At 41.8% G+C, this 144,179-nt stretch overlaps 7 protein-coding genes and 1 long non-coding RNA gene across 8 annotated transcripts; 7 read left to right on the forward strand and 1 right to left on the reverse strand.

The window, feature by feature from the left end:
* The first annotated feature begins 825 nt into the window (after positions 1-825).
* Positions 826-16,201, forward strand: axin2 (axin 2 (conductin, axil)). Its single transcript, XM_063903494.1, has 12 exons — positions 826-857; positions 1,010-1,326; positions 2,645-3,562; positions 5,150-5,281; positions 7,390-7,492; positions 9,302-9,442; positions 9,525-10,018; positions 10,114-10,290; positions 10,393-10,608; positions 10,752-10,886; positions 11,563-11,712; positions 14,619-16,201. Exons 3-12 carry the CDS (start codon positions 2,760-2,762, stop codon positions 14,743-14,745), a joined length of 2,478 nt encoding a protein of 825 aa, XP_063759564.1. The 5' UTR covers positions 826-857; positions 1,010-1,326; positions 2,645-2,759; the 3' UTR covers positions 14,746-16,201.
* A 29,467-nt stretch (positions 16,202-45,668) lies between these two features.
* Positions 45,669-73,075, forward strand: tex2 (testis expressed 2). The gene is given in 15 exon segments (XM_063904392.1): positions 45,669-45,972; positions 46,862-46,926; positions 57,234-58,938; positions 62,926-63,126; positions 64,040-64,400; positions 65,076-65,110; positions 65,113-65,364; positions 66,099-66,251; positions 66,401-66,500; positions 68,842-68,962; positions 69,412-69,534; positions 69,816-70,025; positions 70,395-70,446; positions 70,448-70,516; positions 71,305-73,075. Coding segments are annotated over 13 exon segments (3,507 nt in total). The 5' UTR covers positions 45,669-45,972; positions 46,862-46,926; positions 57,234-57,258; the 3' UTR covers positions 71,455-73,075.
* A 631-nt stretch (positions 73,076-73,706) lies between these two features.
* LOC134878382 (uncharacterized) lies at positions 73,707-74,701 on the reverse strand. Its single transcript, XR_010167666.1, has 4 exons — positions 74,466-74,701; positions 74,285-74,382; positions 74,060-74,102; positions 73,707-73,885 (listed from the first exon to the last, which is right to left on the reverse strand). It is a non-coding gene; the product is annotated as an uncharacterized LOC134878382 (long non-coding RNA).
* Positions 74,702-74,828: 127 nt separating this feature from the next.
* On the forward strand, positions 74,829-94,864 carry LOC134878361 (serine/threonine-protein kinase/endoribonuclease IRE1-like). Its single transcript, XM_063904357.1, has 22 exons — positions 74,829-75,073; positions 80,298-80,418; positions 83,635-83,668; positions 83,833-83,905; positions 84,104-84,176; positions 85,315-85,437; positions 86,716-86,817; positions 86,901-87,162; positions 87,690-87,768; positions 88,326-88,485; positions 88,801-88,916; positions 89,032-89,226; positions 89,802-90,066; positions 90,157-90,247; positions 90,353-90,542; positions 90,854-90,953; positions 91,058-91,257; positions 91,879-92,026; positions 92,161-92,288; positions 92,639-92,762; positions 93,385-93,452; positions 93,534-94,864. Exons 1-22 carry the CDS (start codon positions 74,996-74,998, stop codon positions 94,089-94,091), a joined length of 3,288 nt encoding a protein of 1,095 aa, XP_063760427.1. The 5' UTR covers positions 74,829-74,995; the 3' UTR covers positions 94,092-94,864.
* Positions 94,865-95,972: 1,108 nt separating this feature from the next.
* On the forward strand, positions 95,973-101,929 carry LOC134878017 (sterile alpha motif domain-containing protein 9-like). Its single transcript, XM_063903765.1, has 3 exons — positions 95,973-96,109; positions 98,520-98,586; positions 99,626-101,929. The coding sequence occupies exons 2-3, from the start codon at positions 98,583-98,585 to the stop codon at positions 100,276-100,278; spliced, it is 657 nt and encodes a 218-aa protein (XP_063759835.1). The 5' UTR covers positions 95,973-96,109; positions 98,520-98,582; the 3' UTR covers positions 100,279-101,929.
* Positions 100,278-107,750, forward strand: samd9l (sterile alpha motif domain containing 9 like). The gene is made up of 2 exons (XM_063903772.1): positions 100,278-100,289; positions 101,798-107,750. The coding sequence occupies exons 1-2, from the start codon at positions 100,278-100,280 to the stop codon at positions 105,836-105,838; spliced, it is 4,053 nt and encodes a 1,350-aa protein (XP_063759842.1). The 3' UTR covers positions 105,839-107,750.
* Positions 107,751-107,905: 155 nt separating this feature from the next.
* Positions 107,906-117,828, forward strand: gaa (alpha glucosidase). Its single transcript, XM_063903035.1, is given in 20 exon segments — positions 107,906-109,275; positions 109,278-109,345; positions 110,029-110,180; positions 110,737-110,902; positions 111,214-111,310; positions 111,419-111,538; positions 111,676-111,794; positions 111,992-112,123; positions 112,319-112,429; positions 112,514-112,627; positions 113,284-113,368; positions 113,552-113,669; positions 114,597-114,730; positions 114,911-115,062; positions 115,350-115,498; positions 115,607-115,748; positions 116,356-116,454; positions 116,858-117,022; positions 117,149-117,301; positions 117,406-117,828. Coding segments are annotated over 20 exon segments (2,781 nt in total). The 5' UTR covers positions 107,906-108,836; the 3' UTR covers positions 117,472-117,828.
* Positions 117,829-118,602: 774 nt separating this feature from the next.
* On the forward strand, positions 118,603-142,482 carry tbc1d16 (TBC1 domain family, member 16). Its single transcript, XM_063903132.1, has 13 exons — positions 118,603-118,772; positions 122,697-122,909; positions 123,488-123,650; positions 124,368-124,655; positions 129,941-130,135; positions 130,386-130,533; positions 130,663-130,827; positions 133,002-133,150; positions 135,444-135,578; positions 136,545-136,731; positions 137,221-137,400; positions 138,219-138,365; positions 139,595-142,482. The coding sequence occupies exons 2-13, from the start codon at positions 122,729-122,731 to the stop codon at positions 139,892-139,894; spliced, it is 2,238 nt and encodes a 745-aa protein (XP_063759202.1). The 5' UTR covers positions 118,603-118,772; positions 122,697-122,728; the 3' UTR covers positions 139,895-142,482.
* Positions 142,483-144,179: the final 1,697 nt, after the last annotated feature.

Below are 144,179 nucleotides of genomic sequence, written 5' to 3' on the forward strand. Positions count from 1 at the left end.
TTTCGCTAGTTCAGTAAAAAGAAAATGCAGAGTCCAAAAGGTCGACTACTGTCTGCATCCAAACAACTCCTCTCAGTCAGACCAGTTAATGGATGTATATTGGATGTCTGGCCTGTCTATAAGCTTTAGTGTGTGCACAAAGCAGAGAGCTGTACAGTCAGAACAGCAAAGAGGGGTATTTCTTCTTTTGCTTAAATAATTTGATAACATCCTTCAGGGAATTTATCATGCTGAACAGATGTTTTAATCTGCTGTGCATTTATGTATCATGTGCCGTTGTTGCCACTGGTAGGAGCTGTCGAGTGATGAACAGCACAATGATTTGATTTTCTATTGCAACATGCTGTATGGTAATGACTTCTGTGGATAGTTAAAGTGACTTTTATTTAACATTCCTGGGAATCAGCCTAATGTACGCCTTGGTCCTTCTGAAGTTGTCATGAGTAAGTCTTTGAGTCTTAATGAGGGACATGTCTTTGTCTCTTTGCTTTCCAAATAGAGTCTTAAGAGGATTAAAAATCATAGTTTCATTATTCTCCTAGGCTTTTGTATTCTATAATGTGACCAAAGATTTATATGAGGACATGAACGTGTCATTAAGTGCAGGCCAGTGCATGCTTTGTGCATCCCCAGGTCTCCAATGGGTTAATCTCAAAAACTATGCGGATCTTGAAAAGAAAGGATCCCTGCGTCTTTAAAGTGTATGTAGCAACAGAAGGATTGTAGCGATAATGCTATTGGGGCGGCAGATCAGTTACTTCTGACGCTCCAAAGCCTCGGGGAGTTGGCTCAAGATTGCTTGTCTTTGATAAGGTCCTTACCATGTAGCTGCAACTTCAGGATCTGGGAAAACATTGGTAAAACGTTGCAAAAATTACGTGGTTTAGGAAATAAACCGAGTAACCTTTAAAATGTGTCTCATCCGGAGTGATTGCAACATATCTGGGCAGCTCCAACATTTGTTTTCATTTTTTTCTGAGGCACTAAGCTGCAATTGTTTTTTATGCAGCTGTCGGGACCCGGCAGTCGGTTCCTCACTTTGAAGTGCGCTGCTCCAGCCTGTCGGCTCAGTTGGTGTTGGAGTCGCCTACAGGAGAGACCTACCATGCGGCATTGCAGCCTGAAACCATAGGGAGGAGAAAAGGAGGAGGGAGAAAAGCGGTATTTTTTCCTCTCGAGTGCATTTTTCTCTCCGTAAACCGACTCAATCCTGAACGGACTGTATGTGGACGCGTCGCGGAGACGAGTACTGTGGATTATATGCGTTTTTTGTGGATAAAAAAAACAACTGGAGTTTAATTTGAGGAGAGAACTCGTGGATCGATGGTAAGTTACAAGAGTGTGTGACTCCTCAAACTGGCCCCCATTGGAGTTTCCTTTGATGTGTTGTTGACTCGCCTTTGAAGTAATGTTCAGGGGGAAATTAACCGCTTTTCTTACATTTAGAGAACCCAAAACGCGTCGAATGTTTGATGTATCATTCACTTCATTTCCCTTTGGATGTTGTTTGATTTCATATTAAGAGTAATAACCTTACAAACAAGTAGTCGTTTCATTTTGTGGAATTCCTCCCCCACAAGATCTGAGACTTTGGTGTACTTGGGATTGGACGTTCAAGAGGAGTTGTTTTTTCGACTTATATGTAACATTTAAGAAACTTTAGAAGACTACGTGACAGTATGAATGTAAGTTAAGTTGTAGTAATTTAAAACACATGTGAAGAATTGCTTATTTTGTCAAGAAGTAACCTAGACGATTCGCTATAGGAAGATTTACAGTTGTGCTGTGTCCGGAGCTGTTTCTCTCACAAGTTTGAGCAATGTAACCGTCTGTCAGTGATAAATGCAATGTTACACAGGATCCCCTTATACACTGTAACGTTGTAGCTTTACGGTGTTGAAGAGATCACATGTTACAAAGCAACTGATAGTATAATAGAACAAGAGATAGCTGGGTGATTTAAACGGATTTGAGCGTGTTACAGCTCCAGGAGTTGTACACCAGCTGCAGCCAGTTAACTCCATTAACTATGTTGGTCACGTTTTTCGATCTCTGCGAGTTTGTCCTACATCAATGTCCTACAGGTACTCACAGGGAGGTTCAATTTGATGTGATTTAGTCGCCTGGGATGAGATGTTGAGACGCAGAAATGAGAAAGTGGCAGGGATGGTGGGAAGACATGTGCTTGCTTTCTGCAGCCAGGCTCTGACTCTGACATCAGGCGTGATGGATCCGGAAGCGTTAATAAAGCCGTGTCCGCTTGGAGGATTAATGACTTATTAATGGAGTTCAGTTCATAGCCCGTTTGACATTCGTGTGATTACTACTTGTCTTGTTGTCACCAGAATAGAAGATGATGTAGCTTCAGTTCAGGCATCGCTCAGGTTGCTTTCTGCTCAAATGTGCACTGTTTAATTCGTGTTAATTTAACCAAAAGCGCCTCAGTAGAAATCACATTCCAGGTTGATTTATGAGTAATTGCTGTTTATGTAATGCTGCTGCAGCGTTTTCTCCCATTTTTTCTGTGAACTAAGCTGTCTTTTCTGTAGAAGTCAGTGAGGGTCTGAAAAGACTCTTACTGCGTCTCTCCCCTTTGAAGTTGGGGCGGATCTGGTTTTGATTAGATCAATACTTTGTGTTTCAGAGAGAAGACGGGCAGCCAGAGAGAAGCTCCCCCGCTGACATAAGAGAGTGAGGAGATTACAGTAGAAGCTCAGAGGCGAACAACACACAGGCTCTCTCCTGCTGCCTTCACAGCCATGAGCCGGGCGCTCATGGCCCATATCGCCAGTAGTTTCCGAGAAGATGCTCCTCGACCCCCGGTGCCGGGGGAGGAGGGCAAGGCGCCCTGCTACCCCGGCAAACTCGCGATGATAAAACCCGTGGAACTCCCCAAATCGGTTTTTCTCGGCTCTCCGGGATCCTCTGCACGGAGGAACGAGGATGGTCTAGGGGAGCCGGAGGGAAGTGCCTCCCCGGATTCACCGCTTTCTCGGTGGACAAAGTCTTTGCACTCTCTCCTCGGGGACCAGGACGGTGCTCTTCTTTTTAGGACATTCCTGGAGCGGGAGAAATGTGTCGATACTTTAGACTTCTGGTTCGCCTGCAATGGATTCAGGCAAATGGACCTCAAGGATACCAAAACGCAGAGAGTCGCCAAAGCTATTTACAAGCGCTACATCGAAAACAACAGCATTGTCGCACAACAGCTCAAGCCCGCGACTAAGACCTTCATACGGGATAATATCAAGAAGCTACACATAGACTCTGCGATGTTCGACCAGGCGCAGACAGAGATCCAAACCAACATGGAGGAGAATGCGTACCAGATGTTTTTGACCTCTGACATTTACCTCGAGTACGTGAGGACTGGGGGAGAAAACCCGAATCACGTCAGCTCCAACGGGCTGGGCGACCTGAAAGTTGTTTGTGGATACCTGCCCACACTGAATGAAGAGGAGGAGTGGAGTTGTGATTTCAAAGCCAAAGTGCTGGTTGGATTGTCAGCGAAGAGGTCGACTGTGTCCATGAGGGCGGTGGAGGTGATGGAGAGGGGATACAGGTAAGGCTGCAACACCTTTTTTAAACTGTATTTGTCTTAAAATATAAACTCAACATGTGTAATAATCCACATTACAGGCCACTGCAACATTTCCCCTCATGTGTAAATAAGTGCAACACATGTTTTAAAAAATAAAAACAATATCAGAGTTTCTTATAAGTGTGTAGGAAACTCTATGGCTCTCTGGCCCCTCGCACCATCTCCAGCAGCAGCAGCCCTCTGCTGGCGCTCGCCTGGATTTCCGGGACTTTGAAATAGTTCAGCAGAATGAGGGATCATCTTCCACGCGAAAAGTTCACAGAGCACGGCTGGCTCCGGCCCCAGCCAGCAAATAATAGATGATGACATTGCTATGCTATGCCACCTCCTGTACCACACTATCCTCCAGCGTTTGTCAGGGATGTAAATCCATAGCAGATCTAAAGACAGCACTTTGAAATTGGGAGCAGTAGTTTAATTTTAAAGCTTCATTAAGGACTTTTTTGAATTGCACCCCAAACTCATTTTTGAGGGGTTTATATTCCTATTAAATGTTTGTGTCGTTCAAAATAGTACCAACATTGTGGTTCTGATGTCAACTTTTGTATGACAGGCTAAGTAAACCGACAGCTACCTGCTTTGAGCCACATGAACTGACAGCGTGTGTGTGTGTGTGTGTTGTTAGGAAGTGTGGTAACTTTCTTGGAGTGTGACCCTAAAGTGAGAGTGTAGTCCCTGTCGCCTTCAAGATTCAAAACATGCAGGACCCTTTTCTCCCCTCTCCGCACCTTCCCTCATCCGACTTTTTAAAAACAAACCCTGAACGGCAGCAGCTAAAGTACACAATCAACACCCACCTCCCCACCCTAACCCTGTACCTCTCTTCTTTCTCTTCTTGTTTGCATCAATTCCCCCAACCCACCCCCGCCTTCACCACTTTTATCTTCTTTCCTAGAGAGAGAGAGAGAGAGAGAGAGAGAGAGAGACTCATGAAAGAAAGGGAGGGAGGGAGGGAGGAGAACGGATAAATGAGGGGGTGAGAGAGAGGCAGGGAGGGAAGAATGCAAGGCCAGCTGTGTTAAATACCTGACTCTTTGCAAGCCCCTCTGAAGGTCAGCCTGGAGCTGGGGGCCTTCAGCTTCAGTCCTGCTGGGTCTCTCCCTCATGAGGACCCCCCCTTTTTTCATCTCTACTTTCTTTCCTTCTCTGACACACTCTCATGCTTCCGCTCTATACTTTTCCCCCCTTTTCTCCTCCTCCTGTACTGTTGCAAGAATGCATGCACAGCGGGAGATGAATGCTGAGGAAAGAGTGAGTGTGAACGAGAGAAATGCTGGACTGTTAAAGAAGGCATACATGGAGCCTAAAAAGAACCACAGCTTTGCTAGTGAACATGAACTTGTGTCACATTCAATCATTATTTATTGTTGGTATTAGCTGCAGACAGGTCATATTCACACTATCTCCTCCACGTCATGAAACCCTCAGAAGATATAACCTGTCTTGATCCTCCCCATGAGTGAAATACAGAAGTCACCCACCTGTTGGATAGTGTTTCACAGTGTTTAATTGGTATTAATCTGATTTGTGTTGTTGTAACCTCCCCAGATCCTACAAGAGAGGAGACTCGATCAACCCCTGCCACGCCGGCTCTTTCGCCCCCGTCAGCAGCACCAACGACAGCGAGGTGTCCAGTGACGCTTTGACGGACGACGCTATGTCCGTGACTGACAGCAGTGTGTAAGTGAATATTAATTGTGTGTGTGTGTGGCCAATGACAACTTCAGAGGGTGTTTCATGAAAGGGAAGAAAGAACTTTCCTTCAGCTGGCTGTTAAGAGCCACTGGAAACATGGTTTGCTGAATTGGGATTGTTGGTGAATTGTGGCCCCTTGAAAATAATGGAATAGCTCTCTAAATAAGTTTTGAGATCATAGCCGGGAATGAGTATAAAGACTTTACATTCAGTGTAGCAGTTTAAACTGTTGGTAAAATAGTTTCATAAAAGTGGCACAGGGCTGTTACTAATGGTTCATTTTAATATCTTGTTGTTTGTGATTCGTTGGTCTATAAGATTTCACAGGTTCTGTTGCAAAGATACATAATTAACAATGAAACAGCGTAAATTCACATTTTAAAACCTGAAATGATAAATGACGTTAACATCGGGGCATTATCAGAACTGTTGTTGATTAACTGCCTGTGGATTGGCTAATCATTTCTCCACAAAAAAAATAGAGCCTGCATAGCCTCTGTCCACATGTAGTTGGTGCTTATCTGTGTACGTGCCTACGGCCTTGTTCTTCAAAAGGGATTACTTGGCGTTATCACGTGTCCCTCCACTGACGGAGTACTATGAAGTCAGTGAGTGGTGCACAACTCGAGGCCAAGTGCGCTCAGGTCAGCTGTTTTTTTTGGACAGTAAGCAGCAGAAAAACCTCGGTACAAGTTCTTCTTTATCTCCTCTCACATGGGAGGTGTCAAGGCCTTCAGGGATGATGTCACTGAAGGTTAACCATTACCGAGCTAAAGACACTTAAAGACGGGGATGTTCAGTGCAACCTGTGGGCCGGGCTCCTCATAAAGACGGCAGCTATAAAGAGTCTTTATTTTACAACAGGATCCTCCGCTCTGGCATATCTTTAGACAGGCCTGCTTCAAAGAGGCAAAGGCCCATATAGTCCTATTCTGATGTACTTTGCCCAGTGCAGTGACAAAGCCGCGGCCACAGTGACACAACCCGCCCCCCACACCCTTCAATTCCTGCCCGCTCTGGCCTTGATCAGAATATCTGCCTCTCTTTAGCTCAGTTTAATGGATCCATAAACATTTGAATCTCATTTACAGATAGAGAAAAGAATAGAAAAAAGGGGGAAATCAACGGGGGAGGAGGCAGTTGGGTGTGAAGAGAAAGAGTGGTGGTGGGAGGGGGGATTTTTTGCTTATATCTTATTTATGGATTTGCTTGGACGCTGGGGAATGCAGCTGCGCAGACTTCAAACATTACCTTATCTTACAAACCAGCCTTTTGATGTGCAGAGATCAGAGGCTGGCTGCGGCAGCGCTTGCCAAATGAAGTTTGGGAGGAGGGGTGGAGGGGGGGGGGGTTGCTTATGCGCATGACTGTGGCATTTCAAAGCAAAAGTAGAAAAGTGCTCCTCAGTTAGGCTAGGTCACCAGGAAACTGCTGTTTAGCATCGCGAAAAGAGACTGTTTTAAAGCTGTCAAGTGCTTCAGTTTGATGCTGGAGCTTTGCTGTTTGTTGCTTGGTTTGATTTTTCAGCTAGTCAGCCATAAAGATTTAACCAGGTTAGCTACACCCTTGGGTGTGGTCCTGCAGTAGCTCTTTGAATAAGTATAATGAGTTGCTAATGCTAACGGTGTCCTCAGCTCGACATGAAAGTCAGCGGGGGAATGCTAATGCTGACACTACTTTTGGCCAGCAGATTAGAGCGCACTGTGACTGCAGAGTGTGTGTAAAGTGTGTGTAGTTTTTGAAAGGAAGGATGCCCAGTTCTGTGCTGGAGCCAGAGAAGAAAATGAGTGTCATTTCTAGGGCAAACCAAACGTCTTACCACCTCACTCAGAACCATGTAACCTAGTCCGCTGCGACACACACAAACAACACCACACACCCTGGCGTGGTTTGACCTCTGAGTGTCTTTTTTTGTTTGTCTAGAAAGATGAAAAACCAAAAGGAATGGTGAATTAATTGATTAGATTTATTCCCGCTTGAACTGTGTTTGATGTACCCAGTTAGCTAATAAGCGTCTTCCTGGATGTCTGTTTGGTCTTAAATGGTGTATCTGATCGGGTAATTGACCTTTTGTGATCTGTCTGCTCCCCCAGAGATGGCATCCCTCCGTATAAACTGGGCTCAAAGAAGCAGCTACAGAGGGAGATGCAGCGCAACATGAGGATGAACAGCCAAGTCTCTCTGCCTGCTTTCCCTGTAAGTACACACACACACACACACATACACACACACACACACACACACACACACACACTGCGCACGATCCAAAGTCTTTTTGAACCAAGGTCCCACAGTGTAATTTCCATACCACCCTCTGTTCTGGGTCTCTCTCGGTGCTATGAATAGTACGGCACAAACTGTATTCCACAACACCAGGAAAGATCTGAAGAGGAACGCCAGAGACTCAGCCTCCCACTCGCATAAGTGCACACACACACGTACAAACACGAGCCCCGTCGCTACCTTTGGTGTCACCTACACCCCATTAGGTTTCCTTGAAGTCTGTGGGAGACGCGGGGGGTCTCTAAGCTGTTTATCGCCGCAGCGCTCGGAACACACCAGGGCTTTTTCCTCCCCACGGTTGCTGTAAATATGGAGAATAGGGAGAAATGAGGAAGATCTCTGCCGCGTTATCCCGAGGGCTCTGAAATCAGCCCGGTTTCCCAACCAAAACACAAAGATACTCAGACACATTCACACACACACACACACACAGCGCTTTGATCCAAGGATGAATGAGGCAAACGCACAGGGAAGTGACAACTTCCAACAGAGCTGGCCCCCTTTTTTTTTCACAGCAAACCTCCCACCCCCCTACATATACACACACACACACACTCAGCCAGCCCCCTCCCCTAAAAGTCAGGGATTTTAGGGAAGAGTTTGAGCGTGTCATGTGAGCTCTCAGTGGGTCAGAGGGGAGTCAGTAGCTTAAGGCTTCAGAGAGGCTAACTTCAGGTTGAGAGGCGAACAGGTAAGGAGGTCCGAAACCGAGGCAGGGGACGTCCTGCAGGGGTTTTAGAATCAGAAGCCGCTCGCTACAATAAACCTGATGTAACCCCTTTCTCTGTCATCATCATGAGGCATACAGTGTGACTTCTATAAGGATCACATCAACCGATCGATTCTCTCACTGTCCTCCTTTTGCTGTATTTTCTCGCTTTTGTTCTTGTTTTGGTTTTTTCGCGTCTGATTTTTGGCGATGGCTTCCATTCCCATGGTGCACCAGCCCCGGGCTCCATCAGACAAGAGCCTCTTTTTCTCACTCTTCTCCCCTTCATCCCGACTACAAAGGGAAAGGAGAAACAAAAAAAGAGGAAGACAAATGAAGAAAGCCCCCCGTGCAAAAATGCAAATAATTTAAGAAGTGTACACACACACACACACACACACATTCTCATACTGTCACGGTACTGTACCTCAAAGGTGCCCAGTGTGTAACAAAGAGTTGGGGGGGATAATATTTCCTCAACCTTTCTGATCTCCTATCCTTTTTTCTCACCTTTATCTCCTTCCTTCCATTTTCTTTTCTCTCCCCCCCCACCCTCCCAACCCCTTTGAGCACACATCTCTGCATCTCAACTTTTCCCTTTTTTCTTTTTTTTAATCCCTCATCCTCTCCTCCCTGGAGTTCTCTTCCACCCCCTGTTGATATGTGGCTTTTATTCCTAGATGTAAAGCCACTGCTTCCCATCTATCTGTCCCTCCGTCCCTCCCTCCTCCACCCTATTCTCCCCCCACTGAGTGTTTGATATTTGACGAGGAAGCCTTTGAAGTGAGCTGACTTTAAAGAGGCCTGCTGATGATGACAGAGGGAACCAGCCGAGGCCTAGCCCAGCATGACCATAGACGGGGCCCGCCACCCCTCAAGACAACCCCGTAGCCCTGGGTACCTGCGAGAGGGGCCTGATCAGTACCCCCCAGGGGTACAATGTGTTAATGTAGACCGATGAGGGGACAGAGGTGTGATGAAACCATGGCTAATGTATCTTCTTCTCCACAAAGCGGACGCGCCGTCCTCCCAAGGAGATGGTGCCGATGGAGCCGTCGGCGTTCGCAGCCCAGCTCATCTCCCGCCTGGAGAGCCTGAAGAGGAAGCAGGACACGCTCAGCTCTCTGGAGGAGAAGCTGCAGCAGATTCAGGAGGTTTGTGTTTTTTTTTACTGGGAAGAGTGACTGTTGGTCGTTTTTCATCCTCCTCTGATAATGAAGTGTGATTTGTTATCAGGAGGAGGAAAAAGACGACACGGAGATCACGGGAAGTGCTCCCCAGCTCTCCCCCCACCCCCTCACCCTCCTCCCTGGCTCCTCTGATGAGGACCCCCAGGCGATTCTGGACGAACACCTGTCTCGCGTGCTGAAGACCCCCGGCTGCCAGTCTCCCGCCGTCATCCGACACTCGCCTCGCTCCAGCTCCCCGGAGCACGGGCCCCTCACACGGGCTGGTTTTGGGATCAAGTCGCCCTCCAGTCCCGACCAAGGGGCCATCACTCTGTCCCTGGGCCCCGGCAGGACCCTCATAAGCAGGCAGAGCACCAAACACATCCACCACCACTACATCCACCACCACGGCAGCCCCAAGAGCACCGAGCAGATCGAGAGGGAGGCGGCCCTCAGGGTGCACGGCCTGTGCTCCAGCGGTGGGGAGGGCCAGCCTTACCAGCGCAGCCGCAGCCTGGGCAGAGAGATGTGCGGAGCCGCCTCAGCAGACAGCAGCGTGGGGTCAGTTCAAAGCCCCTCTTCATCATCAGCTCATGCATTTCTTGCTTGTGTGAAATTCAAGAAAAACACTAATTCTCTCCCTCCCATCATCACAGGCGTTCCAGCTCTCTCTCCAGGCGTGTGTGTCGCTCAGGGGTCGAGGATGGAGGAGCAGAGAGGTGTCTGGAGGACTGTGGGCCCTCGCAGCTGCCCAGCGACACGGCAGATCCCGCCCAGAACGTGCTACAGTGGATCCTGGAGAGTAAACGGCAAGGCAGGCACAAGTCTCACAGGTGAGCGGTTTTTAGAGTGCTTAGTTTTTTTTTGCCTGCACATTATTTGAATTCTAAAAAAGTCCCACCGTTGCACATTGTTGATGAGGTCTTATTTCGCAGCAACCAGAGCACCAAGAAACCCTTTAGCGGCTCCTCTGCACAGACGCACACGTGGGGCGGTGGCGGAAGCTGTGGTCACCTACGGAGCCACCAGCCAGCACAGCCATTCATCCAGGACCCTGCAATGCCCCCTCTGCCCCCTCCCAACACTCTGGCCCAGCTGGAAGAGGCCTGCCGCAGACTGGAGGAGGTCTCCACCAAGACCACCAAGCAAAGGTACACACGATCCAGTGGGAAGCTGTTGGACATTCCTCTCTGCTTTTATCCCTGGTTGTGATCTGTAGACTGATGTCATGGGTTTTCAATAAGCCATGCGTTCTTAATCCTCATAATAACGCTCATGTCACACCTCTTTCCAGGCATCCAACGTCCAGTCTCCAGCAAGAGAAGAGCCACCTAGTGCCTGTCCAGGGAGAGGTCTCCGTCCCGCTGTCCCAAGCCAATCCCAGCCCTGCGAGCCAACTCACAGCCAGCCCCGGCCTCCAATCAGAAGAGTACGATGCCTCTAGCGTCCTGCCCTCCCTCTCCTCTCCTCCTCTCTGCTCCTCTTCCTCCTCCTCTCAGCCATAACCTCCACCTTGCAGTGTACTTCTACCCTTTTAACTCTTCCTGCACCTGCGCTGCTCACCGCACATGTTGTCTAACATTACACATCACACACGTGCACTCACCCACATACAGTCACTGTAAAGAGAAGGTGACCCCCTTTTTTAAAAGAAGCTTATTTTAAGCGTTGTACACAGGTGTGTGTGTGTGTGTGTGGGGAGTGTGTAGTCACTGCACCACCTTACTGAGACATCCCTTTCATATATATGTATCATTTTTATTGGCTGTCCTTCAGTGAGCTGGCAGTCGGCTGGGGTGTGCAGAGCTTTGCAAAGAGAGCTCGTCTGAAGTGGGCCTACAAAGCCTTGGACATAGCTGAAGGGGAATTGATAAATCTGTGCCCCTTCTGCATGCACATACACACGCACACACACATAACCACAACACATACGCACACACTAACCGACGGTCACTCCCTCACTAGTGTGTTCCTTCAGTCAGGCTGCTGTAACTGTATCTCCTGCTAAGATCCTGCCAAGCTTTGCTGTGTTTCTGATTTCTTAGTATCAGGAGTGTTTCCACTTATCCTAACACACCTTTCCCCTTTTTTCTTTCTACTTTTAGGACAAAGGAGTGTAAAAAGAGTTTAGGAGGCGAGACAGTGGTGACGTATTTCTTCTGCGGCGAGGAGATCCCCTACCGGAGGAACATGAAGAGCCACTCTCTCACCCTGGGCCACTTCAAGGAGCAACTCCGCAAGAAGGGCAACTACAGGTGTGTGTGCAGGAAACTCAAACACACAGATAAGGTTTTATTAGAGCGGTGTGATATAACCCGCCGGCGCTTCTGTGATATTGTGATTGCTGGCAATAAAACTCTATCAGTTCACTGACCTTGATGCAGAACAATGATTAACAACAAACCGTTCACTTTTTGGAGCATAAACGAAACACTAACGTTCTTCCAAATGGAGTACAGGTCTGAAATTGGAGTTATATCCAGCATATTCAGTGGTATGGGATATTTATTTATGGCTGAATTTGCAATCTGTTATCATAAGGCAAGGCAAGTTTATTTATATACCCCCTTGCAACACAATGCAATTCAAAGTGCTTTAAAAAATGAAAGACATTAAGAAATAGTGCATCAAACACATTATAAAATGGCATATAAAAACAGTCATTAAAAAGCAAAGATATATAAAATAAACATAACAGGTATAATATTATAAGACCATAAGCTGGTGACATTAAAGACCATGTCAAACTAACAGAGAAGGGCCAAAGGAAAACAGAAGCGAGAACTCCTAATGTTAGCTCGCTAGCTAAGGCTACGTGCTACACCGTGTAGTGGGAAATGTATACCAATCCGTTTGTGTGTGTGTGTGTGTGTGTGCGCAGTCCGATTCAGCTCTCTGTGGTATTTGTATGTGTGTATGTTGAAGGGGGGAGCAATGAAAAGGAAAAGGACAACAGGGAGGGTGGGTGGTGCGGGAGTGGAAGAGTTTGAACTGCAGCGATTTGGGTCCCATCTGGTATTGATTTCCATGCTAAGGCACACTTAATACACACGGCTTTGAAGCCCCGGCCCCTTTCATTTCAACCAACAAAGACTCACACAAATGGCCAGCGTGCAAATTCTTCACTGATGCTATCGGGGGCTCTTTCTTTTTTTTCTTCCTCCTCCTGCCCCGGTGTGTGTGCATGTGTGCTCGCCTTGAACGTGCACACTGTTTACACATGTTGTAATCATTTTATGGATATTTCTGAAAGGCAGATTGTTAAATGCCAGATTCGCTTGTTTGCTGTACTTCAGGGCCCTGACTGAGGCAGCTTCCCCGTGTGTTTGCAGAGAGAGATCTTAGCATTGATTGCTCCTTTCCAGTTGGCATTGACGGGGAAAGATCAAACCTCTTTTGTTTAGGCTGCCCCGGCCTCCAGGATAAGGCTTCAGAGTTAATAATTACAGGTAACCAGTTCTTGAGAAAGAAAGCTGATAGAAAGTTCTTCCTGGTTCAGATGTGTGCAGAGCTTTTGAATCAACAAATGTGACAAGCACTTAGCTCCAAGTTTCCCACATCTGCCCCCCCGCCACCCCCCACCCCAACCCAAACTCTCTTCTCTCTGGCTCACTATCTCCGTTCCTGTGTCATACCATCCGCATTTTTTGGAGCGAGCTGCACAGCGCTTTAATAGCAGCCAGAGAATGTGTGGAGTTGGGTCATTTCAACATGGCAGCGGTTCAACAAAGAACAGTACGGCTGGGCCCTGCCAGACGATATTGGTGCCAGATGTCAGTGCAAACGGAGAGAGAGGAGAGGAGGGGGGGGGGGGGGGGAACAGATCTAGCCACATAAAACATGTTCCACTGGAAATTCAGACTCTCTCTGTCTCTGTCTGTCCCTCTCAGCAGAAAGGATCACGGCTCTTTGAAGATTTCCTTTTTTTTTTTAACTCCACTTCTAGTTTTTTTCCTCTCTCAGATCAGAATGGAGGATACAATTATCAGACGTGTCAGCCTCTTTAACATCCTCTCAGTTATCTGCTTTGTCTTATTTACTCACTTGACTTCCCTTAGAGAGACTTCATGTTTTCCATTTAGTTGAAGCCTTCCTGTATTCCAAGTGAAGCTGCTTTTTATTAGCGACCACCCTCACGCTGAACGGCGCATGTGCACCCGGGCACCTTTCAGCAAGACTACAGCTCTCGTTTTATAAGTATTGCATGTTGGACTCTGTCAGCCCCCCTCTCATTAAAAACAAAATGCTCACAAACATTCCTGTCGCCCCACACATGGAGCAAAACGAGGCATTTTTCCATTACATAGTTAATGAGTGAATTCTGAGACACCCCCACTCACCAACTCACCCCTGCTGGTTTCTCTTCCTCTAAAATGAGGATGGGGGGTTGCATCATTAATGGCCCAGTGAAGTCATGGTTGACGAGAAGCCCCTCCTTTTTTAGATTTTGGATTCGACACACACACACAGAAAGTTGTCAGTCAGCTGCCGTTCCTATAGCGCTCAGCAAGAGCTCATGCTATGAACAGGGGTATGGAAGGACACTGTGTCCCGTCCGCTCTCTCTCTCCTCCTCCTCCTCCCCCTCTACTTTGTCTCTTGTTCTTTTCTTTGTCCCTGTAATAATGAAACAGGGATGAGGAGCGAGCGAGAGCCCGTGCGTGTGTGTCCTCTAACGTGTGCGCAAGCGGTTGTGTAGGAGTCAGGGGGGTAATGACAGGCAGACTTGCAGGCACCCAAAATTTCAGCCTTTGTCAAAGGACCCCTTCATTTGCACGCTGGCCTAATTGGCCCCTGTTCGCCAGGACAACTGACAACAACAGGATGGAGAAAAAGGAAAGGGAGAAGTAAAGGAGAGGAGGGAGGGATGAAGAAAGCCTCTTATTTTAGACTTTTTAGCAGCAGGTTCCACCCCACCCTGAGAAGTCAGTGGAGCTCAGCAGGCTGCGTCGGCTGTGTACCGAGTGGCTTTTCATGGACGGCGGAAATGAGGCTTGATGTTTAAAGAAGGTCAAAGAGGTTGGCAACAAGCTGCTTTGACTTTTGGGGTTTCTCTTTTGACTTTTAGCTCCGAAGCTTTAGTGAATTTCAAGTCATGCTCGTTGTGTGTTTAAAAACAGGCAGTGTTTGGGAGTTAACTCTGCCTCGTCTCTCTGTTGCAGGTACTACTTTAAGAAGGCGAGCGACGAGTTTGAGTGCGGAGCCGTGTTTGAGGAGGTTTCAGACGACAGCTCCCTGCTGCCCACGTACCAGGGCAAGATCCTTGGCAAGGTGGAGGGGATGGACTGAGACCTTGTGGATTATCTGGACACTTTACACCTCAATGGATGTACTCCCTTCATATTCTCACAAACTTAGAATAGGTGTCCTTTAAGCTAAGACTGGAGACGTTGAAGGAATGTCTCGGGCAGATGGACAGTAAAGGAAGGACATGTTGTCGCTATCACAGGACTATCATGTGAACAGCCCGCTCTGAAGTGAAGAAAATAAAAGATTGGACTGAAATGTCTCTGTGTCTCCAGAAGAGGAGACTCAAGAGACTCTAGGTGAATGACCACTCCTCAAAGAAGCGGGGCGGTGGGTTAAAAATTGAGACTGACGTCCTACCTGCCCGTGCTAGCATCTGCTCACTAGCACAGCGCTAATATGTATATGCAGATACATGTACATGGCATTGTATTGTGATGCTTGTATTGCTGTGTTAAGATTTCTATTGCTATTTATTGGAAATATCCCCGCCCCCACACTTTTGTTCCTCCATGGACAAGCTGCTTCGAGTTGGAGAAACTTCTCCGATTGTCCACACCCGTGTTTTTTTCCCCCTTCCGAGCATCAGTTGTCAAAGCAAAGGAAATGGGGTTTTATTCATTTTCTGCCCCTCATATTGAACTGTAAACTTTAAAAAAAAATACCTCTTCAAAATATCCACTCCTGTTCCTGGAGATTTAGCGGGTCATCATCTGTGATCTCTTGGCTGGAGAGCTTACTGCTGAAGCTTTGAGAAATGGCTCTCGCTTAAAGTCCGATAATATATTTACTACTGCAGTGCTATTTGTGGCCGTGTCCCCATCTGCTCTGACTGTACTATGAAACAAAAAAAAAAGGAAGAAAAATGTTTAATTCCCAACTCTGGGATTGTTCCCAGTTAGCCTTGATCTGTCGCGTCTTAGTGCCTTTGTTTCAGTGGCGCAGGCATCGCACAAATAGCCTACGTATTTACTAAGAGGAAGCTGCCCTGAACAGGTCCTAAAGTCCCCAAAATGTGTTTACACCAATATTAATATTTACCAACAAATAGCTCTATAATGTGCCCCCCCAACGTGCATACCTATGTGATTGTGTGACTGAGTAGAGTAGTGTTACTCTGTGTGTATCTGAAAGCTGCACTATGAGCTGCAGAGGATCATTCTGGTGGTGATATACACTATGCCCATAGTGTTTTAAATGAGTACAGTAGCTGTGCCTACATGGATTCTTGCCGTGTTTTACCCAGTTTTCAGGGTCTTATTACTCCCTTGGTTTTTACAAGGGGCCTTATGTTGAAAAGATATTTTTATGCCTTTTAGTATCCGTTTCCTCATGTTTATGTTTTATAATATTTTCCATGGCTTCCTTGGCTCCACTTGTAAACTGTAAATTATGCGTTCTATAGAGCTCAGTTCAAAAGATGCCTCGGTACTTTAATTATTGTAATTATGAAGAGATGTAGCCTTTATTAAAATGTTCTATTTTTCAAATTATCAAATGGCTTCCTGTGTGTGTGTGTGTGTGTCTTAGGATGGGATGTATGTGTATGTGTGCAGAACAAAATACACCACACACACACCCCGCTGCGGAGAGAGCAATTCGCTGGATCCAGTGAGAAATCTCCGCCAGATTTGCATCCATTATCAGCTCTTAATTTACTCCCTGGACTCCCTGTTGGAAATTAAAACATACAGCATTAATTTGGCCACCAGAGCCTTAGTGTGTGTGAGTGTGAGACGCAGAGTATTAAGTGTGTGTAAATGAGACGTTTGGCAAATGCGTGCCATAAGAACATTTCATCAGGCCGTTTACATGGTTAACCGCTCAGCCTCCTGTGGCACTTCATGAACTGTGAGTGTAATGTGGGCTCACACTTAATTAGCATGAATACATGATAACTAACAGGCTGGAAACAGACTGCTGCATGAATACAAGTTTCAGGTACAGGTCTGAGGAAAATGTTGAAGATTAAATGCTGCTCTCAGGTTGGAATTTAGTCAAGTGTGTCTTAAAACAATAATCAGGTTTGAATCCCATATGGACATTTTAAACAGGTCTTCCTTGAAGTTATCATTCTACTTTATTCTGGCCAATAAAAAAAAAACCTTTTAGTTCATCTGTAATGTAAGAGATAGAACGCGTCCAGCCATTTTGGACAAAAAAGTAACTTTGAAGTTAAACATATCAAGTGAGTTTCCTGGAAATGTTGCAGATATTTTTGATCACCTCTGCGACACTATCAGTCCGTTGCATCTAAACAGGGAAACTCAAAGAGAACATTTTATACTTAAAATATAATTATTTTGGATTAAACCCACTTGATATGTCTAACTTCTGCCAAAGCCCCAGTTTTAGAAAAAAGGGGGTCTTTGAATGGCTAGTATTAACAGGAGGAATGATTTAAAAGATGTGCTACTGACTGATGTTTCAAGTTGGATTTGGAAAATGATGAATGACCCTTTGCTTTAATTGTGGAACACACACTTAGTGCCGTGTAAGCTGGGACCCAGAGTTGTGTGACGTAAAGAAAGCTAGGATCGCATTGGATACACAGGTTTATGATTCCTTATTAAATGTATAAATGTAATGGCTTATATCTTTACACACATGCACATTGATGTCTTCACACGCATTTTGCACCCCTCGCTCCTCTGCCACCCTCTCTGCTTTTAGGTTTTGTTGGCTAAGAGTGTTGTTTATGCTGCCTTTCATATTGAAAGGGCATCATGATATTGTTAAAATACCATTTTCAGGCCTTTCATCAGCAAAGGTCAGTGCATACACTTGAAGGCCATCCTTTGGACTCTTTAGAACTAAGAGGCGCTCACTCAGCGGCGCTCCGCTGTCAGGAGGCCTTGTGAACTCATCTTTGTATAGAGGGCTATTTTAGATGGGGTCATCTTTTTGAAACTGGGCTAGACTCTAGGCTGCTATTCGAACATGTGTGCTTTTTGGGTGGGTATTAGGACTTAAAGGCATTGGAGGGTTGCTAAAAAAAAAAGGGGTTTGACAAAGAGGAGTTATTTGTGTACATTTGTATGACTTCAATCTTAAGTCTTAAGGTTACTGAACATTTATAGCCTCCAGATTTACAGCCCACATATCTTTGGCAATGAAATCAGAAAAAAAAAACACCATATTAGTCTAACCTTAACTCAAGACATACCTTCTTTTTAAGAGCTTTTAATAATATCAACGGAGTGGAGTTTGCTTGGTTTTCACGGCTATGAAAAAACTGAAAATCAAGTACTCCTATACTGGAATAATAGATATAGAGATAGATTCAACTTTATTGTCATTGCACAGAGTACAAGTACTAGGACAACGAAATGCGGTCTCTGCATTTGACCCATCCTAGTGTTAGGAGCAGTGGGCTGTCATTATGTACGGCGCCCGGGGAGCAGTGTAGGTAACCAGTGTCTTGCTCAGGGACACCACGGTGGCACTTGGTCTTTCGGGGACTTGAACTGGTGACCTTCCAGTTCCCAGGCCAAGCCCCTATGGACTTCGCCACCACCGCCCACATGCTCATGGTTTTCTGTATGTCAGTAATCGTGTGTTATTTTCTAAAACACAACATTCATTAGGAAAATGTAACATATACAGCACAATATTTAGCTAAACTAATAAAAGTTTTAGATCTAGATGTTGACATGGGGCCGCTCTAAGAGACGGGGAACAGTATGTTTAAATTATGCAGGCCCTAGTTGATCTCAGTTGTGCTAGTTCCGTAACAAATCTGCAAGTAATCAAATGACAGACTGACACACAGTAGACCTCTGGCTATGGAGGCCACTGGAGGTCCGGAGCCTCGGGCAGTTTTCACACATGGCTCATTGTTAATCTAGGCTTGATGTAATGAGAATTTAGTCAATTTCAAGTGAGCACACTCATTTCCCTGACAACAAAAACATGAGATGCCGTTCAAAACTCAGGAAAAATCTGCATCCTTCTAGCTTTACGAACATCCGTACTAGTTGCCCTCAGGAGGTACTTTATTAATACAACAAGTACTGACAGCCACTGACTGTTCACCACTTTAAGGATTCAGCTGTGGGCTTTAATGAATTGGCAAGACTCTGTGCCAACGTGCCCCCTCCCCTCCATGTCCACAACTCTGCCTGCTATTGTTTCCCCCGATGATATCCAACGTCTGCTGCTACCTGTCCCGCCCACATGAGGCGAGATCAAAGGCTCCAACTGTGAACAACGGAGCACAGGAACCTAAACAGGAAGTGGAACCAGGATCACACAGATGCGCTTTTGATTGGTTGAATGGAGGCTTTGACGTCCTTATGCGGTCATGACTTAAAAAGGATTTTTTACAAATACGTGCAAAGAAGATCCATTTCAAAGAAAGGAAGATGCTTTCCTATTTTCTGAAAAATGAAAGATTTTATCAGCATTTCTTTTTTTATGTTAACAAAATGTAGGTTAATGCATAACGTATGCAGCACGCCATGGGAAAAGACTTTGCTCACTGTCTGACACCGCCAACCTCAACCTCATTTAAAAGCACTCCAATCATTCCACCATAGACGGATACGAGAGAGTGAGACCCCCAATTTTGCGTTCTGAACCCCTTCATTTGGAACCTGGATCAGCCATGCGAGTTGTTCCACACAGGCACCGGCCCAGACAGCCATGGGACTGTGGTCAACCGGGGGGCCTCGTCTGGAAGCTGGCCAGGCGCCACTGTGGTAGCTGATCCCCCTACCATGTGACCAATCATGTGACTTAATACTGCCTGATGCTCCGTTTTAACCAATCACAGATCAGCACCATCAGTTTCTAGATGCCAAATTTGCTGACATTTCTAAATGACAGCTGCTTGGCCAAAAAGAACACGAACCTATCCATCAAAAATAAATTAACAGGGAAATTACTGATGCTTACAGACTGTTCAAATGTAGTATTAGAAGAGAAGTAGAGGAGAATGAGGTAATGCAGGATACCATAAGAGAAGATATCATATGTCTATAACTCTGGAGAAACACAGAGTATTGCTCCTGTTTTTAGAAGACAAGCGCCTGGTCATTTAATGGCCAACATATGTGAATAAAACATTTGAAGGCTGAAACAAATCTAGACCTTTTTTCCAGGTCTGAAAAGAAAAAAACCTGATCACATGGCAAGAATCTGAATCTCACTCTCACAAATGCTTTGGGAAATGAAGAAGACTGCCACCAGTGTAGCACCACCGTATCGTACGCTGTGCTGCTAACAGGGCGCTGAGGACTTGGTGTATGATAGCTGGTCCGACAGATTCTGTGTGCATCCTCCCTGCAGCTGAAGGAAAGGCATCTTTTGTAAAGAGAGTGAGCACCATTGTCCTCCTTCGGTGTTTACGTTTGTCTTAAATTTCACCTAGTGCACAGCGCAGCCGCACCAAGCCACAGGATAGGCATTGTTCTGGGCCCGTGCTGGAATGGTAGCCTGCAGTCACCTTCTTTCTCACTGTCGCCATTGTCCCACCACCAACCCCCAAACTTCTTTGTTTTTGCTCCCCACCACAGACAGCTCAGATTGTTGCCTGATGTCGCTTCCTCCCGTCCCATTGTGTGCACATCTCCTCTTATATACGACTTTTCTCCTCTGTGTAGGCCGATGTGCGCTGGGTGGTTGGAGGGGATGGGAACGTGGGGTTGGAGGGGGGTTAGGGTACACAGAGTGCATGTGAAGTTTTATGGCTAACCACATGTGTTTTTGAATCTTTGAGCTTCCACTTTTTTTCCCAGGGTGAGGGGTTGTGGAGAGTCTGCTAGCATGAGGATGGGGCGGAGAGAGGGAAGTAGTGTATGAGAGAGAGGGAGAGAATTAAAGAACCAGGACCGGGACATGTGGTTCTTGTTTGGGGCGCTGCATGCATAGATGGTGGGTCTGGGTTCTCTTTGCTCCAACCTGCATCTACAATCCAAACATCCCACTGATTATTAAACAATATGGATGCTCTCATGCCCCCTCGATGTAAACCAGAAACGGATAAACACAGCAGGATCACAACTAATCAGCCTCACACTCCTCCAGCTGTTTCCTTTTCAGAAGTACCTTTACAATTCAAAGACATATTCTCATATTACAAACACATCATATTTCCATTGTCTACTGTAGATCGCCAGTGTCCTAGATCAGGTTTCTTGTTGGTTGTAACTTTGTGGGATATTAGCATGAGGCCTCAGGGCACCATGAATTCACTCCAGTATGTAGTAAAGTTAGACTGTGAACCACGTGAACACCAAACCACAACCCCCCCCCCCCACCCCCCCACCCCACCCTGTTAGATACAAGTAACACCCACATAACTCCCAAGCCCTCTGGGTAATGAGCTGTTTTACATGTGCACACAGCCCCGAAAACACTTCAAGGCCACTATGCAAGGGCAATGATTTAATGTGATATAAGGTTACCCATAACAATTATTTAATAAGGGTACTAATCTGTGTTATACTTTTTTTTATAGGTTCATAATCTCTTAATACTTTGGAAGTTACTCGGAAGGGACCATGTCATTTGGTACTAATTATGGGGTAAATTTGGACAGTAACTTTCTACACTTTGAATTCATTACTTCTAATGAATAGCTTGTGTTACCTGGATCTTAATCAAATGAATGACTGCAAGCAAGAATGCAATTCAGTGTATATAAAGAATACAACTGCTGCAATAAATGTAGATATATTTGCTTACTAATTATAATCCAGGAAACTTGTTGGAAAATTATCAGAAAATTACATGCCTGTTAAATAAAGCAGTACTAGTTATCTCTATTGGTAACCATGATATCCAGTGACGATATTCATCTCAGCTGCAGCTTTTATTTTATATACTATATCTCCTTAAATCGTTGCCCTATCCCTAAAATCTACTTTAAATAATATACCCAAAATGGACAAAGATTAGCTGCATGGGAACCTGTCTTGATCCTTTATCCAAGGTTTAAACTACATATCAAATAGATCTTAGCTTTTTAAGAAGGAGGACAGGGTAGGCTGTAGTCAAAATCATTACCTGATCATCACATGGCCTTACACCTTCATCACTGCTGGTTCTTACAGTTGTACGTCTTCCTGGACTTCCCATGAATGGTGTCTCCATCTTCAGTTTTTCTTTAGTTGGAGAGAAATAAGAAACGGAGGAAAGAGAATGAAAGGTCGGTGAGGGAGGGAGGTGATATTGGGGTGTGTGTTCCTCCTCACTCCTGCTGGTTTGTCTGGGAAAGGAACGGACCTGGCTTCACATCACACACAGCCTCCATCAGCATATGTTTGAGAATGCATGTGAGAGCATTTGCTTGCAAGAGAGCATACACCGGTGCGTGACTGGGAGAGCGCACAAAGATAGGAGAATTGTTTCAAAGGAGAGAATTAGAAAGGATAACAGGGAATGTGTGAGAAGGAGGGGGAAAATCAAGGAAGGGCTGTGAGTCAAAAAAAGAATACACTTCATAAATGTGATGAAAGAAGTCATTTGGAGTATGGCTGTGGATGAAGGCTCCACAGGTGCAGGAGAGAAAAAGAGAAACGGGGTAATCGATTGAAGAAACTTAAGTAAGACATATAAAAGTCTTGGCCATTCTGCTGAATAAAACTTTTCAGGGGCAGAGAGGGCAGGGGGAGTAATCTGAAGTTGGAATGAAGGAGGGGGAGAGAGGAGAAGGCTGTGATCCAGATGAAAAGAAAAAAATGCCAAATGTGGAAAAAGAGCTGCAGTGCTTGCACGTCCCTAGCTGGGCGTGGGTCAGAGCCGGAGTAAACAAACCCACAGCTTAGCAGTGCGTTTGATCTGTTCAACTTCGAAACACTGAGTGGAGTAAACAGAAAAATTAGACTTGGTCAGCTACAGAGGAGGGCTGTGAAGGGGTATGTGTGTGTGTGTGTGTGTGTGTGTGTGTGTGTGTGTGTGTGTGTGTGTGTGTGTGTGTGTGTGTGTGTGTGTGTGTGTGTGTGTGTGTGTGTGTGTGTGTGTGTGTGTGTGTGTGTGTGTGTGTGTGTGTGTGTGTGTGTGTGTGTGTGTGGCGGGGGAGTACAGTGAGTACACACCAAAACAAGTTAGCTGTTCCAACCCAAAAGCAAATGGTAGAGGATTCTACAATGAATCAAGGATGGGGGGAATACAGTAAACAGATACTCTACCTGTAATCACAATGTGTCTTCTTCAGTCTGCTTATTGGGACAGTCCATAATGGACGGGCCTGCAAACTCTGGAACATGACAGTCTGTTAACCCCACCAAAATTCAGTGGGCTTTACTGTCAGATGTTTGAACAGTGTCTGATACCATTCCCCAAGACTTCCTTCGGAATTAGAAAGGATGTGTGAAAGTTTGGAGTATAGAAACTACTACTGGTAATTTTGTGTATCCAAACTACTGCAATACCATGAAAGCATTCAAAGAGACTGAAAATGTGTGCCATTATTTCTATTTGTATAGGTCATGATGTCTCAAACCTCTCTATCACAGATTATTTTTCATCCCTAAAAGCACTTTTGCCTACAAACCAAAGACAGGCTTTAGATTTTTTCAAATTCCTCCAGGCAATTCAATTGTATTGACTGCTCCCCTATGAAAGACTTCAATCCCCGCCACATTTCTTTATTATTTTGAGATATACAAAGGAAGATGGCCAAACTGTCCTACAAATTTAGAATTTTCCAGAAAAAATAAGTGAGATGTCTGCCATGTTTTGTTTTTTGGCACGCCGGGAACGTTGACTATCTCGTGACATGGGAATTGGTCATTAAAAATGATGGGTAAAAAAGAATGTCACAACTTAAGAGGATCTGAACATACTACGTTTTGCCCCGTGGACCAACGTAGCTTTTATACGTTTTTTTTTGTGAGAAGGTTCATTTCTTCTATGCGCAGATTTGTACCACTGATCATAGGAACTTGGTTGGAATTAATTGATTTTGTTTTGAAGTGTTGCTGGTGTTGAGCCTTAAAGTGCCTCAAATTTAAACTGCAGTTCGTCCTACCATTGGGAATACCATATCAACCAATCATTCAAACTGGTCCATATGTCACTGACACATGAACAGCCTCTGTCCTTTTGGTTTGAGGACTTTTGAGTGAATGTTTAGAACATTTAATGCTATGATTATCATAACGTCCTATCAAAATAAAGAAGCAAACAGTAAAGAGACAGAATACCTTATACAATCATTCACAGATTCACATTTGTATTGTTGTAGTGTGAGGAAAAATTCTCTACTGATGCTTTGGTATAATGATCGTTTTCACTACAATTCACACATGATACCCTCAAGATAAAAGCTGACGTGCAAAACTTGTCAAACTGCTATGCTCCATTTATCAGCTTGCTGACTCTGAACAACAGAAGCATGGCGTGACTTTGGTGGACCCTGGCTACCTTTGAACTCTTGTTACTTGGCAGAGAAAAAAGAAGCACGTCAGGCGGAAGAGTCTTAACGACACGCCATTGCCTGTTTCTTCCAGCCTTGAATAAGTTAAAATTAGTCTTTTAAAAGGCAGAATTCAAAGCTTGGAGCATGAAAAGCGGGGCAGAATGAAATGTCGGCACTGCAGTGTTAAAAGGGAGATGGGAGATGAGAGATCCTAGTGTCTGACTTTGGTGTGACTTCAAAAGGCTGTGTTTAAAGCGGCAGGCCTTAATGCTGGCCTGATAGCAGAACTGTCATGTCTGTGTGACCTCCCACAGCTGGCCAGCAAGGGACACAGGACTCATGTGGTGTATGTGCCTGTGTGTGTGTGTGTGTGTGTGCGCGCGTGCGTGCGTGCGTGCGTGCGTGTGTGCATGTTTCTTTGGTGATGTCTTGATGTATGTGCACAAGCTTGTTTGCTTTTTGTGCATTTGTGTCAGCACTCTTGTGGCTCTTGCTGTGTGTCTTGATGTGATTGTCGTGCACCCTTTAATGTTTATGTTTTGATGTTAGTGTATGTGTTTGCCTAAGCTGTGTGTGTGTGTGTGTGTGTGTGTGTGTGTGTGTGTGTGTGTGTGTGTGTGTGTGTGTGTGTGTGTGTCTGTGTGTCTGTGTGTCTGTGTGTCTGTGTGTGTGCACACAAAGGTTGAAGATCTAAGCCAGGCTCTGCCCTCTCTCCCTATGCACAGGGGCCTTTTTTTTCCTTCTTGTTAAGATTCAAACGCTGATAGGCTTTGAACTACAGCTGTAGACTCTGCAGTCCTTTCACCAGTTTAGCTCGACTGGCTAAAGTTGCCCTTGCTCTGCCTGCCGCCCCATCACTGCTGCCATTAAACACCATCACACCAGCCACATTAACTGCATTTATTAAAGCAGGGGTCTGCCTTTGATGTGGCAGAACATACTGCTGGTCTAAACACGACTTTTGCTCATCTCAACTTTTTCCCTTTTTAGAAAAACATTTAGTCTGATCGACTAAATACTTTAAAAAACAAATTGAAGAAGGCATTTTTGTTTAAGCCCTATTAAGTTTTGGCAATGTGGGTAGCAGGGCTCTTGGATTATATTGTCCGTAGGTGGGACGCTCCGTCCCTTTGGTAAGGACAGAACTTGAGCCATGAAATGTTAACTAGACAATTTTTTCCCAGAGGATGATTTAAACGGAATTTGCTATACCTTATCTAACAGCCGCATAAAGAGGCCAACTTTTGTTTTTAAATGTCACAATAGCTGATAAATCTATTGCTATACAATTTGGTACAGACATTCATGTTACCAAGAGGATACATGTTTTGTTAGAGCCAGAAGTGTCCATAGATAGAGGAGACAATGGAGCTGGAGAAGAGCAAGGTACTGTTAGAAGCTAAAGCTTGCTTGGTTAGCAAGGTGCATCTATAGTTCACACTCTGACATAATTGTTTTTTATTTTGGATGCAAATTTTATCAAAAACACTTGCTTTAAATAAAACTACTCATCAGAAAAAATGAACAGCCAATGCCGAAGAGTTATTACTATTACTACAACAGAACCCTCTGCTTGCCACTTGACAAGTAGCCACGTCCTAAGAAGCCCTGCTTCTCACAAGCATGTCGACTCTTAATCTTGTAAAAACGTTCAGGAATATCTCCAAGCAGCCTATTTGATTTCTTACATTGAACACAAACATTCCTGGTAATTACCATCAGAGATTTTTTTGCCAGATTAATGTGTCTTTTTTTAGTACACCTGTTATCATCTTGCACAGACGTGTCAGTTTATTTTTTCCTCTCTTTCTGTCCCCAATGTTCCTTTTTGTGCGTCTTTTCTTATCTGTTGGAGCTAGCAGGCAAGAAAGGTTGAGCAGTCTCTTTCCTGCTCTTTAAAGTCCAAAAGGCAGGATACTGCTGAGGGCTGCCTCTCTTCTCCTACACTTTGTTTGTTCTCATTTCATCTCTCTCTCTATCTTCTCTCAGGGGATAATTCAGACTGGTGCAGATGTTGTGAAAAGACCACTACATACACACAGCTTTGACACACCTTCATGTCCTTTGCACCTTCATGTTCCACCCGCCGAGCGGGGCCCATCAGGGAACCTTTCTCTGCATATGCATCCCGCCAAGTTGTATCCTTGATTTCTGTTTTGAACTGAGCTGAACAGAGCGGCTGTATGTGCCTATCAGTTGATCAAATAAAAAGTTTCCAGTGGTCACCTCCCGGCTCCTGACTGTGTGTCCGCTCTGCTGACAGCGGGATGGCAAGGGAAACATCAGGAGACGCTCCTGTCACACCCCATTCCTGGCTTTGATGAGTGACATCAAACAATGTCCATATCTTAACGTCATCCTCAAAGGAAAAACCGGGAGAGGTATGTATGTGTGTGGAAGATGTGCCAAAATAAAAACAGCTCATAAAAACATATAAACAGCCTTCTCTGTTTTACTGTGTCGGGCTGTTGATAAGGTTTACTTATTTAAAAGTGCCAGATCCAAGGATTGCAGCTTGCTTTAAAGTGTGTTTGGGATTGTGTATTTTGTCAAGATGCAAGTTGCCAGGCCGAGATAATAGACTTCTAAAAGGATATTAAGTCTTGGAAGTCTCTCGCCGGGCTATTCACGGGCAGAGATTTAGCCGGTATCTTCACTATTGTGCCAAATTTGCATCTCAGGCAATGGAGCAACTGTTTCTGCAGTTTAGGGTTTATTCCAAGCTGTCATGTGCTCGCAAGGAGTCTGTGATGATAGCACACCACTGAGAGCGAAAATGAAACATCAAAGACTGATAGACTGATGGTGTTACCTAACTGGATTTGAATTTGATCTGCTAGTCCTGTAATCATATTCTTCTTCCTGTTGCTTTGCAGCTGCTCTCGTTATTATCAGTTTTGGGCTTTTGTTGATGATTCTCTCTTTACTTCTTGTTTTCCTCCATTGTTTTGTCCTCTGGCTCTTCTAGGGATCGTGTTCAAACTACAGCTGCCAATAAAGAAGCTTTTTCTTGTGATGAAGATTTAATGTGCTTATCACACGGCACAAATGGCATATGTTTGCCCCTGTTGCTTCTTTGTCAATATTCAGCCAGAGAAAAGGCAGGAGGTACAGTATGTATTTATTCATCATTTCCTAGAGGTGCATGTGTTGGTGTCAGAAGCAAATGAACCAAATATCGTTAGGCATCAAGTTGAAAATGTTTCAGGGTTAATTTTCTGTCTGCTGCTCAGTTTTTCAACAAATCGAGTAAAGGCAATATAGAATTCCGTCCTTCTTTGCATTCTTACTTCTAAAAAAAACCTGTTTTTTGATTACTATGCCCAACAAACGGACCAGCATGTGTTTGTTTTAAATGGCTCCTGTCCTTCAAAAAGAGAATTGGTTAAAGAATTAAGTAACCACATATCAGCCAATCTCACATTCGTCTTTATATTGCAACTAAAGGGCACTCAGAGGTCTCTGTTTAATTGAACGAGAGCACTTTCTTAAAACAAAATCGGCCCCATCCTGCTTTTACGTCTGCAAGAAGAGACTTTAATAGCATTGTTCCAAGGGAACGAGGAGGGGGGGAGGACTGAGTCATACAGAGATGTGAAGCTTAATGTCTTTGTTAATCTCTTTCAGAAAGGGAAAAGGGAGTACGACTTTGCGTTGAAGATGAGGAAGAAAGCTACCTCTAATTGTGCACGGTAAGAAGGGAGTACTTTGAGTTGTGACATGTAGTTTAAGTATGTTTTTATGTGTCTGCCTGCATGTATGTCGTTTCTATCCTCCTGTCTCCGCTGTGTGACGTTCTGATGAAAGTGATCGTGCATCCTTTGCCAGCACGGGGCCCGGCCTACTCATTAAAAATGCTAATGTCTCCCGCCGGGTCTTTGATGCGGGACCCAGGCACACAAAGCCAGGCAAGGTTACCAAGGGCCTGTGTAATCCTTTACTCGGGGCCCGATGCCGGGAGACACCCAGCTGAGAGCCCTGACAGTCACAATCAATCATGTCAGGGACGCGTCACACAGGTCCACTGACCCCCTGCAACACGCTCTGCTTTAATTAGCTGACAGAGGAGATGCACACAAGAGCATTCCGCACACACACACACACACACACACACACACACACACACACACGAACAAACATAGAAGTGCACATATAACACCCTTCCCTTTCCCCCAGTGGCATCAGATAGGCATCATGCTGTGGATTTCTTTTGTAAAGTTGTCATATTTGTGTGACTTATCACCGAACATACATTGATATAGTGTGTATATGCAAGTCTGTGTGTGTGTGTGTGTGTGTGTGTGTGTGTGTGTGTGTGTGTGTGTGTGTGTGTGTGTGTGTGTGTGTGTGTGTGTGTGTGTGTGTGTGTGTGTGTGTGTGTGTGTGTGTGTGTGTGTGTGTGTGTGTAAGAGAGGGGGGGGAGGAGGAGAGCAAAGGATTGAGATGGGGGTTGTTTTGAAGTTTGACATCATGTTAACAAAGCTTGCCTAAACCCTTGATGGAAGGCTGGGCAATAGCTGTGATGATGGTGTGTGTGTGTGTGTGTGGGGGGGGGGCATGTTAAAGTCTCGTCTTGCTCTGATCAACAACATAAAGATGTGGCTCTCCGCCAAGGCTCACCCCCACAAACATCTAGCATTCAAAGCAGCACCACACTGTAATTCCCGACTGAAGAGAATAATGCAAAACAGAACAATTATTTTGATTTAAATTGAAGTTTTATTGCATATTATTGCTTCATATGTGCATGAATAACAAACATCATGGAGGACACTAATGTCACGTTGATTGTGTTGATTTTTGGTTTTCAAATTGTGATTTTTAAGACTGTCTCTTATATTCATCAAGTCAGTTCTTTAGATTTCACTTTTTAAAGCAAAACAAAAAAGGTGAATTCAAAAGAACATTTTCTCTACCAGAATCAGTTTCTTCAATTTGATGAATTCCTCAAAACAGCAAGACCATCGAACTCACTGTTGGATGAGGGCAAACATTTCTGCTTCCACAAATTGTGTTTGTGATCCATTTTTAATACCATTTAAATCAACTAAACAAACGTTTATACTGTGGTTAAAAAAGTCTGGTGTCCAGTCAGACAATTCTCAGGGGAATTTATGTAAGGACAGCAGCCAGATCTGAAACATTTCTTCTACTTTCCCTGTCACAGCCTCTCACTAAACTCCTGAGCTGCAGTAACCCCTATGCCTCATTTTTGGACATTTCCCCAAACGTTCTCACCTGCTCAGTATTCTCTGATTAGTCCGGCAGTAAATATACAGGGCTGTATTCCTTCGTTCTACCTCCTGATTCCCTGCTTTGCCCCTTGCTGTATAAGTGTGGCTGATCTGACTGTCTACCAGGTTTTGATCATTGCGTGCCTTTTGACCCAAGAAAATTAGATTTTTTTATCCTAACCTGTCTTGAAAGTTGTGATTTTGGTTATACGTTGCGTGATTCTGAGCCTTTTTGAGCCAATTTTGACTGGTGACCTCACTATTTTAAAAAATCCTGATTATGGCCCTGGATAAATACTGAGATGTTATCAACAATTCTGATATTATTTCACATATCTGCTCACATATATCTGCACGGTTTTACACAGCACACAGTTTGAATACTGTTTGCAGTGTTGTGTAGTGTATTTACATAGTTTAAGTGGCTGATATTAGAATTCAGTGCAGGCAGGATGATGTAGAGATTCCCTCAGGAGCAGAGTTTCTTTGCTCTTTGTAACAAACTTCTGAATCCTCTGCACACACAGTAGGCTCGACTCCAAACAATACCTGAGCATACCTTCTTTTCCCGCTGTCACGCTCTGCTTTTATTTCGTATATATTTTTGGCTTCCCCAGCCCTGAGCGCTTGGCATAAAGCTTCTGTGTGGCCTCATCATCATCCACTGTACTCAAAAATAGAGTGTTGCTCTCACTTCAGAGCAGGACAGAGTCTTGTTTGCTGAGTCCTGACAGCGGAGCATTGTGGTTGGAAGGTTGCTCAAAGGAGACGGTGCAGACCAAGTGTGTGTGCATGTGTGTTTTTCAGTCTTGATGAGGGCGAGTGCTTGCTGGAAATGAATGTGATTGGTGTCTTGGAGAGGGGCGATCAGTTTGGCATAAAACAACCTGTTACATCTCTTCCTCCCACCACCTCCTCCTCTTCCTACTTCACCTTTTCTGGTGCCACACGTCAAGGGGAGGCAGGAATGCAGGAGAGGGGAAACAACAACAGAGAATGTCCTTCTCCCTCGAGCTATCTGGCAGGGTTGGATTACAAACTCAACACACACAAATGCACGCACATACACACACAACTCTTTGTAGTCAGTCTAACTCTTGTCTCACCTTTGCCCATTCCTGGTGGCTGAAATCTGAGAATACACTCCGCTCGAGGGGCTTGGCTCAGGTAGTGGCTTGGCACAACCTCCACCATTAAAAAATCTACACATTTGTAAGCCTTTAAGGAAGCATATGTTCTGCTCTCAGCTTTCTTAATTCTCGTAAGAGGTGAGACAGTAGCTTAGAGAAGGAATGGCAGAACACTGGGTGCAGAAAAACCGGCAGCCAGCTTGTCAGTCAGAGGGCTGATCAATCAGGCATCCAGACAAACATTTAGTCCGGCTGTCAGTCAAACCAAACGCTGCGCCTGGAAAACACAGATTTATAGAGAAAAGCATGACAAGAGAGAGTGTCCAATGGCAGCTCTAACTTTGAGATGCCAAAGGAAGCGACACTCTGTCACCCAACACTTTAATTACCCGTGGGTGTGTGTGCCTTCACTTTATGTCTTTGTGTTTTAGTGTCTGTGTGTGTGATGTTATGTCTTTAGCAAAGCCAGACCTGTTTGGCCAGATAGGATAACTGTCACCTCTCATCTTCTCAAATTAGTCTTCTTCTACATAACCACCACCAACACCTCCTCCTCTATACAGGCCAAGCCAATACCAAGTTTCAGGCAGCGCACTTTTCAACCAATTTTAGGTGTGACTTACACAGAGTTATTTGAACCGAATGTTCTCGATGGTGTTGTGATATATATCCTCTTTATCTTTTTTTATGTAAATCTTATCTTTTCTTGCCACCTGTTGAGGTACATTACAATCACATCCAAGGAGAAACATATCACGCTCACATTGTAGAGAGGATCACAAAACAGTCACATTTTAATTGGGAATCAACACATTACATCACATTCTAGAAGAGAATATATCACCATCAAAATTCTAGAAAATGAACAAACCACACTCACAATCAAAAGGGAAAATCATCAACCTCACCTTTTAGAAATAACTCATAACAAATATGTTTATCAAAGGAAAATATCATCATCACATTTTGGAAGGGAACACATCACCATCACATGCTACACAAGCTTTGTTAGTTTTAACTTTGTTATTGGTCCTTTTTGATATATTTGTGTCTAGTAATCTAATCAGCCACCAGAAAAATGTGCTTTGCTTCCCATATGAACGCAGCCTAACACTCTGCTAATGCTCCTATGTTGTCTTATAATCGCTTGTTACATGTTTACTCCTCAGTACATCAGCAATATGCTTCCATCTTTTTATATCCATTTCTTCCATCGTTGCCCTCCTGACCCCTCACCTGTTCATGCTGACTCAATGTATTCTTTAACCCGCCTCGCTTTGCTCCCTTTCCCTTTGCCAAGTGCCAGTGATATGCGCAAACGCACACCTGCAGCCAACAAAGAGGCTTTATTCAGGGTGGGCGCACTGCTGATCCAGCCGACCCTCTATCAGATCTGGACATGGGCAGCTGCCATGTAAAGACCACAGTGCCTTTGACAGTTTACCTTAACGGACTCCAGTCAGTGCAGCACATGTTTGCCTTTACCTGCGGCTGCAACAATGATCAGCCAAAATAAGGACATTATCCAAAGAGTGGCATAGCTTAGTCATGTTAACTGCAGAGAAGGTTCTCTCTAGCACTCTGGGAAAGTAAGAGGAAAGGACTGGCCAAGAAAATCTGAACTGAGCAGTCTATGATATAACTGTCTGCTCTCATTATATACTTGGATGGTAAGGCCAGGTTTAACCACTCTTAATCCTGTGTTTTATCCCTTCTGGTGCTGCTCGGCCTCAGACATAACACAACATCCACATTGCCATGACATCACTGTCTAAATAACATGCTTGTTAGGAATCTCCCTTGATGTCTGTTGCTGCACAGAGGGATGAAAGCGAGCGAATGAAAGAGAGGGCAAAAGCCATCAGATGCGTCTTCACGAGCCGCCTTTGGCTTCAAAGGCAAACCTCAGCCGCTGTGACAGAGAACAACAGCTGGTGACGTCACGGAGGGCACAGGACATTTAACCAAACCTCCTTACTGCCCCAAAGCAATTCAGAGCACAAAAGGAGAGGAAAAACAAAGATGCAGAAAAGGGGTGAGGTTTAATGAGGAAGAGAGAGAAAAACATAGAGATCCAGAGAGCACGAGGGTTCACGGGGGTCGGTGTGAGCACACATCAGGGTGGCAGGCAAGATCAGAGCCACGGGGAGCGTTGCCGTGTTTGGGATAGGAGGGAAACATAAATAAGCCAGGATGACTGCACAAAGAGAGGCGCGGAGGAAATGGGAATGTTGAGATTCCAAAAGGAAAATCTGTGTCTCTCTCTCTCACACACAAACACACTAGCATACACACATGGGTTCATATGGAGCGAGGTGGTAAACAGTGCGTGTGTGTGTGTATGTGTGTGTGTGTGTGTGTGTGTGTGTGTGTGTGTGTGTGTGTGTGTGTGTGTGTGTGTGTGTGTGTGTGTGTGTGTGTGTGTGTGTGTGTGTGTGTGTGTGTGCGTTGTAACCATGGAACATAAGTTTTAGAAGTTTGTTATGGATTTGTTTTCAAAATGACAGGCTTTCACAACAACTCCCTTCCACCGCTGCGTGCCAGCAGAAAGCATATGTTTTACATCATGATTCTTAGTTTGCTGCCTAAGAGTAAAAAATATGCTAAAAGATCTGACCATACTTTATATCTCTTTGTTACCTTTATTTCATATGAACAATTAGTTTTCTGATGTTATGCCGTCCATTGCATTCCAGGTGATGGTCTGTACTTTACTTTTTATTGTCATTATGTCCTCGTATTTCCAACAAATCACAGTCTGTCGGAGAAAAGTGTCTGATTTATGACTTTTTCATAATTGATAAATGAGAATTCTTGGGTTTTCTAAAAAGACTTGTGTCTGGGAAAAGCCTTCTTCATCTACTTGCAGCTGTCCAGACAATAGAAATCAAGCTTAACTTCAAAATATGTTTCATGATTTACAAAAAAACTATTTCAAGGGTCAAGATGAAAGTAATCTGAACCATGCATTTATTTTTATGTGCAGTAAGGGTCAATAAGGAACCCTCTTGTTCACTATGCATATGTTTATGATCTGATATCTAAGCTCCGAACACAAACACACAGTATCATACTGATCAGAGTGATATCTGTCATCGGCTTTGGCACAAAATCAATTGAAAGTCCTCTGAACAATGCATTTGTTTTTATGTATGGAGAAGTGTATACTCGCACCTGCAAAAAAACAATGTTTCTTAAGCTGGGGGCCAGGGAATAAGGAGAGGATATTGGCACCACACAATGGACGTAAAAATCCAAAGTATCCCAAACAAACTTCATCACTCCCCTGCCGGCCTGTCCTCCCCTCTGATCTCTCCTCTTTCATCCTCCTCTGGTATGGCCCCCCTCTTCCTCTCGCGTTGTCCCCATTCTCACTCGCTTTTCGTCTCTAGGCAACAAGGCAATGAAGGTCTTAGCAGAGAGAGATGCAGACCGGCAGACAGAGAGATAGTGAGCTGCTCTTGAAACTTTGGAGACAGCTATGCCAGGAATGCAGGTGCCTGCTGTGAGGACAACAAAGTGAGGAGGACCTCCGTAGGAGCGCAGCGTGGGCAAGCAGCACGTCGGTGTGAGGGAACCCAGCCCACATTGCAACTCTGCTCGCTTGTTTTCTCATGCAAAGCAGTTGTTCAAAATTGAGTTTCAAAGGTATTTTTAGCTCCATGTGAGGCTCCTAGATACAGCATCACAATAGGCCTGAAACTCCTGAGAAATAATTTAATTTGTCCTGATGATCACACAGTAAGAGAAGCATTAAAACATACTACTTAGAACTGAAACTTACTGTAACCGGCCTTCATCACACATAGTTCAAACATGTTTTTGTAACAAAAAACAGCAGGGTGGGCTGTGCCGAGGCAAAGAAGAGGTATAAACAGATTTTACCGCATACAAAAATAATAAATCTTGACTTTTTTTTCTTCTGTCTATTTTTTTCACTGACTGCCTCTCTTTCTGTCTACACTTCTCTTCGTCTCTCTCTCTCTCTCCTCCTCTGTTTCTCCTAGTCTGTGTTTTATTCAGCAGAAACAGAGAAGCCACATCACACAGAGTGAAGAGAAAAGAAGAGAAGAAGAGTTTAAAACAAAGTGTAGGAGAGAGCTGGAGAGTGTGTGATGTGGCTAGGTAAAAGGACACAGATGACAGAGAATACTTTAGACACAGATATAAAAGCACATTACTAAGTGGTGTGTGTGTGTGTGTGTGTGTGTGTGTGTGTGTGTGTGTGTGTGTGTGTGTGTGTGTGTGTGTGTGTGTGTGTGTGTGTGTGTGTGTGTGTGTGTGTGTGTGTGTGTGTGTGTGTGTGTGTGTGTGTGTGTGTGTGTGTGTGTGTGTGTGTGTGTGCAGCTGCCCATCTGCCTGGTGGAGTCCCAGAGTCCCGGGGCCCTGTGGCCCTCACAGCCATCGACTGATGTGATTTAGTGGTGCGGGCCAAAGGTCAAGAGCCCTATAGTCTCCATCTGCGCTTCAAGAAAAGGCCATCAGGAAGGAATTATGTTGGAGTCAATGGTCCTGGTGACATGTCTGCCATCAGTTCACTTCACACAGCTAGACACACAAAAACACATACGCACACACACACACACGCAAAAACACACAATTTACAATTTGTTAGCATTGTCTAAGTATTAATATTTATATTGGCATTATTTAAGGTATTATTTGGAGTAGGCCTACTCGTGTTGTATACGTTTATGTTTGTGCACATTACAATTTGTGTCATCACTGTAAGTATAAAAGAGGCAACATATCAAGTTCAATGTCTTACTTGTTCTTTGTTTGTTTTGTTGGTCTTTTTTAAAGAAAAGAGAAAGTCATGGATATCTTTATCACAGTGAGTGAGGTCAGCTGACAGCACATGCTAGCGAGTTAGTCAGGTAGCGCTAATGCTAGCTCTTCAACAGTCACTTGACCATCGCCTCAGTCTCTGATAAACAGTGTGGAATGTTTACTATGGACAGATAAGGTTCATCAAACACATTTTACTAGCTTGATGTTTTGTTTCAGTAATCCTCGAACTGCTAACATTTGTTGTCCTGGAATCGGAGCAGTAGCATTAGTGGTTTTGTATTAGTGTTAGCCCGATGTGTGCTACATTTACCATTTCTCTTTAGTTTTGAGTCCCGAGAATTCAATAATTTATTCTTTTAACTTCATTTACTAGCAATAATTCAGTATACTGCAGTGGAAACCTAAGGAAAGTGCTATTTATGAGGAGCTATTTGAATGACAGACAGGGCTGCAACGGCTGAAGACAACTGTGTTTGATGAAACATGGCAGGAGCCAAATCCCAGTCAGCCCTCTTATTGAACATACTGAAGGAGGACTTTGTTGTGGAAAAGTTCCCCAAAGTGGGCTCAGAAGAAGCGCAACCCGTTTTTTTCCGCAGGTGAAGGAAAAACTGGCGAGCCGAGGGAATAATGTTTATGTATTAGATTTCAAACACTTCCTTCCTGTGAGGAAATCCAGATGTAAAGGTATGTTCTTCTGCCTCAAGGATCTGAGGGATTTCTTCTTCTTTCTCAGCCTTTTTTCAGTATTCAGTTTCTTCTTCTTGGTGTCTTGAGTGACGGAGCTTTGACTCTCCATCATCCTCAACACACAGAGGATGATAAATATGCATGCAGGTTGCTATCGAATGTGCAGCCTGGCATTCTTTTAAAATCTATAATGTGGGCAATGTGGGTTTCTCACAGCCTCAGACACCTTTAAGTTTGTACGGCTGTGGTTAAAAAAAGACTTACCATTAAAGGCAATATCAGTTAAAGGCAGTCCCTATAGACAAACCAATTTCTAGGCCTTTCAAGAAAAAGGACGGTTCTATGATGACGACAGAACTTTAATCTTCAAACAAACCTTATCCAGCTCTAGTGGGTTTTTCTCACCGCTCTTATCTACTTGTGAGCGTTGTCGGCAGAGTGAATTTCTATATATTCTTACTTTCTTTGTCAGCATATATAAACAAACCCACTGGCTTCACAAATACGCTCCTCCCTGCTTCCAAAAGTTTGATAAAGTCCCTTTCTTTCTCTCTGCTCAGCTTCTCAAAGTGGAGAAAACGGGGTGTTAGCTCTTTGAGCAGGCTATCAGAAAATCCGGGGGAAATTACGCTGAGCGCAGCAGCCGTACAGCAAAGGGTGATTACAAATTCAAATGGATGCTTTTACATCAATGGAAGGCTTTGAAGACCTCTTAATGAGCAGATAGCCAGAGTTAAACATTTGTGGAAGTGCCATCTTCGAAAGAGAAAAGGGAAGAGAGGGGAAGAAAGAAGGGGAGACGGAAAGGGTTTTTGATCTCAGTAGATATCTGCAGGGCAGTGCTGAGCAACTGTCTATCTCAGACCAGTGTTAGTCTTTGGAGAGCCGGCTGTTCAAGGCTCTGTTTGGATCTAGGGTTTCTGAACAAACTTGCACCAGGACGGCATCACTACTACTGCTTTTGGATCAATGTCTGTCAACTTTGAAAGACTGGCATATGGGATGAAAAATGGATTTCGATAAAAAGTGGGAGAGCGAAGAGCAAAAGGGCTGCAGAGAACGAAATGTACAGTAGAATCTAATATTGGAATAAAGTAAGGGCAGGAGACAGGGCAAGAAGAGGAACAGAAGTGGAAGGGAAGGCTAAAGAAACTGAGGGGTCTTCTCAAAGAAATGGGGGGATAAAAAAAAGGAGGTAAGAAATGAAAGAGAGATGGAAGACCGGGTGGAAATACAGCAAAGCAAAGGATAAACAAACACAGGCAGGGAGATGGAGCCCAAAGTGTTGTTCCTCCATCTCAGCAAAGCAGCAGGAGTCTAGTGGAGCTTTGAACTTGGCCTCCCATTAGAGGCCTGATGACGGTTTGAAGTGAACGGTTGAAACGAACCGGAGCATTTTAGATGTTAATTTGTTTTTCTTGTGTGTACGTGTGAGTGAGTGTGTGTGTGGGTGTATTTTCCCATCCTTTTTCAGGGCCTCCAAACCGTTCAAAGTCACACCCAATTTAACACAGCAGGATAACATGCTTCCTTTAGCTTTGTTGTTTGCTGCTCTTTTCCTTTCCTCTTACCTATTTTTTTGTTTCAGGAAAGGAAGAAAATGATTCATTGTTGTTACAGCACACCTTTGAGTTAATTTTGAGTATTGTGTATTTTTTGGGAGATGCTATCTTCATGCTGTTGAGATTAGTATTTATCACTTATGAGTGAACTGATGAAGAGATCAATAAATTGTGCAAAAATCATCATTGTGCTCTCATTTTCCTGTTGTCCGTCCATTAGCAGTCATTGGCATTGTGAAGCTCTTAGGAGTTTGTAATTTGAAGATGATAATCATATAAAAGTATCTTGTGAAACATTCATTCCCACGAAATCTCACGCTGGCACTGGACTATTGATGGCGTGACTTCTGTCCGATAGAACTCAGTAACCATGTGGGGTTCAAAGACTAAACATTCAAATCACTGTAATTATACAACATTAAATCAAGTGTGTGTTTGGCCGAGGGCAGCTGTGTTGGTGCCAAACTAGAGGAGGTCAGCAGATTTTTTTATGGCGTCTTTGACCTCCGACCTATGGCCGTATCTCCCATCAGGTCTGCGGCAGTCGGTCAGATCAGAGAGCTAGTCTGGCACCACCACCTCCAGGTTTACTCACAGCCTTTGTCCCCGAGCATCCCCTGCCAGGGTGACAGGTTCTGGGGGACACGGCTGGGCAGGGGGCGGGGGGTCTGGTTGTGTGTCTGGATGGGTCTGGTGTGTAAACACTGAGCGTCTGTGATCTGATGACACATGAAAGGGGTCTGCCTGTGGGGTTGCCGGCCCATCGTCTATATGTCGACATCCCCCACCACACACACACTAATGCAAACACTGACACCAGATTTATGTATTTATGCATTGCGGCGGCACAGCTCAAAGGGATATGGCTGGAGGGGGTTGGGGTGAGAGTAGAAGCGGAGCGAGTGTGCAGACAGAGACTGATGGGGTACTGTGGGGTGGGGGTGTTAGGAGGGTGTTCTATAGGTGACAGGAGAGATTGAAGGGCAGGAGGAGGGGACGGGGTAGGAGACATCTGGGGAGCAATGATGCTGATTCATAAGTTGCTACTTTAATTTAAGGTCTAGTAGTGAGAGGTTGGCACACACACACACACACACACACACACACACACACACACACACACACACACACACACACACACACACACACACACACACACACACACAAGGATATTAAGCCTGAACTACAAAGTTTCTTATAAAAGTAATCAGTCAGTTTAAGTGAAATGTCCTCATCTCAATTTCATACGGACACTGTTTTGCTCTCTCTCTTGAGCTTTGAAATGAATAATCTGTTTGTTTAATATGTAGAAGCCACTGGATCATAAGCAAAACCAGAGTGTGTATATCGGTAGCTCCTCTATGTTTTAATCTTTCAATTTCTGATAAGCAAACTACAGCCTGTGGCCCTAAAGTAAATGTATTCTATTGTTCTGTACTTTTAATTAACACATTACATCTTAAAAGGTTTTAAATGGAAAGTTCTTCTTGTATGTGTGACAACTGAGCCACATTTTTAAGAAACACTTGACTGTAGTTCAGCAACAATGTGCAGTATCAAAAGCTCAACACTAGAGGGGACAGTGATGTACCTCCACAGAAGACATTCAGACCCCCTACCTCTTCAAATAATGGTAAATGAATAAACATCTTTTAACCTTGCATATCTAGCCTCTTTATAGTTGTATTGTCATATGATTATGTTGGAAAGTACATTGAATAGTACTATGAAAGGTGCTGTTGGTTGATCGGTTGATCATTTGTGGATCATTGACCACAAATGATAAGTTAAAAATAAACAAATAAACAAACCAAATATCTATGAGACTACAATTTAAGAATATTTTGAGGAATGTATGCTATCCTAATGATTTTACGGATACAGTTTAATGTTGAGCTGATGTGCCACGCATGATGACATTTGTATGTATTTATTAAGAAAGACAACTAAGAGAGTTGCAACGCTGATTCAAAACACACCCTCATTGCATGTAAGTTAGTTTATGGCTTCTGTTTATGTTGAGGTTGTCATTTTGACATTCATTTAATTATTTATTGAAATACTTTCAAAACTACACGACCAAATCAGAAAATTATTACAGACATATGCATGCATTTAAAGTTGGAGGTGTCATGTAACCCAGGAAGAGAGATGACACCCCTAGCCAGTTCTCTATTTTATTTATTTCTAAACACAGACTTAATAAATCACGTTTTTCTATTTCTATTTAAGTTATCATGTTCGGCCCCTTTTTTAGGCTCCTGCTATTGAAACTTATAAAAGGAGCTCTCCAGCATCTGATCACACATGAGAGAAATAACATTATGATGTTGCTTCAAAGGCCTCACCAGAGTCCCTCAGGACCTCCTCGTCCTCTTCTCCACTCTTCATACGACCGTCTGTTGTTCTTGTATTTCTGGCTGATTATTTTGACTAAAATGTTGTGATCCAATATTGCCTTTATTCGAAGTACCTAATTAATAATAAGAAAAACACAACACGCCCCATTGTAAGAGAAATATCTAGTTATGTGGAAAGATAATTGCAGATAATACATCCATGCCAATTTCAACAGAGCTATTTCAATGTGATCTGCTTGTGTTCTATGAGTCATGGCTCTGTTTTCAGACACTGCAGGTTGAAATTTAACTAAAGCGGCTAACAGTCATATCATATTATCTCTGCTCAAAATCACAGATGGTATTTTCATCACAAAAATGAACACAAGATTCATTTCAGCCCCAGAACAGTCTTTTACTCCTTTCTTGACTGGCAAACAGTTAAGCCTTCAAGAGTAGAGAGAGAAGGAGAGAAAAGGAAAGAAATAAAGGGGGATGTCTGAGTAACTTCAATAGCCTCTCTGTGTCCATCTAATATGGAGGGCTAGCATGCTGGGAGTTGGCCCTTTCCATTCAGACAGACCCCAAACTCATAAAGACCTCTTCTATGGCCCCCAACCTGAAACCCACCCACCAAAGCCCTCGCTGGTATAGGCCCCTTCCATGGGAACTTGCAATCTGCAACGTAATCCCACTTTGGCCCCTGGAGAAGCCTTTCCAAACAAACCATGTGAGTCCTAATACCCAGGGCTTCACAAGTGGCTCCTAGCTAGGCCTGAGCTCCACCACCACCAACAACTTGGCCCTCCTTCTCCTTTTTTTCTCATTCTCTCGCTTTTCTTCTTTCCACGGATAGACGACAAAAGAAAGGGATCTCCTTCTAATTGCTTCGAAGATTGAAAAGCTGAGAGGGGTGGTGGGCGACTACTGGGGGAAATGAGACGAAGGCTCTGGAGGCAGCGGGGGACTGTCAGTCTGGCTTTGCCCGCCCTGGGTGTGCAGTAGCTGGGATAAAGGAGCTGGCAGGACAGCCTCTGCTGCAGAGCTGGGCTGAGTGGATCAGAGCGGAGGCGGGTGACTCCCAGGGCCCAGCTTTACAACTCTGGCCAATCGGAGGACTAAGAGAATGTGGACGAGATGAAGCAGCTCTGCTGGAGGCCCTCTTCACTCATGGGAAAGGACGTCTGGTCTTCACAACTGGGATTCAGAAACCATAGGCCGCTGAGAACAGTGTGTTCAAGCCAAGAAGGAGTATATAACGGAGAGAAAGCAGAAACATCGTGTATTGGTTGCCGTCCAAACCCTTTGCCCCGGATGAAGGGTCCAGCCACTATTGATCAGTGGTGTGTTAGATGATGAAGTGTGTGAACACACAGTTGGGGTGGTCCGTGACCTTTAGATCTGTTGCTATGACATGCAGAGTTGCTAATAACACTCATGCACACACACGCACTGACACACACCTTGACCTCTGCTGCAAACATTGCCACAAATCCACGCCTCTTTCTCTAGCTCTGCCATCACAGAGCAGCAGCTCCTCCCAATATTGACAGAGATCTTTACTCAGTTGTGAGACAAAAAGGAAGGAAGTTGCTTTGGTGATGATACAAATGCCAATTGATTGCCATGCAATAATAATCTAATAGTCCTAAACAGACAACATGAAAATGTAATATGAGGAGAATATAATATATTTTTTATGGGTACCTAGTACGTCATGTCTAAGTTCAAAGACTCATCTGTATATTTAGTGACATGAGATCCAAAGGATTTTGGCCTTTCTGGCTCCTGAGAGTTCCCTCGGTCTCCCCTCTATGACCTCCTTTCATCCCTCCATCCCTCCACCTTTCTTCTTTTTAATACAAATCAGCCACTCAATGCCATGCACATGTTTTAGTAGTATTTGAACTCTGGCAGAGAACTTCAAACAGCTTTCAAAGTGAACTGAGTTTTTTCCTTTCTTGCTCTATCTTTTTTCTCTTTTTGAAAGAACACAGCCGTGCTTCCAAGTACACCTGATCAGAAGGTCGAGAGATGGGGATTATGATATGCAAATGAGGCTTTGTTATCTGCGTTGACATTCGTTAGAAAGCGGAACAGAGGAGAGGTAACATGAAAAGGTGGCAACTCACCCCCCTCCACTCTTTTTAGCATAACCTCCCCTCTCAAACACATTGGCCTACCTAAGCCCCCTTTTTTCCATTTAGATCAAAAGGTTACACACTACAAAGAAATGCCTGTGTGGAAAAGAAATACACACGTACACTTCTGTTTACTTTAACACAGTCAAGACTATTGATTGGTCAACTGCCCCAAAGGTGTGTGCACATCTGTACAGTTTGTGTTAATGTCTGGATTCGACCGTGTACTGATGAGGTTGTCGCCTCTTTTGGTGTTTAGGCAGGAACGGAGGTCTTGCAATTACCAAGCACTGTAGAAAGGCTTTCATGTCTCTCCCCCGCTGAGACAGGATAAGGACGAGGACACACAAATGCACACACACATGCACACAAACACAGAGAGATTGACTCTTCCTCCTTTCAAATGCACACAGAAACACGCATATGGTTGCCCCCCTGTTCAATCTGTATATGGTTCAGTTCAAAGGAATCCAAGCGAGGTGGCAGTCTGTGATATTTTTCCAGCTATTAGCCTGGCCCACCATCTGCAGTGATCTACTGAGGAGTGGGTTTTATGAACTTCATAAAGGAATGGTTATTAGAGCTTCAGAGTGGAAATGGGCCGTCTGGCCTTTGAGTTTAGCAGCAGGGGTCCCGAGTGCTTTGATGTGAATCATACTGTTAAATAACTTTTGAGAGGTAGAGGGAGCTACTGAAACCGTAGGAAAGGTTAACCCCCTGTTATGTAAGTGATAATTGACCTAATTTGTTTTTTTTCCTGTTCCCTTTATTTTGTATTCCTTTGGCCAATACAGATCAGTGACAAAGACATTGAGACTGTTTCATGAATGAAAATGTACCCATTACTGTACACATAACGGTATTTCTCTTAATCTCAATTTAGTATTAAAAACAAAATATCACATGGTCTCTCAAAGGTAACAATGTGCAACCGGAAAGAAGGTCTGTTTAGCAGTTGTTATAGATCTTTCAACTGTATCACATAATCTTCATCAGCTGTTAGGCTACAGCAGTTGTCATGGAATTGGAGGCAAAGACTCAAACAGTCAAGGTATTTTTGAGTAACGTGACCCTACTGGTAATGGATTAAAGAAGTATGGAGGAATTGAGTAGATTTATGTCGGACCAGAGACTTTTGTCGCATCTCTCTCTCCTTCATACACCAAGTTAGAAAATGAATGTTAATTACAGCTTTTTATTTCAAATTAATTTATATATTCTTTAAAAACACATTAATTTGTCTTTCTATCTATATTTGTATTTCATAAGTCATTGAACTTTCTTACTTTCTGTTTTTCCTGTCAAGCGTTTTGTAAAGTTGCTAGGTAGGAGCAAATCAACACTCTTGAGACATAGGAACCAATGTGCGTCTATCCAGATGTGCCACCGGAGGATAAATAAACAGCACACGACACCCCCTTGCAGTTGTAGTGTAGATAATATCGGTTTGTGAATGTCAGTGTGTGTGTGTGTGTGTGTGTGTGTGTGTGTGTGTGTGTGTGTGTGTGTGTGTGTGTGTGTGTGTGTGTGTGTGTGTGTGTGTGTGTGTGTGTGTGTGTGTGTGTGTGTGTGTGTGTATGATTGAAAAGCTGTTGGGAGTTTAATGGACAAGAATTAAACTAGAAACAAAACGGACTGAGAGTTGAACTGGACACTTTTATATGGGACCTTGATTCATCAGACAATCATCAGATGGTAACAAATGCGTCAATTACGGCAACAGCACAGCAGCGTCTCGGTGGCCTAAAGCAATTGGTCTCTGCGTGCAATACAAGAAGTGTATTACTTACTAATATGATTATAGTGCCAATCGTTTTCTATGCCCATCAATTAGAGTGCACTTTCCCCACTTTTTTTTTAATGACCATTGACACCATTTTTATAATGTGTCATGTCTATCATCTGGCTCCACTCCACCACACCTCCACTAAGGAATATTTTCACTATCACTTATTGATGTATGTTCTCACAGTACCCAGAAGGTGACGCTGCAAATCCACAATCCCACTTACCTCTCTAATGTCAGCAGATCATGCAAGTGTTCTGGTGCTGTGCAAAGCAGCATGCTTCATGTGAATATATGGACTCAAATGGTTTGAATGCCGACTCGTCATTATAGGAGAGGAACATTTTAAGCAAATCAAGCTATATTTGAAAATTAAATCGAAAATAAAGACGAAATTCAAGCTAATTCACAAACTTAGATGTGGATACATTTACTCATGAACCTTTCTTACAACTTGGAGGTACTTGTAGGATTCTTTACTTAAGTATTTTCATGTTGCTTCACTTTATGCTTCTATTCCAACACAATTCAGAGGCGAATATATATACATAATATATGTGACACTTTACAGTGTACATTTATATTTTATTTAAGATTCCATTGACTGCACTATTATGTTTATAATATCCTGCTTTATATTTTGTTAACTTCAATAATGTTTACTTGTCTGACCGTTTATAGATAATTTATCTTCATAGTCAAGTATATAGATAGATAGATAGATAGATAGATAGATAGATAGATAGATAGATAGATAGATAGATAGATAGATAGATAGATAGATAGATAGATAGATAGATAGATAGATAGATAGATAGATAGATAGATAGATAGATAGATGGATAGATGGATAGATAGATGGATAGATATAATGCCGGTTTGTTTTTATTTATTTCTTCTTTGAGATTTTCATACTTAAGAATTGTTTATTTTCTTATTTTTTATTTCTCTTTTATTATGTGCTATGACTTGTAATGTTTATGCTGCTGCAACACATAAAAAATCCCAGTCTGGGATCAATAAAGTCATTCTTATCTTTATCTTATCTTATTTATAAACAACAAATAATTGATCAAGTATTATTATATGTTAAATTACACTTTATTGATACCTCGGTGGAATTCACAAGCTACCAGGTCCTCACTTATCAGCTGCCCCATTAAGGCAATTGACACATTCATGCATTATTATTTGAAAGAAAAACAACGTAGAAATATATTCTGAAATGGGCCATTGTGCGGATTGAGTGCTTTTACCATAGGTATTTTACAAGTATTTGTTGTTGCTAAGGAACTTTTACAAAAGTAACATTTTGAAGGTGTGTTTTATATATATATGAAAAGTATTTCTACATTCTGGTTGGCCATTACAACGTTCATTTAAGTATAAGATATTTTTCGTACATCTGGAAGGGACTGCAGCATCACTGTCCACTAGATGGACCCCTTCCCCCCTCTGATAGTTCTGCTCTCCTGTTGCAGATGAGAATCACAGGAGCATCAATCAACTATTGTATGTCGAGAATCTGTAATAAATAATATTTTGCAGATGATGTCAGATGGGATGGAATGTAGAAGAGCATAAAGACTTAAAGGTTGAGAGTTTCATGTGGAGAGTTTCCTATGAGGTATTGAACTCAGCCCAGTAGGTGGCAGCATGTATTAGCTACATAAAATCAAATTAAACCATCCTGAATTCAGACTGTACACCTGGTGGGTCTGATTTATAGGGAGGCAGTGTCTTGCCTCATATATATTTCTTTAAAACGTCTTGTCATATTACATTTACTTTTTAGCTGATTGTTTTCACCTAATTTGCTTAGTGGCCGAAAGGGATTCAGTGTTTGCTGTTTGTGGAGGGGAACCCGCGTCTTAAAGGCATGCTGCAACGCCGTGACGCAATTCACACTCTCCTGCTGCAACACAATAAAATATGAACCACCAGGGTTCCGACGTTGGGATGCTTCTTTTGGGTGTCATTGTCATTTTAAACTGTGAGTAGAGAGGGGGTGTCGCTGTCTGAAAATCCCCCATTCACCAGAACAACACAAGGGATCAGCGTCGTTTTGACAGATCTCGCTGACTGTCTGCACCGGACTCTCGCTGGGTGCACCCTCCGCAGGCTTCGGACACAGAAAGCTCTCCACGCAGGGATCCTCATCGCATTACGCACAATTTGAAACCAGGATGCAGAGCAAAACAGTGGCCTGTACATGAAGATGCGATAACTACGGTAAGATTTAAGGTTTTATTTGTCATTTTCATTTGGATATCAGCTGCTCGGTCCATGGGTGTCACACGGTTACAGACAAAAAGAGGTTGAAGTTAGGGGGACAAAGGGGTGGATGGAGCCAAAGGAGCTTTAAAATATTATATCTTAGCTCGACCAGCACCCTTATGAAAATAGCTGTACGGATGTTACTGTATGGCCCTGTGTACTGGGGTGTGCTTCCTTAAGAAAGCACATGTCTGTAGCTGTCTTGCATTTAAAAAAATCCCCAGTGTTTTGATCCTGGTGTCTATCACAGCTGTGTGGACCTTTGGAAGACATCTGTGGAGCAACTGTGGCTCATTGTCCATGTATCGGGCTGGGAACTGTACAGGTGTAGGCTACATAAAATGCTCGATCCTCTCCTCTTGCTCCCCCTTCAAGTAGCAGGCCACACCATCACAGCCACTCAAAACATCCACCACCTAGACTTTCATTGAAGTTTCAAACCAATTCCCCTCTTTATTCCAGGGTTAGTGCACCATATGTCTGTACACCAGGGCTTATATATCATGTAGAGTGAGTTTATGCCAAGTGTCCGTGTGTGAACAGGTCTAAGAAGTGAAAGGTGGATTCTTTTATATGTACAAGTACATTTTCTTTTGATATTATGAAGGTTATTGTAAGACTTTGCTTGACACATCCACGTTCTTTTCTTTTATCACCTTCCACTCGTTCACCCTAGTGTCCCCCTCAAAGTTCATGCAAGACACAAGTTCGCAACATAATGTAATGCTATATATAACATCTTGTTAAGTCACAGTAAAACTAATGATGCTGTGGAAGTAGATGACAACAGTTGCACATTAGCCATTAAATACATTTGTCCATCTCCCTGTCTCTGTTTTTCTAGGAATGTTAGCACCATGAGTGCAGGTTGTGTTGAAAGAGGAGATTGAATGCCTCTTAAATCTCAAGGTAAGACTTCTCTCCTGCTTTGACCTTGTGTGTGTGTGTGTGTGTGTGTGTGTGTGTGTGTGTGTGTGTGTGTGTGTGTGTGTGTGTGTGTGTGTGTGTGTGTGTGTGTGTGTGTGCATGTGTGTGTGTGTGTGTCTGTGTGTCTGTCTGTCTGTCTGTCTGTCTGTCTGTGTTCGTTCTAGGTGGTAGCGCTGGTATTGATCCATAGCATTGAACGGCTGCCCCTCGCCTCATTTATTCTTCCTAATTATGTCCACTTCATCTCACTTCTCTTACTCAAACCCAAACCTCATTCACATATTCAACATTGTTAATCATACATGTGGCTAGCTGAAAGCAAAGCACATGTTTGTATACATTTTCCCATGCTGCATTAATTACTTTCTTTTTTAAATACCAACAGCTGAGGTGGGTTTGTAGATGGAGGGGGGAGGGAGGGGGGATTGTGTCAGCAAGTCTAAAGGGAATACTCTTTGTTCTTAGGCTCAATTAGACAAATTGCCGTGAGGGTAAAAGCAAACAGTGGCAGCTGATCCATCTGAATGAGCTATTGTTTGTGGATAAAAAAGGGGATTTGATGGCACACTCTGTTCCATGGCATTCATTCTGAAACACATCAGAGATTCACATAAAAATAAAACACAAACAAGAAATATTGAGGGCTAAGAAGCTTGGAAAATGATGTAATTAGACCCATCTGTGTTAACAAGTGTGTGCTGTACACTGTGAATGTTCAAGTTGAAAAGTCAGGAGTCCACAGTTCGTTCCAACTTCAAATAATTTAGCCTGAGGGTGCCTTGCAAGCCAACTCTTGAGTCAGCGTCCGACCTTGAACTTGTCTGTAAGAGGGATGTGTTAACCAGAGCCAGGATCCAGTTTAAAGTTTAAGGTAAGGACAATTTTGAGAATAAGGTGCTAGAGGTATCCCTGTTTCTCGCGTTGCAGAATAATCTTGAAGATGTATTAGGCCAGAGAGTAATTAATTCAGTATGTGTTGTTCCTGTTTGAGTTTGGAGAAGTATAGTTCAGAGAATCCTATTTGTTACTCGTTAGACCTCAACTTCTTCTTGTAGATATGAAAATGAATCTATAAATACTGTAACACTTGTGCTGTCTGAAAAGTGCAATTGAATCTAGCGTTTCCATTATTCTGAGGCTGAAAGCAGATCCGTGACGATGAGACAAAGGGCAGCACCTCCCTAGCAAAGTTTGTGTACAAAAGCAGCACCCCCCAGGCGTTGATTTGGCTTTTTTCATAAATGTTTTGGGCTGGAGGTATACTATGATCAAAAGTATATCGTATGTCATTTTTGAAATACCTTTGGTCTGAATCTGTTTTTTAGATCTGCTCCCTATTTCCAAATAAAAGAAAATGTAATGGTAGTACAAATAGTGATATTTCAGACAACTGCTTTGGCAACAGTTTTGGGAATGCCCTTTCCTGATTTGACATGACAAGGCCTCCATGCACAAAGCAAAATGTATTAAAAAAGTGGTGGTTTGGTGTTAAAAATTTGGCTGACCTGCACAGAGCCCTGTCGTGCCAAACTGCAAGCCAGGCCATATCGCCCAACATCAGAGCACAACTTCATTGATGCTCTTGTAGCTGAAAGGGAGTCAATTCTGCCATACATTTTTATAAATCTTGTATAAAGCATTCCCAGAAAAAGGGCTGACGTGTCAAATGCTTATAAACATACCCAAGTCTGAAGATCATCTTTCCAAATGGGAAAATTCCAACATCTGAGGAGCATGTGAATGCACCCCAATTGTTGTGATTGATGCTGACAATAAGTGCTGCAGGAAACATGAATTTGCTAATGGATTTGATTGCAAGATAAATTGACATGCAACACTATTTGGATGTGAACTAAAACACATGGCACAAGTGCATTGATACATGCAAAAGACAGGCTCCTCATCCACACACTTGTTGTTGAAATGAAAAAGCAGACAGAGCAGCTGCTGGCGCTAGTCACTGTGACGACTAGCCTCAAGTGTCACAGCTAATGGCTTCTGACGCTGCCCTGTGTGTGTGTTTGTGTGCTTGTGTGTGTCTGCGTTATCTAGCTTTTGACCAGACAAGAATTTGATAAAAGCACACTGACAAAGACCATGTTTGACTTGACATACCCTATAAGCATTGATTTACTGCAGCTGGAAAGATACATGTTTGTGCCTACCCTAAAGACAGGGAGAGTAATGGGTAGTGCTTTCCTTTTATAATGGGTATCTGGCCAAACAGGAAGTTGATGTTTGAGACAAAGGAGGAAGTACTGGCTGACTAGATTACATACAGAGATTTTACCGACGCACTAAACACACACTTTGTATGCACAAGCTGTACTCAGCATGCAAGCCAGTTGTATGTATGAGGTGCACTTCACCCTTGCAAGAACCAACAATTAATTATACTAACAAGCAGTGTTTGGGAAGCTACTTTTATACCTTTGCAAACTATTAATTAACTCACACTGGACGAATCAAGGCAACTATCAGGAGACATCTAGTTACGTTGACTGAAGCTTAATAGAGAAAGTAGCGCAAACCACTTTATAAAAAACAACATTATCATTTATTTGAATGTAGTTCACTTCTCCTAAACACTGCTAACAGGTGGTTTTCTGATATGGGGAACAGCTCTATTGTTGTTTTACACATTTAAGTCATAATGTTGCACTGGGAAATCAGGTTCCTTAATTACCATGAACAAGGGCAATGTAGTTTGTTTAAATCACACATTCGCTGTCCTGTTCAATCCCGAAAACACCAAATGTGTAATAATTCAAAGCTTAAATTGCCCCTTATAAATGCACTATTCTGTCTTGTTGTGTGTACAGCCTGTTATTATCACAGGAGATTCAGATAAAAATATAATCCAGTGTATTCTGGTGTAACACTGTGAGTGTAAGTGGCGACTTTCATCTATTACAGGGGGATTTCTGAGAGGTTCTGCACCTGCAGCCTTAAGATTAAAGATTATACTACCTGATGAACTGCTCCATCAATGTTCTTCTTCAGATGGAAATAATTAGCTCAGAGAAGTGTAATCTGACTCTCCCTTTCCAGACACAGAAGGTTTGATACAGCAAAGATTACAGGTTTCCTCGCGCAGAGCCACTGTGAGAATTACACCCTTTGTCATGTCATGTAACTTATATACTAATTGTCTTTGTCTTGCCCCTATTGTGTAGCACGTTCCTGTCAAAAAAAGGGGGGGAATTAATGCTCTTGATGTTTTGAGCTGCTTTCTGTGGATTTTTCTAACGATGTCTGTCTGATGGCAGGGCTGCTTGTTGAATTTAAAGAGCTTCTGTTGCTCAACACCAAGAGAGCTTGCAACAACTTGACACAGTGATCCTTGAATACTAATTTCAATATTATATTTAAGATTCCCCTACTTGCGTCTCCTATTAGCCACAGGCTATTATCTCTCCATTCTCATTTTCACAGTCTGTCTTCCTTTTATGATTACTAATCAGACACACTGTATTACCTGCACTTTCATAATTCTGCAAAACAGCACCACTTAAAGAAACACTGCACATTTATTTCTAGTGTTCATACAACATTGCAAATATGAATCTGTAAATACACTCGAAGTCGATGTTTTTCTGTCAATGCATCCCACGTCTGCCTTCCTCCATCACTCCATTCATCATGTAATAGGGTGGATTATGACTAAAACCAAATCCTCCAGCTGTTTGAGGGCTGTCAAGCAGCTTTTACAAAGATTATAAATTGCTTAATATATTTTGATGCCTTAGGGTTAGCGTTGATCCACCTTTTGATCTCTAAACTGTCAAATCTGTTTAGGTGGCACCAGACATCGATTTTCATGGCAAATCCATTAGTTTTCAAAGTGAAGCGTTAAACACATTTGGCACCAGTTGAGAAAATCAGCAGCTTGTAATGAAAAAAAAACAAGCACATTAATGTCTCGAAACTGACAGAGAAGATCTGAGTCAACAACGTAAGATGTCAGGAGAAAATGTATTGATGTTGACCACCATAATTGGAGGTTATTAATTGATAGGATGCTCTGTATTCTTTGATAAAGTCTTACCAACAACAGCTAAATGATAAACAAAGACACTTTCTATTTGTTCACCCTTCACAAAGAGGTAGATCTAAGGTTTCATTTCATTTTTCCATTACTTTTGGTGCTTTGGTTTACCCTACACACACACACACACACACACACACACACACACACACACACACACACACACACACACACACACACACACACACACACACACACTGATAACCCCACACTGGAGATGTTAACAAACACTCCACATACTCTGAGGAGACCAGGGTTATACACTGAGGAGGAGCTGCCTTGAGACACAAAAGGACGCAGGGATAAGTGTGGAACAAGATGAAAGCTTTACTGTTGGCATGGCTACCACCAGATGATCTGCATGGCAAGGTTTGATGTTTGACATGTTGATGGTGGATTCTGGGTTAGAGAGAAAGAGAGGTGAGGAAAACCGGTTTGATCCAGCTTAGCTGCGTGAGTGCTCTTTATCTCCCTGGCTGTTTTATTGTTTTTATTCTCCTTCGTCATTACGTCTTCACTGTTTCCTCTGAAGCTTCTGAAGCTCATTATGCTGCCAGTCCAAGGGCAGACCCTCGAGCAGTGTGTGTGTGAGCATATGTGCGCTTGGAGGTCTGGGTGTGTGTCTTTTGCTGTTGGCAAATATATTGGTCCATCACGCGTATTGACACATCACACATATAGTGTCAGTGTTGTTCCCTACTGCCCCTACAGGAGCAGCTCCAATAGTACAGAAATGATATATATATATATATACAGTATATATTGTTTTTTCCATTACTTTGCCTGTTATCTTATTTATATTTAATCAGGCATTCAAACCAAGCTGAATCAAATATTGCACACAACTTTTTAATAAACGGAGGAGCCTTTTGATACGAGTAGTCAGGTGACATTAACAGGGTTGACCTTGGGATCCTGGAAATATTGGTAATATTTAAAAATATATATTTTTACATTTATAAACTCATTGATTAATTGAAATACAATTGCATATTGTCTTCATTTGAAAAAAATGTTGCTACAGTTTTGATCCCACCTGAAAATGGAGTGGCGGATGCTGTCACCTCCTTCAGGGTCTGTCGTCTCCTTCCCTCTTTCCCTCCCTTCCCATCCTTTTATTCCTTCGCCTCTCTGTCCTTCATTAAGAGCTTAAAGTGGCAAAGCAAATGTTGTCACCTCGAGCACGCCCCTGGAGGTGTATCAAGAGGGAATGTTAGTGTTTTTGCACTTTTCTCCCTCCGTCTACCGGCTTTAGGTTCCCTCTTCTCATTACATGACTCCCTCTGTCTACGCTCCCTTTGTGTTGCTTTTGTTTGCATTCGTACACATCCAGGCAACTGCACGCGTCATGTGTCAAAGGAGCTCATTTCTGTGTGCGCTTGTTAGTTGTGCATATGTGTGTGTCTCTGGGCTGTTAGTGACAATTGACTTCTCCATCAGCCGCTGTCTCACTTTCTCTCTCTGTCTCTGCATCCTGTGTTCATCTTTAATCTCTCTGTCTCACCCGATCTATCTTCCAGCTGTCACCCACCCCTTTTATTGCCTCGCCGACTTGCTCTCCATTTTCCTCCTGCCCCATTTTTCACACAGTCATCGTCAGGACTCCAGCATTCATTTAGTTTTCCTGGTTTCACTTTTCTTCTTGATCTTCCTTCCGTGGAAACGTGGCGTGCCAACTTAGCATCCTTCAACAGAGGTCATGTTAGTCTGTCTTCGACACCTGCTGACTCATCCAATCACATCCCAATCTGTTACCTAAAGAGAGGATTCAGTAGAGTGGTTAAAGCAAAGACTCCTCTATTGAACAAATCAACAGAAACACAGACAACATATATCATGAGGCATATCATCTTTTGACAATGGTGTGCTTAGCAAGTCGTATGTCATTGCAAAGCTGTGAATGTGTAATTCCGAATCAGAGGCTTCAAATGTGTTGTTTTTAAAGCCAAAAGATCCCTCAGCACCCGTTGAGTCATCAATATTGATCCTTGACATAAAAAGACACACTAAAGATAGATTTCTGCCAAAGGACTGAAAATTAAACGGGGACTTCAAAGATTGTACACAACCATATACTTTTACAGGTGTTGGGGTGTGCTTCTGTAAAACGTTTTATAAAGCCTTTATGGCTCAATTGTGAGCAGAGTGAAGTAAATTGCCTCAACAGGTGTCTCTTTAGTCACTGTTGGTTAAGGCTAAAATGTGGCTTGTGGAGGTAGAAATAAGGGATTTCAACAGAATACCTACTACTGCTATACTGCCATAACAAACACAACATTTTATACTAACCTGCTGGTGGTCAAAGTATATTTTGGGTAATGAAGACACAGGGATTCAATGCTTAATTGCTCGAAGGCTCTTACCTTTAATTTCATTTCAAGCCTTTTACTTTGATACTGTTCATTCATTTCACCAATTTTATTTTATTCTCGTACACCTTTTCACCTTCCTCTTTCATTGTGTCGGGGCTGTTCTACCCTCCGCTGGCAGCATATTGGTAGGTTTAATCTAATTTAAAGACAAGCTTCCATCTATATCGATTCAGTGAGGTCAACCTGTGTTTTTGATTTATAACGAAGGCAGCAACATCTTGCATACCGATGTTACAATTTATTCATAATCAATAGGCACAAAGTCTTGCGCAGGTTTAAGCATGACCTATTTGTGATTTGATTTCTTGTGGTGTAGTGCAACTAAAGTACTCTTATAAACATAATGTATGTTGTTTTGTTTTCATCAGTATTCAAATAATAGTTGGCGTTTCCCTAATTCATAAGGGGGTTAAATGCCAGACCTTTCATTAGCCTAGACAAGTAATTTCCTTCTGGTTGCCTGGGAAATGTTCCTAGCCTAGAAATAGTCCTTTTTTTTTCAACCTTTTTTAAAAAGAGGATGCTCAACATGCCTCCTCAGGCCCTGAAATCTGTCAGGGTGTGTGAGAGTCCAGAAATATCTACCTATTCATCAAATACAGAGAGAGGCGAGCGGGAGCAGCTGAGGCTCTGCAGCTAAAGGAAACAAAAAGGACTGAAAAGTAGAGGCATATTGAATCTGCTGCAGCATCTGCTAAAGCCAATAAATCAGCTGTGGGTTTAGATTGAATTACACAACTAGAAACTAAACAACACTGTAGTCAAGGCTCTATTGAGGCACACAGTAAGTGTTAAATCAATTAAGGATTCTTCTATCCTGATTCAGTGGTTCATTCAGCTGGGAGGAGAGGATCAATATGCTGAAGGCTTGTTCATACTGTTCATAAATAAATCTCAATCTCTCTTTAAGCACCCGCTCTGTACCTCTCTTCTCTTCCCCACTCATTCTCATGTCTGTTTTCCTTGTCTGTGAAGCAGATTTTTGGGTGGTAAGGGATTACAAATGGTGAATTAGGGAATGGTCACTGGAGCTTCTGTGTGTGCCTTTCTCTGAACTAACCTCAGTTATCTTCCATTTCTATTTCCACTGTCTACCTTTCACCCCCTTGTATTATTCTTATACCCTGCTGCTTTTAGCTCCCTCCCCTCCCCTCTCGTCTCCCGGGGTGCTTGCTTTAGCTGATTAGAGTAGCCCTGCTTGCTTTGATTAATTGGATGAGTCTTGGTGCCAGACTCCTCTTGTCTCCTCATCCTCATCCAGGGGCGGATAAAACAAACACAGGGCTTTTAATGGCAGTGGTGCATTGATGAGAGGGACTAACTAAAACCGTTGGCGTGTCAGCAAACATTGTGCAGGTTGCAGTTTATTCAACCTGAAAAGTAATAGACATGTTTCGAATGTGTTTTGGCACTCATATAGCTAGCTTTCTTTTGGCTGTGTGAGAACCCAAACACAAGAAGTATATACGTTATTTTACATCCTTTACAAGTACAAATAAAAATGCATCTTTTTTGAAAGGGAATAACATAAAGGTATATCTACAAAATTAAATATATTTTGATGGATACAAGCCCCATATTAGCATTGATAATCACTGTGGGACTTCAACAAACAGTTATTTTCATCATCAATGTCAATTAATGTGCCAATAACTTTATTAATAAACCTATAGTTTAGTATACTATACACTGTAACATTATGAAAACGTCCTGCCCATACTTGTTTGACTGTGACTATGTATTTTTATATACATTGCACATGGAAAATACACATTTATCATGAACGTTTTTGGAATATGAGATTTATCCACCGGTTATAAGGTTTTGCATGGTGACCATCCTTCCATGCTCACCCTGTCAACCTCGAAAACATTTTAACCCGACCTTCAGGTGTTTGTGATGAAAACAACCACTTCCATCTCCGTGACTCTGTCTCCCCTCTTCTTATCCGTCTCCTTTCTCCTCTCTGTCACTCTCTTGTCTGTGCCATCCTCTGCATTTTCTCCCTCCATCTCTGACGGTTTTAAGAGAATCCCACTTCAAAAGCTTGTCTCTGAAAGGTCGTTTGCAGCCCCCTTCCCTCCAGTGGCTCTTCATCTTTCTTCTTTTTGTTGCTCTCTTTTATGTCTTTCTCTTTCCTTGTTCTTATTCATTTCTGCTCTGTCCCTTGCATGGCGATGGCAGAAGCAACACACAAAACCCCACTGTAGCACAGCCAAGTCAGAGGCTGGCTGGGAAAGTCAAATGCTCTGTTATTCCATCCCAGCAAATACAATCTCTGGAGATGCAGTGCCAACCAGAGAGCCCCAAGGGATGCCGGGGCTTTCTCAGAAATACAGACAATCATACAAGCTAACCACTCTGTTGTTTTCCTCTGTCCTCCTCCTTCCATTGAAGAGCATTTCTATCAACAGCAGATCAACTCTATAAATGTGTGTGTGTGCACTTTTTTTGCCCTGCCTGTTTGATTTGGCTAACCAGGGATGATGGACGGTATGCGATGTGGAAGAATAAACAGACACAATAACTCAATAACAACTTGAGGCCTCATTCAGTGAAATCACTGCATGATGAATGACTCTGGTTCCGCTGCGTTGAGAGGGTACAATAGAGGACTTGTTCCTGTAATCACTGGAGCCTAACAGCTGCTTTGTTGTGTGATTATGTCCTGCATATTGTTGTGCGTGGAGGGTTGTTATCTTTATGTATATGTTTTTTACGATACCGTAAAGCAAAGATAATGCGAAACATGGCAGTTATAGCCTATTAAACAATCAATTTCAGTCTAATTGACGAAGGCAGTACTGAAATGAGCAGTATCAGACAAAATGTGATAAAACTAAAAGGAATACTTGCATCTAAGGATTTTCTGTGCATTTTGAGGTTTATTACTTTAAATAAAATGTCTTAATTTTTTTTGTGTGTGATGTGAATAATGTTCCCCACGTCAAATAATCATCTGCTGTTCACCTCAGCTACATTATTATCTTTCAGCTCACTGTGTTGGTTTTATAGCTCACAATTAAACTGATTTGGTTCAGTCACAGCCCTCTCGTTATCTCCATTTCCTGCAGCAGCACTCAATGAGAAAGCTCTGTTAAACCAAATGCACACTTACCGGTTTATACACGGCACCTAATGGCAGAGAAAGTGGTGCAGACCCAAACAGAGGTGAAAGGGAAGTCAACAATGTACTTGAATTCACCGGGTGGCCAGAAACACAACTCGATATTAAAGCTAACATTGCTCTGTATCTACTTGGTGTCAGAAAAATAAAGTGCACAAATAGACAACCTAATTTCAATGATCAGAATGTTTTCAGATTATAATTTCCATCCAATAATGAGGATTTTCCCTCCACTAGTCTGGGTAGCATCCTTTCTTTTGTTTCCTCCTGTTAGATCCTTACCACCTCATGGCATTCAGTCAGCTGCAGCCCTGTGGGGGGTGGAGTTAAATACAGCTGAAATGCTGATGGCCCCCTCCTCAGGGCTCATGTGTTCGGAAGTAACCCATTAATCATGTTGCCATAGCAGGGGTGAGTGAGGGAGTATGATGCTGGTAAGACAGAGAGAGGCCTGAGAGCGACTCAGTCTGTCAGTTAAAGCCTTGCATAATGAGGGCTAATGGATCGGGGAGCGTAGACATGCCTGTCCAGTCTACTCACATTAGGATGAATAGAGAGGGCTGGGCTATTCTTCTCTGTTCTGTGTACTTTATGTGTGTGTGGATGGAGAGTGTGTATGTAAGAGAGCATATGTTCATCTAATTGTTGATTCTTCACCTCCTTATTGCACTGATGTTATCAACTAATGTTTTAGTGTTTCTGTGGTTATTAACCATGCGCTGCTTCTATGTGTCTCTCTCAGGCTGTGAGCCCTGTGCAGGCTGGAGATGAGCAGTCAGGGCAGCAGCAGCTGGGGAAGTGGCCAGCATGCTGACACTCCTCCACCTCGTCACACCCCTGGACCCAAGCTGCAGGTGCAGCGCTCCCTCTCTCGTGACACCATTACCATCCACTTCTCTGCTCTGGGGAAGGAGGAAGACGACGAGGAAGAGGAGCTCTACGGCATACCTCTTGAAATTAAATCTGAGCTTGATGTTGCCGGGGCTGAGGATCAGTCTGTCGCCACGGCCTTGGAGGCAAGAGAGGAGCTGCTGTTTGAATCTGCTGGTACAGAGACCTCCTCTAGAGCTGCAGTACTTCCTGTTGCCTCGACTACCCTGTCTGTAGAGCCTGCCGACCTTCCCCCACACACACCATCCCCAGCTATGACTATTACCCCAACCTCCACGCACCCACACCTAAGCTCCACTCCTCCTGCCAGCTCCTCCTGGCCCTCTGAACGACCCTCCGCCATCCTCCCATCCTTGGGCTCCAGCTCCTCCTCCCCTTGCAAGTCTGCAGCGATGTCCTCCTCCAAGCCTTTCCTCAGCCTGGTCAGGTCCTTGTCTAACGATGTTGAGTCTCGAGAGACTACTCCTGCACCTACAAGTGCGCCATCGCACGCAAGGCACCGTCACTTAATGAAATCTTTTGTTAAGTCTCTTTCCACGGATACTTCAAAGGCTGAACATCAGGAAGGGCCTCTTCAACAGCAGCCATCTCAGCGGCCTCCACCTCGCAATATGCAGCTCTTCAAACAGTTCTCCCAGCCTCGCTTATGCTCCAGCCCCGTTGTTATCACTCAAGCAGGTGGAGACTCCAAAACAGCCCCTTCTTCACCCATCATGTCTCCAGATGGACGATCTTTCTTCAAGGTCCAAGAGGTGGAGGCCAGGATCGAGGATACCAAGCGACGGCTTTCAGAGGTGATGTCAGACCCCCTGCAGCTTTTCAGTAAGATCATGGGGGATGAGTCTGGCGGAGGAGCAGTGGGAAGTGCCACTCATCGTGCCAAAGCGCTGTCCTCCAGTGCGTCAGAGCTCAGCGCATTGACGGCGGTAAATGGACACACCGAAGGGAACAATAACTATAGCATCAAGGAGGAGGAAGGGGCAGAAGAGGAAGAAACCCCCACAGGCAAGGGTCCTGATTCTGTTTTTTTCTCCTTCCCATCACTGGCCCCCGCCCCAGCCCTCACCCAGGCCTCCTCCTCCACTTTCTCCAGGTCTCCTTCCCTTACTCTTGGCCGCTGCTCCATGTCGGCATTAGTAGCCCGACAGGAAGACGAGGACTTCTGCGAACTGTACAGTGAAGACTTTGAGTTGTGTACCGATACAGAAACCCCAGACGGGGATCGCCCAGGCTCCCGGCAGCCCCACACTGGTAGCACTGGGCTGTGTAGTGAACTTGACACAGAGGAGGAGGAGAAAGAGGAGGAGGAGTTGGATACTGTACCTGTGACTGCCCTCATCTTCCTTACACAGTTGGTGTACTGGTATATAATCCTTCCAGTGCCTCCATATGTATGTTCGGTGGTGCACGGGATAGTAGCTGGTTTCATGTTGGCCTTGCTCGTCCTCTGGCTGTCCTCTCCTCGGGGCTCGTCGTCGGTGACGAGAAAAGGAAGGGGAAGGATGGAGAACTGGAATGTTGCCCATTTGGATATCAAAGAGCCAGGAACCTTCAAGGTTAGTAAAAGACTGGCATGTTACTTAATTACTTAAAAATGTAACCTTGTTTGGATCTGTTTTCAAAACCTGTTGCTTTTTCAGTAGGTGTCCTTGCTTCACTGCTTCTAAGACTAGCTATAAAGTGTTGCTCTGATAGTGCTGCAACATTATCAATTTGCATATGTAAGATGCATGCTTTGGGCTGATTGACTGGTAATAACAGCTTTAACTTGCAAAAACAACTTGTTCTACAACTTCTTCGCCAACAGTCTGTTGTAAATAATGACTAAGTTGACTAGAAGTTGATTTGATTCAGATTCTCTACATGATTAGTTTTATTAGAGTTCATTTTTGCGTCTTTTCTGAATCATTTAATTTGAAAACATATATAGGCTTGATAAGAATCAAAAATGGATCCCCATTAAAACAACCTTGTTTTTTTCCATGGAATAAGGCTGCATTATGATTCCGTGTAATGTTGAAATTACATGAATACACCACATGGTTATAATCGTGTTGGCAAACTCATTAAAATATGCAATAATTGAGTTTAGTATATATGATGTAAAAGTGGCATTGGAGTGTGCCAGAGGCCACCACATTTGGCATATTGTTCCCAAAGTTTTTCTCTGAGAGGGCCTGTACCCAGAACCCTGTATCTTTTCACACTGGCTGGCTCTTTTATGTTCTTGTGGGAAGCCGTGATCAGAAGTTCAAAATTAGGATAAAGAGAGGAGAAGAAATGTCGAGGTCATGTCGAGGATGTAGGCAGACTAGTACAACCTGCCGTATTTGATTCGGTTTTAAAGCCATAGAGAAGAAACAAGCTTATATAAAACTAGACGACTTGGAGTGGGAGTGGATTAGGGTCCCTGTTTCGAAAATCTCGTTTTGGCAACGAGTGGACTTATATTAGAGTTACAATCATCTGTGTTTGTTTTATTGACTAGCATGAGCTTAATAATAGTAATTGCTTTTGTTTTGTATCTTTTTACTACATGTTCTTCACTTTCACATTATCCAAGCACTGAATTATCCCCTGATGTTTCTATTGAATTGGCTTTGCCCTCAGAGCCTCCTCAAGGACTGATAAGGTGGGAGTTGGATGAGAATTAAACTCTATACAGCCTCATGGGGGCCAGCAGCAACATAGTGGGCTTTAATTACACTTTTGAAAAACGTCTACAATATGTTCACTCTCTCCTCTGTTAACCTCAGTCAGTGCTGTAGAAACTCTGCTAGAAGAGAAATGTTTAGTATTTTTAGGGATTATGTAAGCATGTGTATGTGTGTGTGCCTTCAATGTTACCAAGCTGTTGCACAGGAGAGCCTTACAGCTAGCGGGCACAGCTGTTCAACAAAGAGGAGCTCAGCAGTTGAGCACACCATGATACATGCCTTTCAAGTGCAGGGCAGCAGCAGGGGACATGCATTGACTCGTCATCTTTCTCTTCCACTCCAAGGATCAACACAGACTCAGTGTTTCAAATTACCAACTTTTGCTGTGTTGTATGAACTATGTGGCACCACCACGATTTAGTTTTGAAGTATACCGGCAGGGGATTTAATTATGATTTTTGAGAAATACTGCAAGGAGTTGTTTGTGGATGAATTTATTGACAGTTAGCAGTCAAAAGTGTTGTATCCTTTGCTTTATTTTAACAATAGAGCCCCACCAAACATTGTGACATAATGTTGTTACAGATATATAGGTTATCAGCTATCATTGTTGGCCAGTGAGTCAGACGGAATGCAGAAAGGATGCCAGAAAATTGGCTGTCACTATTACGAAACAAAAAAGGCTTACCTTTACAAACCATATTTATCCTCCAATTAAAATGTGTTTATGTAAAAAATGTATCACAATTGTAAACATACAGTGGTATGCAAAAGTTTGGGCACCCCTTAGGAAAACCACTGCATCAGTTTGTCACTTGCTGAGCTTTTGAAGCAGCAACTTCATTTTAACATATGTTATACCTTATGGTAACAGAAACATCTCAGTAGTGAAATAACTTTTATTGGTCAAACAGAAACATGTTTATGTGCATTCAAACAAAAATAGGCATGTGCATAAATTTGGGCACCCCTAAGAAATAATTCCATTAATATTTAGTATTGCCTCCTTTTGCTGCAATAACGGCCTGTAGACGCCTCCTGTAGCCACAGACAAGTCCCTTAAGCCTGGCAGGTGGTATTTTGGCCCATTCTTCCACACAAAACGTCTCCAGTTCAGTCAGGTTTCTTGGCCTCCGTGCATGGACAGCCTTCTTCAAATAAATCCATACATTTTCAATGATGTTAAGGTCTGGGGACTGGGATGGCCATTCCAGAACATTGTACCTGTGCTTCTGCATGAATTCCTTGGTGGATTTTGATCGGTGCTTAGGATCATTGTCCTGCTGAAAAATCCAACCCCGGCGTAGCTTCAACTTTGTGACTGACTCTAGAACATTCTTGTCAAGAATCTCCTGGTACTGTAAGGAATTCATGTGGCCCTCAACTTTAACAAGTTTTCCAGTACCTGTGCTAGCCACACAGCCCCATAACATGATAGATCCTCCACCAAATTTTACAGTGGGCAACAAGTTCTTTTCATTGAATGCAGTGTGTTTTTTTCGCCATGCATACCTGTTCATGTTATGACCAAATAACTCAATCTTAGTCTCATCTGACCACAGTATTTTGTTCCAAAATGCTTCTGGCTTGTCCAGATGTGCTTTTGCATACCTCATGCGACTCTTCTTGTGATTAACACTCAGGAAAGGCTTTTTGCACATCACCCTTCCAATGAGCTCTTCCTGGTGCAAAGTACGCTGGATTGTGGAACGGTGAACAACTACACCATCAGCAGCCAGATGTTGTTGTAGTTCTCTGGAGGTGGTCTGTGGCTTCTCTGTGACCATTTTCACCATCCTTCGCCTGTGCCTTTCCCCTATTTTTGTCGGCCTACCACATCTTTCCTTCACACGGACTGTTCCTGTGGCCTTCCATTTCACAACTACGTTTCTGACTGTGGAGACAGACAGTTTAAACCTGTCAGATAATTTTTTGTACCCTTCTCCTAATTTATAATGTTGGATTATCTTAGCTTTCAGGTCAGTGGAGAGTTGTTTTGAGGTCCCCATCTTGCCACTCCCTAAGAAAGAACCTAGGCCAGGCACAGCCAGCTATTACCTATGTTAAATAGCCTTTTTCATGATTGGTTCCACCTGTCTTTGTAATTGAAGGTCTAATGAGCTAATCAAAGCAATTTTGTGCAGCAACCTGTCAGCTATAAATCCGTACAGGTGTTGAAATGAATGCTATTTATAAGGGTGCCCAAACTTTTGCACATCCCATTTTTTGCATTTTATTTTATTATAATAAAACTATGTAATGCTACCCTAAGAATTTTGGTCTGGAAAACACTAAAATGTCTACATCTTTGTAGGAAAACAAATGTTGTTGCTGTGATCTTCTATTATAAAGGAAAAGCAAATTGTCATGAAATCTCAGAGGGGTGCCCAAACTTTTGCATACCACTGTATATAAATATCTATCAATATGTCATTATCAGATATTTTTTTAACTCTCACCTATTTAATGTCAGCCTGTAACATCCAGTATATTTTGGGCTAAATTCACTAATGGGAAGTACAAAACATCTTGAACGCCACACAGTTAAGTTTTCTTTCACTCACACACTTGCTTTTGCTTTCTTTTTCCAAATATCCTCCTGAATAAACGTAATCATAATGAGCTTGTTAAAAGATGCCTTAAACAACTTAAGCACAATAAACCTTTGACAGAGGAATGTTCACACATATTTCACTGTAAAGAAAAGAGGAAAAACAATCAATATTTGTACAGTGTAAACACCATGATGAAGTCACTAGTAACGGTATACCCCAAAAGTCTTGGTGTTTGATTTCGAGTCTGATGTGTGTATATGTGCTGTCAGGAAAGATATTGAGTCTGTGTCAGCTAAAACTCTTCTTCTTCCCCCCACTCCCAATTTCTTAGGGATGGATGAATGAGATCCACTGCTACGACCCGGAGATGTACCACGCCACTTTGACCCACTCTGTTTACGTCCGTCTAGAGGGCTCCGTGCTGCGTCTGTCCAAACCCAACCGGAACATTTCCCGCCGTGCCACACATAATGAGCCTAAACCTGACGTCACTTACATCAGCCAGAAGATCTATGACCTGACGGACAGCAAGGTGGGTTTATGTGGGTGTAACTGTAAGTGTGTGTGTGTGTGTGTGTGTGTGTGTGTGTGTGTGTGTGTGTGTGTGTGTGTGTGTGTGTGTGTGTGTGTGTGTGTGTGTGTGTGTGTGTGTGTGTGTGTGTGTGTGTGTGTGTGTGTGTGTGTGTGTGTGTGTGTGTGTGTCTCTGCTGGCTCTTCAGTTTGTTTGTGACTTTGATGATAACCTTTACAGATAGTGACATGAAGCACACGTCCCTTCATATTTGCCTTTGCCTGAGTGCATGCTCGCTAATAGGTCAAGTTCAGTGACAATGCTACTAATTTTTAATGTCACATAGTGTGTGTAAACATGAAGGGAATGTCACAGGTCACTAACCCTGTACACACAAGTTTACCTCTTGTGTAGTAATGTGCTGACTCTATGTTTTGCTAAAGGCAGGACGGTACAAAGTCATCTCTTAAGTTATGCAGCACAGGGGTCCTAATAGATGCCCTCATCATGCAGCTTCCCTTTTGAATGCAATAATTGTGGTTTCTGTCTTGAAAATAACATTTGTAGATTTGTTTTCTTTTTTATAGTGTTTCCATTACTTCCATTAAATCATAAAGTAACTCTTAATAATTCTAAATGCCAGCCTATAAACTAGCTAATAACCATTGGGTTAAATAAAAATACTACATTAACAGAGAAGAAATTTGCACTTGTATTCCCACCTACATTATTTTCATGCCCCCAGTTGCTACCTTTCACACCTTTACAGTATGGCAAGTCTGTCCCACAGTATTATGCTTTTTATGTGCTCTACTACAGTCACAATAACTGTTGGATATTTTTGGACCCCATTTTAATGGTGATATTCTATGCCACTCTATCTTCTTATTCATGCATTTGATTATATAAAACTCTGTCTGTATGCCCCCAATAGATCAACCTGGTCCCCCAAAGCTTGGCTAGGAAGAGAGTATGGAACAAGAAGTATCCCATTTGCATTGAGTTGGCTAAGCAGGAGGACTTCATGTCCAAGACCCAGGTAGAGAAGCCCGATGCTGGGGAGGAGAAACTAGCAGCGCTGGGTGAGAAGCTAGAAGGAAGTGAATCAGAGCAGGTATCGGGATTAGGCTCAACAGAGGAACCCAAAAAAACAACCTCTGCAGGCGGGGATCTGACAATCTACCTGTTTGGGAGAACGGGTCGGGAAAAAGAAGAGTGGTTCCGGAGATTTCTTCTAGCGTCCCGAATAAAGGCAGAGGGGAAAGGTGGAAGTCTGCCTGGCATCTGCAAGAGTGGTGAGTGAGATGTACAGTGTCACACACCAAGATGCAAAACAGCCATTTACAATCTGTTTATCTGTCTGTGTTATCCTTTCCACACACTTCCTGTATTTGCACAGACACACATCCCTTCCCTGAATTCAAAATAGTCATCCTCTTGAGTATTTAACTTCACAGCCATCAGATCTGTGCATAAGCCCCGGTTTAGGGACTGCCAATCCCCTCAACTGAGTGAACAGATGAGTGTGAATGGGTCAGCAGGATTACATGCACAGAGAAGCAGCATATTATAGCATTGGTCTCCACTGTGGGATATAAGCCTGCAAAGATAAGGCCCAATTTAAAGAGAAACGCTAGCACTGGGTGGGTCCTGTGATAAAGGCAGTGCAGGAGGAAGAGGATTAAACAGAAAGATAATTTAAAGCCTGTTTGTGGATATTCAATATTCATTATGTTTTAAATGAGTATGTCAGTGCTAATGTGAGTCAGAGAGGATACAGTTTGTCATATGGTGTAAAGCATGCTGATTCAGAGTCGTATGCTGTGAGAAATGCTTAAAGAACAGATCCTCGCTCTCCGAGGCCGCGAGCGTGCATTATGTACTGTATGTGAAATATGATGCATTGATTTGAATCACGGAAAATGTTGTTGATGCAAAATTGGATAAAATGTGTCTCCCCCTTCTTGTAGCCTTCTTGCCTGCCCACAGCCGCAGTAGCAGCCCTCAATTGGGGGAGGCCTGGAGGCTGACAGCAGGAGCAGCAGCCGGGGAAGCCTGGAGGAGCTGTCGCAGTCTCGCCACAGAGACCCCTCCTCTGCTCTCAGCTGTGGCTCTACTGGAGGGATGAAGCAGAAGATGCTGTTGGACTATAATGTCTTCATGGCCAAATATGTCAACCCCCAGGCACCACAGAGAAGCCCAACTGCCACTGAGAGCCCTGGGCCCAGCCCCGAAAGCAGCCCCAAAACTACTAAAAAGGTACGACACTGAACAATACATGAAAGGCTGCAATTTAAAAGACAACTAACAAGGCAAATTGATCCAGATCTCCAGTCCTTTGGGACCCCGTGGTGATTTGTTAGTGAAATAACATCAACTATGTTTTTTGTCTGCATTTTTTATGCTATTAGTGGGCTTGTTTTGATTTGTTATGCTATTTTATCAGTTGCTGTTGGAGCAATAAAAAATAACTTGCCAATGCAAAGGGCAAGGAAGAAGAAAAGGTACACCTTGTTTACAACAGCTGATCTGTATCTAAATGAATTATAACTTCTCTATTTTACATACATTTTGTAAACAAACATGGCACGTCTTAGGTCACGAATAACAATGCCAACAGGTGTCATTCATTTTTACATGGTCAGACATATAGATATGACTACTAATTAGGCTGGGTTAAGAAAGTAGGAAGAGGCAGAAATAGGTGAACTTTCGAATCGCTTGGGGATTTTCTTATCCTACTAAGATATGTGATACATAAGCAGATCTTCAGTTTGTTTACAAGAAAACTCCAACAGAGTCAGATCTTAGTTATTTGATTTTATATTGTGAATGTAAAGAGGGGAGGTCAAAAGGGAAGGCTTTTTCCACGAAAGCATATGGACATTGGATTGAACCCAGGCTTTATAAAGACTGTTATTATACTCGATTAAGCTTAATTTTATGTCAAGAAGATCGAAGCTACAATACATACCTGTATGTGTGTCCTTTAGACACGCAGGAGTTCAGAGGAACCTGCGGAGCCTGAGGCGCCTGAGGCCTGGGTCAACGCTTTTGTGGGACGGATATTCTGGGACTTCCTGGGAGAGAAATACTGGGCTGATGTAGTCTCCAAGAAGATCCAGATGAAGCTCAGTAAGATCAGGGTGGGTACTGGTACTAGCATGCACACATCTACAGTATTACTAACGTGTCAGAAAGAAAAGTGTCTCCAATGTGATTACTTCAAGAAACACTTTGTTTTTCTGATTACTGTACTTCATGTCTTTTTTGTCTTGGTTTTACTGTGTTTCAGCTGCCATACGTTATGAACGAGCTGACATTGACGGAGCTAGACATGGGCTTTTCTATTCCTAAGATCCTTCATGCCTCCAAACCCTCTGTAGACCACCAAGGTATGAATAGCTACACTTAGTATGACATGATTTTCACACAGCAATTTGATACATTTTTACCATCAATCTTTTTTGTTCTTTCTCTTCTATCCTCCATCCGTCATAACACCCAGGCTGTTCTCCCACTTGTCTTTCTGTCATATTAGTAAGGCATGCTATTGTTTTTATTTCCTCTCAATCCATCCACTTTCTTCAGTTCCCTCTCCGTACCATTTGTCCATCTTCCCTAAGCTTTGCTCTTCTTCTCTTTTAATGAAGACATCTCTCCACATCTCCTCTGGAGTCTAGCTTCTCCACGTGCCTCGCTCTCTTAAACCACAGTGATTAAACTTCATATCTTTGGTCCCCCTCATCCATTACTCAGGAACTGACTCACCCTGCCTGCTGCTTGCATTTAGCCATAGCAAAGGGATTGATTGGACACACAGAGACAATACAGATATGTGAGGCCTGTTAGGGGAGAAGATGAGAAAAGATAAGCTTGAAAAGGAAACGGAAAATGTTACAAACGATTTTAAGCAGAAGAGGAGATTTTTTTGAAAACTGTGCTTGCTATTTCTCCCCCTAAATTTATATAGCTGTAATGCGTAAGTTGCCATATTGGTATTCTTATGTATAACTTTTGAATTGTCATAGTTTTCCCCAAAGATGGTTTAGAAGAAGGAGAAATACGTCCTATTTAGTCCAAGATATAAAGCATTGACAAGGTAATACATTTTTCTGTTCAGTTGAAGCAGCCAGTCATGAGTCATTCAGCTGTCAGCCACATTTCCACGGCTGACTCTGCAATGCTCATTAATGGGTTCTGCCTGTACCAATACACCCACAGAAATATACTCACAAAGCATAATCCCAGCCCATAATTAGTCCTGGAGGAATGGCACCTCTCTGTAAACGTGTATGAGCACAACAGGATGCATTTGTTTGGATGGTAACATTCCTAATTTCATATCACGTTGATATTTCTTTCCTATTGTTATGATGATAAAAAAAGAGGGTGAGAGTGCTTCCTGAATACTTCATGTTGGGAGGACATGATTTGATTTACAATGTTTATTCTGCACTCCAACAACTACTAAATGCACACAGTCTTGTGTATAGCTCTGTATTATTGATATAATGTAATTCAGGCATTTCTAATCATAATGTGACAATTTGACTACTAGACTGTCAATAAGATTGGACATAAATGGGTTCAGTGATATGGCACTTTGTGAAACTGTAATGCTCATGTTAAAGAAAACCAAACTGTTGAATAAATAAAAGTTTAGGTGAAAAATGTGTTTCTGATCTAGCAGTCGTAGTGAAGGAGATATAATAAGGCCAAAGGGTGTTCTCAGAGTAATGGTATTATCAATAGGGTTCATCATGGTGTGAGTGTGAACATTTATATATTAAAATATGTTTGTGATAGCATTATTTATGGTAATCCACCCAACAATTTTACTCTACACAAAAAGATTTAAAAGATTTTAAAGATTATGTTGCGACTTTTTAATCTTTTATTAGTACAACTCAAAACAGGCACATGAGGAGAGAGAGACAGAGAGAGAGACAGAGAGAGAGAGACTGAGAGAGAGACAGAGAGAGAGACTGAGAGAGAGAGAGAGAGTTGACATAAGTGCTGCTTGTCAAATTCATTGACAATTTCACAAAAATTGTTGCAAAAATCAAAAATCAAACATGGTGGTGCTACATGAAAAGAATAGGTTTCAATAGCTTAGATATCAAGGCGATATATTTTATCATGTAATATTATTTTTGTTGGGATACACTTTCGAGTTCAGTGTAGAAACACCTTCAAGCTCACCCTCAAGCTCACTGGTTGTCACTGGTTCAGGTATAGTATGTTTTACACAGAGAAAACAAGACATTATATTCTGACTTAATACTGTCATTTAGCTTCTCTTTGACGCTGCCTCCACACACAGATACAAATCAGTGAGCATTTGTGGGGATTGGAAAATGTAGAGGAGCGAAGAGCGAAGCACTTAAAGACAATAGGATTAATTGAGCAAACAGCAGATAATCATAATCTGAATAGTTCTTCCGTCTCCTCCTGAGAAGTGTAATGTGTAAACAGGAAGTAGTCTGATAAGCCAATAAGAAGGCTCGTCTCCCCCAGAGCTGACCTTTCAGTGTTTGCTAGAGGATGGGACTTCCTCCTGGCAGCTCTGCAGGGGACCTTTAAGCAATCAGACACAGGGCAGGAGCTTGTTGTTTATTCACAGAGGTGGCATGAGTTGGGAATTTTCGGTGTTGCTATGGTATTACTGGGGATATAGAATGATTTATTAACATATTCAAACATAATATGTGGTTTCCCTCTCTATCTGTTCAGGTCTGTGGTTCGATCTGGAGGTCTCCTATACCGGATCCTTCCTCATGACACTAGAAACCAAAATGAACCTGGCCCGTCTAGGGAAGGAGGGCGAGGGGCTTGGGGAGCAAGGAAAAGAGTGGTGAGGCTTTCAATAACATTCAGGAATGAAGATCATAAAGCTAGGTCTTAACTTAGAATGTCTTATACAGTATATGTTTGAAATTGATAGTTAGTTGTTGTCATTTCCTTATCATACATTATCTGCGACCCACATAATAGGATTACCTTTATTTATAACAAACCCGCCAATCTGGAGGTTAATGGAATGGATTTACATTTAGCACCCTAGTTGTCACCTTAGTTTTTTCTTACCATTTTCTATTGGCTTTTCCTCCCTTCTCTTTCTTTATGAATCCTCACTTTGGATGGTTACCAATGTGGATTTGTCCAATTTCTGGTGAGTTTGGGTATACCTGTCACTGGCAAAACACATTTGTAAAAAAAACATTTAATCATATCAGTAGGGATGAATTCATTGGGAATTACAGTCTGACTTTGCAACAGTGAGTGTTTATGTGTGTGTGACAGGTCCAGGCCACGGACTTACTGTCTGGCCGACAGCGATGAGGAATCGTCTAGTGCCGGCTCATCGGATGAAGAGGACCCCACCGAACTCCTCAGTGACAGAGCTATTCTTCCTGGAGCAGAGGGGTGAGCGAAAGTCTCTTTGCAACAATAACATCATTATCTGGATTGAGAAATGGGCTGAAACAGATTCACAATGATGTGTTGAAGCAGAGTGTTCTGCCCTTCCAGTCCGCCCACCCACCTACTCAGTGCCACACGTTTGAAAGCTGGCTGCTTATTTAATGTAGCACCCGGTCACTCCCTCCATCGTGGGTGCTGAGTAGACGGAGATGCTGTTATGAATAAATAAAGAACCTGACTCACTCCTTGCCTCCCCTCCTCCTTCCAACCCTCTGGTCACGTAGCTACGTGGGAGGCCACAGGCCCAGCAAGATTATGCGCTTTGTGGACAAGATAGCCAAGTCAAAGTACTTCCAGAAAGCCACAGAGACAGAGTTCATTAAGAAGAAGATGGAGGAGGTGTCAAATACGCCCCTGCTGCTAACTGTGGAGGTGCAGGAGTTTCGCGGGACGCTGGCTGTCAACATCCCACCACCCCCCACGGACAGGATATGGTATGTTCACTTCAAGGGAGGAGTGCATTCAAGTCAGTAGGATGATTCCAAGTATTGGAATATTGGTTTTCAGTTAATAACTCGGCACCCTCTGCTGGGCAAACAAGGACATGCATAGGATGAAAGAACAGAATGTTATCACTGGTAAATGAAATGCACAAAGCAGTGTATTTTCAATAAATGTGTGGAATGTTAAATCCTCAAGGTCTTTCTTTGTTCTTTAAAAGCTTAATTAAAATGTGCATCATTTTCAGCCAAATTTGTGTCGCACATTTCCTCAACAAAGTGCCTGCTTTTATGTAGCCTGTTTAAGAACTTGGACTGCAATTCAGCTTTTAGAAAACATAACATTTATGTTTTTCTCGTCAGGTATGGTTTCCGGAGTCCGCCTCACCTGGAGCTGAAAGCACGGCCTAAATTAGGGTGAAAGGGAGGTGACTTTAGTTCATGTGACGGACTGGATTGAGAAGAAACTAGACCAGGAATTCCAGGTAAACACTGAGGAAATATGCATATACTTAGTTATGAATACAATTTGGTTAAAGTGTTAGAAGGTTAAGTCATATCATATGATGTTTACCAACTTCTGTGCGGTTTAAAAACCTCAGTTGCCTGAGAGGCTAAAGGTTTACTAAAGAACAAAGACAATGTCCCCCAAGATGTTTTAGGGTGAGTATTTGGGTAATAAAAGACAACATTGGGATTCATTTACGGCTGCCCACCTACATGCACTTCAAAGCAGTCTGCCTGTGGCTTTCCTACCCCTCGTATATATACAAAGTAATGATACGGCTGCGTTTACATAACTGCCCTGAGGCACACCTGCAACGACTGTCCCTGTCAGGTCTACCACACATAGACATCTACCCCTGCTTGACTCCTCCTGGGGTTATTATTATGTACCCCTCCCCTCCTCCATGGCAGTAAAATACAGTGCTGAACTGCTCGCTGTTGTCATGTGTGAGTGAGTGTTTGGATCCTTATCGGTTTCAAGACATAACAATGCAGGATTAGATACACGGGGGTGGCTTTTCAGGTCTTTTTTCTTTCAAATTATTGTTAACAGAATGAATATCATGCCTGTGTCTGTATTAGATTTATATGTTCATCAACGAAAGTGTATTCATTTGTAGTTTCTGCTCCATTGTCCATCTCTACACGGATAGCTTTTGAATAGACATATCTCCGTTTTTTGTTGAAATTAATTAATTAAAACAGCATTTTTATTAGATTTCTAAGTTGTTCAAAATGACTCCTTACTGTTGTTGTTCTCCCACAGAAAATATTTGTGATGCCAAACATGGACGATGTATGGCTACCCATAATGCACTCTGCCATGGACACACGTTCAAATGCCAACATGGTTACTGTGACAAATGAGGCCTTGAAGGACCAAGAACCTGAGGAGTCTGAAGTCTCTGAAGAGTAAAGACTGCTGTTCAAAGTGTGTGAGGACATTTATCACTATGGCAATATGATGAGTCCCCACCACTCTCAGAGACCCACGGGTGCAGCAACGGGTCGGGCAATCTCCAATATTTTTAACCATGTTCTAGTCCCCTTGTTGCACCACCCATGAAGTGCATCAAAAACTGTCAAGTGGTGGCGATGTCGTAATCATCTGTGGCAACTACAAGCAGGGAAACGGAAGAGAGTTGTGACTCATAGATTGTCCTCCAATCAGTTTTATTCTTAATATTATGATTCATTCTCCGATGGAATTCCATACATGAGGCATGTCCAGACTGCTTTAACAAACGTGTGTTTTGGTCGATCAACATAATAGCCATCAGAAGAACCATTTGACCTGTGATGTACATCTGCACTGATAGTACAATACATTTTAATTCAACCTTTCGAATCAAGGGTTTTATTGCTAAACAGTAACTCTACCAAGCTTTGAAGCACCTGACGAAGACAGTGTGAGTTTGAGGGGAAAATCCTAAGATTTAGCTGGAATCCCGTCTCTATTGATACATATTTCACAGGGACAACAACTCATTGATCATCCATCCACACTGCTGCCTGTGTCGGTCGCCCCGGCACCTTTATGCAAACAGATCAATGGCACTGTGTCCATCGAAGACACTAGGTCAGTTTATATCCACTATGGACACAATCACAACATCCAGCTTGTGTACTTTTTAACCATGTGGTAGGGATTAGTTAAAACTGACTTTAGAGGGAAACATTTTAAAGTATCTGCAAACACAGCAGCTTAACATTGCCTAGGTCTGATGAATGTAAAAACGTTAATGCAGCTAACTAGCTGTGCAAGGAATAGCTCATTCACTGACAACGTGCTTCTACGCAACATGCTTCAAGACTTATTTTCATGTTATATCCAGAGTTGAGCAAAAGTAATAGTTTGTTTTTATTGCCAAAGCAATCTTTCACTCCTTTCAGAGGTAGGCATTGACAAAATAAGCAATCGGTTTATTAGCCTGTGTCCCTATTGAGGCCACTGCAGTGATGTATTGCACACGTTTGGACAGTAGGAGACTAAAACCCTTAGTTTTGTGAAAAAAGAGGGAGACAAACTCACTCTCCCGGTTTTATTTGAATAACTAACACACTGGATATTAGCCATATTATTTAATGTTGTCAGAAGACATCCAGCTAATGAATGCTCTTAAATTATTTATTGATCTGTTTTTTTGTACTGTACACACACATTTCAAAGACAAACCATTTTACTGAACAGCAACGTTGTATTCTGCCAAGACGCTCAGCTGCTTTACAGGCGACTATTAATTTACATGTTATGTTTAAATATGTGTGTTGGCAAAGTGTAAGAGGCAGAAAGTGCCTTTAAAATAAACATTCCTCCGTAGTGAGCCACCACATTTGTTGCATCAGTTGAAGATAAGAGAAAGTGTCTTTGTGCCATTACTGTGTCTGTCAAGACATGCCCTATGGTTTCACAAGTTTTGGTGTTGTTCTTTTGCACAGTGATGATAAAAATATCAAACATTGCTGTTGTGTTCAGTGATGTCACAGAATGTTATGGTTCTGATCGTTGTGGATCAATAAAACCTATTGCTTGGGAAGAGTTTGAACAGCTTTGTTGAAACGTAAAGTCAACTGTTTTCATAATTGATAAGCCATGATATGCATTTCAACTTAATTATTTAATCTAAAAAAAAGGTAAACAATATTAATATTTATATTAATTTACAGTAAATAAACAGAAACAGCTACTTCTCCCATTAAGATAAGTTGTTACCAGAGACTGTTTGAGATTTTTGAATGAATGCCAAATAATTCATCAAGATAGTAACATTAATTCCATGAATTTACTGATCTTTCCATCTGGGTACATGTTTTTAAAATGGACAAGACTTTCCACTCACATTTTTATTTAACCTTGTTATAAAGTTACTTTACAATGCAAGACTACAATGACTTTCTCTCAACAGCACCACATTCTTTTGTAAAATGTAAACTCCAAAATGTCTGAGTTACTGTGTGAGTTTTTATTATTTTAGGCATAAACAATATAGCGTTTATCATTTAGAGTCTGTGTCCTGCTTAAAAAGAGAGACTTGGGAAAATTGCCAAGTAACCCCAGTTATAACAAGACATGATTTACTCTTGCACTACTCCTATCCTTTGTGAATGGCCAAGGAAAAAGCCATTCAGGTGTTAAGGAAAGTGCGTAAGGTGAATATACAGAAAAAGCAAACAATACTGTGTTTTTTTTGTTTTAAACAAATGCTTTATTCACAAGACGTATTACAGTTCAGCAATATGCATTTTGTAATGGCTCAGGACCAACACATTAGAAACCCACAAACATGTGGTCCTGGTGTCCCTTTGTAATTGACAGCAAGTTGTCCATTTGTCGATCAGTCGTATTGCTGCAAAAGAAAAACAACTTTGAGTAACCTTGGGTTATTTGAACACCATCTATTTTAAAATTCAATGGGTCATGTCAGATGTAGATTGTCTTCATATTAAATCAGAAGTCTAACGCATCATGATCATCATACATAACCATCAAATGCCACATTGTGCTCACTCAAGATACTCACCATGTTACTCATGCAGGGATCCAGCCACACCAAAATCCATTTCCTGTAAATATAAAATGTCCGAGTTATCCTGATTATTGAGACACAACACAGGATTTTTTTTAATTTGTGTGTCAAGTCAGAACGTATATGTTAACTTCATTTTCATATCAGAAGTCTAACGCACTTAAATCATCATTCACGATCCAAAACAAGATATTTCAATAGTTTAAAAGAAAAACTCACAGTCATAAAGTCTTGTTAGGCCTTAGCCGGTCTCCACTCGATCCACGTGGGGATATGCTAGCACTTCGAAAACCTGCTATGAACCCTTAAGATCGGACCTGTGGACAGTAGAACAAACTGTGTAAGAAAAAAATCTACTATTAGCATTTGCATTCACATGTTATACAAAATTAAAACTTACTTCGACATTTCCAAGCAGACGCGGCCTAGTCACGCCGCAGTTCCTACATGCACCATGATGCATAAATAAATTATTTAACTTATTTGTATGCAAATTTACGTCAAGTATCGTAATACTGTATCGAAAATATGCACGCAAATAAGAGTTTCCTAGCCATGTTAAATGCAAATCTTTCACGACTAGCTGGTCTCACTGCAGAAAGCATGCTCTCAAGGGGTGGACTTCTGCAGCAAATGTCCTCCGGATCTATTTTATAGAATATCCGGATCATGTTGCTCCCTTCTCATTGGCTTACACTGACTCTAATGTTTCCCCTCCTCCACTCGTGTGGATATCTATCCCAAAGTCCAACCCCCACGCTTTTCATTTCAGGAAGAAGCGGAACCAACGTTGTATTCGCCGCTGCTGCTGGCTCAGTGCCTTTGACGTTGATTTAAAATAATAGCATCTGGATGTAAGGAAAAACGCATTTTCTATGTAGTCGTCGGCCCTCCGGACCAGCTGTCTATCCCGGTTTGAGACCAGAAAACATGGACTGGACAGTGAGCAGTCGGGCCCTGTTGTGGTGCTTTTTGTCGTTGCTTTGCTGCGCTGGGATCCCACAAAAGGTAAGAGGGGCTAACTGGATAAGCTAGCTTAAGTTAAGTGACATTATCCCGGAGTTACCCACATAACTAATCGTTTCACCCAACTTTAGGCTTGTTTTTCTGCTTTTAATGCAACTAATATTAAAGTCCAAACTTAAATAAGTGTCAGTCACCTTTTAACTGTCTGTGGGGTGCATGTTGTGTTCACATGATAGAATTAAGCTAACGTTAGCTTTATGGCTAAAAGCACAACTTTTAAAGTAATACCAGCTTTGGAAACCCTGTAATTAACATTGCTAACATATCATTATAACATTTCCAATTCATTATTCCAGGGTCACAGATAAAGCAAACTTTAGGAGCATGAAAATAGCATCTCCATCCTCTTAAAAAAGATCTCTGTTAGGAAATATGACAATTTGCTGTCTATATGTTGTAGGTTTAATGGTGTGATAAAATGTGTTCAAACTACTTCCTTTGTTCCTCAGAGTATCTCAGGGTCGTATTGGCAAGCTAGTGAATTTAAGAAATACCCTTTCATTTCTATCACTGCTGAAACATAGGGCTTATACTTCAGTGTGTCTGTTGATGTTGTTAAGTCTTGATGATATGTTAATATTCCAACAGCTTGCATGATAACAAAACACCTCCTTATCTTTGTCACAAGGCTGAACTAGTGCTTTGTTTGCACATAGAGTAGCTACCTCAAAACGTGTCGGTCAGTGTTTGAGTCCTGCAAAGTAATTGTGAAAAGGTGGAAAACCAGGTAGTGCGACCCAAAGCATGGCATTGTTGTGAAAGCAGAACATGTAAAAAAAACAACAACACACAAACGCCTTTGTTCAATGCAATATAATACATGATTTTTAAAATGCAATGTTTGTAAAGTAACATCAACTTTTAGAATAAAGAAAGGCTGCAATATATCTTTTACTAAATACATTTGCAAACTGATAATAGGATCCTTAGCATCTTTGCCTGGTGCAAACTAACTGGCTGAAACTGAGCCAGATTCCTAGGTCTCCATGCAGGGACATTATCTAAAATGCCAGTAAACCAATTCTGCTAAGAAGAAGATTTAAGAAGCCTTATAATCCCCTATCATGTCTCGGCTTCGTCTTAGCCTTGTTGACAGTCTGCTTCCGAAGTTATGCTGACAAATGACAAAAGCTATCTATACATGGTGCCATTTGTGAGTTTGTGTTGGAGAGAAAACTGGAGATGCACTGGGGAAAAAACTCATCTTACTGCATCTTCCTCACTATTGAGGTATTTTAAGGTCGGCATATTCTCTTTTGCAGGGAGGATACCATAGTGACTAAAATCTAGCTTGCCGTCTCAGGTGTTTGTTTTAAGATACTTATTCTCACATCAGCCCCACGCCTCACTCCACACATCCGCCAGCCCACAACAGGTCTAATATTTTACAGCTCTAATATTTTTTACGACTTTAGACCAGCAACCTTAGTTCATGGTGTGTATGCGAGTAAAAGTTGTGATCCTACACTATCTTATCAGAACAGTAGATTGGCTACGCTCCGTATGAGTGTGCCTGAGTGAGGGCCACCACGTGACATCCTCTCCACTAAAGCAACACCACACAGAGAGCAACCCAAACACTGTTGACAAGAAATGTTGCTAGAAAATAATGTTCTTCTTAGAATTATGATATGTGCAACACATTTCTTGTTATACAGTCTTCCTTTCATGGCATTTGAGCTCACCTTTCCTACTCTGGTATAATATAATAATAAACTAATAAACTCTCACAAGCCTGACACTGAAGTAGATCAAACATCCCCAAGACTTTCCCATCTTTATACAGCCTTAAAGGGAAAGCTCTAATGACTACTTGACTATGTTGGACTTAACTGACTTTCAAAAGTAATTTTTTTACGACGTTAAGGTGTCACTTGACTACAGCTACCCTGAGAAGTTTCTAGGTGTGAGATAAGTACTTCTTGGTTCCTGTGTTGGTTTTTGCTCGCGGCGAAACAAGCTGCAAACTTACTGCTTATTACTGCTGACATGTCAGTGTTAAGTGTTCCACTTTTCAACAAAACTGTGACTGTGCCAGCCAAATTAACACATTGTTGTCCGACTCCCCCTATAATTTCTTGCTAATACTGTTTTTACGTTTTATCACTTCCTTTAAAGCTGATTCATTCCATTTTGCGTACTTAAGAATTTCCTTCTCTTCTAAATAAGTGCCTAAAAGCCTGGAAAATCTGTTTCCCACACCCAGTTACACACTGCATCAGTGTTTTAGATGACACCACCAATTAATCTATCAGTAAACATTTAGGCTACACACTTGTGTCTTTTGTCGCCCCATTAATAATGATATTTTTCTGTTGTTTTTGGCCCTCCTTATAAGAGGCTTTGCAATAGAAAGCACCTGCCTAAAGTCAGTTTCCGAGGTGCTAATAAACCATCATGACATGTTGATGCACCGTGCATGGCGGCCATGTCACAGTGACACTGGATGCTGGGCTTTTGTTTGCCTTCAGATTATCTGACCATTTTTTCAGAGGATTGTACAGCCACTTGTACATACAAGAAACAGATTGGTCCATGACTGGCCTTTAACCTTCCTCTTCTCCGTGAGTCATCATCCCCCTCCGCTGTGTCTCTTACACGTGTCCATTTTTCTGACCTATAAAGAGGCATTGTGTCTGTCTGTCTTTCTCTTAGTTTGTACCCAAACAATTATTATCCAAGACTAGGAATTTATTTTTCAGTCTCTACCCAGCTCTTACTATCAGTTTGTGATGTAATGATAATTAACTATCTTGAAGACGTGAGAGTATCTGACAAAAGGGTGATAAGGCAGGTGTACTACCGGTACTTAAAGGGTGCTTGTTTACACTCACTGGGAAAGCGGCCAGTTCCATCCTGTCCTGTGTTCTGGTTGGTCTGCCGTACAAGTGGATGTGAAGCACAGTGACACTCTAGCCGGGCTACCAGTGACTTTATGAGCATTGTACTCATTTGAGGTATGCCTGGTGCTGCAGTGTAGAGGAGAAAGTGAAGACCTCAGAACCTGCCAAGACTTTGGTTTCGCCCCGTTCTGTAGTATTATGTTACTCGCTTACGCAAGAATTTCAACATTTCTGTTTACCCAGAATGAGGAAACGACAGGGAGAACCATGATGTTGAAGGGATGTGCCACCACCACAGTCACTGTGAGCTGCTAGACTGAGGCAACACTGCAGAATATTCAAAAGTCCGTCCCAAACTAGGATCCTCACAGATGTTAGCAGAGTTACTTGCTTGCGAAACCAAAAACCCTGACAGAGGTAACGGGGGGGACAAAAACAAGTTAGTTATGATTCTTCCAGTACATGTGTGTAAAGCTTGTGAGTTTGCAACCCTGTGGGAACAGTCACAGGTGCACAATATTGACACAAAATGTATTATAGGATGTGAGACTAAAGAAGGGGACTGGTAGGCAAATGTGGAAGGACCCAGTTTCCTTCTGAAGAGTGTGAAACTTTCATGGTTGTTGCCTCGTTCTCTGTTAGAACCGGAGTCATTTCCCCATTTGAACCTGGACAAAAATATATTTTTTATGATATTGGTTTCGGAAAGAAAGAAAGCTCAGTGACAAAGGGGAACACCCTGAGTGACTCGGTGAGGGTAGCGGTTGTTTTTGCTCTCCTTACCACATGCGCAGGCCGGAATGACTAGCTCTGGTGGTTTGTTTGTGTCTGACTTGGGAGCACTTTAACCCCCACTGTCCTTATCTCTTACAAAAGTGGGAAAATGCACAGAAGAGCATGATAGTAACTGTAGGTTGATAATCTGCCGTTATAATGTATGCATGTAGGGGCTATTTGCACCGCCCCCAGGGAACTGTAAATGGGAGAAGTTGATCAATACCGCTGTGGCTCAGCAGGAAACTGAGGTCTGTCTGCTCGGCTTTCCAACACTTCTGTGGTGAAGATGGCTGATTCCCAGATTTCTTTTATTCCCAGTCTGACCCTGAGAGTAGGCCACTGAAAAGTGCTAATAGCCTGACTATGAGGCAGTAATCAGTCAAACACATTTAGAAGGTCAGTGATTGCATGATACGTGAAACTGTTGTCAGTAATCAAGTCCACAACATGGTTAAACACTTGATTTTGTAGAGAAAGCTCTTTTTGCATATCATCTTGAAAAAACATCTTAAATGAAAGTAGACAGGAGTGGTCATGCTCAGTTGGTACTGTCCTTTCTGGTTTGTCTGGCAGTCAGAGCTCTCCAACACACCCACTGGACATCTTGCAGCACATTGGGGCCAAAAAGCATAAGAAGCCCACGGCTTGGTTCTCAAGAGTGGCGTTTTTAGAATTCCATGGTGGGGCGAGCGGAGCACACATCGCCCACAGAGCTGTTCATTCAGGCGTAAGCCAAGTCATGGGGCCGGGTGGTTCAGCTGTCGTTGTGGTTATGGCTTGTACTGATTTCCCTGGATTTGCTGCATCTTTTGTTTGTGTCGTGCTTTTGTCAGCTGTCATGAAATGAATCAAAGTGTTCTGATGTCTGAGTGGGAGGGAAAAGTTCTGGAGATAAAGGATCCCACATGTCCCGTCAGCCCATTAATCATCCATGCAAAGAGAAGTTAAAGCACTCTCTTCCTTCAGTTCACTGTACAATCTCTCTCAAAAAAAAAGCCATGTGAGCTATGCTAGGCGGTGGTTTACACGGTGCACCAGGTTCATGCCCAGCTTGTTTTCCTTCCTCCACGTTGCAACCCTCGACTCCGGCTGTTACTTTGAACCTTCTGAACCCGTCAGGCAGCATGCCCTATGTTACTTAGCCCACTCCTTGTTTGCTCTTCAGTTGTCATTGCGGAGTATTGATTTGAAATTCAATGATTTGTAAAGCGCACTAAGGTGGCACACTCCCTTGGGCAACCGTCCACCCCACCCCTTTTCACCAACATGCTGCTTAAACAGGCACTGTTTCTCAGAGAGTGGACCATCTGTGTGTGACTATATAATTTCAAGCTGTCGTTTTGATATGATAATATACACATTAATGTTTGATCCAGGTGTGTGAGGATCAGTAAAGTAATTAATGGTTTATTATTCAACACCTTAATGCAGCCGGGAGCACAGGTTATAGCTTAAGTGGAAGCATGCATGCTCAAACACGCCTGCTGACTGGTGACTGAATTTAATATGTTGTCGCTTTGATTCATGTGCATTGTAATATGTGTAGAGAAGAGATTGTTCACCTTGATTTTTGCATTTTTCTGTAGGGATTTTGCAGCGCCAGCACCGTTTCCCTCCCTGAAAGCCTGCTCTTTGTGTCCACGCTGGATGGAAACCTGCACGCCGTTAGCAAGAAGTCAGGCTCTATCAAATGGACTCTGAAAGAAGGTAAGAGGAGAGGACAAGAGTCAACTGTAACCCGTTTGTGTTTTTCTCATGTCACAGTTCCTTATTCAGGTTACAGTTGCACATCCAAAGTGCTTTTGTTGTGTTGCCACAGGGAAAACAATGAGATCCCACTGCTGTTTTCGAACCACAATGACAATATTGTGTCTTTTGTCAGATTTAGGGTTAGGATATAGTATAACACCTGGGAAAACCTTAGGTGGGATTAAGCAGGAGAAACTACTGGGAGCTGTTCTGTTGGCTAGGCATGGAAACTAGGTAATTATTAACTGAAAGAGGGGCAGAAATAGCCTGTAATCAAGGTCAGAGTGGGCAAGGGTGAGCCACTTTGCTGTAGTGTCACTTACACACACACAGCATGTACTATGGGTACCTTGTTAATGTAGGAACTATACGCTGGGTGATTACATTAGATAAGGTCACTTGAAAAAGTGTCCTAGACCTTTACTATTCTTTCAGTGTTCTTAAGAGTAAGAGACTTAGCATGATGATTGAACACTTTTCCTGTTCTGAACATATATTTTTCTCATTTTTTTAGGGATTGCAAAGATTTAAAACTACTCTAGTTTCAACCCACATGTCCTGGTTAGGTCCACCTAATACCCAAGTCATTAATATTCAAAGGCAGCCTCCTCCGCATCATCTGTTTTACTGGAATGACTATTGAACATAAATTTGACCAGCTCTGCACCCGGCGCCCCACACACCTGTTGTTGTGCTCTTGTCAGGCAACCATACACCTACAGAGTGAGGGGGAATTAAAAAATATTTTGTCTACACCAAAACAGTGCAACTCAGCCCACGTGCGTGTCCTCTCGCTGTTTGCTAGTTATATCCTGACGACTTTGCAAACCTGTGTTTGTATTAGTGTTGTCACAATACCAACATTTTTGTTTCAATACCAAAAATAATCAGTCAAACAAACTTCTTATAGTAGATGAACTACATTATTCAAAAGTTTACATTAACTTTGGATAATAACACAGGAGAAATACATTAGCTCTCTTTCCCTCTCCCTCTCTCCCTCTCCTGACAGCCAGTCGTATCTGTCTCATGCAGCTCAATGAACCAGTAATGAGTGACCCGACAGTGAAGAATAAACATATGTATAACTAGTTTAGCTAGTTCCAGATGTAGATAAGATAGTTAAGTGTGTTAGGTCTTTAACTTGAACTAAGTGTTTTACTCCGCTCACCGGCCCCGTCACAACAGGCGGAGCTGCGGCGGTGATCATGTAGAGCTGCGTTTCTCCGTCAGCAGAGATGTAAGCTAAATATTTTCAAATTTCGTTTTTTGCATCTTTTTTGTCAACAAGCCGAGGCGCATCGGCAATAGCACTCGCAGCGATGCTCTCGTTTTCTCACATGATACGACAGCTAGAGCGTTTAACACACACAGGAAATACGGCTCTTAAATTCTTAAAGTACCGATACTAATGAAATGGGGGAATCGTTGCGTTTTTAACGGCAGGGTATCGCGATACGTTTCTAGTATCGGTGCACCCTGCAACAGTTTGTATATCAGCTAACGGGTGTATTTCTGAGAAACCATTGTTTTCCAGTCTGACACATTCAAGACCCTCCTCTAAACCCCCCCCTGTTCAGATCAGCCTACTAACCGTACTGCTACATGTCCCCTGTTACTGTCCTTTTGTACTGTTTTAAACCTTTCTTTAGAATATTTCATGAATTGAAAGGCTCCTCTAGATGGGATTTTATTATTATTTATTTTCTAACAACCGTCTGTTAATACTCGTAACAATTGCATATGCTGCTTTAACCAAAGAGACAATGGCCGTGTTCGGACCTGGTGTCAACATGTGTCCTTGGTAGGGCTGCACGATTTGGAAAAAATTGCAAATAGAGATTAATTTGACTGCTAATTGCGATATTGGAGGGTATAAGCATGAAATTCTTCCCACTGACATTGAAATGTATAAAAGTGATCAAGTTTGGATCAAGAGGATCAGTTTTAAACGAGCATTTTTTTATGAAGTGAGAGGAATACCATTTGTAGAACCAGACTACCTTATTCGGAATGTTAATTTCAAATCTGTGTCTTTCCTTCCGAATATTGAGGTAGTCCATATCGCAATATTGATAACATCTCTGAGTCTTTTTTTGTTAATTCTTTCAAAAGTAGACAGCACGTCATTTCACACCTGCCATTAAAGTGTATCCACAAATTGTCCCTATTTCTTATCAGATCTCCCTTTCCTACTCACTTCCATTTAAGTGCCTTCTCTCACATCAACCGTCAACAATATGATAATGAGATCCACTCATGTGGTTCCTTTTGACATGAGAAATACTTTCTAAATAATGTTTTAAAAACCCAGACACCGTTCAAACACACAGAGCTACCGTCATGGACAAAGCCAGAGACTGAGCGCTTAGCAGGGGGTGTTAGTTTTGTGACAGTCACCTCCGGAGGGAGTCTGAGAAAAAGGATCTCAATGCTTCCTCAATTTGTCTTGGGAGCGTTCACACCTGTAGTTAAAGCTGTCCACTTGTGATTGGTTGTTAACGCCAGGTCTTAACAGGCCCAATGGCCCCCTTCAGGTAATCCTACGCCTCTCTCCCCCCCCCCCCCCCCTGCTCCTGTTGACCTCTTTAGGCACCTCCACAGAGATCAGCACCATCTGGTCCACTCCCCGTGTGTTCACACAGTAGGGAGGTGTGTGTGTGTTTGTCTAGTTGTAATAGATGATAGGGCCTTACCCGTTGTCTCTTGGTTAAAGAGCTATTGTGTTTTTTTGTAACTCTTTTATTTCGGGTTTCCATAGTGATGCACAAAGTTGAAAAATGCCAAATGAAGTGTAAAGCAGATAGATATAGCAATGTTTTACAGGTGAAGAATCATACACGAGGAAAGAGCAGCATTCTATAATACTCTTGTGTCGCAAGTATAGTGAAATAGACAAAAGAGGGAAGTATTAAAGTAAGCTGCATTGTCCGTATAGCTATAAATATTGAATTGCTTGCCTTGCACATGGCGCTGTGTGCGGACATGACTGTTTGCCTTTCTTGTTTGCTCCGAGGGAATTTGTTTTAATTTGGACTTTGCATTCCGTGCCGCTGAACGTCCTTGATATTCCTGTCACTCTCTCGCTCAATAGCTCCTGGCCATAGTTTGCATTGTTGGTTGATATTCTTGTTAGTCCTGACTTGTGTCTTGTCTCCTTTTCTCTCCTCACAGATCCAGTTCTTCAGGTCCCCACACATGTGGCAGAGTAGGTCCTTTTTCAGTTACTTAATCCATGGGTGTATGTTTCGATGTGTTTGTGTACTACATATCTGTAACAAAAGGGTTGTGAACGATAATAGTTGTGGTAACTTTCCATTTGTGTCGATCCCTGTAGTGGAATTGATATATCTTCTTCCGTTTCTCCTGTAGACCAGCCTTTCTGCCTGACCCCAACGATGGCAGCCTGTACTCTCTGGGAGGGAAGAACAACGAAGGCCTCACAGTAAGAGGAAATCATTCTTTATCACAAACCATAATCTCCCCTCTTAAGTGAGATTACACTGTTCATTTCCCTATTCTGTATAAAAACACATTCTCTCCCATAACACCTTTTCATTCAGTCATGCTGAATGTAATGCACGCACAGAGGACATACGGTATGTGGTTTGCTAATGTTGCTTCATTCATTTTCCCTCAACAGAAATTACCCTTCACCATCCCTGAGTTGGTCCAAGCTTCTCCCTGTCGCAGCTCTGATGGTGTACTTTACATGGGTAAGGCTAATGCTCAAAAAAAGGAATAATAACAAGCCCGGTCTCCTCGCCTAAAGGAGCAGGTGTTATCGGGATATGTTCTAGTACTTTTTGGTTCAACGCCATGCGGTCTGTGCTCTTTTGAATTTGAAACGGTTAACAGGGGAAAGGTAATCTACCAGGGTGACTGTGTCATTGTCTAAAGGGAAGCGGGTGACATTTGCCTCCACACAGATATTATCAGCGAGGCTTTTGTTTTCATTCGACTGAAGCTGCTACAGGAACAAAGCAGATTTCAAATGCAAAGATCCCAAAGGGTTAAGATCTCCAATTCTAGTAGAGTGTTTGAGAGTTATCAGGCCAAACCGTGCTCCTGGATCCTCTCAAGTGGCCGTTACCAGATGTATTGTTTATGCATTCTTCTACTCTATGATTAGTACATTTGCCACTCCCTGCATCGACAGAATAAGCAAGATGCCAGTACAAATACGGGTTTGTCATTGTATGATAGAATGGAAACACCCGTCTCTGTGATGCTTGCAGAGCTGCGTGGTTTTTTTTGGACAATTTCTTATATACCGTTCTGTAAACTAGAGAGTATTCTAATTGAACCTGTAGATTTGATAGTGTTTAGTGCTGAATGTCTTTTTTACTGAGAATATTTATATATTGGTTTTTTTTTTATTCTATTTTTAAGAGATGTTGTAATTCTTGTCGATTGACTGTCCAAACGCTGCTGTAACAAAACAATTTCCCACCTTGGGATTAATAAAGTATCCATCTATTTGATGATTCCTAAACAGGTCTTTCTTCAGGTACGCCAAAAAAACGTGTCTTGGATGTTTACACACTATCGTTGGCAAAAAAAAACACAAAACATAATTTAACAGCGAAATAGGGAGAAATTTCAAGAACAGTAATCCTCTCCACAAAAATTAAGACACCACTCCAATTGGCTACAGTTCTGTCAGTACTTTATAGAATAAAATAATACCTTCACATACCTATAAAGATAAGACCAGAGAGACCGATAATGCTGCAACTGGCTCTTGATCTTGTTTAGAGCTGTATTTTTTCGATTTTGTCAAGAACAATAGAATGCTATCATCATGGCAGAGGTTATTCATTGTGTGTGTGTGTGTGTGTGTGTGTTGTACAGGTAAGAAGCAGGACCTGTGGTACGTGGTGGACCTGTTGACTGGAGAGAAGCAGCAGACCTTGACTTCCTCCTTCGCTGAGATGCTGTGTCCCTCTTCGTCTCTTCTCTATCTGGGACGCACAGGTAACAAAACAATCCAGCAACACAAGATCTTTTTTTTATTTATTTTTTAGTTAAACCTTGCAAAACTAATTTTCGTCAGATTAAAATGGCAGCCAATTCCATTCACTTCGTAATCCGACTAATTAACTGGTTGTTTGTCTTGCATACTCCTACCCCAAACTGTTGGGAAAGCCTTATTTACCTCTCTTATCTATGCTTCTATCCCCGCCCTTCCCTAATCCACACCAACCCCCATTATATCCCTGGGATGGTAAGTGTAGACACTGACCTAGAGCATGAGAGCCCTGTAAATTGAATACTTCCTTAACATGGTTTCCATTCGTTATTCACTTTTTAACCAAACGGCACTTATGCTCAATTTTGTTTCACCATGTCTTCACATTTTTCTTCTTCAATATTTTTAGTTTGGAAGCAAAACAAACTCAATAACATTTGGAACTTCCATTCATCCCCAATAACTGTGGGGATGCTTTGGGATTTTTTTCTTGTCCGATGTGTGGTTCTAAGGCAGGGGTGTTAAAACTTTAAGGGCTACATAAAGAAAAACGTAGGCAGGGCTGGGCCACTCAATAGAGGCGAGGTATATTGCCTCATATATATAAGTTAAGTTATAAGCTATCAAAATCAATCTAATATAGATAAATTATGCTTGATACTTGAATATGTTTAAGAAAAAAAACTGCTTTCCATCAATAGGATTAAATTATTTTCATTTTGTTAAAAAAAGTGTTAGAAGCTCATCCCTTCAAAGCTTAGCCTCCGATTTCTTAAGGGGAAATATGAAGGGTGTATTTCAAGCTTCTTATGAAAATAAGTTATTGGGCTTTTTTTTTTTATCAACTAAGATTTTTTTAGTAAATATTAACTTTAATTGACAGAACGTATTAAAAAATTAGGCTTGTTATTTACCTTTTTATTTTAGCATATATTTAAGTAGTACAATATAAGTCAAACGGAGGTTTTAGTTTTTGGTCATATTCAATAATACTTTTAGAATTAGCTGAGGGACAATCAGAAGTGGACTACAGTTGGCCCCCAAGCTGTAGTATGACCACACCTGTTCTAAGTATAAAGGGCGTCGTGTTTGTATTTATATTCTATAAACTGTTAAGCCCCCTGGCACAAATGTAAAAATGTGTGATATTGGGCTATAAAAATACACTTTATGGATGCATTGTATTTACTCAAATGAAAACTCAAAGCTCCATTTGTGTGGAAGTTCTTAAGGCAAGCGAAGCAATAACAACAAAAATTCCCTCTTGTTAATTTCCCCGGCAGAGTACACCATCACCATGTACGACACCAAGAGCAGAGAGCTGCGCTGGAATGCCACCTATTCCGACTACGCCTCGACCCTTCCTGATGATGACACCAAATACAGTAAGACTATTCATCACGCCAGATCTTTCTGTTCAGTTCCCTTTTCTGACAGACACTAATAGCCACTTTTTGGTTCCCCACAGAGGTGGCTCATTTTGTGTCCAACGGTGACGGCCTGGTGGTGACGGTGGACAGCGACTCAGGAGACGTTCAGTGGGTTCAGAACTATAACTCCCCGGTGGTGGCCATGTATATCTGGCAGCGCGAGGGCCTCCGCAAAGTTCCCCACACGAACGTGGCTGTGGAAACCCTGCGGTACCTCACTTTCATGTCTGGAGAGGTTGGCCGCATCACACAGTGGAAATACCCATTTCCCAAAGAGAATAAGCCCAAGAACAAATTCCTGTAAGCAGACTTTTAACATTGTTAACAATCCCTACTGTTGTTTCTATGATTGTAACTTCTATTTCTAATTTGTCAACATTTTAAAAAGAAAGGATGTCTTATTCTGGAAAATAGCAATCAGGGACAAAACATCGTCTGATCACAGTTTTAAACATGTAAGAACATTCTGCCCATTAATCAAGATGAGCTTCTGTAAGATGTGGGATTGCTTAATGTTGGGATGGAGTCTAGACATGTAATACCTAACAAGTGGATGCTAGCAGGCCTGGTTTTCGCTCAGGTTTCACACTGCAGTACGGCTTTATTTTCATATATTAAGTTCACACCTGCTTCTGCTGGAAAAGGACAAACAGGACTTTCAGTGGTTGAGCCACTGTGATGGTTTCGGGGGAGATGATGGCAAACTCTGAAAGTAATGCAGTCAAAATTTGTTTACCAAGATCTTATTCCGTCCCACTTGAATTTAGCATGAAATATGTACTGTATCTAAAGTAAGTAGGCATTTGTTTAACATTCTCCTTTTTTAGGGCCACTTTGTACGTGGGAAAATACTCCAGCAGTCTGTATGCCTCTTCCTCCCTGGTGCACGATGGAGTCACTGTGGTGGTGAGTGGCTGTTATCTCTTCATTTAGGCAAAACTGTGCAAGTTTTATATTCGGTCAAAGTTTATCTACTGACTTTGTCTCATAATCAGTCTTCATTTTTTGGTTAGTGGTTTCTAAGCTTGCCGGGGAGTTTGTATGAAAACATCCTGTTCCAGTTGTGTCTTCACTTGTACTTCTTACTTGCGTCACTCAGTTCGTTGCTGGCTTTGCCCCAAGGAGGAATATTTCACTCTTACAAGAATTACTCTTTACTATCCTAAATCTATAAAGCTCTTGTTCTTCAAAGAAAGGGTGGCAAATATTAAACAAGTTAAATGACATGTTTAATCAGATGATAACTTCATTCGTTTAAAATGTAAAGATCTTATAAAATAGTTCTAAAAAAGTTAAATTATTAAATGTTTTGTCTTTTTCCTTTATGTCTTTGATCCTTTATTCATTTGTTCATACTATATCATTTAAATACTACTTTTCTTATGTAATCCTGCGAGGCCTCTGAAGGGAAATTCATCTAAATTCGTCGAAAGCGTGTGTTTATTTTCTGTGACTGTGTGCAGCCTCGTGGCAGCACCTTCCCCATGCTGGAGGGTCCCGACAGCCGGGAGACTGACGAGGACAAGGAGTGCGTCATCACACCCAGCACCAGCGTGAAGTTCAACGCTGCGCTGCGGGAGAGAAACCGTATAAACTACATGAGAAACTACCTGCTCCTCATAGGTACTACTTATGGGTTTTAAACTACCCTCTCGAATAAATTTGACATATTCTGTCATGGTGAGGGAGAAGGTTTTAAGGGTCACCACCTCAAAAAAGAAAAAGTTTCAGTGATAGTTCATGTGTGAAGTTGATACCAGGAAAGACCTCTCTGAAATCTTGATTACTTTCCAAGAAACTGCCCTCTGCTGCATGAGTTCATGTATTAAAAAAATGGATGTACTGTTTGTCCAACAATATTGTATTTGACTTCCTTACTAACTTTGAATAATAATATCCCGACTGATCATTAAAACCGTATGTATTCCGGCATTTCAGGTCATCATGAGACGCCCCCTGAAGCTCACACTAAGCTCCTGGAGAAGTTCCCAGACAGCTTTCCTCGCAGCCAAGGCAACGTCATCCCACCCACGACTGACAAGAAGGTTGAGGAGGTGTGTGTCTGTCAGTGTGTGTGACCCAAGAGATGTTTAGTTTTAAAGGTTTTTCAGATAGCAAAACATCTGTGCAGATTGTTCTCACTCTCTTTGTCCTGTCCTCCCCTTGCAGAAGGTAAATGATAGTGGGATGAATGATGGCCCCCCATCCTCCCCGCCTGAAACATCCATCCAACAACCTGGCACCAGTGGTCGCACTGTGCGTCCGGAGGCCCCGGTGGACTCCATGCTCAAAGACATGGCGACTATCATCTTCTCCACCTTCCTCCTGGCTGGCTGGGTGGCCTTTGTGATCACCTACCCCAAAGTGAGTCACACAGCACCACCTAGTGGACCGCGGAGTCTCTGCAGCTGTTCAGCTTAAAAAATCAAACGCAGATTGAGCCTAGTTTATTAAATGTTTTATTTAAGCGATTTCAGAGCCTCATAATGGGCTCCAATTTGTTTATGAATCGACTGAATTAATGCAATACATAATTATTGAGTTCAAGCAACTGTCTGTAAAGCATTTACTCCTTTTAAGTCAATTTATTGAACATGTTAACAAAGATTTTTTTTACAAAGTATAAATAATAAAGGGACAGGAAGAAGCACAACATCTTTTCTAGTCCTACCCTCTCTAGCCAACATTGCTAATCAAAAGTCATACAGAGTTCAATTCATCTCTTTGTACAAATAATTAAAACATTTTTTTTTTAAATCAAATAATCACATTTAATTCAACTTAAGAAGACAAGATATATTCTCTGCCATTAGATGGAAAATAAGACGTATATAAATCTGAATTAGCCTCGTCTACAATATACATCTATTTCGTGCGTTCCTCTGCTGAAAACAGTCCTGTTATTCTTAGAGACTCAGACCTCCTCTCTCTCTCTACAGAGTGTCCACAAGCAGCAGCAGCTGCAGCACCAGGAGTTCCAGAGACAGATGGAGGAGAAGTTGGAGCTGCTCCAGAGACAGCAGCCGTTCCCCCCTGCAGACGGGGGCCTGGGCTTGGCCCCAGACAGCGACTATCTGGAGGTGGCCCGCACTCGCTCCGAATACTCCGACCACAGCAGCCCTAATGTGACCCCCCGTGCCTCCAACCACTCCAACCTGTCTGTGTCTGAACTGGGAAGCTCCGCCAATGAGCACGAAGATGGAGGTGAGCAAATAAAAAATGACATGCACACACTTTGTTTTAAGAATTGTAACTCAGTTTTCATTATTCAAAATGTTTTATTTGTCTCATCAGAGGAGGACTCCAATATAGTCAGAGTGGGCAACATAACTTTCCGTCCCAAAGAGGTCTTAGGTCATGGGGCTGAGGGCACCATTGTTTACAAGTAAGACTGAAAAAATCTGCCAACAATTATTCCCTATTCTTGTTTTATTTGTAAAAAAAAATGACCTGATATCATGTTGTTGTACTTCCATTGTTTATCCATCAGGGGTCAGTTTGACAACCGTGCAGTGGCAGTGAAGAGAATTCTCCCAGAATGCTTCAGCTTTGCAGACCGGGAAGTCCAGCTGCTGAGGGAGTCAGACGAGCACCCGAATGTCATCCGCTACTTCTGCACTGAGAGGGACCGTCAGTTCCAGTACATCGCTATTGAGCTGTGTGCTGCCTCTCTTCAGGAGGTATGAGGGGCGAGATGGATCAACTTTTCTTAGTCGGGGAAGAATTTGCGATAATTGGGTTGTTCTTTTGGGAAAACAAGAATTATTTGCTATTAACAGCACATAGGAATAAATGTTGCTTTACCTTTATGTGTCAGGGCCATGCATTTGTACTGCTAGTGTTAATTTGCAATTTGTATTTGTCTTTGTTTCATTATTTAACAAACTGCAGAAAGTATAGATTATATGTTGGTTCCCTTCACATAATCAAAGGGAAATTAAGACGCCATGTTTCAATTACTGGACTCTTAACTGATGTTTCTTCTCTCTAGTATGTGGAGAGGAAGGATTTTGACCGTCATGGACTTGAGCCCGTTATACTTCTTCAGCAGACCATGTCAGGACTGGCCCACCTGCACTCTCTGAACATAGGTATCGTTGTCATTATTTTTGGATGCTATGGATTACCTAACAACATCTACATCACTAAAGTAACTGCTTGTTTTTCTCCTCTCATCTTGATTCTTTTCCTTCAGTCCACAGAGACCTGAAACCCCACAACATCCTGGTGTCCATGCCCAATGCCCACGGCCGGGTCCGGGCCATGATCTCAGACTTCGGGTTGTGTAAGAAGCTGGCCGTGGGCCGCCACAGCTTCAGCAGAAGGTCGGGGGTTCCCGGCACTGAGGGCTGGATCGCCCCTGAGATTCTCAGCGAGGACTGCCAAGACAACCCGGTGAGTGGGAAGTAGAGAAGCTGCACTCTCACGTAGGGATGGGATATAGGCTTTTATCACAGAGGGAAATGACAAGCGATATTCCATATTCAGAATATCTGAAAGAAAAGTGCAACACGGGTAAAAAGAAACAAAACAGTCTAGCTCGCTTTCATGGTAGGAAAGACAATGATTTAAATCAAATCAAATAATTATCATGTAAAAAAGAACAGAAATGATGTTGCCATTGTTTTATTATTATTATTTATTTATTCATTCAATTATGTATACTTTATTTACGAAGGCCAACCTTTTTGATTTATGATTGTTTTATTTTCCGCTTTTCACTAAAAAGGATGTCGTATTTGTAATCTAACAAAAAACATTTGTTCTTAACAAAATCTTCGGTTAAAGGACATAAATGTAGGTGAAAACACAAAACAAGCATTTAAGAAAGCTATGACTCAAATGTTGTCAGTTTGAACAGACACTGAAAACTGTCTATAGGGTGAATGTATGTGAGCATTAATTCACATAAACAGGTAAACCAACACTGGAATACATAACTTATATTTGGGTGGTAAATGTGTGTTTGATTACATGCCACACTGACCTCCTCCCTCCTTATCTTCTCCCTTGCAGACCTGCGCTGTGGACATCTTCTCTGCTGGTTGTGTGTTCTACTACGTGGTGTCTCAAGGAAGCCACCCCTTCGGCAAGTCCCTGCAGAGGCAAGCCAACATCCTGCTGGGCACGTACAGCCTCGACCATCTGCAAACTGACAAACATGGTGAGGAATAAACGTGCTTGTCTTCCTCATATCACTTCCAAAGATGCATTACTAAAGTCATGCAGTTGGTATTTCATTTTGATTAATAACAGGTAGGGTGGTGTGAATGATGGGTGGCTTGTGTTATTTTCCAGAGGACATTGTAGCCAGAGCTTTGGTAGAGCAGATGATGAGCATGGAGCCCCAAAGGAGGCCTTCTGCTGAGAGCGTTCTCAAACACCCTTTCTTCTGGAGCCTGGAGAAGGAGCTGCAGTTTTTTCAGGTCAGCTGTTTGATTTGGCTACTGTGCTACTACAAACTAATCTGCACGTCAATCCTACCCAGGTTACTTTGTATTTGTGTAAACACTCATGTGTGTTGTGCTTGGATTCATCATTATTAAACTTCTTCATACAATGTACATACTGGCTGTTTCAATATCATTTGGACAGTAATGTTAGGTTGTCTCTATTCCTCACATAATTACTTCACATGTGGTTGAAATTCATCTAAAGCCACAGCTTAATCCGTAGAACTAAATTGATGTGCTTCATAATAGATTTGAGGTCTTGTGGAGAATAAGGCTGTCGGGCATACTGACATTTCTTTTTTTGTTGTTGCGGTTGCTTGCAGGATGTGAGCGACAGAATAGAAAAGGAACCGCTGGACGGGCCAATCGTGAGACAGCTGGAGAGAGGAGGGAGGGCTGTTGTCAAGGGTGACTGGAGAGAGCACATCACAGTGCCACTGCAGACAGGTATGAAACTGGCTGGGATGTGAACATGTCAAATTCAAGCTCCTGGTTACCCCCATTCTAAAAAAAGTCATTATATGTTGCTTCCAACTCAGGGTTTGAGATTAGCACAGATTGACTCGGAAGTATTTATGTTTAGAGCTAGCTTTGTAGGGACATGCATGGTATACGATCACAGTTCCACAGATTGCCATATCCTGTCACCACACAATGTTTGAAGTGAGTCTGCTGCTTCCTGCCTGAATCAGTCACCTGCTGAATACCACAACATCTACTGATTCTCTTCGAACTTTGCACTCAGTTTATTTGACTAATGGCACTGATAGTCATGAATTGAGTAGAGTTATATGAGGTCCTAATAGATTACATTCCATCTTATTACAACAGAACATCAAATTATACTCCTGTTTCCATATTTACAATAAACAACCTTTAATAGCTATTTGTTTTATACTTGGCATACTTTTTATGACTGTTATGCGACCCTTAAAGTCTTTCACCTGAAGTTATTCAGACACCAGGGGCCCCGATCAGTCTGGCTAATTCACTATCAGAATAAAGTTGTATCATCTCACTGTTTATTGATTCCTTGTTGAATGATTTTGTCTAACTCTTCCTTTGGCAGATCTGCGGAAATTTCGCTCCTATAAGGGAGGGTCAGTCAGAGACCTGATGCGTGCAATGAGAAACAAGGTAGGAAAGTGTTCTTGTGTTCTCTACTCAGAAACAGATTTGTACTGTAAGACCTAACACTTGACCTTCTTCCTTCTTCAGAAACATCATTACCGGGAGTTGCCTGCTGAGGTTCAGGAGACGCTGGGCTCCATCCCTGATGACTTTGTCTCCTACTTCACCTCCCGCTTCCCCCACCTGCTAATGCACACATACCTGGCCATGCGGACCTGTGCTTCTGAGAGGCCATTCCTGCCTTACTACTCCACTGCAGATCAGCTTGCCAAAACACAGACCCAGTACACACATCTCGGGCCACAAAGACAAAAAGAGCCATGTACTCAACCCTTGACTACACACACATCTCTCCCCTCCTCACAACCACAGGAAAATACACATTCGTCACAGCCAGCGCAGGTCCCTCACACAACACCTGCTGAATCAGCCCCCTCTTCTTCTCCAGATGAGCCTGTAGCTTCACATTTGCCAGTTGAGACAGTGGAGCCTGCACCGTCCACACAGACTGACCTGCAGAGTCAAACCGGGAACCCCACACATGTCTCAGAATCACCTACCGATCCTCTCATGCTAGAACAATCCATTCAGCCTGAGGTGCACAAACTGACAGATCCTTTGATACTGGGTAATGAATCAGTGTGAGCATTGCCTTCAACAGTGGACACCAAGTTGGGCTCAGCTGCTGCAGTATGAGCTGGTGAAGACCAGGCCTGCAGTGCCTGCGATCCACCGCCGGGTGCAGCAGCTGTATCCTTAATAAGTGCCTTCTGCTCACCTGTGTAAAAATGTCGCCCAACAGAACCGTCCACTTTGTTGTTCCTGCTTCGAGGAAGTCCGATAAGTAACAGGGTGATGCAGGACCTTATATTGTAGCTGGACTGAGCAAAGAGATATTTTTTATTTTATATCAGCATGTCCAAAATATTGTGTTTGTCCCCCAAAAATATCTGGCCTCTATTGTGGGGAACATGTCTGGATGTTGTTGGATAGTTTTATAGTGCAATGTTGTATTTCTGAGTGAGCCTCTTCACTGCACAGATACTGTATGTGTAATTTTGTATAGACGGTTCAGAATTTGGATGATGATGATGTGGCCAATGTGCCTTTTCTTTTCTTTTTTTAAATATCACTGTGCTGTGTACAGATCTAAAAAAAATGACTATGCTACATGTGCTTTATTCCAGTTAATGCTGCTAGACTGCTTCTCTTTTGTCAATCAAGAATAATGTTGCGAACTCACCAGGAGAGGCCTGCTCCAAATAGTGTTCAGGGTGGCACCTGAATACAGTAGGTAATGAGATTTAGTCAAAAAAGAGTTAAGCTGTCAGGCAGCAGAGCTCGCTTAAAATAACTTTTCAAGGTTTTTAAAGTGAAGTAAATAACTTGCACATTAAAACGTTTTTTTTTTATACTAAGATTTTGGTTGTGGATTAATTTTTACTGCAGGGCAAGATGGGGATTTGGGAAATGTGGGATAATTAACTACAGTTGGTTCCTAAAAACAACTTCTTGCATTCAACTAATATTTTTATTTACAGGTGCCCTGAGCAGCTGCTGTGTCTTGAGTTGATTCTGTTAACATTGTTGGAGAATCCTACAGTGTAAGCTTTCTCTCTCTCTCTCCGTTTATAGAATTGCCAAACAAGGACAGGAATTGCCAAACAAATAAAGAAGGTCACTGGCACAAAAGAGTGGCATCGAACAAAGGGAAGTACAGAGCCAGTCTGTGAAGCACTTCCCTTTAAAGTCACTCACCAACAAACATGTTTACAGTATACAGTTTTTATAAAACCAGGCTCCCATATAATGCAACCCAATAAAAATGAATAGCTTACATCGGAAAGTTGCTTTTTTATAATGTTGGCTAATTACCAACCCACAATACACCAAGGTTAATGCTGGGGTGTGGCTCAACATAGTTATGTAACAGGTGATACATGGCACTGCTCACGTCTCTAACAGGTTATCCCTCCTTTTTTTTCATCTGATGCATTAATAGTCTTCTAGCCTAAATACTTAATCCCTGATTTAAGTACAACATCATGGGCAATATCCATTGCAAGACTCATCATACCTGGGCCCTTGGAAAATACATCTCTTACCACTTTCATAGAACTACATTTAACATTTTGAACGAATCATTAAAATAAATACTGCTTTAACAAGAACAGAACTAGTTTAGTCATTTTAAAATGAGTTCCCCCTTGATTCCCCCCTCTTTAAGGAGTGCAAAATGACATTTTAGGTCTACTTTTTGTATACTATTAACATTATGGGGGTATTGCTAAGTTTACAAACTAAAATGGGAAGATTTTTGATCAAAATAGAATATAAAAACAAAGAGTTTTGCGTTTGTAGTAACAAGTAAAGTGTTACTGCCGCTATATATTTGCACATGTTGGGTTAATCATTACTTGGTCGGACTTTAGTGTCCAATAAATGGGGTGCTGTCCCATTTGCAATTTCGTATTTCCTGAAAAACGAAACTTGGTGATCTGCGCAGACGCAGTGGGTGCAGCCCAGCAGAATATTATAAAGCTCGAGTGAAGTGAAGTTAGCAGTCCTGCTTTATCGTGGAACATCGTCTGAACATTTTTCATTGAAGATAACTCCAGAGCAAATCGAGATGAGAAAAAGGACACCGGACGATTGCTTTTCAGGTAATTTATCCCTTTTTATCTTTCCGTTAATATCATGCATTGTGTATTACTCATACTGACGTACAACAAGCAAACTATCCCTTAAGAGATGTGGCTCTCGTGTTTCTGTAGATTTGTCCTGCATGGGAGAAGCACGGGCCCTTAACAAAGCTGGAACAAAAAAGGTTTTAAGCGAGGAAATAATCATCTCATATTAAAAAAGCCCCAAAAAATTGTATTCATGTATTATTCAATTGCACAACAACACATTAAACTCACCATTACATTAATACCATCATTCAACTAAAGCATTTCTGGGGGGAATTACAGACACATTTGGTATTTGTATTTAATAACTCCCTCCGAAGGTTGGTGGTTCAATTCCCAGCCAGTATTATTGGGCAAGATACTTACCGGTAATCCCCACACGACGGTGCTTCCCTGAGCAGGTAGCACATCGTGGAGCCTCTCGCACTATTTTTATATTATTTTACTTTTATTTACTTCCATATCTTGCAACATTCCCTTGCACTATTTTATTTTCTAATCTGGCTTTTCTTTCACATTTTTGTTGGTTTTATTTGTTTTATGTCAGGGGTGTAGCTAGGTTTTCAAGTTTGGGTGGGCTTAGCCCCGCTGTGTGCGTGGTAATGCGAGCATTAAAACATTTTCGGGGCCTCTTTTTTTAAAGGTGGGGGGTTGGAGTTTTGCATTGAGCAAAACACTACCCACCCATCAATATATTAGTCATGTTAACCAGGTTGATGTTTCATGGCCTTAGTTATGTTGACATGTATTAGGATAAGGGTGGACTTCACATCCTTTAGGGGGGTCCGGGGCATGCTCCCCCGGGCAGATTTGTTTTACATTTGGAAGTGAATTGCATGCATCTGGTGCACTTTGAGAGCAAGATTAAAATACTAGATCTAATAAAACTGTGTGGTCTTGGTAAGAGGGGGGGGGGGGGCACAACTCTCAACACTAATATGAAAAATGTATCATTCAATCAATCAAAGTATTAAAAATACCATAACCAATGAAAATCAAGTGAAATATTTTCATTTTGAAAACTTTGTTCTTCAAAAAGGAGCATGAGACGTGAATGCCCTTTTTTTTCCTCCAAATTTCCATTTGGGTGGGCTTTAAAACATTTTAGGTAGGCTGAAGCCCATGAATGTTGACTTGCAGTATATAAAAAAACACTTTGAGGGGTGGCATAGACTGGAAAAGCTATACAAATGTGGTCCATTTCTTGGGAGAACAGTTGAACTCAATAGTCCTGTACATTTACTTTTCTAATCAATATTTTAACAACACAGTTGTGAGCAAGTTCACACTTGATAAGAACTTTATCACATGTCAATTACCAAAGATTAAATAGAAAAGTTCTTACAACTAATTGTGAAAAGAAAGTAATTACATAATGAAGTTCTACAAATGGTTAACTCTGTGTAGGATATTACTTCTGATTATACTGTAAATATTGCCTATATTTTGAAAATGTATTTTTAGATTCAGTAAACGCTAATCATTTGTGGGCCGCCATATAGCTCACCTGGTAGTGCTGGCAGCCCATGTATTGGGACTCAGTTCCCGTGTGGAGGACCCAGGTATGGATCTGGCCTGGGACCATATATGATGTCACCCCCTCTGTCTCCCCCTTTCAACACTGTCAACTCAATATGGCCCAAAAAAACCCAATAATCATTTGCAAGTCTACCACGCATTTATAATACTGTATCTCAATATTGCAGCCCTATGTTTGAACTTTCATTGTTTTATGTCTTAGATTCTAATTGTACTTTTGCTTTTTTTCTCCATTAATTACAGTGACAACTTAACACTGAGATGTCAAATGTAACATCATCCTGGTTTTAAAAAATATTTGTTTTTGTTATACTCGTCAAGTGTGCTCAAAGTAACTCTATGTGGTGGAAATTCTAATTCCCTTAAGAGAAACTGATCAATTAATCATGGCCAAAGTTTATCTTTTGTTATATTTAAATAAAATAATAAAGAAAGTCAAATACAATATAAATCAAACTCAAATGCAGGAACAGAGCAACTTCAACCTCAGACGATAAAGAGGTTCTGCATCCCGAACACTCTAACAGTCTCACTATATACAGTAGAAGAAAGGAAGCAGCCAAATTGTCCCACCCATATATTCTCTTAAGCATTTCTAAACATCCCCACCATTAAACCATAAAAACCATAAAAACCCCGGTCCTTTAACCATTTGCAAATCTCTTTTACCCCTTTGGAATGTCAATCCTAAACATATGACTCATACAACACTAAAAAATACAATTTAGCAGAGTAAAAGCAATCAGAGTATAAGACATAATATATGTTTAGACACATACTGTGTAATTATAACTGATAATATGATAATTTGACACAACACTGTATAACCTTTTTTCTTTTGCAGATGGAAGTTAATAAAAGCAAACACCAAAGTTAAGAATGTGCTGAAGAAAGGAGAGAGAAAATCATGGGTGAGTGAAAAGGATTGTGTATAAAATGGGAAACCCACACTTATTACTCCACTTTGCATTGCCTCTCATGTATATTCGGCATGTTTTTATTTCATTGATCATTCTCATTTACCTTAGTATATATACAGTCTATATATATATATATAGACTGTATATATAAAATTGTAATTCATTATAATGCATGCTGATCAAGTATTGACAGTGACTTTTAAATTTGTTTAGGGACAGTGCACATTAATAAACATATCTGTTGATGTGCCAGAGTTAGCCAGGGGCTATTTTTAATCTGAATTCCCTGGACAGATGTTGTAAATCACCCTAAAAACATACAAAATATGAATGATCGTAAGGGAAATCAACACTGATTGATCTGACTAGGTCACAAAGCCCTGATAGCTGTATAGAAGAATGTTGAGCAGTCATAGAATTAATAACGTATTTATTCAAAAATACAATTTCTTAAATGCCAGATGTGATTAAATAAAAGATACAAAAATAACAATTTTCTAAACACATTATTTTCTTTCTTCTATGTTCAATGCAATGGCAGTGCACTGTATAGATTGTAATTGTGACAGATAGGTCTGGGACAACTTGATTTTTGGTGCATGGAGTGATCACATAAATCCTAATTCTCAAATGTCCTGTGAATCATAGTCTGATAAATGATTCTGTATATATTTACAGAATGACAGATCAAAAGCTAAAGTGATAACATTTTAAATGTTGTGTTTACAGTTTGTTCTCAGGTTTAAAAAAAAAAAGGTGTTTTGGGGCCAATGCCACAGACAACGTAGGGAAGATTGGAACTTATTACATTCAACCCCAAATTGCTCGCATCTTTAGCGTATAGAAGTGTATATAAGTCGCTTTGGATAAAAGTGTCAGCTAAATGGCATGTAAGGTAGTGTACTGTAATGTAAATACATTTGCATTCCGTATATCCCTGAAGAGTGAAAGGGAAATATATTCCTTGCTAATTATGTTAGTTATAAATAAACCTATTATTATATATGTTCTGTCTTTCCACACTTTACAGCTGACGAACTCCAGCCTTCACCCAATGATTGGTCTGAATCCCAAGTGAGCACCTGGCTTAGATCCCTTGGAGTGAAGGAGCCGTACATAGAAAAGCTCTATGAGGAAGAAGTAAATGGACAAATCCTTCTTACACTGGATGAGGACTTTTTAAAGACAAAAATTTGCATGAAGTTAGGGCCTGCTCATTTGATAATTCAAAAGAGAGATGAACTCATCAACTCAAAGAAAAAACCTCAAGAGAAGAGAAAGCCAAACCCTGGAAAAAACACAGAAGACAAGCAAAACATAAATCAAAAATCATTTCAAGGTCATCCAGCACAGACTTCGGAAAGAAATAAAGAGGTCGGGGTCGAGAGACAAACTGCTCAAGAACAATGTGTCTTGACTTCAAAGGAAGACTGCAGGCCAAGGCCATTCGATCAAGACGAGATTGATTTCATATATGTCAAGCACAGAGTCCTGCAACCTGAATCAGGTGCTTTTAATCTGACATCTCCATGCCATGAATTTAAGTCTTTTTCTGTAGCTTCTGCATTGGATCGCACAAGACTACAAGCTAAGTTTGCCAAAGAGGTCATTAAATTTGCAGTTGGCTGTATGAATATCAGATCCAGTGGCGGGCCGTGCATTTCACACCTAGGCCTTCAGTGATGTCCTACACAGTCCTACCTGAATTATTCCACCTCTTAATACCATCATTATGACGCCATGGCTCTACAAACTATACATTTAGACAGAAACGCAGTATAACCGGGCGTTGCATCACCTTAACATAGTCAAGTACAACAGAGTTATATTAATATTTCTGAAGCATTTATAATGAATACATCAGCATATTTACAGTTAACTTAATTAATCAGATTATCTGACAAACCGCTCCTTGACACCTGTGTCCGTCACATAACGCAGGACAAGTGCCAGCTGTGCTACATTACCCACATCTGACGTCTCGTCCACCATAACAGCGACAAAGGGTGCTTTTTTAATCTTCATTTTGATCTCTTCTCCCATCACTTCAGCAATAGCATAAATCAGGTCGTTTTGTATTTTGCCTGAAGTCCCAGTAAACATGTTGTTTGTGTACAGGTGGTAATGCAAATCTGTGTTGTTCTCAGCACGAAAAGAAAGAAGCTCCACGTAGTTTCCTCTGTTTCTGGACTCGGCGCTTTCATCGTGTCCCCTAAATGAAAGTTCCTGTTTACCCAAAAACAGGACACAATCAATCAGTCTTTCAATATTTCCCTATTTTTGTTCACCCTTTCGTTGTGGAGCTCCGTTTCCCTGGGCACTTGTTCGTTGAGCTGTAGATCCACTCGGGTGTCCCCAAAGCTTTACAAAAGCACCAGTGCTTCCAAGTGCCCAGCTGTGCTTTGGTGTCTCGCTGCTGCCTTGGTTAGACAACTCAAGTTTGCAAATTTAGTGTGGCTCCAAACACCAAATCGATCAGTTGCAAATACCAGGCATTCCCGGCAGTACAATTTGCAGTGCCTCTCGGAGGCTGTGAGCCAGGGGTACCGCTCGTAGTTTCCCTGCTGTGCTAGGCTCGCTAGCGTTGGAGTTGGTCGTTCCCTTTTCAAGATGTGTAGCTTTACTTGAAAAGTTCGTTTTGAAAATGGCGTTGTAATTATATCTTCTACCAAATTGATCTCTTGTCCTCCTTCAGCCATTGTGGGTTGAAAAAAATAGCTTGTAGAAATCTACACAAATTAGCTCGCTCAAGTTCTAATTCTGTTTGCTAGCTTTGCCCATAGACTGTATGGCTCTGCCTACTGCCTAGCTCTGCCTCTCAATAGTGCGTATCCAATCAGAAGATGTGCACGTGCTAACGTTAGCATACGCCTGCTAGCTGGCCCGTTGTCGCCACCTCGAAATCTGATTGGTTAACGCCACAGTTTTGTTTGCGTTCACTTTAAGCTTACAGCCGCCCGCACTGTTGATTCTGAAGGCCTAAGGGCAGATTTCTTTGACCCTAGCAACACATTATGGCTGAAATATGATTGGATAAAAGCTCTAACATAAAGGCCAGCCCTCCAAATCTCGTTCTGAGGCTGGAAGCAGCGCAGCCAAGACGAACGCTATAAAATGAAGAGAATAGACTATGGGGAATAATTTAATACGTATTTGTGGAAAAAATATATCAAAATTTAATTTATATTCTGATGATGTTTAGGCCAGCAGAGAAGGCCTTGCTGGCCCTGACGGCCCACCACTGATCAGATCAAATGGCACCATACACTTTGGTGTAATGGATAGCAAGGCTGATGCTGGATACGTGCATGGTGAAATAGTTGGTATTACTGTACAAGAAAAAGACGTTTATGTGGATGCTTTAGACTACATTGAGAGGAGTATCTCCTCTGACAAGGAGCATGTACGCCAATGTGTCCGGCCACCAAGGTTCATTGAGGTTATGGATCGAGAAAGTACAGAGAAAAGGTATGTGGTAGAGGTTGACATTGTGCCTTCAATAAGTATTGTTAAGAGCAAGGTGTATGTAGTCCGTCTCCCAAACTTCAAAGAGTCATCCAACAAAGTAGAATTCGAGAAAGAAGCAATTCTGCGGAGGGTGGGTTCAAAAACAGAGCCAGTGAATGACAAAGACCTAAGTGATTTTTACCAGCGAGTCAGAGATCGGGATGCTCAAAGAGAAGAGGCAGAGAAAAATGAGTTCCTCAGTGCCCCAGATTTCTGCCAAGATCTCGGGAGGAAACTTACAATGCAAATGACTAGTGGGAAGAAATTCATTGATAAGGAGAAATGGTTCATATTTGTCACAAACAAATTCAGCCCTAATGACCTTTGCTACCTTGACTGGCTGCTTAACATGAACGTGTTCTGTGTGTTTGACTTTGACCCAGACTCAAAGACATCAGGTCTTTGCAGTAAATACCTTCAGCATCACGCTGCAAACATGCATTCTCTGCAGAGCTATAGGATATCTGGTGACATGAGCATCAAAGAATTCATAAGCCACTTGCATCTGTTCGACCAAACTAGCTGGATCTTTTGTAACGGCCGTTCTGACTTCAAAGGAAATGAAACTCCATGCGATGAAATGACTTGGATAAAGACAAAAATGACTTTCCTGCGGGAATCTGTGTCTTTGATCTGTAAACAAATCTTGCCAAAAGGGACATTCCAGGTCATTTTTCTTCTCACATCAACAGTAGAGAAACCTCTCTTGCATACCTTCAATGAATTTTTCACAGACATGGAAGGACATGAAGACATCATCTGCATCTGTGAGTCAAAGAAAAACTTCCAGAAATGGCAAAGCTTTGCAGAGGGGTCATGTGGAATAGACACTGTGAACAACTCCAGTGTCGTCGGGATGAAGATGAGTCACATTGATTCAACTCTGCAGCAAATACAACCCTTAAACACACGTGCCAGCAAACACTTGCCAGTCTTTGTGAGAGGGACATGTCTTCTTGAAACACACATAGAGGAACAGATGTTTTCCCTGGAAATTCTCAGTGTCGATCATTGCTATGAAACAAGCAAAGAATTTGTTGATGAACAAAAAGCAAACATTGAAGGGCAGTTTTACCGTGGTGGGAAAGTGAAGTGGTTGAATTTCTGGCTTGCTGAACACAAGTCCGTTGGAGAGGTCATTGAAAGAGATGCTTATCGTGATGTCTCCAAACTTCTCAATGACGCTTTGAAACAAAAAGTAGATCAGCCTCCGGTGAACAGTATAAACATCTACCATCATCCAGGAAGTGGTGGAAGCACTGTGGCAAGACAAGTACTTTGGAACACAAGGAAAGATCTAAGGTGTGCAGTTGTGAAGCCTTCATATTCAGCCGGTCTTGTAGCCCAACATGCAGTTGAGCTAAGGGAATATGAAGAAAAAGATCCACAGACATGTCTTCCTGTGCTACTTCTTATTGAAGACTCAGACAAAGAATATTTAGATGATCTTAAAAATGAACTTCAAGTTGCCACCAACAACAAAAGAATCCAATGTGGAACTCTATGTTTCATTTTGTTGAGCTGCAGACGATCCCACAATCCAGAGAAGAAGTGCAAAGAGTCTCCATTACAGAATGTGCCTATCACCCACAAACTGAGTGATCAAGAGAAAAGAAAGTTTGCTGGTAAACGTAGGGTACTGGAAGAACGATATGAGCCTGAATTCATCTTGACATTTGTTCTGATGAGTGAAGGATTCAGTGATGAATATGTTCAACATTTTGTGGAACATTTGCTTCAAGACATTGATCATCAATCAGTTGTCACACGCCTCATCTGCTATGTTGCACTGCTGAACACTTATGTCCAAAACTCCTTCATCTCTCAGTCCCATTGTCAAGCTTTGCTTGCCTTTACCATTCACTTGGAAAGGTTTCGCCAGCATGAGTTTGAGAAATCACTCAGTGATCAGGCTAAACTAGTCTTCTTGCATCTTAAAGATGACAAGACACACATTGAGTCAATCAGAATCATTCATCCACTGGTTGCAAAGGAAATTCTCCAACAGCTTTTGGGAAACCAACAGACCCAAAGCAGTTTAGCAATGGATTTACTCTGTGAGAATGTGCTTTTTGAGCACAGATTTGGAAGGGACGAATATCTGACATTTTTGAGAGCACTTTTCTTAAGGCGAGCCAGAATAAGTAAAGGGGATGAAACTGATAGTTTTTTTTCTCCTCTGATTGAGCATGTTTGTGAAAAGGAGAAAAGCCCAGACAAAGCAATTGAGTTACTCAAGGAAGCATTCGATTGTTTCCATAAAGATCCATTCTTTGCACAACAACTCGCTCGTCTTCATTATACTTACGAAAAGTTTGAAGATGCAAAACACTGGGCGGAGACAGCAGCCAAACAGCTGCCAAACAACTCCTACATACTTGACACAAAGGGACAGGTGTACAAAAAATGGTTCCAAGCAAAATGTAAAGCTATTGACAATAAACCAAAGACAGTAGAACAAATAGCAGATGCTGTGGAGACTGCACTGAAAGCTGTAGAATGTTTTCAAGAGTGTGAAAAAGCAGCTGTTGCTGATAGAAACAACCATAACAGCTCAGGGTTTTTTTCTGAAGTTGAGGTTGCATGCAGCTTGCTCAAACTGATCTCTTCATCGCAAGTGTTTTCAAACCAAGAAAGTGGCCATTCAGAATGTATGAAGTACCTGTTAACCGATTACATTCCTGAGGAAGTTGAAGATGCATGGCAACCCTTTCATGTCAGTTTAAAAAAACTTCACAAGACAACGCAAAATGCCTTGGAATGGATCTCAGAAGACCTCAGTTACTTCCAGACAGACATAGATTTAGATGGAGAAGAGACCCCTGAAAGTACTGAGGGGATGATAAGTCATCCACTGAAATGGTTGGCAAAAAAATCTTCAGAGTATGGAAAGTACTTCAGTGAAGCTTATTTTACTGCACTTAATGGGCAAACAATCCCTGCCAATCTAACTTCTTTCCAAAAACGCATGATCATCTGTCACCTTGGTGGGGGCAACATAACATCCGTCCTCTCCAAGCTAACTGACCAGAGGGAGGTAGTACCTCTTCTAGAGACCATTGTTTCTCTCTACCCCAGCAATCCAAAAAAAGCCAAATTTGGTCAAATGGATATTATCAATTACATCACGGCCCACCTTACTCTGAACTGCCTGTCACCACAGACCAAAAGTGTAGCTCCCCTGGAAGACCTGCAGGCACTTTGTCATCAGTTCCCAACTGATAAAAGGAAATGTTTACCAAGTGCGCTGTTCTGGCTTACATTGCTGTTCTGGCCAGAGGATCATGACACAGATGTGGAGAAAGAAAAAAAATATGAGATTGTTCAATCAGCTGTTGAACACCTGGAAAAAGGGTACTGGATCAAGATGAAGGACATTTCTCAGCGAAAGAGAAGGCTTTACACCCATTTTTTTCTTGGCAGTGGGAATGGATTGGATAAATTTGTCCACAAGAAAAAGTTTGAAAGAGTCACAAAGCTGTTCTCTGTATCTGAAAAACGCATGAAGTGGTTCAGGGGTGAGGCATGGAAGAAGCCTGAGATTGCCACAATGCTGAAACGTGTTTCTGGGTGGACTGAAGATGGAGTGGTGTACCTCGAAGGCCCACAGAAGAAGAAGTTCAATATCCTGCCTCTTCATGTTCCTTCAGTGCCTCACAGTAATGAAAACATCACATTCTACCTGGGGTTTACCTTCCGAGGTCCTGTTGCCTGCAACATTCTTGTGCAACAATAGTTTGCCAATAAACAATGATCCTGTCATATACGGCTTGACAATATATTGATAAAGCATTTGGTCGATTGTTTTATCTATTCAAACACAAAAAGTCTCTTGCCATAGTTTGCCATCTAGGCAATATTTGTCAAAGACAACAATAACAAATGTTAAGGCTCAAGGTTTATTATTATCAATGTATTGTTTTATTTTTTAAGAAAGCGTAATAATCATTTTTTCTCTCTTACGCTTATTGATGTGTAAAACTAAATACAGCTCAAGTGACATTTGAAAAAACTTCTCTTGCCATGCTTCACTCTGGATTCCTGGGGTAATGACAATGCAAACTGCGTTTGCTACTCTACAGCTCAATGCTTCACTAATAGGAACCTGTGGTGGTCCCCGTCTAGCATCCCGTTATTTTCAGATTGTTTGTAGTTCCAGAACTGCAACTCACAACTGGCCTCAAGATGTATTTCGAATGCAACTCAAGTGAGGATGTGTGCCTGGATTTTGCTAACTTTATTGCTGCTTGACAGAAAAAAGTTGAATTGCTGTTCAAAGTGTGAACCTTTCCTCAACACCTTGTCTTCTTTATAATGATGACTCGTTCTTTTTTATTGTTCAGAATACAATACAATAAGGGACTAAATGTATTTACTGTAATGGGAATTATATCTGTGTTTCAACAATACATGTATTTGGGGCTAAACAGCAGCATTATGTACAGTTAGAAAATAATGCTTTTTTATATTGATATGCAACAGAAAAAGATGTGTAAAATGTTGTGCTTGAATGTTGAATATACATTCCACAAAGGATAAAAAAGTGTCCTTAAAACAAAGCTACAAATGAAGCCAGGCTACAGGAAAGCAAGGACTTCATTGATGGCGCAACCGCGAATACCTGCACTTTCTTACTATATTTTTATATATTTTTCATTATTTTCTTGTTTGAGAAACCTTGTAGCTTACAGTGCCTACTTAATTTTTTTTTTTTTTGTATTAAGTGCTTGTTTAATGATACTGAAGAAATAGTTTACTGTTATGATCACTGTTCTTCAACAAATGTATACATTTAGCTGAGTACAATAAACTTTTTTTACCTTAATTATTCGTTTGTAGTCAATTTGTGAACAATCTAATATAAATCAACATTTCAATTTCAGACTGATTGTATTTAACAATACATAATTTATAGTTTGCCAACTGACAGACTTTTTAAGCCTTATTTGGACTATTAATTTAAGCACTTCACAAATAACTTGAAGATCTTTAGCAATTGCTGTATAGTGTGTGTGCAGATAATATTACAAAGAAGGGTAACTCTAGAAAGAGATGAGTTTATATTTTTTCAGTATGGTATGTACCAAAGGGAATGGGCCATAATTGCTAGAGCTTGATTTTCTTTTTATTCAGAGTATTATTTGTTTTGATGGAGTTCAAATATGTATCTTTAAAATGTTTAACATAACCTGAAAACCAAAATGGCTCCCTGATGTTGTTGTATTCCAAACTAGTAAACCGGTTTTTGAGATAAATGTTTCAGTCAGTAAAGATAGAATAAATATGTTAGCAATGTGATGAGTATAAAAACAACATACTATCTGAGATATTTCATAACTAAAGGTGAGTGACATGTAAGACATACATAAAAAAAAAGGTCAAGGTTATTGGGTTTGGTTTCAGTAATAAACAACACGCCATGGAATATCTATGTAATTGTATTTTGCTGTGCATGGTTACCAGATTTGAGTCCCATCACGTGTTTTTGGTTTATCAAACTGTTTTATGAAACACTAAAAGCCCATTTTATTTCTGTTCTTATAAGAATCGAATTCTTTTTTTAAAGTGTTGAGCTTAATTATTGAGTTCATTCAGACATCATTTTTGAGATTGACAACACCAAATAAACAAATAATGATTCAAATCTACCTAAATGTTTGTGTTTACTTAACTTTTTGACTGATATTACACGTCACCTTTGTTCATTCACATAAAGATAAAAGCGAAAAAGGTTTGAAATAGCAGCAGCAGCAGCAGAAGTTTTTTCGGCACTTTTTGTCCTTCTATGCTTGCCCTAGTTGTATTGTAGCTGTGCTTCCTCCTCTGCAGACATGTTATTTCATTGTAAACTCATTATTTCACCCAAATACTGCTTGTCAGCTGCCTTGCAAAACTATCTGTTTTTGCTACAGGAAGAACACGGAGCTTGCTGTAAAGCACATGCTTAATAATAATACCTCCGACCCTGAACTGCTCGATAGAATTTGTTAGCTCAAAGCTAACATCCAGCTTCCACACAGTCAATGAACAACAAACGTCCACACAGTCAACACAACTGTGAGTGTACGGGATTATCGTTAGGCTATATGTTCCTGACAGCTGTCTGTAATAGTAAAAACCTACTCTACTATTAAATAGTTACCTGTGGTGTAAAGTGAGTTGATTTACTCAAGTGCTTAAGTTCTTGTACTTTACTAAAGTATTTCAATTCTTTGCTAATTTGTACTTCTATCCCCTCTACAATTCAGAGTCAGATCGTGTACTTTTACTTCACTAGATTTATTTAATAGCTTCCGTTACTTTGCAGATTTGGATTAATTATGTGAAATATATACAACACTTAAATAAGACTTTATTTATACATGGAGTAACATTCACAAGCTACCCTGCAGCATACAGACATTCAAATTAGCTGCACCTTTAACAGCTTTGATATCACGTAAATGCATCAATAATTATCATCAAAACACATGATTTGTATTATTCTGAGATGGGACAATCTGCATTGTTCTTTTACTTTCTGTATATTTTGATGTTAATAGTTTTGTACTTTTACTAAAGTGATATTTTGAATGCAGGACTTGTAACAGAGTATTCCTACACCCTGCTACTTGTAGCCTACTTTACTTAAGGACAAGACCTAAATACTTTTCCCACTTCTGTTATTTACGCCATACGAAGCACAAGTCGTGTATAGCAGCAAAGCTTGAGTGCACTGCCGTCTCACATCTCTGATGAATATGGGTCTGCTTTCTCACTTTACTGCAGCTGTGCTCCTGCTGCTCTTTGCCATATCATGTTTTTATATCAACCACTCGTCTATTCATCAGATCAGACTGGTTGGATCAGTTTCTGCTCAGCACACTAAAGCACATAAAAGAGTTGTTTATTATTATCCAGCAAAACCACAGAACATATCAGTAGAAACAAGGTCTGCTATTTCCAGAGGTAATAAATGCACCCTGGCCCCAGAGAGTCGGTTTGACTGTGCCAGGGACAGGCTGCTCAGTCAGGGAGAGTGTGAAGAGAGGGGCTGCTGCTATGCCCCGTTGCCTTACTCTGCAGGACCACCTTGGTGCTTCTATCCCAGTTTGTACCCTGGCTACAAAATGGGTCCTCTCACCCCCACCACACAAGGACAGGAGGCCACCCTGACTCGTGCCACCCCTTCATATCTCCCAAAGACATTGCCACTCTACACCTAGAAGTCACAGAGGAGGCTGCAGGCTGCTTACACCTCACTGTGAGTACCAAATACATGGACATGGACATGCAGCAGTGCCCACTAGGGTTGATTTATATATTAATATAAATGACTGACGGGTAATATAGTTTGAGTTTAAATATGCAAGAGTAAAATATGTATTCCTTTTGCGTTATTTTATATAATTCAAAAGGAAAACAGATGGCTTGAGCTGTGTAATTTAGGCAACATGGAAAGGGATTTTACTTTAAATTTGCATTACCCATATTTTTATGACTCACCAAAAACCTTAACAATTGTTGTGTTCAGATAATAGAAAATAGATATGATTGTTACATTTTTTATCTGTTGACATTTGCTCACTTTGTCTTAAAAGTCTGAGAGAAAAAGCCAAAATGGAATACTCTTTACTACCTGGATTTCTCTAGTATTATGTGGTACATTCATTTGTAAGTAATTTTTAGATTTGTTCTAGACAAATAATGTCTAAAGATCTGATTGTGAACTATTTTTTAGCTTTCTTTCTGAATAGCGTTGGTTATACATTTTTATAGAGCACTCGAAATGTGGCTTACATGAATAGGTTTTGTGTTGTAACCCAAGATAAGCTAGTAATAACGAGTGAGCCTTTATTTGTTTGATTAATGCGTATGAGATCACGGGATAAGCCCCTCTACAATTCTGCTAGGGGAAAACTGAAATTATATTTGTTTTCTCTCAAGTTTAAGGACCCATCATCTCAGCGATATGAGGTTGAGCACCCAGCTGGTGTTCCTCAGAGCCCAGCTGATACCCAGGATGTACTCTATACCACTGAATACCAGTCTGACCCATTTGGCTTCATAGTGCGCCGGAAATCGAATAAAAGGGTGATGTGAGTATCCCTGTTCAGTTTTTATATTTTTCATTTTATAGCTGCCATCATAGAAACGGTCTATATAGCTGTTACTCATCATCAATGTAAATATCTTACCTACTCATACTTCATCCTATTATGCCTTCTCCCACCTTTATAGTCCTATTTTTCTACATTTCAGTAAATATAATTTTACATTATTTATGTATATTTGTAGTCTGTTTTTTCTATTATTTGTTTGCGTTATCATTAGTGTGTTGCGCCCTATGTTGTACTTGGCCGACAGACATTGTCAGAGAGGTGGGAATTGAAGTGTGTTTGGGTTGTAATTTGCAGTGGTGTTGAACTATATAAATGTGTTTGCCTCGGATTGTAAAGATGTACCTAATAGTGACCAGGGAGTGTATTTATTTCCACTATTTATATTGAGAGCCTAGGTCACATAGGGTATCTCATTGAGTCTTATCAGTCATGGATAACACAACTGCACTAAAAGAGCAGCGATATGTGTTTTCCCTTATCAAGATATTTATGTAGTGCATGTTTGTTTGTTCTCTGTGTCCTGTCTGTCCAGCATGAATACCACTGTTGCTCCTCTGCTGTTTGCTGACCAGTACCTGCAGCTATCCACCACCCTGGCCTCTTCCCTTGTGTCCGGCCTCGGGGAGCATTACACCCCCCTCCTCCTGGACCTGAACTGGACTTCTGTCACTCTCTGGAACAGAGACATGGCGCCCAACGTGAGTCTTTTGCAGTGGCTGAAAATACAAGTCTGAAGGGTCAAGAGAAAGAAAAAAAAAAGATCTGAAACTGGAAATAAAACCATTTCCTCTTTGTTTAGTATTGTATCATGTTTCTGATGAGAGAAAAATACCCTCTTCCAGCAAAAATATAATCTGCCCCTTCCTAAAATTATGAACACATTGAAATATCGCTAAATATTTGGAAATTTGGAAGCTGTCCTTGCAGAGGGTCACGCTTTTGTCCTTTATTCCCTCTTTTTCTGTTGTGTGATCAAGTTGTTAATGTTGACCCTTGTCTTTCTCTACAGGCTAATGCTAACCTATATGGCTCCCACCCATTCTACATAGTCCAGGAGGAAGACGGCTCGGCCCATGGAGTTTTCCTTCTCAACAGCAATGCAATCGGTACCTAGCTAAATGTTCATGTTCCACTGCCACTTTTTTGTCTTGACTTTCGATACAAAACAAATCAGGAAAAATTATTGCTGAATATCTTTGCAAATGTCTCTGGAGAGGTGATGTTGCAGCCCACCCCCGCTCTCACCTGGGTGGCTATCGGTGGAGTCCTGGACCTGTACGTTTTTGTGGGTCCTGATCCTCAAAGTGTCATACGACAGTACCTTCAGGTCATTGGTACGTATTTACAGTGTTGACATTCAATAACACATCTTCAGGTGGCAAAGAAATAGGTGTATACACACACCAGCAAGATATTTGTGTAGATTTAGGCAACTTAATATGTTTACCTATTGCCATTTATCCATCTCCAGGCTATCCTATGATGCCTCCTTATTGGTCGTTAGGCTTTCATCTGTGTCGCTGGGGTTACACGACATCTAATACAACCCGGCGTGTTGCACAACGCATGCACAATGCAAAATTTCCCATGGTAAGTAATTATTACAGCCCACCTAACATTTTTCCTATATATGTGCATTCAAAGCATGTTCACATTTTACCATAATCAAAGAGAGGTTGTGTCATTTGTGATAATGGTTTGTATTAATCAGTCCAATTTCTGTAAAGTCTTCAGATACTTACGATGCTGACTTCCAATTGAGAATATTTTGCCTTTTTCATCACCAGGATGTGCAGTGGAATGATCTGGACTACGCAAATAAACGCAGGGTGTTCACATTTGACCCGTGGCGTTTTGGAGACCTTCCACAGATGGTCGACGAGTTCCATAAGAGAGGCATGAAGTACATCCTTATCCTGGTGTGACATCTTTTTGTTTAAATAACTCACCAACTGTTGATGCTTCATTTAATAAGAAAAATACATGCATCAGTTATTTAGATTTTTATTTTTTTTGGTCTCAAAAATAAGCAGAAGTAATAATTACAGTTTTCCTTCAGTAGACGGCAGCAAAACGTTCTTAACTTGTGAGTCATGCTTTTGTTTCTGTCTCAGGACCCTGGGATCAGCAGCAGCAGCCCCCCTGGCACTTACCCACCGTTTGATGATGGGTTAAAACGAGATGTCTTCATTAAAAATTCTACAGGACACATCCTGATAGGGAAGGTTAGACTTTCTTCTGGGGATGTATAGTTTTCTGTTCCATTTTGATGTGTGTATGTCATGCAAAGGAATGTATTGTGTATCTAGGTTTGGCCAGGCCCCACAGCCTTCCCTGACTTCACCAACTCAGAGACCAGAAGCTGGTGGGAGGACTGCATCAGAGATTTTCATTCTAAAGTTCCTGTGGATGGTCTATGGATTGTGAGTATTTAAATCGGCCCTATTATTATTATTATTATTATTATTATTATTATTATTATTATTATTATTATTATTATTATTATTATTATTATTATTATTATTATTAGTAGTAGTAGTAGTAGTAGTAGTAGTAGTAGTGTGTTAGGCTAGGATTCAGTGCATGCAAATGGTCTGCAAAGGCTTAAATCCCAAAGTTCCCTCCAGAGCAAGTTTCTTTCCCACACATGTCCTGCTTCTATTGGCTAGCGCTCCAATACATTGTAAGTGATAACGAGCGGGACATCTCTAATCGGTTGACCAATCACAACAGAGCAGACCAGCTAACCAATCAGAGCGGACTGGGCTCTGGTTTCAGACAGAGTGTGAAAACCGGTGCTGCAGTACAGACAGTATAAGAAAAATAAATACCTTTTTGAACATTAAACATGTCACAGCACAGGCATAAAATATAAATATAGCACCTGAAAATGAGCTTAATATTTCCTCTTTAAACAAACAGAGCACTCTCTATTTTGCCACAGGTACTATCACTATCCATCAGTAATGTCAGGTTTTCTATTCAAAGACATGTTCGTGACTCATTGTGATTAGTTTGTGTGCACCTTAAAATCACATAAAGAACTGTTAATAACTGATGTATTTCTCCTGTTCTCCAGGATATGAATGAACCATCCAGTTTTGTGCAGGGCTCAGTGGAGGGTTGTCCTGACAGTGACCTTGAGAACCCGCCCTACACACCCAGTAAGTGTATTGGATCAGTGTTACTAGCAGGAAATTAATACAGACATTATTGTGTTAACATTTGTAGTCAGTTTATACATTGAAGTCGATGTGTAGGTATTGTAAAAGATACCTTGCAAATAAGTATAGATGCATAACCGATGGCAGAATATGTTGCATTCATTTTGACTTTTATACAAACAGGGGTTGTTGGAGGCCAGTTGAACTCGGGAACTATTTGTCTGTCTGCCCAGCAGAAGCTGTCCACTCACTACAACCTGCACAATATGTACGGACTGACGGAGGCCTCTGCTACTCACAGGTGGGATCATGCAGGGTGCAGATGCATTTTAACGAGATAGTTTTTGCAGGAAAAATGGGACTGTAACATCATCCATTATTTTGTTGACTACAGTTTCTGAAGCCTCTACTTTCCCGTGCTGCCGTCTCCATCTTAGTGTTTTGAAACTATTATCGACACAAGAGGGTGGTGCTGAATGAATTGGTTATGTCATTTTTAATTCTCAATAGCTTTCACTGTGACAGGGTTCAAGTTGTTAGACAAAACAACACAACAACCCTGTGGTAATGGCTTGTCAATCAGAAAGTTGCCATGCACTTTATAATCTAATTTCCTCTCATTTAAAAAATGACATCAGTAGGAAGTATATGAATCTTAAATCAGTGTGAAACTAGCCTTTTAAGATTTTTAACGCATGTTTAAAATGCTTCCTGGGGTAATTATTCAAGTGGGTCGTTGTTCCATTGACTATTTTTGCAAAGAGAGGAGTCGCCCCCTGCTGGCTAATTGTAGAAATACAGGTTTAGGGCACTTTAGCGTTGACTTAATTTTTCAGAACCACATTTTTCCACTTGGTTATTTGTTTTTGAGTTGCACAATAAAGTAGGGGAATAGCAGCAAAAAGGGAAAAGAATGGCCATTATATGGAAGGCATTAGCTCTAGAAGGACAGTGTTAACAAATGTAACAAAAAAGGTCAAATCTTGACAAATCGTTATTCCTGTTTCATCTTTTAGTAGAGCTCCAGCTATATTAAAATGTAAACTTCTCTTGCACGGTTGCCAGAGTTTTTGTTCTGGCAAGAGAAAGTCAGACTTTTTTTAAGAACATGCATACATACAACATATTGAAATATCAATTGAAAAACATATATTGGAGTTCACCACGGAATATCTTTGGCTTTTGTTTTTGGTTCTGTATTCATGGCGTTGTTGGTTTCCATCTTCAGCGCTCTCATGAAGGTACGAGGAAAGAGACCCTTCGTCCTTTCTCGCTCTTCCTTCCCTGGCATCGGACGCTTCTCTGGAGTGTGGACAGGAGACGTCCGAAGTGACTGGGAGCAGCTTCGATTTTCCATCCCTGGTGAGGAAAAGTAGCTTTCAAAGATCATTAAATTGTGTAACACTGCACAGAGGTTTGCATGCATGTCATTATTCATTTTGACTGTTTGGGGGATCTGTATGTTGTAGAAATTCTTCAAATCTTTTTTGATGTAATTACGGATCATTTGATTGTTTTTGATTGAACCTCTTCATCCCCAAGCTGTGCTGCAGTTTGGCCTGTTTGGGGTTCCCCTTGTGGGGGCGGACATCTGTGGCTTTGGCGGGAACACCACTGAGGAATTGTGTGTACGCTGGATGCAGCTCGGAGCCTTCTACCCATTTATGAGGAACCACAATGACAAGCCGAACGCTGTGAGACAGAGACACTGTTTGGATTTTTGCTTACTTGTGTGATTCATTATGCATTTTTTTATTTATAGAGCACTTTTCTGGAAAGAGTATCAATTCATAAAAAACATAATTAAAACAATAAGCGAACTTTAGTGCACTTTGTTTATTCTAAATGTTTTTAAAGATGTCAGAGTATGCCTTGAATGTTTTTGCACTGTGTCTAGAGCACTCCATCTGTTTCATGTATTATGAATAGATGTAACTCTATATCTTTTCATTGTCTGTGTGTTTTTCTATCTGTCCCCTAGCCTCAGGAGCCCTATGTTTTTGGGCAGAAGTCCCAGGCAGCCATGCGGAGTGCATTGAACCTTCGTTACTCCCTTCTCCCTTTCCTCTACACACTCTTCCATCATGCACACACCTCTGCTGACACTGTAGCCAGGCCACTCTTTGTGGAGTATGTGTCTTCTCCTCTCTATTGTCTTGCAAATCTGAAATGGTTTAGACAACATGGCTCAGTTTCTATAACATTATATTTTTCTTTCTTCCTTGCCTACCTCCTTAGGTTTCCCTCTGACCCTAACTGTCAGACCATAGACCGACAGTTCCTGTGGGGGAGTTCCCTTCTCATTAGCCCAGTCTTAGAGCGAGGGTCTGAAGAGCTGGCCGCTTACCTGCCCCCTGCCACTTGGTACAGCCTGCATAATGTGAGCTCAACTTCAATACATCTTTTGTTTGTGTACTGTCAAAGAGCATGTTGGGTGTTTACCTTTTTCCTTTCGGGCTCTGGTCATTTATTTATTATTCATGGTTAATTTGATAGGAACAGAGACAGACTATTAAACAGCCATCCGATAACATACTGTTCAGAGAAATTGCTTGTTAGCAACTGTAGAAGGCTTTCTATGAAACGAAAAGACTAGAACAGTGAGGTAAAATGCAGGTTAGAATAAATAGTGGGATACTTTTCAGCACACATGAAGAACCTTTCATTTAAAAGCTAGACATGACTGCAGGTATGTTACTCACCAACCAGGATTTGTGAGCTCTAATAAAGTTTGAAGCAATTTTTAAGGGATCAAGTTGTGAGTAAAAACAGAAAAAGTTGTATTTTATTTGAATATAAACCTGTTTTAAAAATGTTTTAGAGTGTATGATTGAACTAAACAGTCCTCATTAATAAGAATGTCACTGTTTAATGTTATTTTAAATAAAGAAGCAATTATTTAGTGTTCATCTACCTTGTCCTTTGCAAGTGCCTTCATTATTTCAAGCTTAAATTGTAATATTAACATTATGTGTTTTGCACTCTAGGGTCAGCCTTTCTACAGTAAGGGTCAGTACCTGCTCCTGCCAGCTCCCCTGGACACCATCAATGTCCATGTGAGGGAAGGACATATAATCCCCCAGCAGGTGGGTGTCTGCTGCCAACACCTTATTAAAATGTGGTAGATGAATTGTTAATAAATCAAGTGAGGATGGGAAAAGAAAAAAGAAACCCGATAAAAAAACAACTTGAATTCCTGTTTACATTGCACTGCTCTTAGCAGAATATAATTTGAGGCTTGTGTAACATAAAGTAAGAGGTTTTTATCACTGAACCATTTCATTTTTGGAAACAGAATGGTTACCTCCATATTCCAGCCGTAAAATGTAGTCTTATGGTTGTGACATGTATCAGGTGGTGTTGAACTATTACTATCATGTGTTCTGACTGACTTCTTAAAGCTGAAAACTAGCTGAAACACTTTGGAGAGAAGAGCACATGTTGTATACTATCTTTCATGTTTTCTTTGCTCTGCCTTTTCTTGTGAAGGAGCCTGCGTTGACAACAGCAGCCTCTCGCAGAAACCCTTTCTTCCTGACCGTGGCGCTGTCAGCAGGAGGCTGGGCCCGGGGAGACTTGTTCTGGGATGACGGGGACAGTCTTGACACCTTTGAAATGGGAAATTATTGTTACGTTATCTTCATGGCTGGACAGGTAGGAAAGGAATGAGTGGTATTTGCATCGGGAAAGCTTATGAGATAACAGTTTGCATTTTACTGCACTACTACTTGATACAAAAGTGTCTTTACTGAAGGACTCTTGGTCCCTTAATGTCTTCAGTGTCAGGTGGTGAGTGATCCCCTCAGGCTAAATGGGGCTCTGGATGGTCTGGTTCTTGGAGGGCTGCAGGTGTTTGGGGTTCCCTCCCCACCCCTATATGTGTTAGCTAATGGGGACAAAGTCAGGGATTTCACGTACCGCAGTGACACCAAGGTTAGTTCTCTGTGACTCCTCCCTATTTACTCATTATGCCTACTGCCTACTCTTCATACCAATTGATCTAACCATTGACCATTTTTTCCTTTCATTTCCCGCAGGTTTTAACAGTGACCAACCTGTCCTTGCCTATGTCAAAGGTATTTACAGTCCAATGGGCTCTCTGATGCACTGAACTCTATTACCAAGAACCATAGGAAGCCTTGGCATTTTCTCATGGTTGCTGAAAGATCGGCATTTTTCTGCATTGTCCCAACCATCCCAGACCTGGCGAAGCTCCTTACACTATGCTATGTCTTTATCGAAGAACTGCTTTGTAATAAAAAAAAATGTGACGGCATCAATCAAAGGGAGCTATCATTTTGACATTTCAGGTTTTCTTGCAAGCCTAAATTTGCTGCTAATAATTGTATGTTTCGTATATATATACCAAACTAAAGTTTTTTTTTTACCTGCATAGCCCTGTATTATTAACATGACTTTGTAAGCCTTTGTTATTAAAAATGCAGATACATAAAAATGAATTTGAATTTCCCACAGGAATGTATTTAAGCGCTCATCAAAATAAATGTTTTAAGTGTAATGCTAAACTTTAGTTTGGTCTGGAATAACATAAGTTAAAAGGGAACAAAGAACACTGCTGCTGTTCTATCTTCAGATGGGGGAATACCGTGTTTCCAAATTTACAACAAATCCAAAACATTTTTTAAAACGAAATTCTGTGTCATAGGCAGTAAATTGCTTATTATTAATTTAGCAAGACAATAAATGATGTATTTCCTGAACTAGAACAGTTTTTTATGGGAAAAGGTTAGACTTCCAGCAGCGGTGTGAAGGGATGCTCTTACTCCAGCTCTGGTCCTGTTGATGGACCAACTGCATGCAAGCTTTTGCAGTGACCTTTGAAACGTCACTTGTGATGAAAGAGGATCAGCTTTTTATGTCGGGATAGGTTGGATGATGATTATCTTTTTATTTTATTTTATATATTTCTCTATGTTTTAAAATGCAGTCAGCCCTACTGTCCCACAGTGTTTTCAATACCAATTCTAGTTTGTGTGATAGAAAAAGCCTCTCATCTTTCCGGAAGCAGCAGATTTGGGGGGGCTTGGTCTGAATCTGTTCAGTCAAGTTAGACATTCATTACCAGGTAATAAAAGGAAGTACGATAAATTGTACCTTCCAAATTAAAGCTTCAGAAGTTCCCTTACAGCATCAAGCACTGGATTCGTAAAATAAGGTTTTACTTTGAAAGTCATCACCGGAAGTGTTATTTTTGCTGTCGAAAGCACAGCAGTCAAACGTGTGGTGTCACTGTCGGAAAACACAGGGATACAAACAAGACTACACTCGGTAACAGCTGGGCTAAATCCGGGAAAAAGGCGGTGAAACGACACCGGTACATGCTGCTCTGCTGCTGGATAAGATGGATGTCCTACACGGGCTGTAGACTTCTGAAGGGCTGAAGGTGAGAGCCTTGGCCCCCTTTCTGCTTCTCATTCATTTCTCCTGCTATAAACAGGTGTATGACAACATCCAAGAAATGACACATTTATTTGGTTCGAGCAAATAATGTGACACCGTTGTATTTTGCTGCTGCTAGCTTGAACAAACTTTGAAGTTGCCTGTAAACCTGGCTTGTAATGCAACGAGCAAAGGATTTCGGCCGTGGTCTAGGCTGCTAGACTAAAATATTTATGCTCAAGATGGTACAGATAGCTGTTCAGGACAAAAACACACATGTATCTGAGTGTGGGCCTGTGTGTAAATAGTGCTGTGATGGCAAAAGCCTTGTCCCATCCTTCCTCTGCTGTCAGGCGGATGCTGTCTGTCAGTGTAGTGATAGCTGATGGAGCCATCATGGCACGCCTCTGCTGCACAGCGGTCTTCACACTGAGGCATTTCCCCCAGACTCACTCAGGACAGGGAAACTGGGAGAGGCCATCAACCTGCCTGTTATGGGAGTTAGCCACTGGCTAGGACTAACAGTTTGAACCTACATTCCAGTGGTGTAAAGTACCTAAGTAGATTTGCTCTATTTTAGTACTGTACTTAAGGACAAATTTGAGGTACACGTATTTCAATCTGTTGCTACTTTGTACTTCAACCCCACTATAATTCTGAGGTGTTCTTTTACTCCACTACATTTATTTAATATATTTAGTTACTTTGCAGTGTTGGGTTAATAATCTGAAATATTCAACACCTAAATAATACTTTAGTTACACCATGAGGAAATCCACAAGCTACCCTGCAGTACACAAAGGAGTTAAAATGAGCTCCACCTTTACCAGCTGTGATAAACACATTAAAGCATTGATAATAATAATAATAATAATAATAATAATAATAATAATAATAATAATAATAATAATAATAATAATAATAACATATTATACATTATTTACCCTGATATTCCTACTTCTACTCAAGTACAAGATCTGAGTACTTTTCCCACTGTTAAATTCACCCTGGGCACTGAAAGTAAAATCTAAACTCAACACCCCTTTACATTGTTATACAGCTCAATTCACCATTATTTTTTAAATAAGAACGAGATAAATATGAATGAGTTTACATTCATGAGGTTGTCGAGCTTTGGGTATTTTTGCATTGAGTTGCAATCTTGTGTAGGGTGTATTACATTTAGGCTGTATTTGTAAAAGAGGTGTGGAAATAATCCTAAACCAGTTCAGTCAAATGCAGTTTAAAACACACTTAAATTGTAAGCTTTTTGATGTTTGAATATATCCATTTATTGATATTCTTTTCTTTTTTTCTTTACTTTGAAATGTACTTTAAACAAAGACTTAATGTAAGGACTCCTTGACTGTCATTATTCTATGTGGGACACCTCTCAGTGCTCTCTGGTATTTTTTGGGGTATTTCTTAATAAAGTATTTTACCTTTTCTTGGAGGATAAATATTGTTAGTGTGCTTTCCGAGTTTCTTCATAACTAACCCAGCCTTTGCAGAGTACAACACAACAGCCTTGTTTTTCAGGATTCTTTGTGACTGGTCTTCTTTCAGCTGCCCCAGGCCCGTTGGTATACAGCACAGACGCAAAGGGGTTTTAGTATTAGCTCCTCTATTCAAATGTCAACTTGAGAACTTAATTAATGTAGCCCAGAAGTGAGAAGCTGAGAGCCTGGCAGCCTCTACACTCACAGCTAAACTTCCATGGTGTATCTTTCTTACTATAACTTTTTGACAGGCAAAGTGATATATTGCATACCAGAGTGAGACTAGACGTTAGGGTGTCCTAGCATTGTTATTCATTTAATAAAACAGTGAAAGGTCATCGAGGAGAGGCTGTCTGTAAGCTCACCGAGGTGTTGACAGCATTAAAGTTGAGGGGAGAAGAGAGGAGTGCGAGACCAGACAGAACTAGCTCTATCAAACTGACCTGAGTGGCTCTGTAATCACATGCAGACCAAAATACCCTCTGCATAACAACACCCCAACAAATACAGTGTGTTATTGCTGTTATGAAGCTACTGGAAACAGCTGTGTGTCCTGTTCAAGATCACAGCGTGTTATTAGGTTCAGGAGGTTTTTCATGCAGGAATGCAGAGTCCGAGTATATGAAGACAGTGTGTACGCTAATTCCCTTAAATTTAATTTAAGTGGATTACTATAATGTTATGTGAAGCGCACAGACCATGGGCAGCAGCTAATATTCAGATGTAGTCTCCAGTAGATGCTGTCACTTGCCGATAAAATCTGTTTCTTTTTACGTTTTTGATTATTATTTTTGAATTGCAATTATTTAATATGATAGTTTATCGTATTTGAATTGAATCATATAATTAAATCATTCGTTGAGATATTGTGTTAATGGTAATGTTTCAAATTGATCAAAACAAGCACATACTAACGGACATTTTTCAGAAAGTCTGATGGGTAAAAATGTGAGGGGAATATGTCAAAATTGCTGGGGTTTTTTGCATTCTTAACTCCATAAGAAAATACTTTTCATTTGTCAATTATTGAATTCACACAGGTGTATACAAAAAAACATTAATTAGTGGGTATTTTATATAGACTCACTACTTATTAATTGAATGAAAACATGATGTATCGTGGTATTGTCATTAATATATGAATAACGAACATCGTGAATGTAGATCTGGCCATGTTGCCCAGCCTTGATATTATCTTAAATTGAATATAGATTTTGGAAATGAAAAAAAGACCTAGGGCTCGCAGACTTTGTGATTTTTATCCATTAAGGAGCTCAACGTTATTATCTACAAAAAAAGGCAGCCCCATTTTTTTTCTACAGTGAAAATATTTAAACACCCACAAACTGACACCCCCACACCGTTTTAAATGTAAACCAAATGACGGCCTACAGTAAGCCCCCTCTTCCGAGGTCGTGCCTGGATTTCGTGCCAGCAGACTTCCTGTCTGGGGCCTGGCATCAGGAAGTGGGGTGCTTGCTCAATCAGGCGGAGGTAAACATGGCCTCTGAGGAAAAAGGAGGGAACATTCCTTCAATGGAGTGGGGAGTACATGTCAATGTTCAGCCGACAAAAAAAACAAGGTTACACTCATGACGTGGGTCAAAAGATAGAGCTACACATGTCAGGGTGATAACTGAGTTCTGTGTGAGGTGAACGACCAGGGTCGTAAAGACCTTTGACTTTATTAGCTTTAAGTGTCTTTGAGTCTCAAAAGTGAGATTCTCTTTAAGCGTTTTCAAAGGAGAAAGACCTTAACAACACCTACTTCAACATCAGAAGAGCTGTGTTACTTTTTGTTTCACAGTTTGTCTCATCGCACAATGCTGTCTCTGAAGCAGACACGTTGAACACCGGTGTCGCAGTTCAGTGTTTCTGTTGATGTCATCTGTCGGCTACTGTTATCTGCTACCAATTTCACACGGATGGGGTGAAGTGTGTTTGCACTTGTCTTTGTGTGTGTAGTGTACGCACATGAAGGTGTGTGTGCGTGTTGTGTACAAAAGGTGGGACGCGTTTGGGTACACACTAGTGCAGTGTCCACACAGATCCTGTGAATTTGTTAATAGGTTGAGGCCATAGGCAAAGAAAATGTGGCACAAGAAAAATGCTGAACAAGTGCAGAAGGGAGTGGGGGGAAAAGGGGAGGGGGGGGTTAGCGCTGCAGAGAGGACACTGCAGATACAGGGACACATGTGACAGAGCAGGTGAAGTGTAGGTGAGGATATGAGCTTTCCTGTGGCACTAAGCTGTGTCACAATTTCCTGAACTTTTATCTACCTGCTTCCTTCAGTTCTTTGATGTCCCCCTCCCACTTCTTTGATGTCCCCCTCCCTTTCCTTTTCCTTTTCTTTTAACAATCAGATGCCATTTCTACCCTGTTCTCCCCTCCTGCCTAAATCTCCCTTTTTCTGCTCCCAATTATTCAGAGGATGGGCCCAGTGTCCCGGTGCCTGAGGAGATGTCTCTGGGTCGGCTCCTGCGGCGTGCCTCCTCCAAGGCCTCCGACCTCCTGACCTTTAACCCCGGGGCAGGAGGCTCATCACTGCGCTCGGGCCTGGACGGCGAGATCATCTTCTCCAAAAATAATGTTTGCGTGCACCCTGCAGAGCCCCTGCCCGGCCTGGCAGAGCACCACCCAGGTTAGGCTGGACTGAAGTAGAGACTGTCTTTCCTGCTGTGTTTCTGTGTGGACAAAAAAGGCAAGCTGTCTAAAAGATAAGATTTAAGAGAAATCTGAATCACATGTCTTAGTTACAGCTGTCGGCCAGATGTCCTGCTGTCAGCATTTCACAGGCTTTTAATATATATATATTCTTCCTTTTTTTCCTGACAATACTGTCCAGACAGACTCAAATATATTTAGTCTGTTTGACTTTTTTCTTTTTGGTATGAAGGATGTGTGATTCTCTACTTATGTTTTCAAATATGAGCATCAGTGGCCTGTGTTGCTGGTTTACATTTTTAAACTTGCCCTGCTATAACTGCTCACAGCATTTTCTCCATCTCTTATCTCATGTGATTGTTAAATTTTGTGTGTGTGTTGTAACGTTGTTACTCACCTCTCAGGGTGTGTCGTCATCCTTTTGTGTGTTTATCTTCTCATGTTTGTCTTTGGGCTGCAGCTCCCAGCTGCTTTTGTCATTTCCTCATAAGCTACCCAACTTTTTCTCAACATCATTGTTCCTAACTTATCCGTGGTTCCTGTTGCCCCCTTCAGGCTACCTGTGCGTGCACACGGAGAGAGATGAGAGCCTGGGCACCACCCTGATTCTGACCTGGGTGCCAAACTCCCGCATCCAGAGGCAGGACGAAGAGGCGTTGCGCTACATCACGCCGGAGAGCTCCCCTGTACACAGGAATGCACGCCGCCGAGGCAGACGGTAGGAAAGCCCTTTCTTAAAACACGCATCTTCAAAGTCTTTAAAATGTCACACCAAAAGTATGTAATTATTATGATAATAATAATACATCTGTTAAAGAGCACTACATATTATTCCAATACAATAAACATAGATTTATCAAAGTTTTGTAATAATTGCTTAACAGCTAAAGGCACATTTGTTGCTATTTGCTATTCTGTTCTTGGAAAACAATGATATTATTGGTCGGAAAATACATTCAATTCAAAGGCTTTATTGTCATATGAACAGTAGCTATAGTGTAGATATGGCAATGAAAGCTTAAACTAAAGCCCCAGGCATATATATATATACACACACAACATAAAACCAATAAAAATAGTGAAAGAAATGACGGATTAGAAATAAAATAGTGCAGGAGAATGTTGCAAGATGTGCAAGTAAAGATGTTGGTATTTTATACATCTTGGCAAAAGGTATTCCCCAAATATTCCTCAAAATCTACTGAAACTTATTTGAATCCTCCTTTGTGATAGAATATTTGTATTGTCATTATTTATTTCAATCTTTCCGTGTACTGTAAACCTTTTTAAATACAAACCACTTTAAATGAAAAGCATGAATTTCCATATCAGAGAAAGCATGTGATTACAGTATGAAACTAAAAATAAAGTTTCTAGTCCTGTAACGCAATTATACCTAATGCTTATAATGTGTTAAACCAACCATCCCCTCCAGACCCCATCCCCGTCACGCAGCAGCCCAGGAGGAAGATGAGGACGAGGAGAGGAACATGACCAGCAGCACCTCCGCAGAGGCAGGAGCGGACCCCTCCTCTCACCAGCAGCAGATGCCCTCCGCGGGGGAGGAGGGCGACGAGGGCTCATGCGAGCTGTCGGACGAAGTGAGTCGGGACAGCACCATGGGCTCGGACTCGGACACGTTCTCATCCCCATTCTGCCTGTCGCCCGTCAGCGAGGCCCTCTGTGAGAGCGGCGGCTCTGTCTTCCTGGACAGTGAAAGCAGGTCAGTGAGAGGGTTGAAATGAGACGCATTAGTTCACTGTTTTGCTATTTAGGAAGGCATTTCAATTTATTAAGTGAAGTTAAGTTTCTTTGTTTTGTTAGTAAGTCTTATAACTGCATCACTGTCCTAAATATCATCAAAACTTAGGATGTGCTTAGCACTCTGTTAGCCGAGTACTTCATACTGCACCGTAAGGCTCTTCTGTTTCTCTCCTCATTTCCTGTCTACTTTTTTTTTCATTAAAGACAGAACATAATAGGAAAAAAAAGGCATTTATAAAAAATGTGGTTTGTTGTGTTGTTCAGCACATAACCATCATAATGTTGACAACAGTTTTTAGTTGACAACAATTGAAGCAACAACTATCTGGCGTCACTGGACCTTTTTAAGTTGCTTTGGAAATGATTTAGTTCCAGAACCGCCTTATCTCTGTTGGAGCTCTAAAGGCTTGCTGTCAGATGTTCCAGTCCTGTTGTGTCAAGTATCAAAGAATTCGTTGCACAAACTTGTTTCGGTTTTTGTAATTGCCTCTTAAATAAATAATAACTGTCATTGTCAGGCCTTTGTTAGAGATGTCACATGCAGCTCTTTGCTTTTGAACTTAATTGGGCTTGATTTTATGTTGAAAGTATTTATTTACAAAATCAGTTGTGCAATTACGTTGTTATTAGATTTTAAAGAGCCTGGGGCGAGGGACACAAGGAAAAACGTAATCTGTAATCAGGGCTGTAGCCAGAATCCAAAAAATAAGGTCCAAGCCACTGAATGCCCCTCGTCCTTAGCTATACTAAACAGACGTCTAAAAGATTCCTTTTTTATTTAGATTTTTAACATTTTCTTTATAAATATTGCATAATTTAAGCTTAAGTGTTCTTGGCAATTATTTCTACTTGAAAGAAATCAGATAAAATGATACTGATGTGTAATGTATGCTAAATGGTATTTCAAAGTCAGAGAAATGTCAAGTTTATTGTGTAGGCGGGTTGGTGTTTTTCCTGCAGTTCCTACCTCCAAAAATAATACGATGAAGGGACCGGACAGGAAATGTAATTGCTTTCAGACCGAACATTTCATCTGAGAAACTCTAAATAACAAACTGTTGTAGCCTTTTGTAGCATTCTTACACAGATTGTTATTTGTTTAAAGTTAATACAATTGTTATAAAAGGTTGTTTTTTCAATTACTCTAAGCTACCACAAGGCGGAGCCAAAAAGGAAAACAATGATTGCACAGTAATAACTTTGCTCTGAGGCCACAAGGTGGCTTACTGCTCTACAGCTGTATGTGCCTTTACAGGGAAAGCAGGTAGATGACTTCAAGTGGGTGGCATGTATTGATGAAGATGGGTTCACCTACTTAAAGCAGCTCTCAGTCCAAATGTCTCATCATTTCACAGATGGCCCAAAATAAGTCCCCAAATCCTGCGAACCCAAAACCTCAGCGCTTCCAGAGATTCTTCTCTAATCAGGCGAGCCATCTGGACAGTGATTGTGTGGCTGTTCGGACCTCACGGCCATTTGACTTTATGATTCCCTCCGTGGCCGTTTCCTCACGCAGCTATTTGGCCTGACATGTTGCCTAGAATGTGAGCCTGTGTCAGTGTGTGTCAGGGAGAGTGAGAGTGTGTGTTTAGGCCTTTCTAACCACTCTCAGACCCCAGCTTGCTGTAAGTGCAGTCAGTGTGTGACTTGGCAGCACTCTCTGCTTCACAGCTTCTAACCTTTTACTCTGTCCTTCTCTTCCTCCATTCCTCTGCGCTTCACTCGCTGTTAGTGTCTCTCTTCAGCTCTCTGGCACTCGTCCCCGTCTTTGCCTGTTTTTCCCTTCCTCGGATTGTCCTCTACCCGTCCATTCCTTTATTTTGCATCCTTTCCTCTTGCTCATTCTCTCTGTTTTTTCTCAATATTGTTTCTTTCGGTGTTGCCCACCTCTCAAATATCTCTCCCCCTCTCTTCCCTCACTAAAGTCTGTGTGAAGCCCTTTGATTCCCAGTGCTCCTGGGGTTGTTGTGCTGGGCTGAATGTCAGTTCTCCGGATTAGAGGACTGAAGAGAGCGGAGCAGCAGCCAAAACCCTGGAACCCACTCAATCTCTCTTTCTCTCTCCCTTGCTTTAATTGACACTGTTAAGGGGCCAGGAACTGGAAACATGTCACTTGGAATCATTCAAAGAGAAAGAACCGCGTATGGGAGTGCAAGAGCGGATGAAAAAGAGGGGGAGAAAGAGGAGAGTGGTGGGAGAGGGCAAAGAGAGGAATCCACAGCAATCTCTGTCAAGCTTCTTAACAAGTTCCTTCAAAGTTTACCAGAAATGTATGAAACCTCTGCTGACCGTCCTGACTTTTTCATGCTTTACTTGCAGATGAAAGTAAAATATATCACAGGAGCCATAAAACAAAGCAACAACAACTTTTCACTGTACTAAACTTTACTGTCCACAAGTCATTACAGTATTTTATTCTAATTAATATCTGGGTACTGGATATTTAAAACTAAACAATAAAAAAAACAAAGTAAGTCATTAAAAATCAATTCACTTTTTAGGATTTATTGGACCCCCTCATGGACGTTTTTACTGGATTGTTTTACAGCTTTGAATCAAAAGTCTTTTTTTGACATTGATCAATACAAAAAGGTTTACACAAAGTAGATTTAAGGGCTTTACAAGTATAATATACATCTGTAGGGTTTTGTCTTAACCGGGTTAGAGGTGCTGCCTCTCTGTCAGCGTGCACCCTCAGACCAAAATGGAGATTTTCCCCGTAACATTTTAAAGTGATGCCAGAAAACAATATTTCTGTTCCATCAAAAACGGTTTAATTATGAAATACAAAAATATGAAAATCGTCTCAAAGCGTCAGACGGCATAGACAGCTCTGTTTTTACAGAGCTCCGAATAAATAGGGGATGGATGGTTATCCGGTCGGTCTGCCGGTGGACGAGTGTCAGGCAGCAGGCTTACACTGATACTGTAATTTCTGAATCAGATCGGTTCTTTTACTGTCCTTTTTCTGTAGAGGAAGTAAAAAAAACTGTGATTCTGGATTTATTTGTTATTTGATGTGGAATATATGACTCAGAAGCTTTAAAACATGAAGAAACTATCATATCACAATATGTATGCCTGGAAAGTGGGCGGGGCCGTCATTTGAGCCGGAAGGGACATTAGTGCCATCATACTATATTTTTCTAGAAAAACCCCTGTAGTAAAATAATAAAACGTTGTGGGTGAATCCTTTTTATAGGCCCTATAATAATCTTCCCATTTATCTTCCAATCCCCTTTCTAGTGGAGACATACATCTGACTTTAATGCTTGCTACTGGTTCTGGGAGTATTACGACACCACATTACTCAAAAATAACACACAAATCAGCGTCAGATGTTTTCCTCCTTTTTTCAAACTCCTCACTGTACTGACCACTTTCCAAAGTGTGCACTGCAGAGAGCCCACACCACCCTCTTCACCCCCCTCCCTCGTCTCTCCGGGGATTATCTGAAGGGCCTGGGATCCCTGGAGGCCCGTAGCCCTCTGTCCTGGTTCTCAGGGTGACCTGGCAGCATCTTCCCCAAGGGCAAAGCCTCATGTACGAGGAGCGAGGTGGTGTAAGGGCCTCGGGGCAGTTTTGATCTCACCTTGGCCTGGTGGGACATGCCTGACTCCATCAAAACAGCTTGTTTACATAATATTCTCTCTGTATAGTGACTGCTGCCTGTGTTTGCTGCCTTCAGAACAAGAGCAGAATGAAGCTGTTGACACCGACAGACGTTGTTAATCGCTTCTTATGAGTTCACGCTTAAATGCAGCACAGCAAGCATGGCAAGAGTCTTGTTTCTCACCATAATTTCCATGGTTTTTGCATTTTATTTATATGCAGGGAAATATGCATTTGGTTCTTTCAAGCGTGCAGAGAGAAGGGAATGATGTAAATGGCCTAGAAGGCCTTGTTAACACTGAGCTTGACGGTCATCATACTTGTAAAAAAGCAAGTACAGTAGTCATTTAAAATGGATTTCAGTTTGCTTCACTCCTTAACCAGAGCCGTCTGCGCCTCTCGCAGTCTCCTTGTATTCTGCTGTCTGGTTTGTGGCGTGATACACGAGACCGTGAGCAGTAAATCAGAAGATAGCAGATAGCAGAGGAAACTGTGCAGCTTGGATTGATCGGCCTTGTTATTTTCCCATCTGCTTACGGGGAAATGATTAGCCAGACATGATTGATTCAGGTTGTAATAGATTGGACTGGGCCTGCCTCCTACGTAGTTTCAACGTACCAACATGCCTCTTGTGTAAAAAAGTTGTAAATATAAATTATTTTAGAGGGAAAAGTTACATTTTCCTCAACAATACAAAACATTTTTCATACAAATAGATAACAGAAAAGTGTATTTATGTAGCGCTTTTCTCACACTCAAAGTCGCTGGATAAACAGTTCTTTTTTTATTACTGGAGGTAAAAAAACTATGACTCCTGTTTTAATGATTTAAATAAATAAAAAGTAAGTGTATTTGATGGTAGTTGGTAAGCATATAACTTCATGTGGAAGTCTACTTCTCAAATTACAGCTGGGTTTAACACATTTCTGTTTCTCAGCATTAGCATGTCTCAAGACGTGTTTGAGAGAGCATTATGGTCATTAGCTATGGTCCTGTGTGTGTGTGTGTGTGTGTGTGTGTGTGTGTGTGTGTGTGTGTGTGTGTGTGTGTGTGTGTGTGTGTGTGTGTGTGTGTGTGTGTGTGTGTGTGTGTGTGTGTGTGTGTGTGTGTGTGTGCGTGTGCGCAGTTGTGTGTCTCCTCCAGCGGCTCAGGTTTCAGTGCCGGGAACAACATGCTGGCCATGGGGGAATGACAGGGGAAATTGGAAGGCAGACAGTATGATTTGTGTGTGTACAGACTTCCTTGTGTGTGTGTGTGTGTGTGTGTGTGTGTGTGTGTGTGTGTGTGTATGTGTGTGTCCTCAGAAGCCTCCATGCATTCCTCCCATTCTCAGCCTCTTGGTAGAACCATACTGACACACAAAACAACAGGACAGAACTGAGCTATATGTATGCACAATTATCCCTGCGCTAAACACCGCTGGTCTCTTTCTACACATTATTTATTACCATTGTTCCACATAGAAAATGACCCCATTTCTGGATATGAGGCACAAAAAAGGAGAGATTTTTAGGGCTTGAACAACAATGTCTCCTTCCTTTTGATTTCATAAGAAGCATGACTCAGAATGAACTCACAATGAATCACATACAAATTAAAACAGGAAAATCTCATTCTCTTTTTTTACGCCAGGGAGCTGTGCGAAGAGTCCATGACCCACTCTGTAAGCTCCGCCTCCAGTCTGGACAGCCACGCCCCCTCCGAGAGCGGCGGCCAATCGCAGGCCGTGCGGTGGGAGGAGCAGCAGAAGGTGCTGGCTCTGGAGCAGTTGTGCGGTGTTTTCAGGGTGGACCTGGGTCACATGAGGTCGCTGAGGCTCTTCTTCAGGTAACAGGGGGCGCAAAGGTCACTGAGGTCATGTGGGGGCCACTTTTTTGCGCTACTGTGCAAGGCCTGACACAAATTCTGAGGGTTTCAGGATGGTGTTGATTTGTTTTTTGAAAATGAGTTGGGGAAACAAAATGGTTTAATTTTATTTTTATATGTCTGTTACTGCCCTAATAAGCCCCTTCCTTCACATTTATTTTGTGAATCCTATATTCTTACAGTCCTGAATCTTTTTTTGATGCCCTTGTAGTGATGAGGCGTGTACCAGTGGCCAGCTGGTGATCGCCAGTCGAGAGAGCCAATATAAGATCCTCCATTTTCATCATGCTGGCCTGGACAAGCTGTCTGAGGTCTTCCAACAGTGGAAGTGCTGCAGGGAAACTCAGCTCAAAGACCAGGTCCGGTTTCAATCCAAAATACTTTTTAGCAGCTAGTTGTATCAAGACTTGTTCAGATGTTCTTAGTTGTGTGCTCATATTTAGCTTCTGTGCCCACTTTTTATGCTCATTCCATTCTTATTCTGTCAGGTGGCAAGTGAGAAATCTTGCATGCAGTTTTCTATCCAGAGGCCCACCCTGCCTTCGGCTGAGACTCACCCCGAGGAGAAGCTTTATCGACGGCTGGATGTCACCACCTGGCTACGTCACCTCAACCACAGTGGCCAGGTGGAGGAGGAGTATAAACTACGCAAGGTTTGTCTTTTTGGGTCTGCATGTTGTTGTTTTTTTATATATAATTTACATTTGTGTTTCAGGTACACAGCCTTTCATGATTACAGTTGTTTGTTCAAATAAACTATTGAGACTAACATTGCTTCCATAAAATTGTAGATGACCTTACAACTAAGAATAAAAATACTCATTACAATTTCTAATCATGTCAAACAGGCTGTTAATTGCATGCCTTTAAAAAAAATATGCATTAAACATTGGATTTCAAATATAATGACAATAATAAAAGATGACAGCAAAAGTAAAAGATCACTCTGAAAAAGAAAAGAAAAATAGGTTAATACAAATAATGCATTTGTACATACACTGCCTGGCCAAAAAAACAAGGTCACACACTCTAATATTCGTTGGACCGCCTTTAGCTTTGATTACGGCACGCATTCGCTGTGGCATTGTTTCCACAAGCTTCTGCATTGTCACAACATTTATTTCTGTCTTGCATTCATTTTTCGCCAAGATCTTGTATTGATGACGGGAGATTCGGACCACTGCGCAAAGTCTTCTCCAGCACATCCCAAAGATTCTCAATCGGGTTCAGGTCTGGACTCTGTGGTGGCCAATCTATGTGTGAAAATGATGTCTCATGCTCCCTGAACCACTCTTTCACAATTTGAGCCCGATGGATCCTGGCATTGTTCATCTTGGAACATGCCCGTGCCATCAGGGAAGAAAAGATCCATTGATGGAATAACCTGGTCATTCAGTATATTCAAGGAGTCAGCTGACCTCATTCTTTGGGCACATAACGTTGCTGAACCTAGACCAGACCAACTGCAGCAACCCCAGATCATAGCACTGCCCCCCACAGGCTTGTGACCTTTTTTTTGGCCATACTTTTACAAATGAATTTGGCTTTTGGTGTAAAAGATATTACTTTCAATTGTAGCATTGTTTATTCCACCAAGTCGCACTTCAAAGATGGATTCCTTTCGTTTTCTGAAGTACAGCTTTTTTTTGCTAATACCACGCATAATGAAACCCTGTGATTTGCTTCTGTTTATTGTCGGTATTTGATGTGGCACACTAAATGCCTATCAAGCGTTTCATTGTGGCAGCATAAGCCTCTCACAAGAAATATAGACTGCCCTAAAGGACTGAAACCTTGGGTAAACCAAAGAAAGTGTACCCACATGTGTTTAGATTCATCACAGGCAGGAGATACTTCCTTCTGTACATGTGTTTTACAATCCTGCTGCGTCACCTGGAAAGCAAAAGGTCTCACCTGCTGCGTTCCATACAGTCAATCTTCCGCTCACTGAAAGTAATATTGAAAGTAAATGCCACGGTGTGTAACTTTCAGTTTGAATCTGTAACTTTCTGGTCTTTCAATAATGAGATGGTTTGTCTTGGCCAATGCCCCCCCCCCCTCCTGAGTCATCTGAGTTCTCTTTGATTGACTCAAATGAAGGTTTACCGTCTTTCTGAAATGACTCAGTGGCAGTTAGACTGTGACCAAAAACATTTCCTCTGTAAACAGCCAAATGCAGAAACAGGAGTGCAGTGTTTTCGCTGGACATGCACATTACAGGAGTTTCGGTTTTGCAGCATTTTGCACCACCTGTTTTTAACTTTATTGTTATGAGTGTGCTACAGTATTGCGAAATGGACCAAGTGTTTCCTCGCTGCTTGACAAGACAAAAATGCTCCAGTGTCTTTGACCCCAACCATGTCCTGTATAGCGTATATGAATTGTTGCCATCAAATAGGAGATACAGGGTCTCATGATTTAACATAATTATACTGAAGCACTCTTTTGTACACCAATCAATCCTTAAAATAAAATCAGAGTTTAAAATCCTGGATCAAATGTTTTAAAAACCCCTTGAAAATATTCAGTGATTGTAATGTTGTGTTAAATGTCTCTTCCGTTGTTTCTTGTCTGTATATTTCTCCGTGTTGATGTTGCAAATGGAGCTGCTGTGCAAAAAAACAGTTTATCACAGTGAAGTATCATGGTCTCAGCCTATCGTTATACTTATGAGACATCAGATGTAGTTCTGTAAGATGACAGCTGAGGGCAGGCTCTGTCATCTACACCACTGTTTGCATATCTTGTTTGAAGTGATCCCTCCTTGTATGCCCCCTGTTTGCCCTTTTGTAATCAGCACATTTGTTCGCCTCCCACTCTCCGCCAGGCCATCTTCTTCGGTGGTATCGACCCATCCATCCGTGGCGAGGTGTGGCCCTTCCTGCTGCACTACTACAGCTATGACTCCACCTCCCAGGAGAGAGAGGCCTGGAGGCTTCAAAAACGCACAGACTATCATGACATCCAGCAGAGGAGGTGGGCAACAGCGTGATAGAAATAGATATGCATTTTATTATGTAGAATCCTGCAGATTTTCTGGCTCCCCCCAAATAAAGGGTTACAGGGTTACAGAAATCAAGTCATTAAAAAAAAAAGACTGATCAAGACACAGCCGTATTCTTGACACTGTGAAACAGCAGGTTAACTGTCACGTGGCAGCAGTATCGGCTGCCAAACGCTCAGTCAGTCAAACATTTAGCCATATGTGAGTCTGTTGTGGCTTCTCATCGCAGGCGCTGAGCAATCAATACGCTCAATCAGGGAAGTGTTAAGGGGAGGTGCCGAGTGTGAAATAAAATGGTCTCTGGGGAGAAAATATGTCAGCGGTTATCAGATCATATTCATTGGAAGGAAAACACACACACACACGCACACACACACGCACACACACACACACACACACACACACACACACACACACACACACACACACACACACACACACACACACACACACAAACTTCCTCTAAATCTTTATTTGTGTTCACCCATCAAACAAAGGTTGAGTGTGCATGTTGGACAGGTTTCATCTGTATGGCCTATTAACATTTTAAATACGTCAGAAGGCCTTATCGAAGAGGGGTAATTACAGCCCTTGTTCTGACTTTGATGTGGATTCCTTTAAAGCCTGTTTCACTGAACAGCCATCAGGGCCATGGGTGCATCATTAGGAGGAAGGGCACACGGCCACGGTTTTGTTCCTTGTCTCCTCACCTTCTGCCCTTCCCTTAGCCTTGATAACCAAGCAGCTGCAAAGGGAAACAATGCAGCTATTGTAAGTAATCCTTATAGTAACTTTATTTATTGGACTTCTGCAATAATTGTCAGTTGTTGTTAGAAATTGCTAACATTTATAATATACATTTTATGGCCTACAGTCATATGGTTTACAGCCAAGTGTGCAGTACCTCTTTGAGAACACAAAAAGCTAATTAAATCCTATAATATGATAAACAAACACACAACAACGGTCATACATATGCTGCATTTCTACATCTACAACTTTTTTCAGGTATGACTTGAAGGCCAACCATATATTCTTGCCTTTAAATAACCATACTTGCACTCAAACACTGTTGGTTATGATAATGAGTTGTCTGCAAGTCGAAATTCTGTGAAGTTACCAAAAGATTCAATTATAATAATAATTCAAACGTACCCTGAACAAAAGTCATCTCTGGCTGGTTTGAAGAGGAAGTGTTTATATGTAATGTTGCTGCACCAGTGACTCAAATTCTTGTTCTATTTTTGGTTCATATTTGTGGAAGATAGGAGGAAGTTAACTTCTTCTTTGGTAAAACTCGACATGTTCTGAACAGGGCGGCAGCTAACAATGATTTTTCATTCCTGCTAATGTCTTGTTTTGTCTGACCAACGGTCAAAATGCAAAGAGATGCAGGTTTCAGGACACAGACAACAAGTCGTTCTTTGTGAGAAGCTGGAATAAAGTTTGTTGGAGTTCTTGTTCGGAAAAATAATAGTTTTATTGTTTTTACTTTGTGCTGATTCCTGTGTGTTTCCTTGTTGAGATGTGTGCATTTTAAAGGCCCATCTGGGTTTTACAGTGCAAACAAACTTACTCTATAAATGCTTTGGGATTGATCCATGCTATATTCGCTATAAGAATGAAAGTAAAACAAAATGAATAGCAAATAGTCCGGAGCAGTAGTACTCTCTACAACTATCATGCTTCTATTTAATGTTAACACTACAGTTTTGCTTCAATACACCGGCCTCATGCATATGAAGTGGTGAAAACATGTTCTGAACTCCTTGAGTCCTCCAGAGAGAAAGATAACTCGGTGTTGGGGAGGGTCCAACGCACAAACACACAGCGGTGAAACTAAACAGTTGCGTGGCGTTGCATCAGGTGTGCGCTCATTATTCCTGGTGGGGCCACATGGAAAACAAACAGTGTTAATTAAATCCCCTCTGCTTGTTAGGACTTGAGTACATTAGTGCCACACACAGAGAACACTGCTAATATAGTCCCTAACTCTTAGAGGGATGGATGGTTGATTTGTTGTTGTGGTTTTATCCTCAATGGAACAACGGGGGTTGAAATACCCCTTCAGTCCCGTGCTTGCCCACCCCCACAGTTCATTTGCATCTACTTAATTACCCTTATTTCCTGAGAGGTTGCAGTAAATCTTGATCCTTTCCTATTCTTGTCCTTTTAAAATGATCTTCACTGGCTTTGTGTAGTTGACTAAGGGCTTTTTTATTTATTGTATCTCATTTTTCCTTTCCCGCCTGGTTTATTTTTCAGATTGTCCATGAGCCCGGAGGAGCACAGCGAGTTCTGGAGAAAGGTCCAGTTCACGGTGGATAAAGACGTGGTGAGAACAGACCGCAGCAACCACTTCTTCAGAGGAGAGAATAACCCCAATGTGGAGATCATGAGGTCAGACCACTTCTCTTCATTTCCCCCTTTTTACCTCTCATGATCTCTATCTTTGTCTCTCGTGCCTTCACCTTCTCTCAATCCATCCTTATCATTCCCATTCCTCAGCCCAACGCACATGCGTACCTATTCATTTCATATTCTGAACCCTAGGGGAGCCGCAAATGAGTTTCATGCTTTATTGACTCCGACTAAGCCGTCTGAGCACTTTTGATGCATACTCGAAGCTAATGGCTTTTCTAAACGAGGAGCAAGAGGATTTAAATAGCATATTAGTTTAGTGACTCTCATCGAGGCTCCTGGTATTTGTCTAGGTATTATGTCTCATGCTGCTTCTGTGGCCGGGTGATCCCAGCACTGCACAAATCCAGATGCACAGCACTTATCTCAAGCTTCCTCGGTCATCTCCAGCTATTGTACGGAAATGTCACGGATAACTTTGGGGCATTGGCTCTGAGGATGTAATTCCATCTTTAGATGCTGATTTTTTTTTGTTATGTTTCAAACACAAACCCACTGTAAAGTGCGCTTCCCCAAAAAATCCTCTAAATTACATCTATTTTTACTGATAACAATAAAAAGAATTCCTCAGGGTTTCCTTTTGTTTCTACAATCCTTACTAATGTGTGAGGACTGCCAGGGAAGTTTACTTCAAAGTAATATATAAAATATATACATATATATAAGAAAAAGAAAATCATTAATTAAGGTCCCTGGTTACCAGAAGAGTTGTCATAGCAACCGCTTAAGAAGGGCTGGTCATGCTTTTCAGGGAATTACCAGCAATGCAGAAACACATGCTGGATCATTCAGTGTTTGGGCGGGACCGTGCTTTTAGTGGTTTGGCTGAACATTTCTATGTGAGGGATGTGAAAATGTTTATGACACTATGTTGCTATACACTATTGGATGTTCTGTTTTCTGCTGAGATGTTACAATGATGTCCCTGTGCTGTGCTTGACCCAGGCGGATTCTGCTCAACTATGCAGTGTTTAATCCAGACATGGGCTACTGCCAGGGCATGTCGGACCTGGTGGCCCCCCTGCTCACTGAGATCCAGGACGAAAGCGATACCTTCTGGTGCTTCGTCGGCCTCATGGAGAACACCATCTTCATCAGCTCGCCGCGGGATGAAGACATGGAGAGGCAGCTGGTAGGTAGAGTCGGATTGTGGCATATGAGTAGAATGAAGCTGGCGTTACTCTTCTGTTAAGATGCACATACAGGCGGCAGTAAAGTCCATCTGAAGTGCTAGTCCGATAGTCGAAAAGGTTTGGAAATCCAACATCTGTTTCCTGAGTCCATTTCTGTCCATTTCCGAAACCGACAATCACACGTCAACCAACTTCACGCTGTAATTGGTCAGCAGTGTGAAGGTGTGAATGAAAATTAATTAAATTCCCTAAATTCTAATAACCCCTAAACATTAATACGAAGCGACACTGAGAAGGATCATTGTCTCCAGACATTTATGTTGATCATTTTTATTATTTTTACATTTGTGACACTGTTACCGGGTTCAAACACATCTATTAAATGTGTGCATCCTGGAGAAGCATTATCCCAGTACAGAAGAGTACTGATATCATCAGAAAATGTATGTGTTTGTAAGACAGTGTGTGTCCTATCTTGCCGCCTTCAGATGTACCTGCGGGAGCTGCTGCGTCTCATGCTGCCCCGCTTTCACCAGCACCTGACGGGGCTGGGGGAGGATGGCCTCCAGCTGCTCTTCTGCCACCGCTGGATCCTGCTGTGCTTCAAACGAGAGTTCCCCGACACCGAGGCTCTGCGCATGTGGGAGGCCTGCTGGGCGCACTATCAGGTCAGGGCAAAGTCTGAATGGCTCCTTTGCATACACAAGTTTGTGAGAAGAACTTTGTATAAACGAGAGCACAGACTCTCGCTTGATTTCTGCTGTTTCACTACAGCTTCACATTTTTTATGATTTTCAGGAAGCATGTAGCTAAAATAAAATTCTGCATTTAAAACAAAATCCCATGTCATCCCTTTAAAGCCTGTCTCTACGGACTATTATAATCCTCCTAAATACCTTTAACATGTCATACTCCTTCTTGGTTTTGAAGGGGTTTAAAGGTTTAATTCAACAGTGATATTCTTTCAGTAGACATTCAACATATATAATATCCAATATTGATTTAGTTCACTTAAAAAAGATACATTTCAAGTTTCCTTCAGGCCTCACAGCTTTTCAAATGAATGTTGTGAAACGTAATAGACATTTCAATAATCTCAGATATGATTCAGAATATTAAAAAATATATATCTCAGTCTTCCTGCTGTTATGATTTTTACCTACAGGTGCTGATAGAGGAGATAGCAGAGTAAAAGCCTCGGTTTAGACAGTTGAATGCCGCATATCGGCCAGAAGCAAGAATTTCAGATATTTTTTTTTTGTTAACTTAAAATTCCAAATACTATACCTTCAAAATTTGCATTTTCCTTGAACTGGGTTTCTTGGTAGATTTGCATTTTGTGCTTCTGTTTTTTGTCTTTCCTGTACAAGAGATGGTAGGCCATGTTTTTATTTTTAGGGCCTTAAAAAACGGCTAATTTGCAAATATTCCTGCGTTTGTGTTTAGGTGTAGACTTGCTGACCAACATTTTCCCCTCTCTTTATAGACAGACTACTTCCACCTGTTCCTGTGTGTGGCAATCATTGTTCTCTACGGGGAGGATGTGTCAGATCAGCAGCTCGCCACGGACCAAATGTTGCTCCACTTCAGCAACCTCTCCATGCACATGAATGGAGAGTTGGTGTTACGCAAGGTAAACAGCAGTAGATGCTCTGGGTTTTCCTGCCTTTTCATCACCTGTGTATAGGGTTGCAAAGAGCTATAAAATGTCAGCAAAATGTCCACAACATTTTTTCATCATTTCTGCATAATAAGGGGTAGCTAGACTCTGGAATTCTTCACACAATTTTGAAGGGTAATACAAATGAAACATTCTTACGGTCTTTAGGATTCAAATCTAATTGTAACCACGCCCTGCATTTAGCAGCACGCTCTTCCCTCACATGATCAGTTGCCATCATAACATTAGAAAGAAATCTAGCAAATCTACATCCCTCTGCATGCACAGTGCATTCTCCTTTAACATTTGTTTCTATGGTAAAACATTAGTTTTTTTAATGAGTTTTCTGTTTTAACCCTAAGTTTAAAAAGAGCCAATGTTGCTGTCTCAAGGTTTTAAAGTACCTTTCAGTTTGAGTTAAGATGCTACCTAGCATCTCACCACATTGTATATATCTGACGCTTTAATAGATTTGACAAAGAAGTTGATTATGTATGCGTTAGATATTGTCAAATGTTTCAATCATGTGCATATGACATGTTAAATGACATAGTAAATAGTGCCGGAGCAATTCCCATAAGATCCCCTGAATTGTCTTTAATGCCTAAAAGATGTAACCTTGAATATTCCCAAACATTCTGCATCCCCACGTGTGTGTCCCCATAATAAATAGGACGTCATTCATCCTTAAATATTAAAATCATCTGTGGTTATGAACATGCTCCACAGACTGCTGAATTACATTTATCAAAAAACGGCATCAGTAAGCCCTCCCTAAGGCTGCAGCGAGGCTCTGACATACTGTAACCTGCTGCAGCGGCCTTGAGGTGCAGGATGGGATGCTGCCGTGCCATGCAGAGGATTGATGATCTGCTCCCCTGCTATTGTGTCTGTGCCTGCCTCCTCATGTTTATGGATGCTGTGTTGGTACGGCTGCAACCACAGGCAGTGCGCTCATGTTAGCATGCGGCTGGCGTGACTCCTTTTTGTTGTTGCCTGAGATTTTGCATCCGATGCATGCCGGCTTTTTAGCTAGCTGACCTTGGCATTGTTTTGTTACCAGACTCGAGGGTATTGTTTAATCTTTCCCCACTATGATATCGGCAACAAGCTATTTAGCATTCCCTGAATTTGGTTCTTGTCGATACAAAGTTCCTTTCACTATTTGGTTCATTCTGACACTTTCGCCCTTGCTCTTTCAGGCCCGCAGCCTTCTCTACCAGTTCCGCCTGCTACCCAGAATCCCCTGCAGTCTACACGACCTTTGTAAACTGTGTGGCCCGGGGATGTGGGACAGCCGCTACATCCCCACTGTGGAGTGTTCTGGTGAACACCCGGACTCGCAGAGCTGCCCCTATGGAGGCACTTCCACCCCCCAGCCCTCCTCACCCTCCCTCTCAATCACACCCTCGCCCTCGCCGAACCCAACCCCAACGCCTACACCAGAGGGCAAAAAAAGCTCTAAAACCAGGGATATTTTCACCTTCCGGAAACAGTCCTGAGGGCGGGGGCTATGGGGAGCTTTGCTGGTCTTTGCCCCATGTTGGTTTGGATCCAATCTGCTGGATTTCGGAACAATTTGTCCCCCCCTCTGACTCCTCTCCCCCAAAGTCCCTGCTTCTACGATCTTACTGAGGAGGTTTGTCACTTGGTCCTTTAACCTGGTGCAATGTGGAATACTGTCTTTCCAGAATGGTATTTACATCGTTCAGTATCACATGATTCTGCGTTGAGGAAGGTTTGCAGCTGGAAGTGCAGCAGAGCAAGAGGCTGCTCTCCTCTTGGTGCAGGACAGACAATCACCAGGGGGAATGTTGCTCTGGGGCTACTTCAGGTTTGAGTCTGCTGCTGGCTTGGCATACTTCCATGGGCTTTGTGGGCAGGGGTCACATGAGGGTCTGAGGCAAGCAGCCCAAAATCGTGCAGACTGCTCTGACCGAGGTTCAAATGTAACTGGAGATTCATTCACGGGACTTGAACTTGAACTTTTAAAAAATGTTGCCATGTTCTCACAATGGAATACTTGTGTGAATATCAAATTACATGAGCATATCTCAAGCCTGAGCAGGACATTTTTAACACCAAATCCACATCCTCTGTGTCAACAAAGAGGGGTTGACCTACAAATGATATTATAACAAATGACTGGTACTCTAATTTTTAGTTTGATTTTGTTTTGAAACAAGTGAATGTCTGCGTTTATATCAGCAATTACAAATATTTAGCAATATTATAGCCTTGCATGAGCAATTCCTCGACATATACAGGGCACAACGTGTTTCTTGGAAAACACTCAAGCCCAAAACAGAGGTAAGAATGTGTTGACATGACAAACACTCGCATCATGACAGGGCTCTGCATATTTCCTCATCAGAAAGACGAAAAGGAACATTCACAAAATATCACTGTTGAAAATTGTGTTTCCCGACAGGCGGGAGGAAGCCAGGCATTTGTTTCCTTCTGGTAAGTCACAAAGGTTCTCCCTACCTGTCGAGACAGGAGCTTAATCATTTCCCGTAAGATATCATTTCAAGCGTATTGAGGCATTGGATGGATATGATAGCGTTGTCAGCCAAAGAAAGAATCGATCATGTTTTTATCCTGACAGAAAAATAGACCACTTTGTGTTTTACTAGAAGACTTTTTTTCTTCATGTTGAGAAAGGCTTGTGAAAAACAGACAGCAGTGTTTTTGTTTCCCTTCAGTGTTCTCTCCCCTTTCACCTTAAAGATGAATGACAAAGCACTATCAACACTCAGAATCAGTCCACATGAATGTATCTGCTTTTTTGTGTTTCTTCTCACTCACCAAACTGTGTGTGTGTGTGTGTGTGTGTGTGTGTGTGTGTGTGTGTGTGTGTGTGTGTGTGTGTGTGTGTGTGTGTGTGTGTGTGTGTGTGTGTGTGTGTGTGTGTGTGTGTGTGTGTGTGTGTGTGTGTGTGTGTGTGTGTGTGTGTGTGTGTGTGTGTGTGTAAACTGGAGTGACCTCCAAACATCTGGTAATGAGTTGGGGAACAGCCGTAGAGGCCCCCCCCCCCAGACCAGTCTCTTTAATTACAGCTGTGATCATAGGGAGAAAAAGAGAAGAAAAGTTGGGACTCTTTAGAGAAATAATACAGGACAGAGACAAAAGGGACGATCTAAGCTTCACAGAGGGATAGAGAGTGATCTCCATCCTGCCTCTGTGATTTGCAAGTCCCTGATGTAAAGATGGTCTCCCCTCTGAGGCTTTTGAGTGACACTCCTGGGGCTGAAAACATCTTCAAATTGCTGTTAAAATGTAACATTAGGACCTTCAATCAGCAAACCCCCCCCCCCCCTCTCTCCGTTTCTCTTGTGGTCTCTCGCTCTCTCACTCAGCAAGCAGTCTCTGCAAATGACATTCATAACTGTTCCTTTCCCCCATTAGTTATCATGTGCAGCTGCTTGCTAGAAATGCACGCAGAGTTTTAAATGGACTTTAACCCCCTCACAACCCCACCTGGCGCCCTGCGCACTTGCACCCTCACTCACTCTCACACACGCACTCACACACACACACACACACTCTTTGTAAAGCGACCTTGAGAGTCCTGAAAGGCGCTATATAAAATTAATTTATTATTATTATTATTATTATAAAGATTGGGTGGCTCCGGTAAAATGAGCAAAGTCAGAGATGCACGATGGAAAACTAATTGAATTGTGTGTGTGTGTGTGTGTGTGTGTGTGTGTGTGTGTGTGCGTGTGCGTGTGTGTGTGTGTGTGAGAACTCATGAATTTTATTCAAATCCTCATTGAAATCACATTGTCTGCAAAGGCACCGTAAATCACGAGCCTCCTTCATGACTACTCCTATTTAAAGGGGTTTTATCAGTCATCACTGAATGTACAATGTTGCTCTATGGTATGTCGATGTATTACTGTACACATCTCAGAGAAAAAAACTAGCCTATTCTTATGGTGGGTATTAATGAAAACACAGGCATACAATGTTTTACAACAAAACGTATCAAGCATTTGATTTCTAAATGCTTTTCTGCTGGGATTTACAGAACCACCACCAATGCTTTTCATCAATAAACACTGATCCAGTAATGGAAGGAAGTCTGTCTATTGTTTTTATTATTTATTATTTAAGATATTAAGATTCATAATAGAAAAATAAGGTTATAATCAAAATAATGTATGAATTCAATTAGATGCATTTATTGAAAAACGAAAAACTCTGTCATGGTAAAAATGCGGTAAATGGTTAGGTTGTATTGTAAATGATAAAGTAGAGATAATGACTGTATTTATAGTTTCTGATTTAGCAGAGGTTCACAAATTAATAATAATACTTATTGCTTTGACCTACTTTGCTTTGTGGACATAAATGCTATGCTTATAATCTCCATACAGTCCAGTTTTTGTGTACTGTTTACTGTAGGAATCAATATAAAAGCATTAATGGTACATCATGACAGTGAAGCCAGTAAGTACAAACAAATATTGATCTCCAATAACTGGAAATTAAGACTGGGTGATCTTATTATAGATTTTCAGTTTGAGATATTCAATGTCAGTAATATCTCAGACCAGGAAGTCAAACAGCTGCAGGATTTATATCATGCTGACTTCTTAGATGTGTGAAATCAAGTTAAGGGTGAATTTTATATGAACAACATGCTTTTACTTTGTGATCCCATGCTCTGCAAACCAGTTTGACTAGACAGTGTGGAAACAAGATATATCACAGTTTCCAATTCCCTGGAATTGTTTACTCTGGTTTTCCAGCAGGTCAGCAGGAAACCACTGATGTGTTTGCACAAAGCTAACTGATTTACTGGAGAAAACGTAACCTCAGCAAGAGTAAAAACTGTTATCATGTACAGGCCCAACAGGCACTTAAATCCATGCATAGCTCTAATAATGATTCATATTTTTGTTAAACTTTCTCATGTCTACCCCATCTCTTATATTGGTGACTCCTATCAGACATCCACATCACTTGATCTGCCTTCTACTTCCGGCAAACATGTTCTCATACTATGAAATAAGTTGTGCTTTATAGTGTGCCTTCCTTTAACTTTGCAAACATAAAATACACGAGGTGTGAATTCTGCAGGGGATATTCTTTCCTGTTTTCTGACAAACAATATAAGGCCTCCCAAGAGAAAAAGCAGCAAAGCAGACGGTGTGTTTTTCCAGAGTTTAACCCACAGTCTTATCAGCTCCTGCTGTTTGTTTTGGCTCTTTGACAGTGTATGTGTGTGTGTGCTTGTGCGTGTGTGTGCATGTAGGTGTGCGTGTGTGTGATGGCTCAGGCATTTGACAGCGATCAACTGACTGTCACGGACAGCTGTGTGAAGATAGCATCAGACAACGTCGTCAGGTGGCTTGAAAGTGAAAGGAAGACTTTGGGCTGACAGTCGTCTTTAGGGAACAGCTCTGGCGGTGCAGGTATTCTGGTTTACTCTCTGAGGGGTTTCAGGAAAACACAATTTGAACCATTTTTTCCCTGAAGGATCCACACGTAAAGACTACAAATTCTGCAGTATTTTTATTCCCATTGACTGATCTAACACTCCCTTTCATTTCTCTCTCGTCTCTCTGTTTTAACCTCTCACTATATTAACCTTGTTGATTAATGCAAGACATTGCCGGGTTGAGTATTATGGGTTTCAATGGGAAAATGAGTTGGAAATTATGTTAACCTGTACCACGAGATTGCCCAGGGACCTAATCCATTGTAAGCAATTCTCCACTGTACGTGTGATTATTATGCCATCCAGAGACCCCGCTGCCTGTGATGTGGGGGCCAGCC

Source organism: Eleginops maclovinus, chromosome 16 (genome assembly GCF_036324505.1).
Source record: "Eleginops maclovinus isolate JMC-PN-2008 ecotype Puerto Natales chromosome 16, JC_Emac_rtc_rv5, whole genome shotgun sequence".
In the NCBI taxonomy this organism is placed as follows: domain Eukaryota; kingdom Metazoa; phylum Chordata; class Actinopteri; order Perciformes; family Eleginopidae; genus Eleginops; species Eleginops maclovinus.

Coding starts and splice junctions, on each gene's coding strand:
- axin2 (XM_063903494.1), top strand. CDS start 2,760: ATGAGCCGGGCGCTCATGGCCCATATCGCCAGTAGTTTCCGAGAAGAT. Junction 3,563..5,149: donor GTGATGGAGAGGGGATACAG/GTAAGGCTGCAA, acceptor TAACCTCCCCAG/ATCCTACAAGAGAGGAGACT. Junction 10,291..10,392: donor GGCAGGCACAAGTCTCACAG/GTGAGCGGTTTT, acceptor CTTATTTCGCAG/CAACCAGAGCACCAAGAAAC.
- tbc1d16 (XM_063903132.1), top strand. CDS start 122,729: ATGTCTCTGGGTCGGCTCCTGCGGCGTGCCTCCTCCAAGGCCTCCGAC. Junction 123,651..124,367: donor GCACGCCGCCGAGGCAGACG/GTAGGAAAGCCC, acceptor CATCCCCTCCAG/ACCCCATCCCCGTCACGCAG. Junction 133,151..135,443: donor CATGACATCCAGCAGAGGAG/GTGGGCAACAGC, acceptor TTTATTTTTCAG/ATTGTCCATGAGCCCGGAGG.
- LOC134878361 (XM_063904357.1), top strand. CDS start 74,996: ATGGACTGGACAGTGAGCAGTCGGGCCCTGTTGTGGTGCTTTTTGTCG. Junction 88,486..88,800: donor AAACTACCTGCTCCTCATAG/GTACTACTTATG, acceptor CCGGCATTTCAG/GTCATCATGAGACGCCCCCT. Junction 90,067..90,156: donor CAATGAGCACGAAGATGGAG/GTGAGCAAATAA, acceptor TTGTCTCATCAG/AGGAGGACTCCAATATAGTC.